Here is a 144,179-nt window from a genome sequence, read left to right as displayed (position 1 = left end):
TCTTTTCTGTATCTACAGTTAGGAATGCATCCGACAAAGTGGGTATTCACCCACAAAAGCTCATGCTCCAATACGTCTGTTAGTCTATAAGGTGCCACAGGACTCTTTGCTGCTTTTACAGATCCAGACTAACATGGCTACTCCTCTGATAGTTAGGAATATTGACTATGTAACGATGACATATCCTACTGAATGACCCATTTAAGAAGGACAATAGAACTCTGAAGATACTAATCTCTCTCCTTTCTGAGAGGTGTCCTGGAACATAGCTGTGACACTACAAGGTCAGGTGATAATGTCACCTGATGCAAAATACCCCTTGGACACTGCTGGTACTTTTCCACTGTAGGGGGATGGGGATCAATCAAAGGATTCCCACCTTAGGTAAATCCTTTTAAGTCTGGGGAGGGGGTTGATCTGGACTCTCCTCCATTGACTACCCAAGAAGGAGGACTGCTGAAAGAACTTGAAGGGACAAAGGACCTAACCTGAAGGGAAAGGCAGGGGTGAATCCAGACTGAGATGGGGTCCAGTCTGTGAGAAGAAATAACTAGAACTCTGAGCTACAGAAACTCTGCATCTTGCCTAATTCAACATTTAGGGTAAAAAATTACATTTTGTAACCTGTTTCTTTAGTGAATCAAGTTTAGTATGTGTGTTTTGTTTTATTTGCTTAGTAATCTGCTTTGTTCTTTTTGCTATCCCTTATAATCACTTAAATTCTGTCTTTTGTAGTTAATAAACTTATTTCTTGTTTATAATATAACTCTGTTCCTGCAATTTGTATCTGGGGCGGGGGGGAGTTGTGCATATCTCTCTTCCCATTGAGGGAGAGGGTGAATTTTTATGAGCTTGCACTGTGCAGATCTTTCTATACAATGCAAAACAATATACCTTTCAGTCCGCACCCAAAGGGAGATGGGCATCTGAGTGCTGGGGCAAGTCCCTTAAGATGAGTCTTCCCAGAGCTGATCTCAGTATCTGTGTCTTTCTGCAGCTGGATGTGGCCCTGCCTATGTGTGTGCTAGAGGAGGCTTAAGAGCCTGGCTCAGCAAGACATGTTAAGAAGGACCAGACTGGTGGAACCTCAGTACATCAGATGGCACCTTAAATGGGAGCAACCCTCACAGGAACCACAAAAAGTATGTGATTCCCAGCTCTCAGATATACTCACACTAACTCTGTCCAGGCTAGCACCTAAAAATAGAAGTATGTCCACAGTAGCACTGGTTGTGGCTCAGGCCAGCTGACTGAATATATACCAATGGAATTGGGCTTGATTGTACTCCAGCTGGCTAGCCCAAGCAGCCACCCATGCCACCACAGATACACTGCTTTTTTTTTTAGATGCTAGCTTGAACAAAGCTAGCACAGGTATGTCTACATGAATTGGGAACCACACCAAAGACACAGGTGGGTTCCAAATACCCATGTTTACTAAGTAAAAGTTGTGACATTACTCCCCATATTCTTCATAGAAATATTGTTATGATATGAATATGGCATAACTAAGATATGTTTTATGTAAGATGGGTCATTTAAGGTATCATTGGAAAGGTTATGATTTACTGAATGTGATTATCCAAGTTGTATGCATGTATCATTTCTGTATCTGAGGTTAGAAATATTAACTATGTAACAATTACTGCTGTGTGTACTTGGGGAGCACCCACCAGCCAGTATGCAATCAGCCTGCATGGGCCATTCAGAAGGACAATAGGACTTTGAAGATACTAATCTCCCTCCTTCCTGATACGTTTCCTGGGATGATGCTTTGACACTGCAGGGTCATGTGATTTTGTAACCTGGTACAGGATATCATCTTGAAATGCTGGTACTTTTCCATGGGAAGGAGGTGGGGGACAAACTGGGAAACAAAAGATTCCCACTATATGCAAATCCTATTTAATGCTGGAGAGAGAGTTGATCTTGGCTCTTCTCCACTGCCTCCCTGCCCAAGAAAGCACCTGAATAAACAAAGGAACTAAGCACGGGAGGTAGGGGCTGAGCCTAGGAGAGACGGATCGGACTCTAAAAAGGAATCCCTGCAGATTTAAGCTACGAGCAGTGTAGTTTACCTTCAAGAAACTCTGTAACCTACTTGAAACAACTTTTAGGGTGATAAATTATTATTTGTAGCCAGTATTCCATTAAGATTAGTTTGCATTTTTTGTTTTATTTGCTCAATAATCTGCTTTGTTATAAGAACATAAGAATGGCCGTACAGGGTCACACCAATGGTCCATCTAGCCCAGTATCCTGTCTACCGACAGTGGCCAATGCCAGGTGCCCCAGAGGGAGTGAACCTAACTGGTAATGATCAAGTGATCTCTCTCCTGCCATCCATCTCCAACCTCTGATAAACAGAGGTTAGGGACACCATTCCTTACCCATCCTGGCTAATAGCCATGAATGGACTTAACCTCCATGAATTTATCCAGTTCTCTTTTAAACACTCTTATAGTCCTAGCCTTCACAACCTCCTCAGGCAAGGAGTTCCACAAGTTGACTGTGCGCTGTGTGAAGAAGAACTTCCTTTTATTTATTTTAAACCTGCTGCCCATTAATTTCATTTGGCTCCCCCTAGTTCTTGTAATATGGGAATAAATAAATAACTTTTCCTTATCAACTTTCTCCACATCACTCATAATTTTATATACCTCTATCATATCCCCCCCCCTTAGTCTCCTCTTTTCCGAGTTGAAAAGTCCTAGCCTCTTTAATCTCTCCTCATATGGGACCCGTTCCAAACCCCTAATCATTTAAATTGCCCTTCTCTGAATCTTTTCTACTGCCAGTATATCTTTTTGAGATGAGGAGAACACTTCTGTATGCAGTATTCAAAATGTGGGCATACCATCGATTTATATAAGGGCAATAATATATTCTGCTTCTTATTCTCTATCCCCTTTTTAATGATTCCTAACATCCTGTTTGCTTTTTTGACCGCCTCTGCACACTGCATGGACATCTTCAGAGAACTATCTACGATGACTCCAAGAGCTTTTTCCTGATTTGTTGTAGCTAAATTATCCTCCATCATATTGTATGTATAGTTGGGGTTATTTTTTCCAATGTACATTACTTTACATTTATCCACATTAAATTTCATTTGCCATTTTGATTACAAATTATTAATTGACTTTGACAATTGTTTCTCTTATTTTTGATTTTATCAATTTTCATTGTGATCACTTCAGTCACTGCTTATCCACCAGGTCTTCAGTGTGAGATGCAAGCCACTTTGTAAACATTTCATTCTCACCTGCTTTCCATTCAGCTATAGATAAAGTGTAGTATAGCTCCATGTTCAACTTCTACTGTAATATAGTGCGTGCACAATCTACCATGAGTCCAGGTGATGGTAATGCAACTGGTATTCATCTTAGTGGTCAAGTGATTTACATAAAGACAATGATAAATATTAGCCTGCTATGTCCCACAATAGGAATCCTCAGGCTCGAACAAGAGAAACATAAATATTGAACCAGCACTAGGAGACCTCCTGGCAATCATGATTATGTAATTTAGGATTACAGCTTTCCACTTGCTGTGAAAGAAAGTGTCTCAATTGGGAGACCTTTTTGTCTGAATAAGGTCTAGATAATGACAGACAAATGTGACTCTATTTAAACATATCAGCTCTACTTGCTGCTCTTTAAAATAATTGATATAGTCACATTTCAGGGCACCTGCATCTGTATTTCCCATCCATGGTCCAGCAAAGACCCCTCCCTTTAGCCTTCCAGCTCCCAGCCGGCACCTTTCTTGGGCCACATGTGGACCTGTCCTCAATTGCAGCTGCAATGATGCATTCAGGTGGGATGGAACACAGTTGCTGACTCTGTTGGCTTCTTTCCAGCCTCCCTCTTGGGAATCTAATCTAAGATTTCCTCCACCTGCTGAAACCTCTACCAGTAGACTAGATGTTCCCTGGAGACCTTGACAATCATTCCTCTTCTGGTTGTTAGAATACAGCAAGTCGACTAGCTGTGTCTTTTGTCCAGACCTCAGTGTTGAGCTGTATTTCTTTGCATGGCTCAAAAACCTGACCTTTCTTCAGCTGTTCAGAATTCATTTTCCCCATCTCTCTTTTCATTATTTCTTTCCTGAAAAGGAATAAGACCTTTCTCTGTGCTTTTTACCTTCTATAGAACTTGCTTGCACTGCTTCTGGCACTTATGGCAAGTCATATTCTCATAAATTACACATGCTGTGACCATATAGGACACAATTCAGGCCAACTGCACAGGTATTGCTCCCATGGTCCGGCAAGGGCACCCACTTTTATGCTCCCATCTCCTCAGCTGTCACCTTTCTCTGGAGAGTTCCTTGCTTACGCTGGTATATTACCAGCAAGCCAGACTGCCTGGATAGGCCAGAATCTGTGCTTTGCTCTTTCTTCAGAGAATATAAAGTTATACGTTACACACAGCACTTTCTAAGCAAGCACATTTATTCTCAAGGTGAAAGCATTACACAGAAAACATTAAAAATAAAAGAGACTATGGATATGTTAATAAGCTTACCAGAGACCATCCATCAGTCTGATGAACCCTTCAGATGGGATCTAGTCTTGAATGAGAATAGCTTCAACACTCTGCCATCCCAGCAGGGAACTCTGAGGAGTCTCTGTCCATGAAGGCTGGAGGAAGATGACCCTGGGATCTTCTCCTATTTTGACACAGATGCCCTCAAAAGCAGAGGGGAAATGCCTGGAGGTCCTTTCTCCTCCTCCCCTTGCATATTTGAGGTTGCGGAAACTGCTTGAACTGATTGGATCTGGCAGGACAGGCAGAGGTAAGACCACTCATCAGCACTCCCTTGACTATGTGTGATCTAAGTCAATATTCAGTTTTATTTGACTCAGTCATCTCTAAAATTAACAGCTTTAATGGCTTCCATGTGGCATTGATCTAAAAAAGTGACAACTGTATACTTATAAAGATATGAATAAACTGAAGATTTGCCTGGGTCCTAAGTCTACAATTTTAAATCCTTTCAATAGATAATTTGAGGTATCAACATTTCTGAAATTATAAGTCCTCCAAATACACATAATTCATATCTGAATATCAGGTTTTCTTTTCTGCCTTGATAGCATCCATTCCTATCAATTTCTGAGTTACTAATCCTCAATCAGCCCATAAAGACACTCAGTTTAGGTGTTTGTTTAAGTCTCTTAATCATTTTGGTTATTATTGTAAGCAGTTTTTGAGTGTGTGCGTGATCAGGAGATTTTAATTTTTCTTATCAATAGAGCTCCAGTAGAATCCATATATTTTGTTTTGGCAGGTGCACAAGTCCCTATTGTTTTTATTTTGAGTGATGCCTTTATGCTTAAAATGTACTGTGTGCACTATGCATTTCTCCCATTTCCTTGTATTTTGCCAAACACTCAATTTGAACAATGAGCCAAAGTATACATTAAGTGATAAAATGGAAGTATGCTGCGCAATATATTTCTGGTAAAAACTTGGTCAGCACAAAGAATTTATTAGAGTGTAGAATGAACATGACATAATGCTGAGTGCAATCTCTTCCAAAATTCAGCACTGAGTGGTAAAAATTAATAAATGGGGCAGTGTCAATTCGAATTCATAAATTAGGATATGCTTTTTTAGAATTTGGGGAAAGGGAATTTTAAGACTGAACGACAGAATAGACTAGCATTTGAGATTCTTATTCTGTTCATTTAGCCTATTGCATCTCACTGGGAACAATGATAAAATATAGTGAATTCTTTTTGTGAACATGAACTGTGAATGAGATATAAAAATAACTCAGCATCTATTTAGACTATCAGTGAATCTAAGTCCTAAGCTCCTTTGAAAGTGAGGACATCAATTCTGTTATTTCTAATATAGATATATTTGCATATTTCTCCTATGATTCCAGAAATATAACAATACAGATTTTTTCAGCCATATCTCTTCCTATTTTCACCATGCAAATAACAAAAAATGCAACCATCTGCCTGTTTTAATAGAAATAAACAATGGCCACAACCTGTTCTGATAAATTTCTCTTTGTGAAAAACCATGTCACATTTTATTTTTCCTCCATGGATTCACTATTCCATTTATTTGGTATTTCTGTAAATATATTCCCACTCAGTGCATTAAGTCTTTATCTACTGTAACCTCAAGCTCTCATTATCTCTGGCATTTCAGTAGTCAGCACCAGAGGTGACTGTGATATTCGAAGTAAACATATTGTAAAGGTCATGCTTGATGGTGGAGAGGTTAAAAGGTATCTTAAAGAATCCCTTAAAAATCAATTATAAGAAACAATTCAACATTCACAAAAAATCCTGCATCTGTTATCTTAATTAATGGAGTGGCACAGTTAGAGTAAAGCTGGTTATAGTGGCATAATGAAGGTTCAGATTGAATTTCTGTTAAAAAAAACTGCATTCAGAGATTTATTTCTTGGCTGTTTTTTAAATTGCATCAGTCTGAAGTTTGGTTTTCAAGTTGTCAGCCATGCTGTAAATCTGTTTTGCTAAAATGATAAATATATGCATTACATTTTTTAAAGATATGAAGCAGAAGGGCTGAAGGAGGGGAATATACTTAACATGGTCTCAGACATTTATCAAGCTGTAGCTAAAAAAAAGGCTTGTTTTAAAGGGAAACATTTTCAGTCAGTTAACCTTTAATGACTATATAATATTCTGAAAAAAGAAATCAGCTGATATTTATTTGTGAAAAATAGCCACTCTGTTCTTTGTTTAGATATTTACAGAGTTTGTATTCCCATCCCCACTCCCTAGTAGTGCAACTACTTAATTTGTGATGACAATATCTTCTGATTCCTTTGTTTTGCCATTTTATATTTTTTGTCTTTTTGCTTTTCCATTTCTTAGGATGATGTACACTTGTTTAAATATCCCTAAATTATCAGAGATAAATCAGGTGATTAAAACTAGGGATTAGCAAAGGATGAAAATTATCCTACTGCAGAGGACTGCATAAATCTCTATGCACACCTTACGCCCCTCTAAAATAAGACATTTATTGTTCAGGACCATATTCCCACATACTGGCTACACTTACAGTACTACTAAGCAATAGTCTTAACTCACTCTGTTTGTAGGCAAACAAGCAAGTAATTTTCCTGCTCCCACCTTCTCCCTGAGTAGGGCTGGTTGGGAAATTTTTGACAAAGCATTCTTCTGCCAGAAAAGTTTCCGTTTTATTGCAGCATCCGACTCTTTTGCAGGAAAAGCTTTGTTCTGGCACTTTTTATCCACTAAAAGAAAAAAAGTTTTCAGACTGTCTAAATGTTCTGTTTTTAAATTTTTGAAACAAAAAGAATCCTGTTTTTCTGGTTTCAAATGACTTTGTTATGAAAGATAAGTTAATTATAGTAGAAAAATAAATTAAAAATGGTCAAAAGAGAAATTAAACATTTTGAAATCAAAATGAAATTTTCATATTCACCCAAACTGATTTTTTTTCCAGATTTTGTGATTCGCAGCAATTTGAGATTTTGACTTTTTTCCCTGAATTGAAATGGGAAAACTTTTAGATATCTCAGAAATTTACAGTAGAAGGAAAACAATTTCCCTGCCAGCTCTAGAGCTGAATACCTGTAACACCTATTAACTTTACTAGGAGTTGTGGATGCTCAGCACTGCTCGGGATCTGCCTAATATAGAGAGGAAGAATAAACACAAAGAAAGAAATACATCTTGATTTTAATTGAAACTTAGTGATGTTTTGTAATATTTTAATCACAATAACTGTTTTGTCAGTTCATTTTTCATGGTTTGACTTCAGTGAGAGGTTTGCCTGAATAAAGAATGCAGGCTTTGGACTATAATGGAGAAGAATGTAGGCCAGATAACTAATCCTGCACCCTGATCTGCCTGGAAGGGTGTTTCTGAATCCGCAGATTCAGCTACATCCCAACATCAGTTTTGAAGACCATGTTTTCAGCAGAGTCTATGAGCCTGATCCATAGCCTATTGATATCAATGGAAACACACTCATTTATTGTCATTGGCTTTAGATCAGGCCCCATGTGGATCCATCTAGGTTCTGGCAGGCTAGATAATTTTCTGTGGCCCAAAACTACTATTTTTGAATGGTTAACATGCACAGAGTTTTGAACAAATACAATGCTATATAAGTATTAATTATTATTATTACTAGTTTAAGCAATTGGGTGAAATTCACCCCATGCAGAGACTTAAGTGGGTCTAGTTCTGCACAGGCCTTGTGCTAGCCCACTCCCCAGGAATGAATCACCATTGAGGTGCTGTAAGAGTTCTTGTTGTTACACAGTCAATCAATGAAAAAAAAGCCTTTTAAAAACCTATATTGAACTAATGTTGTATCGCTGTAAACACAAAACAGATTTAAGAATTTCCTGGCAATACAGAACATTTTAAATGTGTTTTATGACTATTTGATTTTTGGTTATGTCATAAATTTAATGCTATATTAAAAGATTTTGGGGTTTAATTAAATTACATTAAGATTTAGATTTGCACGTGTGAACTGTCAGAAAACTGGCAAAAGTGGCAAACATATGAAACAAATATTTTTAAATAAAGTTATATTATACCGTACTAGGAGGCAGTAGTAACAGAGTAAAATGCAACTTGGTCTTTAATGAGCATTTGCTTCAAATCATAGCGCTCATTGAACATTTTGTTTTAAGATTTCCTTGAGCTGCAAAACATCACTATGGTACATCACACCCAATTATATTAGCACAGTATATTATATTATGTAGATTTGATGAACCAATACAACTTAGGTGGACTTCCATTTGTCAGTGTAACAAGGGTTAGAGGATTCCAAAAATTCAAAACAATTGAGTTTTTTTACTTTTTTACATTTGTTTTTAAAATATATCCTTGATAAAACCTTTACAGGATTCATTGTTAAATACTGTTGACAAAGAACAGTGCATGATAATCAAGCTTAGACACATAAGTATATGAAGCAAAGTGAAGGGGAGTATGTGTGACAACCGCTCCTTGAAGCTAAACAAAATGTTTCTCAGACTGAGGCTTTGCACAAAATCCTGAATATAACTGTGTAAAGTGCTCTCCAAAACATGGACATCTTTCTGCAGCCATATGTTTAGCACATGGACTTTAACATGGACCTTTAGAAAACATGGATCTTAATGAGAATACATAGATTTCACCACAGTGTCTGGCTATGTTGTATATTTAATACAATTTTTAAAAAGCTTGCTTTACAGTGAGACATATGCAATATGTACAGAGGACAGTTCTTGGTTAAAGATATCAGAAAAATTATATATATTTTCCAGAAAAGAATCCAAATGAAAAGAAAGTTTCAAATGAAAAGCTTTCATTTCTTTCTTTTCCAGGATAAATGAAAAAGGAAACAATTTTTGGTTTTAAAAAACCCCCCCAAATTCTAGATTTTAGCGATTTTGCTTTTTCTCCTTTTTACTTCTTTATCATGGGGGGCGGGGAGGAAAGCATAAAAAAAGAAGAAAAAGGGAGGAAAAAATCAAGCCCCTGAATTCATTTTGTTTTTTCAGCAAAAAAGAATATTTTTAACCAAAATGAATATTTTCCATGACATAATTTTTGTTACAGTCAAAAAGCCATTTCTGTAGAAAAAAAGTTGACAAAAAAATTTCAACCAATTCTGTTCTCAGTGCTCTGGAATAGATTGACCCAAGATAACAGGGGCAGGGAGAGACTCAGAAGACTCTGCAGCACGAAAGCATACAGTAAATAAGTTAATTTCTTTTTTAAAGGAAGGAAAAAAACCTACAACTGACAGGAAAACAGATTTAGTTTGTGCACTGAGATTGTGGCTCTTTTATCAAAACATCCCACTGTCTTGAGGTTCTTGTTCTCCCGTTACATAAATACTGTATATCACATGGGGCATTACCTTCAAAAATATCAAATGTGCTGTCAAACAAGAAAAAAAATGATGTAAATAGAAAAAAAAATCTCAGATACTGGAAATATAGTGGTGGCCCCATGCTTAATAATCTCATATCAGTATCTGATCATAATAAACAGGTCTCAGGGGATCTCTTATGCTTATTTAGTCTTTGTTTTATGTGGCTCAGAAATGTGGAAGTGCTGTGCAGAACATATAAAATATTCCCGGGGGAATTCTGTGCCACTGCACATGTGCAGAATGTATGCCCCCACTGATTTCTTTGCTTCCCCACAGAAAAATGATTTTCTGAATGGGAAGCAAAAGGAAGCCACAAGAGCAGTCATGCAGTTCTCCCCGGCAGTATGTTTTGGGTGCCCAGGGCAGCCAGCAGAGAGGTAAATCACTGTGGGGCAGGGAGAGGGACTGGGGAAGATCCAGATGGTGGCCCCTACCCTTTGCCAGGCTCAGCTGCTAGTCCCGGCTGCGCTGGGGAGGATGGGACTTCCTCTTCCCCTGCATGGCATCTGGGGCCAGGTCAGAACCACCCCCAGATTTCTCCCCCAGCTGCAGGAATCTCTGCAAACACCCCCACCCAGGCTTCCTGCACCCATTGCTCCTCAGCTGCAGGGGGAGGGATTCCTGCACTGAGAACTCCTCCCCTACCCCATGAGCCCCATTCCCCCTGCACCTGGACCACCCCAACGAGCCACCCGCACCTGGATCCCCACCCAACAGAACCCCAACCAACTGCACCTTGACCCCCTCCCCTCCACTGAGCCCCATTCCCCAACATCTGGAACCCCTGCTGAGCCCCCCACACCCAAACGCCCTGTCAAGCTCTATCCCCACACACCCAGACCCCCCCTCTCCTGAGCCCCAACCACCTTCACCTGGACCCCCCTGCAGAGTCCCATTACTGTTGCATCCAGAGCCCCACAACAAGCCCTTGTGCAACCAGATCACCCTGCACCCAGATCCTCCACTGATCTGCCTGCAACCAAATTGCCCCACACAGAACCCTCTCAACCCACACCTGGATGCACCCACACTAAGCCCCTCCACACTTGGATCCTGCCTTGCTGAGCCTGCCTGCCCACACCTAGTGCACCTGGAATGGAGGGGCAGAACCCTGGGGTGTTTCTGGGTCAGGCTTGGTCATTGCGCTGTGTCAGGGTTGGCTGCAGCCTCACTGCTGAGTCTGTCCTGCGGGGGAACTGCACAGTCATCTTCCACCTCTGTCTAGCCAGTGGCCTGTGCTCCCCAATGCCATGCTGTAGCCTCCACATTTATTTGACAAATAAAATTTGCAGAATTTTAAATTATTGTGTGCAGAATTTTTACTTTTTTGGTGTAGAATGCTCTCAAGAGTAATAAAAGATACAAACCCTACCCTGAAGAGCTAATAAGACAAGTGCCAGAATCTATCGTCTTTGTTCATGTTGTATATGCTTGTCAAGAAGCCCCACTGAAGTCAATGTAAGGTATTAATGAACATGAGTAAAGGTGGCAGAATCTAGCCCTCAGTACAATCATGGATACAAGCAAAACAAAGGCAACTTGGAGAGTGAAAGGAGGAAAATGGTTAAAAGCTCTGTGGCTGGTTAAGCAACGATCCTGTACCAAGAAAAGTTAATGAGAGCTTTGTCATTGTCTTCAGTGAACATAGGACCGAAAGTAACACATACATTTTGAAAGGTTTTTCGTTTCCTTAGTCTCTCTGACCAAAGTCAGTTTTATTATTGAATTACATAACATCATTCTTTAGAGTATAAGGCAAAAAGACCCTGGTTTCCATGGGGAAAAAATAAAGGTGTAAAAATGAGCAACACATTTTTTCTTCTTACAATTCAAAGAGCAAAAGTTCATATTACATACTGGTGAATATCTCTTTCTTATGAAATAGTGTATCTCAGCAACAGCACATGTACCATGGATTGTTACAGCTCCCTTCTCTGTTCCCTTTTCATTTTTATTCAGAGTAAATAAGCTCTCAGAACTCCACAGTGTGCGCCATTTGAAGCCCCTTTCAGTTCATTCTACACCCTTTTCACCCTAGAAGATCTTTTGGCTCCACAATAGAAAAGTTGTCATTTGCAACTTGGACGAAAGGGTTTTTTTTTAACTGAATATACAAGAGCAGTGCTTTAACAATTTCAGTATTTTAAAACATGGGAAGTATTTTTAACACAGAGACAAGTTAGTATTTACTTATATTTGGCATTAAACACAACTATAGTACCTGATTCTGCACCTATTGAAATAAATGACCGCACCACACCTAAAGTAGGTGGTGGTGGGGAATTGTCAGGGCTTGCCGGAGGAAGGCAGTAGTGGTTTATGGTGGGGGAGGGGCAAGAAGGAGGTTGGAAACTGCTGCAAAAAGGTGGGTGGTGGTCAGCTTTGCAGCACTGACTCATCCCCTAGGAATGTGAGGGCTGAAAGCTTTAAAAGGGCAACCCCAAGCACTGGAAGCCCTTTCTCCATGCAGCAGGCAAGGCAGCATCCACCTCCTCTCCCCTCAAGGTGCTAATATCCAGATGGATTTGGACCTGCTGTGGGCATTGCGCTAGTTGCTTCTTTGTACGGGGTGAGAAGGAATTTTTCCCCTCGCCACCATATTGGCTTTGGTGGAGTGGGTTTTTTTCCACCTTCCCCACAGTGAGTGTCAGGGAGGACCTATTATGCTGAGGAGAAAAGTGGTTAGGCTGCATGTTGCAACTTATTTTGTAAGTGTGGGGCACATGTCCAGTGCAGGTATTCCAGAGGGAAGGCATCCAGTGACCAGGTAAATGACCTGATAATGGACTTGAAAAGCAGATGCTGGTTAACAGAATAAGACAAGGGGTTTGGGGATTCTATGATTGATATGGCAGGGAGCCAAGCCTCCCTCCACCCTTTTCTTATGGCCCGTCTTAACCCTCCTATGGGGGGGAGGGTGGATGGTAAGGTCCAAGCCATGAGTTGGCTGGGGGACCTGAATGGAAAATGAAGGGGCCTGGTGGGAGCCCTAGGTAGTTATTGGCGTGAACATGGATTTGCCCGAACTGGACACTTTTATCCACTAGGTAGTCCCAGATATCCCATAATAAAGTTGCAGCCTGTTTAAAATCCATATCAAGTGTCTCCGGTCCTTCTTTCAGTATAGTTGAACAATGGCAGTATTGCCTCTGCCCTGAGTGAGCACAGGATCAAGTCTATAAAAAAGTTGGATACTGAAGAATAGAATAGTCAGGTTTTTACATGCACCCTGTTTATCTCATCAGTATTTTCTCCCCAGACATATGAGCATGGACAATATTTTCTCCTTCATTTGAGTTCTGACAGATTTTTTGTTTGGACAACTTCTGTTTTCCTACTCCATCTTCTTGGGTATATATATAGTTCCCTTATATATTTTATCTTGTGCTACTCCTTCTATCTTTTTTTCCTGCTTTCAGACTTCACATATAAATTTCTCAGAGTGAGGTGTAGTCTCATGCTCCCAGTGTTAGACTAAAAAACAGAATTTTCTGATCTGTTCCCAGCTCTGGCATTATCTCCTTATGGATCTTGGGCAAGTCACAAGGGCCACATTTTCAAAATATGCCCTCTAATGTTGAGTAAGGGACCATCTATTACAAAGGTATGCTCACCTGCATGGTGAGATCGAGCCGAGTACCAAAGGGACTTTCTGTGACTTTATGGTTAGGCTGTTATAGTGCCTGAGGAGTTGACACTTGATAATTGGTCAGTGAGAACTAAGTATAGAATTTGCAACCAATTTGGGGGTTGCCCTGATTCCCAGCAGTCTACCCTGAGGCTGGTATTCATGTGCTTGAGTCACTGTAAGCAGCATTACAAAGACCTCTAAAAATCAGAGTAAAGATGTCTAAAAATTGTGCACCCAAAGATCAGTGAACCCAGAGTCAGAGGATGCTTTTGAAAATTTAAACCTAATTAACCTCCTTACCCTAGTTTTCCTAAATAAATTAATTAAATAAAACTAAATGCTTACCTACCACAAAGGAGTTGTGGGGTTAGGTAATCTTTATACATTTATACCTAAGTGCTACTATTATAATTAATAATAAATGTAGTGGTCACAGTTACTCAGATTTCTTGGTCTTTTTGTGAAATATCCATCGTTAACACATTGTGATTGACCTGAGGACAGCATGTAAATGACCACTGCTAACTCAATTCAAGAGGAAATCTGTTAGGCAGAATTTAAAATAATTGAGTCTTCATTTTTTCCAAATAGATTTAGAAGAAAGGATGACCCTAAAAAGCAGAACTCTGCTGCCAGTAAGAGGAAAGTTAACAAATATGTCTCAGTCATCACCCTGTGCTATCAAAATCAATTTGAATTATTTAGCTTAAATATTAGATTAACATTCTAAAACTAAAATTCCACTTACTCTGAGGAGATTCTGATTTGCATGTAAATCAGCAGAACAGAAAAAACAAACAAACAAAAAACAGGCCGCTCACAAATAACATCAGTATTTTTAAGGAAAGAGCTCCCAAGTATGAGACAGTGGGAAGTGACACCCAGCATTTAAAAAGTAATATTGTTGCATTATAACATTTCATAAAAGGATAAGCGAGTAGTTTCAGGAGCTGCAGAATGAGCTGTGTAACTGTAACTGCATTGTGCCTAACACCTGCCTGTACCTAAAGATCTCTACCCTGAGAAGTTAGCAAAATGATGTTTTTTAGTTGACTCAAAGATTATTTTTTCTTAACCCTTAAGGTCATAGTATCGATTCTGGCAAAATACTGTAAATATTAAAGTCTCAGGTCAATAAGCTTAATATTGACCTTTAAAAAAGTCAATATATGTTTACTAGCTGCAAAGTAAAGGCAGGATTCTGATATGAGATCTGCATGTACACAGCTCCCATAAAAGTAGAATATGAGCTCATCTACACTGGCAATTAACAGCGCTGCAACTTCCTTGCTCAGGGGTGTGAAAAAAACACCCCCTTCAGTGCAGCAAGTTGCAGAGCTGTAAAGCGCCAGTGTAAATAGTGTTCCAGCACTGGAAGCCAGGCTCCAAGTGCTGGGAGCTATGCCCCTCATTGAGGTGTGTGACCACACAAGGCACACTTTAGCATTCCCAGTGTAGACTAACCATATGTGTGTGTTTTAAGGGGCTAGCAGCATCCTTTGGTGGAAAAGTTAAGGCATAAAATCCTGGCCCCATTGAAATCAACTAAGTTTTCTCATTAGCTTCAATGGGGCCAAGATGTCACACAGTGCTGCAGGATAGTGAGCATATTTCCACTAGAGCAGGGGTGGGCAAACTTTTTGGCCTGAGGGCCACATCGGGGTTCCAAAACTTTATGGAGCGTTTGGTAGAGAAGGCTGCACCTCCCCAAACAGCCTGGCCCCCGCCCCTTATCTGCCCCCTCCCATTTCCCGTCCCGACTTCCCCCGTCAGAACTTCTGAACCATCCAACCCCCCTCCCCGGCTCATTGTTCCCTGACCACCCCCTCCCGGAACTCCCTGCCCCAATCGTCCCCCCAGGACCCCACCCCATTCAACCCTCCTTGCTCCCTGACCCCTGACTGCCCTGACCCCTATCCACACCCCTGCTCCCTGACAGACTCCCTGGGACTCACATGGCTATCCAACCCCCCTGCTCCCTGTCCCCTGACTGCACCCCAGGACCTCCTGCGCCTTATCCAACCCCCCGGCTCCCTGCTCCCTTACCAGAGTAGCAGGACTGGCAGCCGCACTGCCTGGCCGGGGCCAGCTACACCTCCATGTTGCCTGGCAAGAGCTTGCAGCCCCACTGCCCAGAGCGCTGGCAGCACGGCAAGTTGAGGCTGTGAGGGAGGGGGGACAGCAGGGAAGAGGATGGGGGCTATTCTCCCTGGCCAGGAGCTCAAGGGCCAGGCAAAACAGTCCTGTGGGCCGGATGTGGCCCGTGGACCATAGTTTGCCCACCTCTGCACTAGAGGAATCCCAAGAAATATGAGGCAAACCAGAAAGGTAGTATTTTAAAATATTTCCTCTGGAAAAGTTACTTAAATATTTACAGAGAAATTTCAATTGTCCTATAAAAAGTTACTGTGCCAGATTTGCAGGCTAAATATAAGCACTGAAGTGTGAAACAGAGGGATTCTAATCCTACTTTAAGTGCAAAACTCAGTGCAATTATAACTATGGAGCCATTACTGATACATCTTTAGATGTTAGTAACTAGACTTATGGTGACTATCCAAGCTTTGTTTTGGAAAAGATAGATACCAAACTCAGGTGAATTTGTGAGTCATACAGATAACATATATTATGCCAGACATTGCTCTTTGCTTAGCAAATATCTAAGTTCAGAAATTGCCCCTGCAAATGATGCCTTGTTTTGAGACCTATCTGTTACTTTCCATTTTGTTCTGCCAAAAAGAACAAAAAGTTGCTGTGTGACTCTCTTATATTAAATTCAGACACTTCACGACATGGGTTGCACAACATTTTGTACTCCTGAGGGAATTCTGTGCCCCTGTGCAAGTGCAGAATTAATGTCCCCTGCAGATCTTTTTTCCCCACACACAGAATAATTGATTCTGATGGGAAGGCAAAAGGAAATCTGCAATTACAGATTTCACCCACCAGGGGCTGATGTGGTAGAGGATAAAGTGGCGGATGCTGGCTCACGGTTGGAGCAGCCAACCATGGAGAGGGAGGAGGCAGAGGCTGCCTTCCTCACAGTGCCCTGCCCATGGGGCCAGGTGAAGAAGCCCAGGATATTGAAGGGGGGAGGGGATGGACAGAGCAGGGGACACAGGGCTGTGCAGAGGTCACACAGAATGGGATTCAGAAGGGCTAGTTCAGAAGGACAGACTGGGGTGGAGACACAGGAACTAGTGGGATGATAACATTGAGCCAGGGACTGAATGGGAGTAGGGGTGGAAGGCCACATGGGAACAGTGGCAGATATGCTAGGATGAATGGGGATTGAGAGTGCAGGGACACATGGAGACAGGGATAGATGTGTCTGACTGAATGGGAGAGGTAAGGGGTCAGCCAGGTATGTTTGGATGGGGGAAGCTCCCCAACTCCCTAACAATTCCTCCCCCTAAAAAATACCAAAAAACTGTTCCAACTGCTCCCACCCACATCCAGAAATCATCCAGGTTCACTTCTAGACTCCTTCCCAGCAATTACTTTCCTCTCCCTTAGCTCCTCTGTTACCCCTGACTCCCACAAGCCTTTGCACTGCTTCTGAGGGATACAGGAAATAGATTTCTGTATTGAAGTTTAACTGAATTATTACTCAAAGTTCCGTATTAATATGTCTAGTATGGAATCTATTTGTCAAAAAACATTTCCTGAATCTTTTTTTTGTCATCTGTATTGTTACAGACATACTTGCTGACCTGTATTTTGAAATAAATTACCAAAATAATTGAAACCGGCATGGTTATATTGTGTTATTTTGACAAATAAAATATGCAGAATTTTAAAATATTGTGGGCAGAATTTTTAATTTTATGGCACAGAATTTCCCCAGGAGTAATGTTCATTGTTTACTGGTGGTGCAGCATATTGGCTGAATAACTGCTTCTAGTAAAGGATTAATTGCACATAAGTATTTATAACCTTATTATAACTGGGAGAACTATTTGTAGTGAACAATGTGGCCAAACCTGTAATTAGGCAATTAAAAGTGGGAAGAGCAATGTATATGGTAAACAAAAAATAAAATTCACACATTTTTAGATACTCTTTACACAGAGGCGTAATTATTTAAAAGTGACTAGTGATTTGAAGCACTTCATTTTTAGGGTGCCCAACTTACTTTTCTGATTTCCAGACAGTTCTGAGAATCCACTTTTATAAGGTATCTTAGTTTGGGCTTCCTACAACTGAAGCATCCATAATTACTAGTCATGTTTGAAAACTTGGACTAAAGATTTTGGTCAATAGAGTCATAAAGTCATAAAATTTAGGCCAGAAGGGACCACCAGATCATCTAGTCTGACCTCCTGTAAATGACAGGCCACCAGACTCCACCCAGCACCTGCACAGTAAACCCAATAACTGAAATTAGACCAAAGTACAACAGCTCTCAGGAGACTAAATTGTTATGTGCTGTGTGTGCTGTTATGGGAATGAATGAATGGCTACCCCCTATGTTCAAAAAAAAATCCTAGATAACTTTGCTAATGTTTGGAGAGTGTTGTGACTACAGCTTTTACATAGGTGTTAACTACCTCTAGATAACTGACATTAATTGGCATGTGAAAAACTCCTGTGTAGACATACCCAGAAACTATATCCACACTTGGAATAAAAATGTCTTTTAAATATATTCTACCTGTGGTGCTAGGAGACCAAATGCCAGCTCATGCCAAAGCTCTAGGCCAATTCACTTGTGTATTAGTATAAATCAGGGGTTGGCAACCTCTGGCACGTGGCTCGCCAGGGTAAGCACCCTGGCGGGCTGGGCCAGTTTGTTTACCTGCCGCGTCCGCAGGTTTGGCCTATTGCGGCTCCCACTGACTGCGGTTCACTGCTCCAGGCCAATGGGGGCGGCAAGAAGCCGCTGCCAGCACATCCCTCGGCCCGCGCTGCTTCCTGCAGCCCCCATTGGCCTGGGATCAGCGAACCACTGCCAGTGAGAGACGCCGAACCTGCAGACGCAGCAGGTAAACAAACCAGCCTGGCCCGCCAGGGTGCTTACCCTGGCGAGCACGTGCCAGAGGTTGCCGACCTCCGGTATAGATTAAAGTGATTATTACATGTATAAGAATGTATTTGGTGTTTAAATTTCACAAAAACTAATGGGATGCTGAAAGCATTGTTTTAATGCATCTGTATCATGTTAGAATGCAATAGCAGACATTCACATTGAACGTACCCCTGTAACTAAATAACCCATCAAATGAGGGGAAAAAAATCCTTGTGTAATGCAAATGAAAAACTTTAACAGGAAAGTATTAATTCCTGTGTATCTAAAGCAAGTGGTCATTGTGTGAGATGATCACAGGTCAAAGATTCTAGATGCTTTCCTCTCTCTCCATCATCAAAGAAAGAGCCCATGTGTGTGGTGACCCCGCCATCTTGTTTTCTGGGACAAGAACCTGTAAGTATGGACACAAGGAAAAATTTTGTTTCTGGACTGTTTGTATCCTAATGGGGCAGAATAACTGAATGAGAAGATGGAGATCCCTAGAGTTACTCTGGATAGACCTATAAGACTTTTGGGAAACTGGCAGATCTCTGCTACCATTTGGAATTATGAACTGTGACTCATCTGTACATATATTTTACCTGCTTTAACTTCTTTGTAACTCATTTGTTTTTCCTAGCTAATAAAAATTTGTTTCCTATAGAATTGGCTACTAGCATTGTCTTAGGTGTGAGATCTAGGATACAACTCAACCTGGGTGAATGGTCTCTAGGTACTGGGTAACCAGGAATATTTTATGATTTTTGACATAAGTGACCATTTAGCACATAGTCCATTTTGCCTGAATGGCAAGATAAACTGGAGTATGTAAGGCGTCTGTCTGTGACTCCATTATAAGATCATTGTAGTACTTTGGGAGTTCACATTTGGTACTGGATTGGTGAAATCTAATTATAGAACCAGCCACCAGTTTGGAGAGTCAACCCTTCTTTTGACAGTCTGTCCCAAGGTTGGCACTCAGTGTTGTGAGCCACTCCAGACAGTGTGGCACTACCTAACAGATGTTAAAATCATAGTGCAGACAAGACAAGTTATAGTTTTAACATGTAGGGTTTACTCAGGTAACAAATGTTAAAGCTATAACTTGCCTAGGCTACACTGCAATTTTGTCATGGACTGGGACATGGGTGGTCAGACTGTAGGAATATTAAAGAAGGTACTAACAGTGATTTCCCCTAAGTGACAAAAATCCCCCTAGATTCACCAAGTACAAAAATCTTTTAAGTTCTTATGGTAAAACTTGTAAGCTCCTGTCTGCAGAAAACACCGATTGTATCTGTCCTGTAAAAGATACTCTATTACTATGTAAAACTTACAAACAAGTTAATTGACTTTGTTCTTGAAGTAAACACTATGCTAGCCTTAAGCTGTAATTGATACAATGTAAACAAACAGACTCCCACCCTCTGTGATTACAGGGCTGGGAATCTCATAGGAATTAACACACACCCCAAAAGTGATGGAGACAGTAAATTAAAATATGGTTAAGATATGGAATGTATGTTGATGAATGTTTGATGTACGTGAATGGTTAGGGAGGTGCCAGCCTGGAAAGGATCCATCGGCCGAAGAATGTGTCAAGTGGACCACCAGACAACCCCCGGAGGGTAAACTGGGATCCATCCCAAACACCTGGAAGAAATGTGCCACTTTAAACAGTGTGGAGCCATCAGGAATGTGCCATCTGCTAATTGAGCCAACAACAGCAGGATGAAACGGTTCCCATAGACTAACATAGGAATTAATTCCTATAAAAATGGACTCTAAAAACTGAGGACTTTGAGTCCCTGGTTCTGCTGCCAACCTCCAGGAGCATCAGGTGCATCTGACACAGACTCGGCTCCATCCTCATGACCAAGATACCTGGCCAGTAACTTGGCATGAGCAACTTCTAGGCTGGTAACTGTAACACCTATACAGAACCTGAATGAATGATTGTGTGAATGAATATATATATATATATGTGTGTGTGTGTGTGTGTGTGTGTGTAAGGAATAAGTAGTGATAGGAATAAGTAGTAAAACAACGTTGTTTGCTTTTATCTTTTGCTTTATTATTATTTACAATAAATGTAGCATCTTTGCCTTATCCTTCCTAATAAGATCCTGCTGGGTTTTATTATATTGGTATAACAAGACACTGTGGTCAGAATCAGAGTCAGAAACCAGGATTAGAAGCAGGTTATCTGGAGTCAGGAAAGGCAGCAGTAGAAGCTAACACAGCATCAGGCAGACGCTTTGAGCCGCTAATATCCTGATGCTGATGGTCTTACAAGCAGGTCTGCTGATCTCCCTCAGCCAAGCAAGCAGTTTGACCAATCAGGTGGCAATTTGGGGCCCAGCTGTGCTCACTAGACTGCTGAGGAGTAAGCTAGCAGGTAAGCAAGCTAATTGTGGGCCCTTACTCCTACCAGATTTTAACACATTAGTTAACACATGTTAAAAGACACTTTTTTAGCATAGCTGCTTTTGATTGTTTTTGCGGGGGAGGGGTGGGAGAGGCAGAAGAGTAAAAAATTGCAGTAGAAGGTATCTGAAATGTTATATAATGCTGAATTTAGATGTCACATCAAATGCTAATATAAAATGGAAATATGGAAATAAATGGAAATATTTATTATGCTACTCAAAAGATTCATCAGTATTTATATGAAAAAAAGCATTGCAGGGAATGTTCATCCTAAATAATGTCATTTACTTAACCTTAGTGTTAGCAGAGAAAGAGTTTGAATGACTAATTCTGAAGAAGGTTAAACACAAAGTCTATCCTCTCACATACAAGATTAGTTTATTATTTTCAATTTTAGCTCTAATAATCAGTTCCCTCTCTCTCTACGCTTAAGACAGCAACGGAGAAAAGAGAGAGTGGAGTGTGGGGAGAATTTACTTTCAGTCACATTGGTACTCCCTGTATTCTTGGATTCAGGGTTATGTATGGCTCCTTGAACAAGTTACAGAAGCCCTGAATCTGTTCTAACTTATGCTTGACTTTTTGTAGGTTCTTATGAGCAGGGCCGGCTCCAGGCACCAGCACAGCAAGCTGGTGCTTGGGGCGGCCCATGGAAGGGGGCGGCACGTCCAGGTCTCTGGCGGCAATTCGGTGGCGGGTCCCTCAGTCCCTCTTGGAGGGAAGGACCGGCTGCCGAATTGCCACCGAAGAATGAAGTGGCGCAGTTGAGCTGCCGCCAAAGAGCTGCCGATAGCATTTTTTTTCCGCCCCTTGGGGCGGCAAAAAAGCTGGAGCTGGCCCTGCTTATGGGAAGCAGAGAATTGTCATAGGATGGTATGTTTGAGCTATACTTCTCTCCAAACCTGACCTGCACTCTCCCCTGCTGTTCCGCACCTGCCAACAGAACCCCTACACTGAGGTGAGTTAGAGCCATCATAGAGTTCTTAAACCATTTCCATGCCTGCTAGGAGTTAAGTAAAGAGATCTTAGAGCAATTGGGCCCACAGTGTCCCTGCCAGTGCTTGTGTAATGAAAACAAGGTCACATGGTTGGACAAAATGCAGGTTGGTAATTGAGGTGTCTGTGAACTCTCTATGGAGTAGTTACAGAGTTCCTGATCATCTACAATTAGAAGAGAGGACCAGGAAGTGTTGCAGTGGGAAGCTTAATAACGGTAGGATCTTTCTGATTATGGAGTTCTCTAGTTGTTGCTTAAAATATAGCTCTTTGTGTTTATGTCCACACTTTCTTGTGTTTATGTCAACACTTTCTGCCTCTCTGGTGTCTTTACAATCATAGGACTGGAAGGGACACAGGAGGTCTTCTAGTCCAGTCCCCTGCACTCATGGCAGGACTAAGCATTATCTAGACCAGGGGTCCCCAACCCCCGGGCCGCGGACCGGTACCGGTCCATGGCCTGTTAGGAACCGGGCCGCGAACCGAGCGCACAGCAGGACATGAGCGGTGAGTGCACAGCAGGACATGAGCGGCTAGGACATGAGCGGTGAGTGAGCTAGCAAAGCTTCATCTGTGTTTAGAGCCGCTCCCCATCGCTCGCATTACTGCCTGAGCTCCGCCTTCTGTCAGATGTTAGATTCTCATAGGAGCGCGAACCCTACTGTAAACTGCGCATGCGATGGAGGGAGTTTTGCACTCCTTATGAGAATCTAATGCCTGATGATCTGAGGTGGAGCTGAGGCCATGATGCTAGCGCTGGGGAGCGGCTGCAAAAACAGATTACATTAGCAGAGGTTTCACTGCACAGAGACCATAATAAATCAATCACTTGCAGACTAATATCAGAACCCTATCAGTGAGTGGCAAGTGACAATTAAGCTGCATCTGGTGGCAGGCTTTATAGTGGCAAGTGAGTTGATGTACTTCAATTGTACAGCTGCATCTGGTGGCAGGCTTTATAGTGGCAAGTGAGTTGATGTACTTCAATTGTACAGCTGCATCTGGTGGCAGGCTTTAAGTCAGAATCTGACACTTATATTAGTCTGCACGTGGCCCGCCCATTATTTTATTTACCACTTCCGTCCGTGCCTCTTTCCCGCACAGTTTTGGTAAGCCCACAAGCTAACCCTGGCCAAAATGAGTAAAAAACAAACGTCGCTGCAAAGCTTCTTTGAAAAGGGGGAAAGACCCAATGATGAGACAGCAGAAGACTCTAAGATGGCCAACAAAAAGAAAGCTGCATTTAAAAGAAAATACCAAGAGTCCTACTTAAATTACGGGTTCATTGCAACAGGTGACTCACATTCTCCACACCCGCTTTGTATAATATGTGGCGACCGGCTATCCAACGAAGCCATGAAACCTTCAAAACTGCTTCGCCACATGGAGACCAAGCACCGTGCATTAAAAGACAAGCCTTTGGAGTTTTTCAAAAGAAAAAAACCTGAACACGAAGAACAGAAGCAATTACTGAAGGCCACCACTTCATCAAATGTGTCTGCACTGAAAGCATCATTCTTAGTGGCTAACCGCATTGCTAAAGCTAAGAAGCCCTTTACTATTGGTGAAGAGTTGATCCTGCCTGCTGCTAAGGACATTTGTCGTGAACTTTTAGGAGAGGCTGTAGTTCAAAAGGTGGCACGTGTTCCTCTTTCGGCTAGCACCATAACTAGACGAATTGATGAAATAGCAGAGGATATTGAGGCACAATTGTTAGAGAGGGTGAATGAGTCACCGTGGTACGCAATCCAAGTTGACGAGTCTACTGATGTTGACAACAAGGCAACAATGCTTGTTTTTGTGCGATATATTTTTCAGGAGGATGTGCATGAGGATATGTTATGTGCACTTTTGTTGCCAACCAACACCACAGCTGCAGAACTATTCAAGTCTTTGAATGATTACATGTCAGGAAAACTGAATTGGTCATTTTGTGTCTCTATATGCACGGACGGAGCAGCTGCCATGACTGGACGGCTTTCTGGTTTCACTACTCGGGTTAAGGAGGTCGCTTTTGAATGTGAGTCTACGCACTGTGTCATCCATAGAGAAATGCTAGCTAGCCGAAAAATGTCATCTGAACTTAACAAAGTTTTGCAGGATGTGATTAAAATTATCAACCACATTAAAGTACATGCCATTAACTCACGTCTGTTCGCACAGCTCTGTGAGGAGATGGACGCAGAGCACACACGTCTTCTCTTATACACAGAAGTGAGATGGCTTTCTAAAGGTAGATCACTGGCCAGAGTTTTTGAGTTACGAGAGCTGCTCCAGAGATTTCTTTTAGAAAAACAGTCACCACGGGCAGCACATTTCAGTGACACAGAATGGGTCATAAAACTTGCTTACTTGTGTGACATATTCAACCTGCTCAACTAACTCAATCTGTCACTTCAGGGGAGAACGACAACTTTGTTCAAGTCGGCAGATAAAGTGGCTGCATTCAAAGCCAAACTAGAATTATGGGGGCGACGAGTGAACATTGGGATTTTTGACATGTTTCAAACATTAGCAGAGATTTTGAAAGAGACTGAGCCAAGGCCTTCTTTTTCCCAGCTGGTGCATGATCACCTATCTCAGCTTTCAAAAGAGTTTGAGCATTACTTCCCAACCACAAAAGACCCCTGAACTGGGAAGGAATGGATCCGCGACCCATTTGTGAATAAGCCAGGTGAATCGACTTTATCCGTGCTAGAATAGGATCAACTGCTTGAGATCACAAATGACGGTGGCCTTAAAAGTATGTTTGAGACGACTTCAAATCTCCATACGTTCTGGATTAAAGTCAAGGCGGAATATCCTGAGATTTCCACAAAAGCACTGAAAAGCTTACTTCCATTTTCAACATCCTATCTTTGTGAAGCAGGGTTTTCTGCAGTGACAGCAACCAAAACGAGATTACGGAGTAGACTGGACATAAGCAACACACTTTGGGTGTCACTGTCTCCCATCACCCCCAGATGGGACCGTCTAGTTGCAGGAAAACAAGCTCAGGGCTCCCACTAATTCTGCATTATGGTCAGTTGTATAATTATTTCATTATATATTACAATAATAATAGAAATAAAAGTACAAAAATAAATGTAATGCGCTTGAATCGTCCCAAAACCATCCCACAGGTCCGCGGAAATTTTTTTTTCTGCGAAATCGGTCCCTGGTGCCAAAAAGGTTGGGGACCGCTGATCTAGACCATCCCTGACAGGTGTTTGTCTATCCTGCTCATAAAAATCTCCAATGTTGGAGATTCCGCAACCTCCCTAGGCAATTTATTTCAGTCTTAACCACCCTGACAATTAATGTCCAACTGTAACAGAGTGTACTCGCCTCTCATGAGCACCTCCTTTCTCTTTGTGTTTGTGGTGGGTCTTCACTGACTCAACTATCCGACAAGTCAAACACAGTCTGTGAGGTAAAAGCAAAAAAACCCCTTCTAGGGTTCAAGTCTCTCTCAGTGTCCTCTGTAATGTCTCTTTCAAGTTGTCCCTGCTCTGGAATAGAGCAGTGCCCCAATGCCTTCACCCTCTCTGTGCCTTTCTGGCCCCAGCTCTTCAGCTGGGCCCCAAAAAGAGTTCATTTCTCCTTCTGGGGCATATCAAAGTCCAGGTCACTTTCCCAGTGGCTGAGGGGGGCACTCAGACCCACCCTCTACTCCAGGTCCAGCCGAGGGACCCTATACAAAGGGCTCATAACATCCTGTGAAATAAACAGGGTGAGGAGAGAGCATCATTGAGGGCCTCTTCTATTTGCAGAAGGCTTAACAGGCCTTTCACTTTCCCAGATAGGTGCTGCTCCCTGGTCATGCCTTAGGAATAACTAATAGCTGGTGCAAGTGTAACCCACACACCTTCTGGGTGTGGTGTTCTGTCCTAGCTAGTGGCACCAAGACCACTTAGGGAGAGAGATTAATGAGTTTGCTCTACAGGCTTAACTAACAGTCAGTTGGCTTTTAGCTCATGCAGTAGAGGTTTATAAAATAAGCTTCAGAGGTCCCAAGTTTGATCCCGCCCTCTGACAACCGGGGTCTGTTGGTGTTACATAAGTTTATGGACTCATATCACACAGATACTTATTAGCTCACACAAGTGCCACAGTGCCCACTAAATATGGATTAGAAGAATACCAAATGGATTGGACATAGATGTTGGAGATAGAAACTGAGGAGGAGATGATGATAGTGATACTACACTGCCAACAAGGAGCCCTGCAGGATCTTCCTCAAACTCACAGAGTTGTAGGCATAAAGACAACCTCTGAAGCCATGATGAATCTGTCTGATGAGCTAAGGCTGAACCTGGAATGGGCCACAGAACAGGAACAGGCTCTCTCAGTGTCTGTAAGGTTCACTATTGCCCTGGATTTTCTAGTTAATGGGGTCTTCCAAAAAATCATAGGGGACCTCAGTCTGCTGCCTCTAACATTTTCAATGACTTCCTGTGTGTCATGGTCAGGAAACCCAATACCTTTACTCATGGACACAGCCACTCAAATATTGCCATTTGTAATACATTCATTTAATAGTCAGAGTCTTAAATTATTAAATCATAAAAGCACTTGACATCCCTAAGGAACATGAACATAAGGCTGTGAGGAGCTGTCTTAAGAGTCAGATCAGTTGGAGGATCAATAAAACAGGCTATTTCACAGCTTTAAAAAAATCAAAGTAAAAAAAAAGCTGTTCTCTTGTCAGACACATGAAATATGTGTGCTAGATGAGTCTACAGCTTGAATTAAAAAATAAAGAGAAATTCTAAAAAAGAGCATCCTTCTCCAGAACATTGTTTTCTAAGGGCTGAAGATAATTGATGTAAGATGGCATATAAAACAACTTCTTTTTTTCAGCACTATGTTTTAAAATTAAGACTCAGGTTTTAGGAAGGCCCTGTATGGATTGCAAAGATGCCTAGTATCCATGTGTAAGTGGGGGAATGGTCCCGCTATTGTGGGGAACTTTCCTGGCTTCTGCACTACCCAGTGAAGTGGGCTAGCGAAGGATCTGAGTCCTCACTCCCACTTCCTTTACCCAGAGGCCTCCCTGCCCTCGAAGACTCCCCTTCCACTATCCTGTCTGGCAGAGTCCTCGTAACCCCAACAAGGCTGGGCCCAGGATTCCATGGGGGCTCAACCCCCAACCCTGCTGTGGTCACCTAGGACAGGGGCTAGGGTGTCCCCACTCCGGGGTACTCTCTCTGCACTGGGCATCTCCCTGACCCACTGATCATTTCATACAATTTAAAGAAAATACAAGTTGTTTATTTAACAATTAATTTTTAAAAAGAATAAGGAAAAATGGGAAAGGTTACAGGAAAACACATCACCCTGCTCTGTGGCAGGGAACATCACAAACTGTGTCTCTGGACATAGGGCACTTTGCAGTATGTTCCTTGTAGGTCCCAGGTCTCCTTCTCAGGCCCTGGCAGTGCTGCAGGGATGCTGCGGGTTGGACACTTGCAATGTTGGTGGCCACACTCCTCCGGGCTCTGGGTGGTGGGACCTTTCTTCCCAGCGTCAGCCCCCCCGTCAGGTTAAGATCCCCCTCCCAGTCTGGCCTGCAAGGACCCTTGGCTGGGGGTGTATTTTTGCACTGGGCCCTTTTCCCAAGGTCCCCCTTTGGCTGGGCCCACTTGCTCACAACACCTGGCTCTGTGGCTGCAGCTCTGCTTCCAGCACAGGATCTGCTCTCTCTGGGCTGTGTCTATGGCTCTGTGGCTTCTTTTCTGGCCCCTCTGGATCTGGCACAGCTCTGCTCCCCAGCTCAGCTTGGGCCCCTGCTTTCTCCTTAGCTTGGCCCCACTCTGTCTGACCCTGGCAACTCCAGCTCGCATGGAAGACGGGATCCCCTGGCCTCCTGACTCCCTGATTAGGCTGCCCGCCCTGTCAATCAGGCTCAGAATTTGAGGCTGATCTGGAGCACTGGCCTCTCCCCAATCTTTTAGTGCTGGGAGCTAGCCAACCAAAACACCCCCACTGAATGTTAGTAAGGGGCCACAGTCCCCTTACATAGGCATTAAACATTTTTTTAAAACATTAACCTATTGAATAAGGTTGCAAGTAGAGGAACTTGTGCAGGAAACAAGTTTTCTTGTCCCACAAGAATTTTCAAGAGCTCATTTTCATGAACAGAAAACCCCAAATAATGTTCAATGTGTGTTGAGCTAAATGTTGCATTTTGATCATTTTGAAACATTTATTTCAATTTCAACCTTTTTCAAAAAAATTCACCTAAAAATTAACTACAATTTAAAAAAAAATCTTTGAACTGAAAATTGAACTATTTTATTCCGAGAATGTCAAAACAGACAGAGTTTATTATATTAATCTTGAAACTCGAGGTGGTCAGGAATTATTTGACAAACATTTTTTCATTGGAAAATGCTGATTCATCAACACCAAAACTTCCTGCGGGATATGTCAGTTTCAACAAGTTGTTCATTTTTTAAAAACTGGAAAATGTTTTGAAAATGTCAAAATGTCTCATTATGACATTTTCAAAGCTTTTTTTTCTTTTTTTTTTCTTTTTTACATTTTTCCTCCAAAAATGAACACCATGTCAAAACTGACACTTCCTAGAAGAAGTTTTGGTTTTGGTGAATCAGCACATTCCCATGAAAAAAGGTTTTGTCAACAAATTCCTGACAACCTTGAGTTTCAAGATGAATATTATAAGTTCTGCTACTAGCAGTTAAAAATATATTAACTAATCAGTGAAGATGAGCAATAGACACATCATAATTCACAGTCCTTGTAGAAAATAGAAATGTGTGCAGTAAACAATTGTCCTGGGTTAATCAGAGGGTCTTAGAAATAAATTTATATTGGTGCTAGTCAATACTCATTTGTATTCTAATTACTTTAAAAATAAATGTGCAAACCAAGAAAAAGTTACTAAAACCATGCAGGTACTATATTAACTGATTTGTTAACTTGGCAGCCATAATAGAATAGAGAATTTGAATGAAATGAACACAGGAACACACAGTTGGAAATGGATTTTAGCACAATGGCTGTATGCCCCAGAGTTCACTAGGACCTGCACAGCATGTAAAATGCTAAGTTGGTAATGCCCTGGTGGAGCAGAAACCATAATGTCCCTGTACCTCCTTATTGATATTCAGGATACCGTATGGATTGGCAAATACTAGACCTGACAGTACCAGGAAGTTTGTACAAACTACTTCCATTTTCTTAGTTGTTTGAGGGGAAATAAACAGGTTGCAAAACAGAAAAAAGAAGAAAAAACCTTGAAAAACAGACTTCAGTTTTACATTTCACATCTCATACACAAAGACATGTTCTTGCTTTAATGGATGCTTTAGCTCAACCAGAAATTATCCCTGAATTACTGGGTAAAATTCTACAGCTTGTTTTACACAGGAGGTCAGACTAAATGATCATAATGGGTGAAATCCTGACCTCACTGAAGTCAGATTTAACATGTCTTAGCATAGTCACTCCTATACAAATATGTATTATTTCACCCTATCTCTTTGATATCTTCTGTCCTTACAAAGATATATCTGTCTGTATGTAATACATTCTATAAAGCACTTGGCTAGAAATTTGTAATCTGCCCAATGTGTGATAAATCACATTTCTTCTATACTTGGTTTATCTTTTATGAATGAAATTCATGCTGTCCCAAAGTACCACTAAAGAAGGTCACTGGGAGTTACCTCCCAAATATTTAAATCTACATATTCTCGAGAGTAAATCCCTTCTATTTATGAATATTCACAGTTGCCTCCTAGCATGGTCTTGCGCTGTGAGGTAGAGAATGACCCTTGCAGATCTAGTAAAGTCTAGATGACTCTACTGTTTCCTTTTCTCTGCATGTGTCTGCCCTGATGCCTTTCCTCTGAGGAAATTTAGTCTTGTATGCTTTCTTCTACTGTGCCCTCTTCTGGTTGGTATGGCTCCTCTCTTCCAGACAGATATTATCTAGTTGGGTCCAGCTCTTCTCCTTGGCAAGATATGGCCTGTCTGATCCTTCAGGTTTGGTCTTCTTCCTATAATGTAACCAGTAGAGCCATTTGATATCTGCCCATGATGACTTGATTGGGCCCCCTTGCTGAAGCTGTTGCCACTAGGCCCTGGATTCTGATCCTAGAGTGCAGGAAAGTCTGGGGTTGGTTTCTTTTACTTTCATACCTTGACCCAACAGGTAAGATCCCCATTGGTTTCTCCCCTTGTCACTTACTGAGATTTGGGGTCAAGGGGATTGGTGAAGAAGCAAGAGAAACTTTTTAGCAAGGGGATCCATATGTCCCTTCTGTGCATATCTGATCATCCATATATGCAGAAAGCATGTTAGTGCAGTATTTGGGTTAAGAGGCTGGGTGGCAGCTTTGTACCTACACCCACAGGAGCAACCAAGCAAGAATTGTTTGTTAAAATCTGTCTGAAAAGAGAGAGGTTGAGGTTTGGAGAGTGTTTTTGCAGGGTTTCTGTTGTTGTTTTGTTTGTTTTTTGGGTCGGTTTTTTTCCCCTCCCCCCTGGAGTGGGAGGCTGTGCAATTTGGGTGTCTGAAAACCTGCCAAGTTAGAGAAAGCCGGCTGATGCTGTAGACTCACTCTGCCTCAAGAAGGCTGTAACCTAGCAATGTAAGTTAGAAACTTTACTTTTATAGACTTTTTGTCATTCTCTTCCTTAAGATTTTTTAAATAAGTCAGTGGAAAAAAAATTTTTGAACAGAATTACATTACAGTAACTTTAAGGTACAAAAAAGAATAGTACCTTGAACATTGTTATCAGCTTTATTTATGGAGCAGTGATAGTGTAAATCTGAATCACTAGCTAATGCACCCCAGAATACTGCCTTAGACTACAGTTCTACAATGCAGGGACACTACCACCATCATTGCAGAATCCTAGATTCAATGTTGCTTTTTTTATTATTATTACACTAGTTCACCTCATGTTAATTTGTACCATATTCACCTTCTGATAGGGCCACCATGTTAATGTATAATTCCCATATATGACACCTCTCGAAGGCAGAATTTCTGAGACATGAGTATTTTCAGAGGATAGTATTATTTTATTATTTAAGGAGCACATAAGTGTGTTTGACAGTGTCATATTTGTCTGAGTGAGGCTGTAAGTTCTTTGAGGCCAGCACCTGGTCTGTCATATGTGATTTACATCACTAGTTCTCAACTAGTTACTAGAGTACTGTACCCCTTATTTGTCGTGCATACCCCCAAGTTTCACGTCATTTAAAAATTCACAAAATCAGACATAAAAATACAAAAGTGTCTGTTGGGATTTTGTGGTTCCCAATGAGTCAGATGCTGGGCAGAAATCAAGGGACTTTGATTCGATGCGATGCAATTCAATTCAATGCGACTTGATTCAATTCAACAAATATGTACAAATATGTTCATTTTTTAAAAACTGGAAAATGTTTTGAAAATGTCAAAATGTCTCATTATGACATTTTCAAAGCTTTTTTTTTAAAAATGTACAAAGAGAGACCCCTGGTACAAAAAATCAGGCAGAGTCCCTTCAGCAAGGAACCCTTCCCCTTGCTATTTTATAGCATGTGGCACTTACATAACAAGTTACATAACATGAATCTCTAACCAATAAGAGTTAAACTTTCCATATATGGATTTGTTTATCACATGCCCATAGTTCTCCATTCCACATGCTGAACTCCCCCTCCCGGCCTTCTCTAGAATGTACCTAGGGTGGTGAGCCACAGCATGCTTCCCTGTGCATAAGCACCCTGCAAACCACATTTTATCCAAAATGAACATAAGCATACCCTTCACGTTACAGCACATGATTACTTTCTCATTTTTACCATATAATTATAAAATAAATCAACTGAAATATAAATATTGTAATTATATTTCAGTGTATAGAGCAGTATTAACAAATCATTGTATGAAATTTTAGTTTGTACTGACTCCACTGGTGCCTTTTATGTAGCCTGTTGTAAAACTAGGCAAATATCTAGATGAGTTGAAAGAACATAAAAACGGCCGTACTGGGTCACACCAATGGTCCATCTAGCCCAGTATCCTGTCTACTGACAGTGGCCAATGCCAGGTGCCCCAGAGGGAGTGAACCTAACAGGTAATGATCAAGTGATCTCTCTCCTGCCATCCTTCCCCACCCTCTGACAAACAGAGGCTAGGGACACCATTCCTTACCGATCCTGGCTAATAGCCATTAATGGACTTAACCTTCATGAATTTATCCAATTCTCTTTTAAACGCTGTTATAGTCCTAACCTTCACAACCTCCTCAGGCAAGGAGTTCCACAGGTTGACTGTGCGCTGTGTGAAGAAGAACTTCCTTTTGTTTGTTTTAAACCTGCTGCCCATTAATTTCATTTGGTGACCCCTAGTTCTTGTATTATGGGAATAAGTAAATAACTTTTCCTTATCTACGTTCTCCACATCACTCATAATTTTATATACCTCTATCATATCCCCTCATAGTTTCCTCTTTTCCAAGCTGAAAAGTCCTAGCCTCTTTAATCTCTCCTCATATGGGACCCGTTCCAAACCCCTAATCACTTTAGTTGCCCTTCTCTGAACCTTTTCTAGTGCCAGTATATCTTTTTTGAGATGAGGAGACCACAACTGTACACAGTATTCAAAATGTGGGCGTACCATGGATTTATATAAGGCAATAATATATTCTTTATCCCCTTTTTAATGATTCCTAACATCCTGTTTGCTTTTTTGACCACCTCTGCACACTGCGTGGACCTTTTCAGAGAACTATCATGATGACTCCCAGAGCTTTTTCCTGATTTGTTGTAGCTAAATTAGCCCCCATCATATTGTATGTATAGTTGGGGTTATTTTTTCCAATGTGCATTACTTTACATTTATCCACATTAAATTTCATTTGCCATTTTGTTGCCCAATCACTTAGTTTTGTGAGAAGATCTTTTTGAAGTTCTTCACAGTCTGCTTTGGTCTTACCTATCTTGAGCAGTTTAGTATCATCTGTAAACTTTGCCACCTCACTTTTTACTCCAGATCATTTATGAATAAATTGAATAGGATTGGTCCTAGGACTGACCCTTGGGGAACACCACTAGTTACCCCTCTCCATTCTGAGAATTTACCATTTATTCCTACCCTTTGTTCCCTGTCTTTTAACCAGTTCTCAATCCATGAAAGAACCTTCCCTCTTATCCCATGACAACTTAATTTATGTAAGAGCGTTTGATGAGGGACCTTGTCAAAGGCTTTCTAGAAATTTAAGTACACTATATCCACTGGATCCCCCTTGTCCACATGTTTGTTGACCCCTTCAAAGAACTCTAATAGATTAGTAAGACACGATTTCCATTTACAGAAACCATGTTGACTTTTGCCCAACAATTTATGTTCTTCTATGTGTCTGACAATTTTATTCTTTACTATTGTTTCAACTAATTTGCCCGGTACTGACGTTAGACTTACTGGTCTGTAATTGCTGGGATCGCCTCTAGAGCCCTTTTTAAATATTGGTGTTACATTAGCTATCTTCCAATCACTGAGTACAGAAGCTGATTTAAAGGACAGGTTACAAACAGTTAATAATTCTGCAATTTCACATTTGAGTTATTTCAGAACTCTTGGGTGAATGCCATCTGGTCCCAGTGACTTGTTAATGTTGAGTTTATCAATTAATTCCAAAACCTCCTCTAATGACACTTCAATCTGTGACAGTTCCTCAGATTTGTCACCTACAAAAGCCAGCTCAGGTTTGGGAATCTCCCTAACATCCTCAGCCGTGAAGACTGAAGCAAAGAATCCATTTAGTTTCTCCACAATGACTTCATCATCTTTAAGTGCTCCTTTTGTATCTCGATCATCCAGGGGCCCCACTGGTTGTTTAGCAGGCTTCCTGCTTCTGATGTACTTAAAAAACATTTTGTTATTACCTTTTGAGTTTTGGGCTAGCCATTCTTCAAACTCCTCTTTGGCTTTTCTTATTACATTTTTACACTTAATTTGGCAGTGTTTATGCTCCTTTCTATTTACCTCACTAAGATTTGACTTCCACTTTTTAAAAGATGCCTTTTTATCTCTCACTGCTTCTTTTACATGATTGTTAAGCCACGGTGGCTCTTTTTTAGTTCTTTTACTGTGTTTTTTAATTTGGAGTATACATATACCCCTTGGAAGACCTCTGCATATCCCGAGGGGGACATGTACCTCTGGTTGAGAACCACTGATCTACCTAACTGTGCAGTTGGGAGATTATACAAAAATCAACCATCATAATGTGAAGTGCCACTTTTGGGATGCGCTAATTGGAGAGAAAATGGAAGAATAAAATAAGAGTAGAATCACTGAGGCTTAACTTTACAGAAGACTGAGAAAGAAACCTGGTTCATTTTGATATTGCAACAAGAACAATTAATCTACTAAACCACCAGTTAATCTACAAGGAAACAACAAGAACAATGCAACTAAGTGACATATTGTGCCAGTTTTGCAAATTATATTCAGACTAATAGCAGGGAGCAAATTCTTTTATTTTTCTTTCGAAAATGTACTGGTATGCCAAAGAACAGAGGATAAATGAATCAAAGATCAAAGACTATCTCAGGGATTATCAAGGGATGGAACTGTTTTAGTGTATTGTTTAATTTTTCAAGAGTGAAAAAGAATTATATCCAGTTCTTTTCCAAATCAATTCCACTGGCAAATCATTTTAGAAACTGCAAGATGAGAAATAAATAAAGCCCGTGTTCAACATTTTTGAAGCTGTTGTAACAGAGCACATGTGAAGTCTTTTGTTATTCTCTTCCAATGGGCTAGGGAATTGCTAGGCCTGGGCGGGCTGTGGGGGTGTGGGAATTCTGAGTACTTACTTAAAAGAGGAATTTGTATGAAATATTTTGCCCTCTCAGCTACCCAAGATTCAACTCTCCAAGTTCATTGCACAGCTTTGTGATGTATATGACACCTGTGAAAAGATTAATTTGGGAAAGACAGTTTTCATCGAAGCTGCTAGTAACAGTATGATGTCCTCAGGGTAAATCATCCAGTGAGAGTTTGTTTTGAAAATGTAATGGGCCGAACTTGCTCTTTCATTGGTTATTTCATGACATGCTAACCTTCCAGATAGTTTGGGGATTACTGGCTCTGTGGAAAGATTTTCTGTAGTTCAGCTCTTAACAGTCTCAGTTGTTCTATCTAATTTGCCTCTAGACTTTTATTTAGCATTATCCAGATGCTATATGTTTATAATATTGAACTGACCAGAGAACTGGAGTTTACTTAGGAAACTCTGTTTTATGGGCCTGCACTACAAAAGTTTCTGTTCCTGACCTTAAACAGAAGGTCACACAAGAGGTGTTTTTGCCTGAGCCATAGAAAATACACTAACTAGCATAGGTACTCATCATGTTCCAGCTATAGCAGTACAAAACAACTGCCTCTCATTTCCGCTCTTCTGATGCGACTGGGAAAAATCAGAGAAGCTGACAGGCTGGGCATGTTCTCCTCGAGGCATCTCCTGAATCTGATAAAAGTTATCAACTCTGTCCTTTTTGATTACCTCTAGCTAAAGCTCATTTGAGAGCATTTATTTGTTTACTGGAATAGTGAGAGACCAGGTAAAAATATCATGATAAACACATTTCCTGGTATATTGGTCTTTTAAATCACTCACATCCTTCTGAAATGCAGGCTATCTACAGTAGTGTGTTACATTTTGTTTGCCAACTCATGAGACATAATGAGGGCTTTACAGTGTCCTTAGTCTCTTCTCCTCCTAAATGTGTTGTGTGTAAAGTGACCATATATCTGCTAAAAGAACAGGAGTACTTGTGGCACCTTAAAGACTAACAAATTTATTGAAGCATGAGCTTTCGTGAGCTACAGCTCACTTCTTCGGATGCATAGAATGGAACACACAGACAGGAGATATTTATACATACAGAGAACATGAAATGGTGGAAGTATGCATACCAACAGGAAGAGTCTAATCAATTGAGATGAGCTATCGTCAGCAGGAGGAAAAAAACTGTTTGAAGTGATAATTAAGATGGCCCATAGAAGGTGTGAGGAGAACTTAACATAGGGAAATAGATTCAATTAATGTAATGACCCAACCATTCCCAGTCTTTGTTTAGACCACAGGTAATTGTGTCTAGTTTGCATATTAATTCGAGTTCAGCAGTTTCTCTTTGGAGTCTGTTTTTGAAGTTTTTTTGTTGCAAAATTGCCACCTTCAAGTCTGTCACTGAGTGGTTAGAGAGGTTGAAGTGTTCTCCCACTGGTTTTTGAATGTTATGATTCCTGATGTCAGATTTGTGTCCATTTACTCTACGCAAAAGAATAAATGGACACAAATCTGACATCAGGAATCATAACATTCAAAAACCAGTGGGAGAACACTTCAACCTCTCTAACCACTCAGTGACAGACTTGAAGGTGGCAATTTTGCAACAAAAAAACTTCAAAAACAGACTCCAAAGAGAAACTGCTGAACTCGAATTAATATGCAAACTAGACACAATTACCTGTGGTCTAAACAAAGACTGGGAATGGTTGGGTCATTACATTAATTGAATCTATTTCCCTATGTTAAGTTCTCCTCACACCTTCTATGGGCCATCTTAATTATCACTTCAAACAGTTTTTTTCCTCCTGCTGACGATAGCTCATCTCAATTGATTAGACTCTTCCTGTTGGTATGCATACTTCCACCATTTCATGTTCTCTGTATGTATAAATATCTCCTGTCTGTGTGTTCCATTCTATGCATCCGAAGAAGTGAGCTGTAGCTCACGAAAGCTCATGCTTCAATAAATTTGTTAGTCTTTAAGGTGCCACAAGTACTCCTGTTCTTTTTGCGGATACAGACTAACACGGCTGCTACTCTGAAACCTGTCATATATCTGCTGATTCACTTGCCCTTTACATATATTTGAAAAACTTTGTGCAGATAGAAATCCCATGGATCTGATCCTGTAGCTGTTAGTTATTTCTCTCAGGAAAGGACCAATGAACCCAAGGATGATGTATTTTTAAGATAAACATAATGATCTAGCTAGGCTAGTCATTTTGATAAATGTAGTGCTGTTTCTACTGATGGGGAAAGCAACTCCCTGTGCAAAAAGGATGGCAAGGATCGTTCAAGGGACTCATACCTCAGTGGGCAAACAAAACCAACTTTGTATCCATTTCCAAGGAAACATAGAGATCACCTGAAAGAGGTTCTAAGATGCTCCTGTTCCAGTGGCACTGAATGTGCTGCCTCCACAGAACTCCCAGCCCTAGTTAGTATCACCATACACCATACTTGTATGTACCTAGTTTGCAGGGGTGAAAGTAAAATACAGCTCTTACCGGTACGGGTCTCACTCTGCCCCGCCCCAGAAGGGGTGGGGCCTCAGACGGGAGGGGCGGGGCCAGAGGTGGAAGTAAGTTACATTCCTTACCTGTACAGTCCAAACACAAGCAACCCATCTCTCCTACATACTTCATGGATGCCTCCCATTGCATGACTTAGATATATAAAATAAAGCTACTATTACTACTACCAGTACTGTCTGTAATAAAACTTTACTATTGGAATAAGCCTGAAAAACTGAAAACTCACTGTCACATTTTTCTCCTTGTCCTTCCTCCTCCTCCTTCTCCAGCCAAGCTGCTTGACGCGGCTAGGCTCCGTGTTCCCCCGACCCCTGCACTCAGCAGGGGCTGCAGGGATTCCCCTCTAGCTTATAGCAGGGAGCTGGGGGACTGGCTGAGGAAGAAGCCTCCCCAGGTAGCCTGCTGCCTGCATAGGAACAGTTTAAACTTAGCTGGTCACCCTGTGGTCTGAACGGCGGGATTCGGGGCTATTTCTGACATCCTTGTTAATTTCACTCATGGTTGTTGTTGTTGGGGCAGAACGGTGAGACCAAGGCAGGGACAGAATACAATAGCCATTTGGCTGCAGAGCTTAAATCCAAAGCTAATAAAAGCCAGTGGAAGGGGAAAACTCACTGTCACATCAGTTTCTGTCCTCCCTCCCCCTCCAGCCAGGCAGCTGACTGGGCTCAGTGCTTCCCCCAAACCCTGCACTCAGCAGGGGCTGCAGCGGCTCCCCTCTAGCTTGTAGCAGGGAGCAGGGGGACTGGCTGAGGGAGAAGCCTGCCCAGGACACCAGCTGCCTGCATAAGAACAGTTTAAACTTTGCTATTCACCCCATGGCCTGAACTGCGGGATTCGGGGCTATTTCTGACATCCTTGTTAATTTCACTCACGGTTGTTGTGGAAAATATACAAGATACTTAGAGAAAGTTTTGTCAATTTCAGCCTCCGCACTCTGCAGGACACTGACACCGACAAAACAAAAAGAGACTTGAGCCCGTATGTCCTAAGGACATTTCAGGTGTTTAATTCAATATATAAAGAGGATGAAATTAAAACTACTATTTCTTTCAAAGGAGGCACAATAATCTCCCTGAATATTCAGTTTTCCCCTCCAGTCCCTCTGTGGTTTTGTTTATCGGGCTATTTGCTTCCGCTGTGAATCTTTAGTTGTTTTACCAAAATTGCTTTGCCCAAAATAAACCCTGATGAGCAGAACACATCTTCTACCCCATGTTCTCCATGTGTGTGTTGTTGTTTTTTTTAACAGTAACATTTCAAAGAGGATCTGCAAGCAGTTTGGACATCACAACCATGATACTCTGCTGGGGAGAGAATGGGATAGATTTGAACTTGGAAATGGTTCCTGATTTTGATTATATTTTTTGTGTATTATATTATTGAAGATCGCCTCATCCAGGGGGCAGAAAAGAACTGCCCCAGCTTTGGTCACCCTCCCCGCCCCCCCAACTGTGAGTGAAATTAACAAAGATGCCAGAAATAGCCCCTAATCCTGTGGTTCAGACAGCGGAGTGAATAGCTAAGTTTAAACGGTTCCTTCTCCCTCAGCCAGTCCCCCTGCTCCCTGCTACAAGCTAGAGGGGAGCCCCTGCAGCCCCTGCTGAGTGGGTGGGGGTCAGGGGAATGCGGAGCCTAGCCACTTCGGGCAGCCTGGCTGGAGGAGGAAAGGGAGAGAAACAACAAACAAATGTGACAGTGAGTTTTCCCTTTCCAAGCTTTTATTAGCTTTGAGTTTGAACTTTTTGTTATGCAGCCAAAGGGGTGAAAGTAAGCCAGTACTGAATGCGCCACTTATTTGCTGGTACACTGTTGCACCTTTTTTCACCAGTAGTCCGTACCGGCCCATATCAGCTTACTTTCACCTCTGCTAGTTTGTACCTAGTATGGTACACACACACCCCTCAAAGGTAACGAGAACACACTGACCTCTCTTAAAGATGAGATCAGGATGACAGCATGATGGATAGAGATGATTTGACAGAACCAACAAGTACAAGGTAATGGGTGGTAACAACTCATGTCAGAGGGCAGTAACTAGCCACGACAGAGGAACCAGTTCAGTGAACAGTGAAACTTTCCGTTCCTCCCTAGGCCAGACAAAGACACTTGTTTGTACTGATGTATAAAATGAAGCCTGAAAGGGAGTGCCTTTGTCTGGCCATGGGAGGAACGGAAAGTCTCACCGTTCACTGAGCTGGTCCATTGTTATGGGCATACATGTATTAGTGGTCCGGTAGAGTCTGCGGGATATTAGTACCGTGATTCGTTGATACTAAACCTGGACGAGTGCCTTTTTACCTTAACAGATCTTGTGGTCATTGGGCAGTTCGCTCAAGGTCTGCTGTGCCAGCTACCTATGCAGAGCTGGGACAGCATACAGAGAGAAAACATGCAGCCGAACATCTATCAACACATGGTAGCTGCCAAACAAACTGCCATTGATTCCAGTGGGAATTAGGCCTTAACCTACTCAGTGAAGTGGGTTGAAAATATTTTGATGGAACTCCCTTGTGTTAAAGTTTAATAAAAGTTGCGGCCTGCGGCTTAATTACATGCATGTGTCTGTCCTAATTTTGACACTGTGTCCACATCAATGGATAACTGTATTGTTGGGCACTGAGCAAAAGAGGATCAGTGACACTGAGGATGGGTAATCAACAGATACAGTGACTCTGATACAGAGACTGGAAACTTGTTAAGATTGGTTGGTTCGTCCTGACATCATAATGTTAACACAGATGAAAGCTCAAGTTGTCATCCCATTTGATGTACCATGCACAGAAGGTCAATCTTTGCTAAGGGCTCAATAACGTCTTTTAGAGATTGTGGGTGAGGAAAAACTTCACTGACCAAACATTGTGCCTCAAAGATGCTATATGCTGAGTGCATATTGGTGTTATTTTTATATGAATGTCTTAATTATTGGAGTAGCACAACTGAAACTGTCTAGTATTTCTTAAAAGATGCCCAGACAGCAAACCCACTCATTCTTTTCTGTCAAATGGCAGCAGATGGCTGACTCTCCTTCAAGTGTCTTCTGGGGCCATCTTATCCTTTATCATAATTGATCAAATATTGCTGCCCTGCTTCAGTGAAAGGCGCTTAGGATAGCAGTGTATTTGGTTTGGTGTAATTCTTATGATTCCATTTACAGTATACTGTACCTTTGGTTCTCTATAAAAAAGACTTATTCCTTTTTTAAATTTAAAAATATTAGTACAAAATGAACAATAAAACCTTATTGAATCCTTTTCCCCTAGCACTGTCAAATCTTCCTCATCTTGATATTTTAAGCATTTGTTTAGACCCCTATTTGAAGTAGCCTGCATATTACTATTTATCATAAAAGGGCAAATATTATTGTCCTGCTGCAGTGAAAGGCAGGTTTGGTTTGGTGTATATAGCTATGTAATTCTTATGATTCCCATGATAGATATTGCAATCACGTACAGTATGTTTGAGGACTATTGTATTAACTTTATGAAAGTTATATATATTGTGCTAGGCTAGAGGTTGTATTTGGCTTCATGGAGAATGGTTTCCGCAGCTCTTCCAGAAACTAAAATCATTGAAGTGGGAGATGTGGGTAATGACTGTAGTCCCTCAGAATGTAAACAGTTCCAGAGAAGTTCCAGCTCCAGGGGTGGTTTGCATATAGTGGTTAAGGCTGGGTTCAAGAAATGCAGGAGACATTGGGGTATAAAGGGCCAGTTTGAACTGACAGAAGCCTTCTTTCTGATTGAACAAATGGACATGACTGTGTTGCAGCATACTATGGTGGAGAGATATCTTGTGCTGCCTCACGTTTTGTCTTTCTTGTTTTGTTATTTCTTTAATATGGGTCTGAAAATTATTGGGACTGAGACTATAGATTTGAGCTTTGATTATGGAAAAACACTTTTAAAAAAGAATTGTAGCAGTAAGTATTGGATGAGGGGGAAAACAACCTAAAAACCCACTATAGAGCAAAACTGAAGAAGCAATGAAAATGTCCTGTGGTTGAAAAGGAGGGGGAAGAGAGGAGAGAAAATGGCTATATATCCAAATATAGAGGTATTCCAGTTTCATATATTAAATAACCATATATTAATGGACCATATACTCACAGAACTGAAATTTGTTGTTATGAACATGTTATTTAAGATCAGTGGCAAGAAAAGACCAGTTTTCCTAACAGTGATCAGAAAAGTTATATTTGCCGTGATAAACATCATGGACAAAATCTTGGTCTCATTGAAGTCACTGGGAGTTTTGGCATTTACTTCAAAGTTATCAGGATTTCACCCCTTATATTTTCCACCAGCATTAGGTGAGATAAGTGTATAAGGGGGGAAATTATGAACCAGAAAAGGAGATAATATTTCTGAATTTCTAGACAGTTTTTTCAAAGCACTGTACTAATCATTGTTTTCATAACCTATTGTGAGATGGTTTTGTGGTGGGAATTAGAAACAGGAAGGTGGAAGATGGTGAAGACTGTTCAGGCAAAGGAAGAATCTGGCAATATAGTTTTCGGCGTCAATCCTGCAACTAAAGTCAATGATCCTTCTTCCTGGGGCAGGGTTCCATCTGCATAGAGTTAGTGGAAGGATCATAGAATCATAGACTATCAGGGCTGGAAGAGACCTCAGGAGTCATCTAGTCCAACACCCTGCTCAAAGCAGAACCAATCCCCAACTAAATCATCCCAGCCAGGGCTTTGTCAAGACGGACCTTAAAAACCTCTAAGGAAGGAGATTCCACCACCTTCCTAGTTAACCCATTCCAGTGCTTCACCACCCTCCTAGTGAAAAAGTTTTTCCTAATATCCAATCTAAACCTCCCACACTGTAGCTTGAGACCAATACTCCTTGTTCTGTCATCTGATACCACTGAGAACAGTCTAGATCCATCCTCTTTGGAACCCCCTTTCAGGTAGTTGAAAGCAGCTATCAAATCCTCCCTCATTCTTCTCTTCTGCAGACTAAACACACCCAGTTTCCTCAGCCTCTCCTCATAAGTCATGTGCTTCAGCTCCCTAATCATTTTTGTTGCCCTCCGCTGGACTCTTTCCAATTTTTCCACATCCTTCTTGTAGTGTGGGGCCCAAAACTGGACACAGTACTCCAGATGAGGCCTCACCAATGTTGAATAGAGGGGAATGATCATGTCCCTCTATCTGCTGGCAATGCCCTTACTTATACAGCCCAAAATGCTGTTAGCCTTCTTGGCAACAAGGGCACACTGTTGACTCATATCCAGCTTCTCATCCACTGTAACCCCTAGGTCCTTTTCTGCAGAACTGTGCCTAGCCATTCAGTCCCTAGTCTGTAGCAGTACATGGGATTCTTCCATCCTAAGTGCAGGATTCTGCATTTGTCCTTGTTGAATCTCATCAGATTTCTTTCGGCCCAGTCCTCTAATTTGTCTAGGTCCCTCCCTAGAACCCTCTAGGTCCCTATCCCTAACCTCCAGCATATCTACCACTCCTCCCAGTTTAGTGACATTTGCAAACTTGCTGAGGTGCAGTCCATGCCATCTTCCAGATCATTGATGAAGATATTGAACAAAACCGGCCCCAGGACTGACCCTTGGGGAACTCTGCTTGACACCAGCTGCCAACTAGACATGGAGCCATTGATCACTACCCACTGAGCCCAACGATTTGGCCAGCTTTCTGTCCACCTTATAATCTATTGATTCATCCCATACTTCTTTAACTTGCCGGCAGGAATACTGTGGGATACCATATCAAAAGCTTTATTAAAGTCAAGGAATAACACATCCACTTCTTTCCTCTCATCCACAGAGCCAGTTATCGCCTCATAGAATGCAATTAGGTTAGTCAGACATGACTTGCCCTTGGTAAATCAATGCTGACTGTTCCTGATCACTTTCCTCTCCTCTGAGTGCTTCAGAATTGATTCCTTGGGGACCTGATCCATGATTTTTCAAGGGAATGAGGTACGGCTGACTCTCCTGTAGTTCCCTGGAGGATCATGACCTTTGTCCTATATGTTCAAAATGATTCAGGATGCTTCAATCTTCAGGAGCCCAATGTGAGATATCCTTAAAGAGGATTTTCAGAAAGTGCTGAGCAGCCACCTTCTGAAAAGCAGGCACCTTCAACATATGTTAGGTTGGGCACCCAAACACTGAGGCATTCAAAAGCATTAACCAGTTCTGAAAATATAGGTCTTCTAAGGTAAGTCCACAAACAGCATCTTTGCCAACCTGCCAGATGTGAGAATTGAGACCTAGTTCCCAGGTGATGGTGAGTAGAGGATACACAAAAGCAGGTTTCAGGAAGGCATATTATTGTTAGAAAATTAAAGAGATAGAATTTCCCTGCACCTCTCCCACCCACCCCCCAAAAGAGGGGAAAAGTTGTAATTGATAAATAAAAGGAATTATTTAGTGAAAATTCCCTCATATTATCAGTCTAGTTGGTTGTAAAGACTTAGAAGAAGATTAATTGTTATATTCACATTTTAATTTTTAACATAATTAAATTTTATGTTATTTTCATTGTAATTGAAAAGGTGTAACAGGAGTGATTGATGCAGTTAGAAATGTGAAAGTAATGAGGTACCTAAAATAGTGAACCCAGGGGTAATTAAAGGAAAAGTAATCTCCTACAGACTAGTATGAAGTACTTGCTAATCAGATGACAATGCTGAGTGTGTCATTTGAAGAAGTAATTTTTTCTATTGCAGACATTCTGCAGTTTTGTGCCATATTGGGTCATGTTTGTTGCAATAAATTAAATTGGGAAGTGTCATTTTAGGGTCTATTCACTTATAACAAGACACAGTCTGACATGTTATAACATTGCATAAATTCAAAGGATTGTATTTAATTTTATTGTATATATAGATACTTATATTTAATAGGAAGTACCAAAGTACCCACAGTTGCCATAGAGTATAGCCATTGCATGGGGCATAATATTTGAAAAATATATTTTATCTAGTTGCTAGTCAAATCACTTTCACCTACTTTGGAGATTACTATTCACCTGAGTAGTGTAGTCAGCAGTATGACATGTGACCAGGGATTTCTTTGTTTGTTTAGCTTTCTTTCCTACTTGGACTGCTCAGTCAGTGGAAGAGTGGTTGAATCTGGTCCTGGGATAGGGAAGAGTCACTGGGGACTTATCTGCTCTAGAAAATTACATGGGTCTGGTAAGAATTACTCATAGTCAGCTGACAAGATGTTGAACTGCAAAGTCATGACTGGCATCCTGGCTCCTCAAGATTGTGTTCTGATGCCATGTAATTTCCTGGTGAACACAAGCCCTGGATATCTGTGCAGTGAAGAGATAACTCTGGAAGAGTTGTAGAAAGAGGGAGTCTACAAGCCCTTAACCCAAAGAACAAGACCCTCAACCTAATGCCCTTGTCCTAACTGTCAAGGTCCAGGATTTTGTTTGTATTTTCACTGTCTGCATGCAACACCAAAAATCAATGAATTTGGTCCACAGTGTTCTTTGGAATACACATTGCTACAGCCAAATACATCGTACCAGCCAAATTTTGTCCCCAAATACATGCACGCTGCTCTGGACACTACAAACAAGGTTGCTCTCAGGTCATAATACAACACTCAGTTCACAACATATTCTTTACTTCACAAGGAACTGAACTGAGACAATGAAACACATTCCACTCGGGACCCTTTATACCATTCTAATATGAATTTTTTTTATATCTGAATTCTTCAAGGCTTAAATGAGTTGATTCATCTAAAGCTTGAAGAGTATGTTTGCCAAGTGCTCCTCTACAGTACTTCACATTAAGGTTCTCTTTAATTTGCTCATGACAGGCTGCTGAAGGATATGTTAAATTATTATTTTTTCCTTTCAGTTGTGTTAGTAGTGATTTCATATACTTCCAGTCATATCAGTTTTTATTGAGCATGCAAGAGAATTGCAGGAAACCAAGCAAGCTGTATAATTGGTGGGCATTGCTAGATATGAGAAAAATCTTATCAATTGAGTAGTTCACCAGTTAGATTAATGTTAAGAAGTTTAATAAAATTTCACCATTTGTATACTATGTGTGGATTCTTAATTTTGTTTTAAGCAAAACCATTTTCACACAGTAATTCAATTTGTTTGACATTAATCAGAACCTGCAAAAGCAAATAACTAAAATGGTGCTCATTAATAGTAAGTAATGTGGATTTTCTCCATAAATGTTTCAGCAGAGAAATCAATCCATAATACTATTACTTGAGCATGAAATAGAAAGGGTCTATTCTCCACTTTCTGAGTGCATGTAAATTGATATTATATTAATGGTATCTACATGTATGCAATAAGGGGAGAACAGATTGCAAACTCCAGCTGTGATCTCCTCAGATCTCACAAACTAAGTAGGGTCAGGTCAGATCTGTATCTACCTAGGATACAAAAGTGGAAGTGACAAGATGCTGCAAGAACAAGTGCTACTGGTTCAGAAGCTGAAATTCTTGCCTGTGAGCAAATTCTGAACCGGTTTCCCAGAAGAGTGATATGGGTCACTGTGCTGCTGGGAATGCCATATTCTGGCTAAGAGGTAAAAACAAAGTCTTGCCTATACTCATTAAAGATCTCTGTGACCCTAGGCAACCCTGTATAGATACCCTACTCACTACTGCCATAATATTTGTACAAAATATGCCTTGTGAGGTATCATATGAATGCTAATAACACAGTGATTATTAATATCTTTGTAAAATGCATGTGCTAACATTATATGTGAAGTTATGAATTCCCTCAGTATACTTTTACTAGAACATGTTCAAGACCAGACATATAGCCTAGGTAATGGTAGAAACGTGTCTGTCCTAGGCAAAGCAATGTAGGTTTACCTCAGTTTACATAGCTTTGTTTGTGGCTAATATCAAGCTAAACTAGGGTGACCAGACATCCTGTTTTTAAAGGCACATTCCCATATTTAAGCCCTCTTGCAAGTGTCCTTTTTCTTAAAAATGAGCAAATTGTCCCATATTTTCTGTCTCTCCCCCACCAGTATTGGCAGGTCCTGCTGCTGGCTTGATTCCTGCTCACCAGCTGCCTGCCCACCAGCAGTGAGTGGCGGGGTCCAGTGACTGACAGTGAAGGTGGGTGTGCAGGGCTGGTGGCGGGGCAAAGATGCAGCAGGTGGGGCTGGCCACTCCCCCTGCTGGTCTCTCAGGGCAGCCCCTGCTGCATGCCAGCTCTCGGCCAGCAAGGCCCCAGCCCCCGTCTCGTTTCCGGACGGCACTGGATGCGACCTGCAGGGGCTGGTGAGTGCGGGTCGGTGCGAGGCAGTGGCTGGTTACATGTTGCCTCTGCTGCCCACCCATCAGCTCTTTATATGATCTCCCTCTCACAGTCCTCTCTCTGCTTTGCCCCTTTATTTCCCCACCACCATCCCGCTGCTCCTTCATATCTCCTCCCCGCACCCCCAGCGTGGTGCGTCCTGCTCCCAGTGCGGTGCAGAGAACCAGCCCCTGATTGAAGTGCTCAGCTCATCAACAGCCTGGCCAGCAGGCTCCTTCCTTCCTTCCTTCCCCCACTGCCTCTGGCTGGGCTAGTGCCCTGGGAAGGCCCAAGACCCTATGGCCCGGGGCCAAGGAGGAGCCAAGCCCTGCATGTGCCAACCCCCGCTGCCCCCGCGCACAGCGCTGGAATGGGGAAACCTCTTCGCCACTCAGCTAAGCTCTGGAGTGGCGGGGGGTGGGGGGAAGTGATTTCCAGCCTGTTCATGCCCCGACCCTACAGGCTCCACGGCAGTGGTTAGCACCCTCTTCACCCGCTCCATCCCCTAGGCATACTCCCCTGCTGAGCCACCTCTCTGGCTGGGTTTGCTGAAGCCCCTGCAGTCAGGTTCCATGGGCCCTGGTGCACAATGCATCCTTAGGGCTTAACCCCTTCCTGCCCACACTATAGCCAGGTGACAGGAGATGACTGGGTTATGTCGGTGACCAGCAGCAGCCTGGAGCTGCCTTTCAACACTGCGCGGGCAGGAAGAGACAAGGTGCTTCCAGCCACAGGGGAGCAGTGGGGTGGGGTGAGAAGAGATGAGTTCTGCAAAGACATGGGCCAAGTCATCCCTTCCCCTCTCCTGCCCCGCAGCTGGAAGCAGCTCTCATCCCGTCCCTCCCACACAATGCTGAAAGGCTGCTGCTGGCCATGTTCTGGTGTGAACCCTGGCAAAAATCTAGGGGGGGGGCATGGGACTCTGCATGCCAACCCGCTCCATGTGTTGCCTCAGGAAGATGAGGTGCAGGTACTAGGAGAGGCAGGTCTGTCCCGAGGGCCCAGCCAAGCAAGGAGGGCGAAGAGCACCAGGCAGGGAGGGGAGGGTTGGACGGTCACCTCCCCTGTGTGAGAGAGTTGTACGGGAGTGTGTGTGTCTCACCCCTCCCCGTGTGAACCCTAAAGCCTTAAAGATAAGAAGATAAATAAAAATTACACTGGTCTACAATTTTTGAGAAGTCGTCTGCTTCAGAGATAAAATGTGCTATTTATTATGTATTTTGATGTGCTGAATTCAAATATGACAATTAAAACAACTGATTGGCTACTGTTTCTAAGTTATTTAAGTTTTTACATTTGATGTCTATGTATATTGTGTAGATAGTAGAGTTTTAATCATAAATTGTAAACCTAGGTCTTTTCATGTGTTTATGGTTGCTTTACATGATAATATTTCACCTGTCCTGTTTATGTAACACTTTAAAAATCAGCAAAAGGGTTATCTAAATAAAATTTATTATGAAACAAAAGGCAAAAAACTATTATGTACATAGTTTAGTCCTATTCAGTGTCTACTCGGCGCTTCTTGGCTTGTCTCTTGTATTCATTAAATGGAGCATCTCTTGTCACTGTCCAGCAATAGTCTCCAAACATTGATGGGCTCCATTTGTCCTGATAGCGTTTCTCCATTGTTGCAATGTCCTGGTGAAATCGCTCGCCGTGCTCGTCGCTCACTGCTCCGCAGTTCGGTGGAAAAAATTTTAGATGAAAGTGCAAAAAATGTATCTTTAGTGACATGTTGCAACCAAGGCTTTTGTATGCCTTGAGGAGGTTTTCCACCAACAACCTGTAGTTGTCTGCCTTTTTGTTTCCGAGAAAATTTATTGCCACTAACTGGAAGGCTTTCCATGCCGTCTTTTCCTTGCCACGCAGTGCATGGTCAAATGCATCATCTCGAAGAAGTTCACGAATCTGAGGAGCAACAAAGACACCTTCCTTTATTTTAGCTTCACTTAACCTTGGAAATTTTCCACGGAGGTACTTGAAAACTGCTTGTGTTTTGTCAATGGCCTTGACAAAGTTCTTCATCAGACCCAGCTTAATGTGTAAGCGTGGTAACAAAATCTTCCTTGATTCAACAAGTGGTGGATGCTGAACACTTTTCCTCACAGGCTCCAATGACTGTCGGAGTGGCCAATCTTTCTTGACGTAGTGGGAATCTCTTGCACGACTATCCCATTCGCAGAGAAAACAGCAGTACTTTGTGTCAAGTCTGCAGACCAAGCAAGAGAGCAACAACCTTCAAATCGTCACAAAGCTGCCACTGATGTTGGTCATAGTTTATGCACCTCAAAAGTTGTTTCATGTTGTCATAGGTTTCCTTCATATGGACTGCATGACCAACTGGAATTGATGGCAAAACATTGCCATTATGCAGTAAAACAGCTTTAAGACTCGTCTTCGATGAATCAATGAACAGTCTCCACTCATCTGGATCGTGAACGATGTTGAGGGCTGCCATCACACCATCGATGTTGTTGCAGGCTACAAGAAGAAGAATGGGACAAGATCCTTTTGACGGTCACGGAACATGGAAACCCTAACATCACCTGCCAGGAGATTCCACTGCTATAGTCTGGAGCCCAACAGCTCTGCCTTACTCTTGGGTAGTTCCAAATCCCTGACAAGGTCATTCAGTTCACCTTGTGTTATGAGGTGTGGTTCAGAGGAGGAGGATGGGAGAAAATGTGGGTCCTGTGACATTGATGGTTCAGGACCAGAAGTTTCATCCTCTTCCTCTTCCTTGTCTGACTCAAGTGAGAATGATTCTGGTGCATCAGGAACCGGCAGTCCTTCTCCGTGCTGTACTGGGCGTATAGCATTATCCATGGAATGTTTGGATAATGCACAGTCCACTTTTTCTTCTTTGACACACCTTTCCCAACTGGAGGCACCATGCAGAAGTAACAATTGCTGGTATGATCTGTTGGCTCTCTCCAAATCATTGGCACTGCAAAAGGCATAGATTTCCTTTTCCTGTTCAACCACTGGTGAAGATTTGTTGCACAAGTGTTGCAGCATATGTGTGGGGCCCACCTCTTGTCCTGATCTCCAATTTTGCAGCCAAAATAAAGGTGATAGGCTTTCTTAACCATAGTGGTTATACTGCGCTTTTGTGATGCAAAAGTCACTTCACCACAAACATAGCAGAAGTTATCTGCACTGTTCACACAAGTACGAGGCATCTCTGCTCACTTTGGCTAAACAGAAATGTGTCCCTTTGCAAAATCAAACACTGACAAATAAGAGAGCACGACACTGATATAGGGCAATTTGTTCAGCAGAGTGATGTAAGCTTCGTTATGATTGCATCATCCATGACTTCTAGGAATAACATGATGCAATTCATATCATGTATGACGCAATACCAGCTTCAGATTGCATCATTCATTGTTTTGCCTAAAAAGCAAGTACTGTCCAAACCCAGTCATAGATTTATTCATAGATCCAGTCAAAGATGTATTTTAGTCATTTCTGGTTTAAATTGAGATCCCTTCCCTTTATAACTCACTTATCCTCCGCTATTCCCAAGTCAAGGGTCGTATATACTGACCCAATAGCATATCTTGAAAACTAGAGCCAATCAACAATGTTAAGCATCATTTTCGTTCTCAGTGACCCAGAATTAGTAAAGGTTGACTACATTTATTTCAGAAGTATTTTGGCTGTAGAGCAGTGTAATCCAACTATGCAGGATTTTTTTTAACGGGCTCAGTCAACTTGATGTTAATTTGAATGTTTGTACTGCATAGTTTTGACTGATTGCCATTGAACTTGCTTGAATATGAGTAATTTTACCAGGTGTCCCATATTCAGCATAGGGAAATATGGTCACCCTAAGCTAAAACAGCAGGGGTTATCCTAAGCCTGAACCCAAGATACAGAGAATTAACAAGGTTCCTGCACTCTAAAGAGACACAAGAGACTATATCCCTAGATCTTCCTTGCTTGTAGGACAAAGACATCCTTCTGGAAATATAATGAACAGAGAGAGAGAGAGTCCATCTTTTTCCTTCTCCTTGAGACAAATAAATCAAGTGATTTGATCTCTGTGATAATGGCCTGGCCTGGCCAGCCAGTAAAAAAGCTTGAAAGGAGGCTGAGGGTAAAAGAAACCATTTTGACTAAGGCTGTATCTTGCTAGAAAGTTTTAGATTTTTAGATGCATGTTTTCACTTTTATTTGCTTGTAAGAATCTCTGCTTTTCTCTTTTTCACGTGGTATCACTTAAGCTATGCTATTTTGTTAATAAATTTGCTTAACTCTTATTATAAGTCGCACTGTGTTAGAAGGGAAGGGTGTATTTACCCCAGTTAAATTAATAAGCTGTGATGTACTGACTCTTTAACGGAGCAGTGAACTTAATATCTTCTGTGAATGCAAAGTGGTAGGGGCTTGTGCATTGCAGAGAAAAATTTCTGAGGAACTCAGGGCCTGCAGGTCATTGATTGTTATTTGCTAGGGCAGGTTTGGCCAGGAATCTTGAGGGGTTTGCTGGTGAGGACAACAGACTGGTGTAGCAGGGAGCTGATACACAGTCTAATCACCAGCAAAACTAACTTTTGCTGAGGCAGAGAGGTAACACAGTGGCTCACAGCTCTGGGTATCCCCAGCAGTGTGTTATAATCCCACAGCACTTTCCACAAAAGTAGTTTTTAACTCTGGCATCCATGTCAATTTCTCACTTGGGTAATCCCGATAGCTGGGCCAACAGTTCATTTGCTTTTTGAGAACAGTCATACAAGCAAACCTTTGCCAATACATCAGTTCAGAAAAAGCAAATAAAATGCTCAAAAATATCTGCTTAAAAGTCACCCATATATGGGTGAATAGCTAGTTGCTATTTCCCAGCTTTTCATTTACATCTCCTCATAGTTACACCGGGATATTATTTTCTTTGCTACCTTCCCTAAAGTGCTGTGTAATGTTGCTCCACACTATTTCACACCAGATGGTGCTGTATTTCACTGGTAGATAGTTTGATTATCCTTTTGTTAAGGGCCCTATTGCATGCACAATGGGAAATAACAAGGAGAATAAACAAGAATATTTCCCCACCTTTATGCATCTGCATAGTACTGGACACAATGGGCACTTGCTTCCTCAAAGTAATAGTTCAATCCCCCCTACGCATGAAGGTAATTTAACTCAAGCCTCCTTTCAAAAGGTGTAGAATTTATTAGGCATCTCCTGGACTCCCAGTTTCATTGAGCTTGCTTCAGCCACAGTGACTCCAGAAGCTCCTTCCAGGGCAATGCACCTCCACACTGCCCCCTGCTGAGGTCTATGGTTTAAAGTCATAATTTCTCCCTGAGCTTGTAAATTAATTGGATTCTTTTTGGACAAAGGGCACTACATAGAAGTTATGATTATTAACTCTCTCTCCATGAGTGAAGGCAACTCCTATTCAAATGTCATGGATGGCTCGTGAGGAACATATACTCCCCTTAGAATCTGAAAATCCAGTTAAAAAATTGAGTTGCCGTAACGAAGGTCAGGCTATTCCAATGGATGGATTACCCACTGTAAAGCAAAGAATGTATTCTGTCATTTATTTAATTTTACTCTCTCTGATCATCTTTATCCAGTAGAAGGCTAGTGGAATCCTCTGTATCTTTATAAAGTTAGTCAGGTGTACCCATAACTCTAGATGACTAGGACTAGATTCACAAAGGGGACTTAGTCATTGAAATCATGGTAGTTAGGCACCTATCTACATCTTTAGGCACCTAAATACCTTTGTAAAAATGGCCCTTCACTTAGCAGCTTCCCCCTTGTGTCTACATTTCCACAATTATTAAGGATTGTGTGGGTTAATTTGTAAATGCTGTAAAGTGTTTTGAAACTGTATACATTGTATTCTTTGGTGAACTACAGCAGCAATGGTTTCAATGGGACTGCATGCAAATTTGGCGAAATTCATTTACAATTCTTATTCTTCTGCCCGGGGCCTTCCATTTTTCTCTCTACTCCAACCTCCAACCTCCAAATGTTCTATTTTGTGCTGACTATATATCCAGCCAAGGAAGGCAGATTACAACACCTCCAGAGTTCATGAATCTAACTCTTCTACCATCCGGAGGAATAACTATACAGAAACAATGTACTAGCTTGCTTACTCCATGGGTTGAAAATCCTGGCTTTGTAGTTCCCGTAGTTTCTAACTGCCTGGCAGCAAGGGATTGATCCTGACTCTCTTACCGGTAATTGCACAGTAAAATGCTAACATTGGGTTGCTAAGAACGGCCTGTTAATTTAATTTTGGATAATGCTTTTGCTACTCCTGCTGTGTCAGCTCTGTCAGCTGAAAGTCATGCTTCTTATCAGTCCCAGGAGTAGTGGCAAGGAAAAGCCAAATAATTAACTCAACTTTGAGAGAAAATATTATATAGGAGCAAAGGGAAGAGGAAAAAAAAAGCAAGAATGGAAAAAAATGAGGAAGGGAAATATGCAAACAGAAGGGAAAGAAGTAAAGAAAGGAACAGCCCAGCATTGAACAGTTATGTTGCTACATCCACATGCTAGACACAAGTAAGAATAAAAGTGTGTGCAACAAAATGGAAAATAGTACATTTACATGTCTGAAATATTAGTTTAACCCCCAAAAATAGAGGATTGCCTTTGCAGTGAAAAGTGCACTAATGAAGCCTTGAATTTCACTGAATTACCATTGTTTGGAAAAAATAATCTTGGCTCCCTTCCTCTCTCATCCCATCTCAAGATAAATTAGTCATTCTAGATTGAATTGTCTGATAAAACAGAATTCTTACACAAAGCAGATGTTTTCTTAAGTTCTTTTTAGTCACTGAACAGAAAAAAAAATAAATCAGATTTCTTGGGTCACTGTGTGAAACAATGTAATCAAGATAATGAACAGGAACTGCTATAAGTCTAAGAATCAAGATATTCTGTAATAAACCCACTATCCAGTCTCTGTGACTTTCAAAGAGAACAAACAGCACTGCTGCACTTTAGATTCAGATTTGAAGAGGAGACTGAATATGGAGTTTTTCCAAGGGATCAGAACTTTTTGTTAATTAAATAGACATATAAAATTAAGTTCCATCATTTTACATTATAATACTTAAGATATTAAGCCTCTTGATCCTCTAAATTATAGCTTACCCCGATCCTTTATTTATTCCCCCTCCAAATCCATGCCCTGCTCTATCTTCTTCCACATGGTTTATTTGCATTGTTTGTTGTACAAAGGGAAGAAAATGATATACATCTGAATAGGTTGTGCAGACAATGTCAGGTAATGGAAAAAGGGTGGAAAAGGGACCAGATTTTTAAAAGAGGTCACATCCAATTTAGGTGCCTAATACATGACATTTTTTTGTAAGTGCTCAGCAGCCAGCATGCTGAGTTCTTTTGGAAATCTGACTGTTTATTTTTGTCCCAGCTTCAGTTAGCAAACACCTGTCAGTCTGAATTACTAGCAAACTAGTGATACTGAGACAAGTTGTATTGAATTTACCACATCTCATTCTCTAAGGTCACAGTGTTACTTAGTTAGACTTGTTTGTACCACTTCATGCCCATGACATAACATGACATATTAAAGATTGGGATGTCATGACATAAAGCACTGAAAATGTGGGGAAAAAAAGCTTTATATTTATTTCATTGTCTTTTTGCCTATGTACAGGAAAGTTAAGGTGGCAAAGCAGTTAATTATTTGAAAAAAAATAGTCTAAGATAACCAGTAATAAGCATTTAAAAATGCAAGATAGATCAGGTGAAGTAGAAAAAATGTTTATCTTTTAGTTGTGCATTTAAAGATAGATCAGGCGCAATCCACACAAAGTGAACTGGTTAAAGCAATCCCAAACAATCTGCTGCAAGGAGCTTATTCTAACTGCTGTAAAGGTTGAAGTGGATGTTCTGTAGCCTTACAGGGCATGAGCAGGTTAATTGCTTTAACCTGTCACTCATTTAAAGCATTCTAAAGGATTAGGATGGTTTAAAAAGAATTTTATTCTACTTGTGGTGTTTCAGTGGAGGAAGGATGGCATGGAAGCCATATCAAGTCAAATGCAAGATGGAGGGTTGACAAAGAAAATGAACTACATATAACAGATGTTAGTCAGATCATATAATGCAGTACTGGCAGACACTCTGATACTATAGTGATGAGCAAAGTACAAGAGCCTGTATAGAACAGAACAGAATAGAATAGAATAGAATGTTTTCATTGAGATCAGTGAAATCCTTCAGCCAAAGAGCTTAAAACAAAGGCTTTGCAAACAGAGTAAGTCTTGAGAAAAGACCATACAAGTAGACTGATGTAAAATACTACCACAAATAGTAAATTTGAAAAAACAACAACAACAATAAAAATTCAGGGCACTGAAGCTATTTGTTAATTCAGGGTGAATATAACTAATAGCTTCCGCTGAAAAAAATGGGAAAAGATAAGTCTAAATGTTCCATTTTGATCATTTTAAAACTAAAAACTTTTTATTTTGAAATGGTGTTTTATCTCAGAATTTAGCGGGGTTTTTTTGTTTTGTTTTGGGGGGTTTTTTTGTTTTGTTTTTTTTAGTGAAAACCATCAGAAAGGGAAACAAAACCTGAAGAAAAAATTGTTTCAGGACACATGAAATGTTTTGGATGACTTGAAACAAACAGTTTTTGTTTTGGTGAGAAAACCTGAAAAAAAATGATTTCTGTTCAATTTGAATTCTCCTATCCTTCTAAGGACATTTTTTCTTTGGCTCCTAAACCTAAAAAATCAATTATTCACTCAGCTTTTCTTACAAGCTCCACTGATGAGCTCTGTCTTGCAAACTCTGCTAGCCAGATGGAACCAGATTTTTCTTTTCCTTTTTAAAATCTTTTTCCTTTCCTTTTTTTCTCAAAGGACCAAGAAATTAACTTATAAAAATGCTTTAATCAACTAGATATTAATATTTCACCATTTAATTCACAATATTTCAGTAAATGCAAAAGTTAAAATTCAAACAGCAATTGTTAAGTGGGTCAATTCATACATATCAGCTCAAATGATTAGCTGGTGTAAATCAGCATTGCCCTACTGAAGTCATTTGCTGTGCTGCTGCCAACATTGTAAAACACTGTAGTGTTAAGCTGGGTGTTCACTTTTTTGCTTTAATAAAAATAAATAAAATCTGGAAAAGTTCACAGTATGTTGGCTTCACCAACTACTTCAAACAATGCAGTATTATGCTCTTAAATTGTCAGGTGGAATTCATCAGTTCTAATGCAGGTCTAAACCTGAAATTGTCTCTTGATTCATTGACAGAATAATTTTGGGTAAAAAAATTCAAACCAAATGTTACAAGAATTAGACATTGCAATAGTGACCAATCTATTTTGAGGTTGTCCACAGATTCCAAAATTAGAGATATTTTTGAGAAAGAATGTGGGTATGCAAAAACTATTTGATCTACAATGCATTGGCAGAATTGAAGCTATATTTCTACTTCGGGCAAAAAAAAGGGTTTGATCTGCTGAAGTGCCGATGCCCACAACTTTCAGACATTCACAGAATCAGGTCCACAGATTATATGAAGAATGTTTTCATAAAGTTGTATAGGATATGTCATAATCATGCTTGAACTTCTTCTGAAGTCCTATTTGTAGACCAAGCATAGCTCATGCAACAGACTGTAAAAGGAAAGTAGTGGGTAAAGAGGGTAAAAGGAAGTAGTGGAGCAGTAAAAGTCACAGTGACACACTTTGTATTAGAATAATGAAAAGAGCTGTATGTTATTCTCACATGGATAGCTTGGTACTTTTGCAAACAGACCAGGCGTTAGCTTGCTTTGAGAACGGTGCCAATCTACATTTATATCTGTGAGGATAATAAATGTGTGATAAAAAGTCTATAAAAAATTGACATTCGCTGTACACTGCTCTGGCAAAAGATTTGTTCTCTGCCTCAAATGACAACTCACCAGGTTGCATAGAGAAGACAACCTCAGTGATGCTGCAAACAATCAAGGTCCTTGCTTAATTTAGATGGGTTTTCACTACCTTATTTTCTAAAAAATAAACCTGGACAAGTTCCAAGCATATTGATTGGCCATTCTAACTAATCCTGAAGGAGAACACTGCACAGGAAGGTAATAAGGAGAATTAGTGCTACTCTCTCACGCACATTTTGAGTGTGTTGTCTCTGGGGAAAACCTTCTAATCCTCTGCTGCTGAAGAAGAATGAACAAATATCTATTTTTTTCTGATATCTTTTAGCAGGTGAAAACAAAATCTAATACCAAGTGGCTGATACCTACAGCTGTGCACTTGCCAATCAGTCTACGATATAATGCTATCTTCTTTACTTAGGATGGACTTGGGTATATAGCTATTAATGAAAATGTCTCTCTTTATAGATGTCATTTTATCTTTCCCCTTGAGGCTCCCTTTTTTAAATAATTTAATTTTAGTTGTGCTGAAAGATGAAGTTTGTAAGACAATGTTTGGTTTAGCCTAGTCAGATAAAAATGGACTTGGTTATTTTATTTTAATGTTTAGGCCAAGTTACTTGCCAAAAACAGGAAATGGTTAGGTACCCAGAGCTATCAAGAGGTATCAAGAATCTGTTTCATCTCCTCAGCATGGCACTTAATTTATAATTTAATAAAGGACTGAGCACAAGAGAACATGACCTCTAATAAGAACATACACATTTTAAAGAAAGGAGAAACAAATTAAAAAAATAAAAATCACACATATTAAACAGAGGAGCTGAGTAAATGCTGCAAAATGGTTTTCTGCAAATATTAGCTCAAATTTTTAAATGCATTTGCTTCAAGCATGCTCAGAACCCTTTTATGCTAGTTTTCCATTAATAGTCTGGCAATTCTATGCTGGCAGGAATGTTCACTTATACAGCAAATTTTAAACCAACATTGGAAGATATTTGTGGAGAGCAAATCGGGAATTCATAAATGTGAGTATTTGCACTAAAAAACTATGTCTAAGAGTTCAGTTCACCATCTCTGAAGACTCACAAGGGGCCATGCTCCAGTCAGGAAGCCCCATTTAGTGATGGCAAGTTTTCAATGCTGACCAGCATGGGGAACCTGGGACAAGTCTCCCATCAGGGCTGTGTGCATGTAGGTGCACTAATCAGCTTCAGGCGCCCTTCCTTCAGCTACATGGCCTTATGGAGTCAGCCGAAATGATCAAATAGCAATAGAAAAGAACCATAGAAAGAGTCACTTTCTTTTAACATTGAACAAAGAAATTCATAGAATGAAGAAAATAATATATATTTTTTAAAATCCTCTGTCTCTCTGTCTCTCTCTCCCCCAGCTTCCCTCCTGCTTGGCTTCCTGATACACATTTAAAGAAACAATATACATGCCCTCACAAAAATGCAAATGCTTAAGCCAGCTAGAACCCAGAATACAGTGAAAATACACTACATCCATGAAGATCATTATTAAACTGCAATTAATGTGTTAAACAACTTCTTTCTTTATAATAAAACAAAATCCCAAATGTCTGCACCATATCACAGGAATTTCAATTAACTGGGAATTCCACTCTACATGAAAACCCACTCAGCATAGTAGTACCCACTTAAAGTTAGAATTAGATTTGCTTATGGAGAAGTGAAATTTCTGAATTGTTTAAGTATATTTCAATGGAATATTTCTCTGCTTATAGTGGAGCTTGTTATCCCATTTATAGAGACATGTCATTCCTATATAAGTGGCTTCTATTATGCTCCTCCCCTTATGATTCAGAAATGATCACCTAAAAAATTAGTAACAAATATTACATTTCAAGAAGATTATCATTTTCCCTTCCTTTTCTGCTTTTATTGGAGTAGAGGCAAAAAGAGAGATTGCCACTACCTTATGGCAGGGAAGAGTAAGAAAAAATGTCTGGCTCTCAGTGTTGGTGCAGATGCCTTCACATAAGGGAGTGAAGACATGGGGCCAGAATCAGATCTCCGTGCTCAGTGAAGTTACTCTTACTTCACAGTGATGTAACTGAGATTTAAATCTAGCCTGTATCCTTCAAGAAGGCTATCGCTCTCTCACATATATAAACACCTGCTGATGCATCCTGTAACTGCAAGTGGTTAGAAGGCCTTCCCGCCACATACAGAGAAAGAGGAAGGAATATTTTGCCAGTTTGGTTCCTTCTTGTTACTGTGGAGAAAACAAATTACAAAAAGAAAGTTTCACCATTTTGTTTTTTGTGTCTGCTAACAAATGTGAAGAGTAAGTACAGATCTGAGGGTAATTGAGAGGAATACTATACAGCAAGTTAAATTATTAGCATGTTTGTGACTTCTTCATCCTTGCACATTACCTTTGATTGTCTTTCATTCTCACATACTGTAGCTGTTTTATTGGCAGTTCTGGAACATTTTACAAATTTATTCAATGCTGCTGCATAATACATCTTTTAGTTTTTCTTCAGGCAAAAGCCTGCATGCAGTCAATGGGAGTTTTTTGGACCCAGAATGGCCAGATCAGGCAATAAATAAAGCAACAAATAAACTGTAAAGTCTTTTGCAATGTGCTCAGCTTATCCAAGCTTTTTTGTTCTCCCTTTTAATGAAAAACTAGATGATTTGCATATTGCAGGACCTTCAACTCCAGAAAGTAAACATAACCATTTTAGACAAAGGAAAGGATTATTTTCTATGAAAATATGCACTTCTTATGACAGCCTCCTGTTGAGGGTCTCCACCTTTTGATTATAATGAGACCAAGCCAAAACTCTGGATCCAAACATCCTGAATGTTAGAGGAATTGGGATCTTGATGCAGATCCAGATCTGAATTTTTCTGCATGAGACAATTTATTCTTTAAATTGAATTTTAATGTGAGAGACAGAAGACCATGTCCTAGGAAAGGCAGTTGGCCTAGCAGATTGGGCACTGGACAGGGATTCAGGAAACCTGGGCTCAGCCAGTGCTTTACTGGGTGACCTTGGGCAAGGCTCTTCCTCTCCCCCTCTCCCGCCCCCGTGTAATGTTTTGATCTCTTTTGTAAAGCATTTTGTGATCTATGGATGAAAAATGCTACGTGTTAGATGATATGATATGGATGATCACAGCTAGGTGATATTATTATTATTATTATTATTATTAAGTTTTGTTACAGGACATTCTGTTACCTTTGGTGAGAATGGAACTCTCTATGGAACTTTTGACTAGTACAAGTATATCTAATTATAAGATTAATTAGCACAGAACTGTTCATATAAAATATTATGAACTGTGTACATAAAAAAGCACACTCCTGAAAAAATGAATTTCCTTAAACCAGAAACAAACGAAAGAAAGTTAAAACAACCTAAAACTATCATACCCTGCAAATGCTAAAAGAGATTATACTTGTGCAATAAAATCACCGGTAGTCTTAAAGTCCTGGTCTCATCCATGGGAGGGAAGGGTACCCTGGGATATCTCAATTAATGTATAGTGACGTCTAAAAGTAGAGCAGCATACACATTACCAGTGAGCATGAAAAGATATGAGGCACTGACTGGACTGAGTAAGATACAGTGACATAAATTACAGAAAGATTATTTATTTGTTTGTAAGGAAAAATGGAGAACTCTCACAGCCTCCTGTCACTAAGCTGTTGCTTCTAGCTGTTCTGTAGTTTCTGATTTTTGTTTTGTTTTATTTTTCCCCCTTCAAGCTACTCTTCATTAGTTTGCACAGTGTATGAGAAATAATAAAAACAAGAAGGGACTAGTCTAATCTTCAGTTTACTTTTCCTCCATACTTTCTTCCTCCATCCAAGAAACATTCAGGTTGTGCTTGGTTCTGAAGCGCATGGTTTGAAGACCAGAACTGTGTCCTGGATTCAACTGAAAAGTATGTGAAAAGGATTTCATTTTATACTCACAAAAGCAAGGACATTCACTGCTATCAGAGCAAACATTCCATAACTAGGCACAAAAGGGAACAGTTGGATAATGTTCATTACTACCACAAACTGGAGTTTTAATCATTCAGTGTTAATAGCATGATATGAGAGATTCTAACCCTAAGACTACCTGATATAAATTAGTAGCGTTACACTGACTTCAATGGAGCCAGGGCTGGCTCCAGGCACCAGCGCAGCAAGCATAACCTAGGGTAGCATTTGGCACCTCTAGTTCAGGGGATACACAGCTGAATTTGCTATCTATTTAGCTTTACAAACACGCTCAACCTTTGGTTGCAATACAATAGCTAGACTTGCCCAAATGCAGTGATTAATCTAACCTCAGTAAAGGACCCGTGGCTTCAAAACTTCATTGGGTTTCCATTTGTGAATCTACAGGAAGAATCCCTTATGCTTAAGATTTGTCCTATATTTTTCTCTTTACTCTTTTATGTCTTTTGGTTTGCCATTTCTTCTTCTTTTGTCTTTCTATTTTGGTTAGCTCTTAGTATTGAGCTCTAATGAATTCTCCGGCAGAAGAAAACCACTTTTCAGACTTTCCAAAATAGGATGAACAGAAACTAAAGAAACATGGCCAAGGTTTCCAATTTCCTGTGCCTATTTGATGTTGCTATTAGTCTTGGCCAATTGTGTTTCTTTTATCTGCTTATATAGTATTCACCAGCAGAGATGGGGACAGGGACATTTGGTACGTATTGGGGGGTGGGGACAGCAATTAGATAAATGTTTTCTATCTAGCAAAGGGGAGAGACTCTTGCAATCTTAAAGTTTATTCCCATTAATAAAAAAAAAACAGTACCTTTTAATAATTTGGTTCCTTTCAGAGAAAGGCCAATTTTTACATCTCTTCTTACAAGAGCAATATATACAAGGGGGATATCTAGTGGAGAATCAAAGGGAATGACATGATCTTCTAAATTAATTAACTAATTTAATGGTGTTGTCATATATTGTAATTGCTGGACAACTGTTATGAAGACAATACAATCTAATTTTGCAGTCTATGTAGCACAGCATTAGTACCACTGTTTATTGGCAGCATGTTGGCTGAATACCAATATTAGCAAGGAACAAACTTCAGTTCTACTAAACCTCTTCTGGACTTCCAGTATAAGAATTTTCTGCTATCAGGATATATTTTAAATTGGAATAAACATATTTCGTAATTAAAAGGGATAATAGCTGTTTCTCTACGAGATGTGATTACAGTGATAGTATCCTAATGATTATTTGGATTTTAAGCTTCATAGGACAAGGACTTTTTGCCTATAAAAATATAGAACTTGATGAATGACAGTGATCAGTTGTTCTCCACGTCCCCTGTAAGTAGGACAAGAAGTAACTGTCTTCCTTTGAAACAAGGGAGATTTAGGATAGATATTAAGAAAAAGAATTTTAAGGATAGTTAAATACTGGAATAGGTTACCAAGGGAGGTTGTGAAATCTCTGTCACTGAAGGTTCATAAGAACGGGTTAGACCAACACCTCTCAGGGATGCTCTAGGTATACTTGGTCCTACCTCAGCACCAGTGGATGGGCTAAAGAGGACTGTACATAGTATTGAATCACAAATATAATTGTATTTTTCCCTTTTCTCAAAGAAATATAAATCTAATGTCAAAATATTGAGGTGACTAATTTAGGCTCCAATTCTGCAAAGTATTTAAGCATATCCTTGACTTTGAACATGTGCTTAAGTCCAAATCAACGGGATTTAAGCACATGCTTAAGTTCTTTACTTCATCAGGTCACGATATAGGCATCATCGTTCATGGAAGTATCCTCATATCCAGCAAAAGGTTTAATATATGTATACCACATTATAATTCAATATATATATTATATACATTTCAGGTATGTGTGACAGTACACCTCATATTTTAATAATAATATTATGATATGAGTATGGCATAATTATAATGTATTTTATGCAAGATGGGTTATATAAGATATCATCGAAAAGATTATGATTTACTGAATACAATTTTCCTACTTGTGTGCGTGTATCATTTTTGTATCTGAAGTTAGGAATATTGACTGTGAATTTGTATTTCATGTAGTTATTCCTGTGCAACGTGCACTAGGCTAAAGGTTCTCAGGCTAAATGACTGACTGGGAAGGGCCCATTCAAGTCAATGGCCCATTGAGGAGAACAATAGGTATTAGAACAGTGGTTCTCAAACTGTTGTCCTGGTGACCCCTTTCAAATAGCAAGCCTCTGAGTGCAACCCACACCTTATAAATTAAAAACACTTTTAATATATTTTACACCATTATAAATGCTGGATGCAAATCAGGGTTTGGGGTGGAGGCTGACAGTTTGTGACTCCACCATGTAATAACTTTGTGACCCCCTGTGGGGTCCTGACCCCCAGTTTGAGAACACCTGTCTTAAAAGAAGCTAATCTCCCACTGGGGAGCCTTCCTGCAGTGCCTTTCTGAGGATACAGCCTCTGAGTCACGGCTGCTATGACACTACAGAGGCATGTGACCAGATCACCTGGTACTGGACTCCATCTTGGAATTCCAGTGTTTTTCCATTGAAAGGCGTGGGAACAAAGCTTGGAGACAAAGGGTTCCCGCCATATGGAAAAGCTATTTAAGGCAGGGGACCGACATCATCGTGGTTCTTCACTGACTCCCCGCCCAGAGGAGATGCTTGGAAACAGCTGAGGAACAAGGACTGACCTGGGGGGAAGTTCTGGACCCAGGCTAGAGGGATTTCTAACATATGAAAGGAATACCTGGGGTTTTTAAGCTGCAAGCAAGTGCAGTTGGCCCTTTACGAATCTCTGCAGCTGGCTTAAATCATCATTTAGGGTGAGAATTTGCTACTCATATCCAATCTCTTTAGTATATTAAGCTTAGATTGTGGTTTTGTTTATTTGCTAGATAACCTGCTTTGATCTGTTTGCTATCCCTTATAATTGCGTAATATCTATTCACAAACCAGTGTGTGGGAGTTATAACTTGGGGCAAACAGCTGTTGTATATTTCCTCTCCACATTGAGGGAGGGGATGAATTTCATGAGCTTACGCTGTACAGATCTCTGTGCAGTGAAAGACGGTATAATTTTGGATTTACCCTCCAGAGTGAGGGTGTGCTCTTGAGCTTCTGAGCAGTTCTTTATCTGTAGCCTCCCCATGCAGATATGATCACAGCAGCCTGTAAGTATTGCAGCTGGTTGTGCCCCTGCCTGTGTGTATGATGATGAAAGAGCAAGCTTGGAGAGCTTTGCAACTTGTCACAGCAGCATAGTGTGAGAGGGAGTCCAGGCTGGTGGGTCGGGGGGGTCAGTGGTACCCCAGTTCCAGGTGCCACCCCAGGGGGAACCCATCACAGTATGATCCTGGGTTTAGTGTTCTCTGACAAGGAGTGGAGCACAATGGGTTGTTGGTGGAAAACCAAAGATGCCATTCTAAGGGGGCCTTAGCAGAATGAAGGTTATGGCAGGGAAGGATCAAACACTCAGAGCAAAGGGTGTGTGAATTTTGTTGTACACTAGACAGACATATTAAAACTCTAGTCACTATGAATGTAGAGAGTCCATACTCAGACTGCCACCTTAAGAACTGAAACAAAATCATTAACCTGTTTTGGTTAGTTTTCTGTAAAAATATGATAGCCAAAGGTCTAGTTCTGCTTTCCCTGTGCACCCAAAACTTGCAGTGACTTGGAAAAGAGAGACCACAAAGTTGTTTTGTTTTTTTTTAAATCAGACTTTCAGAAAAAGAAATAATTAGGTTTCCAAGCCCTAGCAGCATCTTTTAAAACAAAAAGTTTCAATTTTAATATATCTGCTTCCTATACTATTCTACTTTTTAAAGAACAGCACAATCATTCTATGTTTTTATCAGAACAATTTCTTCCTCTTTGCAACTACTAAATTATAGTGACTTACTTCTTTCTTGTAGGCTTATTGCTCTTTTCAAGGTTTTTTCTTGTAATTTTTTGTTAAATATGAGCTATATTTCTCTTTCAAGTGTCATTTCTTTCACTGGAACAACAGTTTACCAAAACAAAGCAAAAGAGAAAAATTACATATGCCAGTTTCTTTTTGTGATGCACATTTCCTAAGAATGTAGCAAATTGTGATTATTACTCATATTAATTAAGGATCTACTTTAATTACACCTCCTGCCCATGTAATAAAGCCTTCCAAAGAAATAATTACTGTATATATAAGAAAATATTTTTTTAATGGAAGCAATACAATATACAGCTATATACAGGCATATCATGATGTATTTACATAACTTCTCATTGTTGTTAAAGATACATACAGTAAATATCCATGGTAGAGATTCATTCAGAGTTTGTATACATCACATATAGACCTTTTATGTGAATAAGACATTAGTAATTAGTAATTAGTAATGCAAAATTATGGTGCTTCTAAATGTACCTTTCATACTAAGAACTTATGAGTCTGTGTTTCAGCCCTGGGAAGAAAAAAAATAAAATAAAAAACTGTTCTTTCCATTTGCTTTTTGACTGAACATTAATGAGGCTATGGAAGTGTATACCACAGCATTCAACTCTAAGATCTGTCTCCAATGGTAACTCTACAAATCATTCCTGCCGATGTAAAATTATATTGGCTTCCAGATCCCAGGGTTGAAACCATATCATAGGTACTAATCACTGCCATCCTTATATTAGTGGGATATGTATTCTGACCTGATATAAAGATTTACATAACAAAGTATAAGAAATGAATTTGTATAAATATATCCAAATAACATAGCATCAAATTGTGTCTTTCATTTGATAGGCTAGCCCTCTCCCCTTCCAATGTGGAGCAATCGCTACCAAACAGGGCAAAGTAGACTGGAGTTATGGCTCCAGTCAGTTTCTTACTCACTAGCCTGAACTCTAGTGCTGGATTCATTTTTCATGGCAATCTCTGATCAGGGTCTTTGCGTCTTCTCCCCATCAACCTTATATGGAGATGAGTTTAACCAAACATATTTTCTTGATGATTTCCTATAAATCAGATAATCTTGCACATATACAAATCCAGCTTCTTAATTACTATTATTCTTCTTACCTTAGTCCCTAAATACTGTAATTTGAGTATTAGTGGAATGCCTGTTAGTGGATAACTGGAATTTTAGTGCTTCTTCCATAGGAAAAAACATCTCTCTCTTTCTCGCTCTCTCTCATATGTACATGGAAAGACAAAAGCAGGAAAGAAAGAAAGATGGAATGATTATAAAACCTCTTTTTAAAAAAATCACACATTTTTATATAATAAGACTGAAAAAAATTCATTGTTCAAAAGAAGTAATGATTGTCACTAAATATCTTGGAACAATGAAAACCAAAATGCTTAGAATACTACCGAATATACAAATTGCTCCCATGGCAACCAACAGGTTCAAAAATGCTTGAATTTCCTATAGATAGTTTTACTACATTTTGAGCATATAGGTTTAATACATTTTATTTTATATATTGGTATTTTATGCAAAAATTATTGACTCTTACTGAAGGTGACTTATGGCACAGTCTAACATGCAGTTTTACTTGGATGAATATTATGCAGATTTTTAATGCTATAAATCCTGCAATATTATCTACTGTAAAAAATATTTTTACACCAGTACTCTTATTGCTGAGCTAAGGGGCCATCAACCTAATTTATCACCAAAAGTATCTCTGAGCACATGGTATTGCCATTCATTTATTGAAACCATTGCAAAACAGTAATTATCTAGTGATTTTTAAACTCCTCCAAGCTGCCTATCACATTCTATTCACATTAGTGCCAAATGGATTACAAGTCCATAGTGATGGAGTTGCAATTAATAGGGCACAGCATGTTTTGGCAAGCAGGCTATTTAACACTCATACAAAACTTAGTTAATATTAATTAAAATTACTCAAATACATTTCCTGTGTATGCATATCTCTAACAGATAGAAATCACCAGTGAAAGCAATATAAACATAAATCCAACTTCATATACTTTACTACATAAACTCGATAATTCCCAAACATATTCAGGTTCCCAACGGTCACAGCAAACTCCCTTTTGCTTCCAAGATATAAACAGCCACATTGTGCCCATCCAGCTCAAAAAGATCTCATTCAAATGCACTGCCTTAGCTTGAACCACAGAATTTTATGGTAATAATAAAACATTACAGGTTTTGATGGGAAAAAGTATGAGGCAGGCTTTCCAAGACTGAAACATATAGGTATTAATATATGTGCTGGCTTGTGTGTGAGGACCCAGGGAACTGCTGTGCTGTTTAAGAGCAGCATACCTTGGAAAACAGCAGTCCCCTTCTCACAATGAACCACAGGTGGTCCATCAGGAGGAAAGTTCAGAGAAGCACTAGGGTTCCATTGCTTTCTCTTTCTACGCTAAAATATGAAAAGTAGCCTGTATGTGAAATGTTATAAGAGAGTATATGTGTATAGAGTTTGTGGTGATTGTGATTGTTTAGCTAGAGGGATAACAAAAAAGAGATTGCAAAGAAAAATTGCAAAAAAGTATTTTTTAATCTTTCCTCTGCCAAAGGTAGCATATATTTCACCCACAATTATAATTAAAATACAAATGTCCTATAAAGAGTTAGTATTAAATATGGAGCTGTAATTCCCTTATTATAGTGTGAAATAAGGACTAGTACAAAATTTTTCTGTTAAAATTGTTTTTCAGCAGAAAATAATATTTTTGACTAAACAAAATTTAATGTGAAACGTGTCTTTCTTCTGTGGCCAAAGCTGCTTGTTTGTTTTTATTTTTTGCGCCAAAGTCAAAATTTTCTGTGGAAAGTTTCAGCCAGCTCTAAGTAAGGATAAAGCCCTGGGGCTAGAGATGTGTCTTTTGCTTCTCCCATGAAATTTTATGCAGATTTAGCTGCATTATAAACTGTTAGAAATCGCCATCATCCTTCTCTTACTTGCATTCATCAGGAATTGGCGGAGGTAAGTCTGCCTGTAAAGCCTGAATGCTGTCTCACTATGAATATGTATAGTCTTTAATTATATCATTACCCACTTCTCTTTTTCCCATGGGACCTCCAGTATTCTAGTATTCCCTGTCATTCAAGTGCTTGACTTTGCAACCCAAATAACATTGTGCAGGACTCTGCACTTGTCCTTGTTGAACCTCATCATACCATAGAATTCATACCACAAAGAATAAAGAATAGTCAATGTTCTTTGTTGTTCTGTTGTTCTGAGACAAGTCAATGTTCCAGTATCATATTTAGCCATCTAAGCCCCAACTCCAAAAAACATTTAAGCATGTGCTTAAAAGCATGTCCATTGAATTTGGACTTAAACACAAGCCTATACTTAAGTACATGGTTATGAATAGGGATGGCCTGCTGAATTAGAGCCATGCTTATTTCCCCCTGAAAATGAGTAAATATGGACATCACAGTTTACTCATCTAGATACATACACTGTTCATCTCTACATAAGGAAATGAAAATAAAAGACTGCTCTCCCTATTTCTCTTGGTTTGTTATATAAACAGTTGTATGATTTATAAAAACTAACTACCAGTCCAGCTGTGTCTCCTATATGTTAAGAATTCTCTTTCTCTGACTGCTTTTCTTAGTCCCACTTTGGCAGTTTCTTGTTCACTATTAATAGGACAGTGGATTTAGTATTTTATTAAATTGAAGTACTAGGTTTTGAATGTAAGTAAAATCTGGGCTCAACATCACAGTAATTTAATTGTTCATTCAGCACCTTGTGGCAAACTTTAAAGGTCGCCAGCATTCTCTATCGTACATTTCAAGTGCTGTTGTCTCCTGGAATATTCTCCATTTTCATTTATAATCCTGTAATGTTATGATGATACATCTGTTTCACTATAATTGTGTCTGTTTTCCAGACTACTTCATCTGTTATTGCAATTTATTATTTGTATCATGGCATAATCCCGATTTTCCTATGTATTATCCATACAAATAGCAAGATACAGAACCTGTCCCATAGATCACACAGTTTCAGAAAATGTTTCCTTTCTATCTTTCTGGGAAATGTTCTGCTCCAAAAAAATACCACTAATTCCTCTTAATCCAGGATAGGAAGACAGTGGCCAGCAGAGATAAGAGATGCAGGAGAAAGTTCAAATTGACACCAACATGGAAACTAAGGCAGATACCTCTCAAGATCCAGCACCCCCAAGGAAATGGAGACATGTACAGGACAGACATGTGGATGGCAGCTCGGCCAACCTGTATGAAAGTTATTATTACTTGCAAAGAGTTTTCCAGTTGTTTAGGGTACAGAGATGATCCTTGCAGGAGATTCAATGCTCTGAAGAGTCAAAAGAACATTCTGCAAGGGACGGACAGACAACAGAATGGTGTGCTGCTTTCCCAGAGCCAAAACACAAGATGTCACTCTAAGATTGGATAAGCTTATGAACTCAACAGACAAGGATCAACTTGTGATGGTTCATATCAGCACAAATGACACTGCATCATGGGACATGTTACAGATAGTAGATTACTTCAGTGCACATGGAATTGTACTGAAGAAGAAGAACATCCAAGCCATCTTCTCTGAAATTCTTCCTGGCCCCATGAGAAAAGGAAGGCACAAGATTCTGGAAGTGAATTGCTGGCCAGGTTAGTGGGGTAGAGTGGAAGGTTTTTGTTTTGTGGAACACTGGTCCACCTTCAATGGGGAGAGAGGACTTTATCATTTGAATGATCTCCATCTCAGTAGAAGGGGAACCAATCCCCTCAGGAACAAGCTGGCTAGAGTAGTTAGGAGTGTGTTAAACTAATAGAAAAAGGGGAAGGTAAAAAGAGGGAAGATATGAGCACTCAGCACAAAAATCAAGATTTTGAGAACAAAATTAATCATGGAATCAAAGGACATAAAGAGAAAAAGTTCTTTAATTGCCTATATGACAATGGTAGGAGATTTCAAAATAAACAAGAAGAATTAGAATTACTCATTCATGAGAATAAACTTGATCTAGTTGGTATTACTCAAATCTGGTGGGATGATTCACACAATTAGAATGTTAAAATCTATGGTTTTAACCTATTTAGGAAGGATCAAGCGGGCAAAAGGGGAGTGGCAGTGGCACTCTGTGTCAAAAATGGCATTATATATTTCCAAGTCACTGATAACTTGGAAGAAAATTATTATGAATGCCTAATTGTCATGTTAGGACATACCAATGTCCTAACAGATAAAGCACAAAATGATACAAGATAGGTCTTCTACAGACCACCAAATCACACTAGGCAACAGGATGACCAGATCCTTATGCACCTATCTATAATGAGTAGCAAAGAAAAAAAAAAAAGCATGATCATGGGAAACTTTAATTTGAATCACATATATTGGAGATCTCATGTTGCCAGTACTAAAACATCCTTGGGATTTCTAAACATAACAGATGACAATTTCCTAAGTCAAAAAGTTAAGCAAACAGCATAGGAGAAATATATATTAAACCTGGTCGTAACAGAAAAAGAAGAACTGATCAAAGAAATAAAAAATAATGTAGCTTAGGTACAAGTGATAATGACTATATATATATATATATATATATATATATATTGCTGGTCAGAATTTTAGTCTTCATATATATATGGTGCTTTAATTGGGCCAATTTCATAATGCTGAAAACAATTATGAGACAAATCCGCTGAGAAGAAGAATTTAATCAGAAAAATGTGAATAGTAATAATTGTGGATCTTTAAGAACTCCTTACTAGATTCCACAAAAGCCACAATCCCACAATGGAGAAAGTTGATAGTAATGAATATAAATCAGAAGTTAGAAAATTGATACGGGAAATCAAGGGACACAAGGAGAAATCTATGGCCAGTACAGTTAAGGACAATAAGAAGGAGGGTTTTTTAAAATATATTAGGAACAAAAATATCCTGACTATGATATTGATCCAGTACTTGAAGGAAATAGTAGAATTATCAATAACTCAGAATACATATTTCTGTTCTGTAGATGGGGGAAAACGGAGGATATAGATTCATCATATAATGATAACACTCTTTCCATTCCACTACTATCTCTAGAGCATATTAAGAAGAAGCTACCAAAGTCAGACATTTTTAAATCATAGGTCAAATTAACTTGCATGCAAGAGTTTTAAAAGAGCTGGCTGAGGACCTTGCTGGACCATTAATGTTGATTTTCAATAAATATTAGAGCACTGGAGAAGTTCCAGAAGACTGTAAGAAAGCTACTGTCTTGCCAATATTTAAATAGGGTAAATGGGATGACCTGGGAAACTATAGGCCTGTCAGCCTGACTTTGATCCTGGAAAAGATAATGGGGTAGCTGATACAGGACTCAATTAACAAAGAACTAAATGATGTTTATGTAATTTATGCAAAGCACCACAGGTTTAATGGAAAATAGTTCTTTTGAAACTAACGTGATACCTTTTTTGATGAGATTATAAGTGCGTGATAAAGGTAATTGTGTTGGATAATATACTCAGACTTCTATAAGGCATTTGACCTGGTACCATATGACATTTTGATTAAAAAAACTAGAATGATATAACATTAACATACCACACTTTAAATGGATTAAAAGATGCCTATTTGATAGGTCACAAAATGTAACTGTAAATGAGGAACTGTCATCAAGTGGGTTGGTTTCCAGTGGGGTCTCACAGGAATGCTATTTAACATTTTTTTTCTCAATGACCTGGAAGATACCTCCACTGATAAATATTTCAGATGGCATTAAAACTGGGTGAGCGGTAAATATGAAGAGGATAGGTAACTCATTCAGAGCAATCTTGATTGCTGGTAAATAGGTGCAAAGCAAACTATGTGTGTTTTTAATACAGCTAAGTATAAATGTATACATCTAGGAACAAAAAATGTAGGCTATGCTTACAGGATGGGGGATTCTATATTGGGAAGCAGTGACTCTGAAAAAGATTTGGGGGTTGTAGTGGATAAGCAGCTGAATATGAACTCCCACTGTGATACTGTGGCCAAAAGAGCTAATGCAAACTGAGATGCATAAACGGGAATTTTGAGTACGAAGTGCAGAGGTTATTTTCCTTCTATATTTGGCACTGGTTCCACTACTGTTGGAATACTGTGTCAAGGTCTGGTACCCTCAATTCAAGAAGGGTGCTGATAAATTGGAGAGGGTTCAAAAGAGAGCCACAAGAATGATTAAAGGGTTAGAAACATGCCTTATAGTGGTAGACTCAAGAAGCTCAATCTATTTAGCTTACCAAAGAGAAAATTAAGGGATGACTTGATTACTGTCCATAAGCACCTATTTGGGAAAAATATTTAAGAATGGGCTCCTCAATCTAGCAAAGTAAGGTATAAAACTATCCAATGGCTGGAAGTTGAAGCTAGACAAATTCAGACTGGAAATAAGGCATACATTTTTATTGGTTAGACTAATTAACCATTGGAACAAGTTTCCAATGGTGGTTGTGGATTCTCCATCACTGACAATTTTAAAATCAATCTTGGGTGTTTTTCTAAAATATATGATCTAGGAATTACTTTGGGGAAGCCCTATGGCTTGTGTTGTACAGGAGTGCAGACTATATGATCATAATGGTCCCTTCTGGCCATACATAAGAATCTATGGATTAATAGTAAAAGCATGTATTGCAAAAATTTCATTGTCTCACCTTCAGGTACTGTTTTTCCAGGTTTCCTTTTCCCAATAATGGGTCAAATTAATACAAATGGAATGTCCTTTTTAAAGGACTTAAGAAAGGAAATATTATACCTAAAAAGTAATATTTCAAAATAATCCATTCACTGTGGTTGCTGAGAAGATTCATATTACTTGTAGGCTAGGAATTATTTCCTCAAAGTTCAGTAACAAAAGTATAACAAATGCAATGAAAGGTGTATAATCAAATGATTAAGAAAACAACCTGATTTTCTGTTATTTAATTTAAAAAAAATGATTAAAAAAAACCTGTTTGCCTTACTTGCTCTACTTAACAATACATAGGGCTAGTTATAGGAAAATGCAAATGTTCTAACATTAATTCAGCACACTGCCCCCCAAAAAAATGTGAGAAATTGTTAAATGGAGTGAAAAATGAAAGATATTTAAAAATTACGTTTTTATTCTGGGCTTATGCGAATAAGAATATCACTAACTAAAATCGTAATAGAAATGTGGTCTTTTCTTACTTCATATTCAGATGCATAATCTTCAAAACTATTTTTTGAATATTTATTGTTTTATTTTCAGAGCACTGAACTACTCAAAATAAAGAGGGACACATCTTGAATAATAACAAAGGGATGCTATAAAACAATAAGTTTCTGGAGTTTCATTTTGAGTCAGTAGATCATAAACTGAAGTCTAGGTTTTTGTTGAGAAAACAAAGCTTATCTTTGGTGTATCTTTATTATTAATGGTAATAAAATAACAACCCATAAGTGTATTCCTTGATTAGAATTAGAGCATGCACAAGGACAAAAGCTTTTAGGTACCTGAGGAAGGCACCAGTTTCTGCCCTTTCTCCCAGCTTGAAGCCTGGACTCACTGAGCACCTTCGAGAGAGGGGCACAGAAAATGGTGAAGCAAGCCAACAGAGGCAACTGGCCTCCACATGTGAGGGTGAGATCTAAATGCAGAGTCCCCTTCACAAACAGATCAAGGGGAAGGAGTGAGGGAGAAGAATCCCACCCCTAAAATCGAAAAGAATTACATCAATGATAAGTAACATTTCTAAAAAATTCAAAACACTTGTTTATCTTCACCTACAACATCAACTATTGTAATGCATCAAGGAAAAATACCTGTGTTTTTTTGTAACAGAATTAGAAAGTAACTCCTATGCAAACAGACTAGTATAAGCTCACATATCGCAGCACTGATATAAATGAACAGCTGGGCTTATGGGATTTCATATTTTATCTAAACCAGACAATATAAACTTTATCAAAATCATTCCTTGTCTTCTAGTTCATGTCATATTGTTAAATGGGTTTGCTGCTTTCAGCAAGGCAGTACTATACATAGTAAGGGATTCATTTTCAAAAGAAAATAACAAGGCTTCAGACCACATCTGTTCTCAGTTACACTGGTGTAAATCCAGCAAAGGATCTGTACTGACTTCTATAATATGTAATCCTTTTCTTCAATTTTTGAAGTTGATTTTCTACAGCTCTGAATGTGTAACTCACAAGTTTATTTAGAGAATTAACACATCTTGCACTGTCGATGTAAAAATGACTCATGGAGTGTCCTAGTATTTTTAAAGAAAAAGCCAGGATCTGTTTAGCTTGTGTCCCCTCCATTATGAAGATAAAATATATATTTTTTAAATCAACTTTACCTTCTCCCTAAAGTTACCTGTAAATTCTTATTAAATGTTAATATATCTGATACCTTTACATCACTAAAGATTCTCTTTGTTTTTTTATGACAGTAAAATTGTCTGCATGTGTATACTAAGCCCCCACTTCCTCAAAAGCTGCGAAGCCAAAACTAGATTTTAAATTGCTCACTGTCATTAATAATCCTCTCATTTCTTTGTTTAGATATTTTGTGTCATCGTTTTAAGGAGTAAGTGAGAGATGCTGCCCGACAGGTAAAGAGTGGACCTGGGACTGCAGGGCATAAATATTTTATTTCTATGAGAGAACAACCAGAAAGAATATTAAGAAGTAGGATTTTTCTTTAAATTTAATAGTGTGAATTCTTTTCAGAGCCACTTAATTGAGGCAAATGAGACAAGTAGAAAACTCTTAGAAAGTAATCATCTCTGTGAGTTTGTTAATATCTTACAGGAAACATTGAGTGACAGCTAAACTGCTATTTTTTTTATCCTTGGGCTGTTCTGTCACTTCTGTCTCTTATTACCCACCTACATCCCATCTCATTTTCCAATCTCTCTGGCATCTGTCTTGCTGTGACTTGACTCTAAAAATGTGCATGAAGTATTTAAATCACACAGGAGGTCTGTATCATTAACAGTCATCGAATCTTTAGTCATAATGCTAGTTTAGTTTTGTGATTGTTCCTGTGACCCCTAGGCTTATATTGCCAGTGAGATAACAACTCACTTTAATATTTATCATATTACCTTTTTGTATTTTTAATTTTTTTTAATGGTTTTTTTCCCTTTGTAATTTTGAAGGTTTCTCAAACATTCTTTGTTGATGGTAAAATGTGGCAGCATTGAGATTTCCTGTGAATATAATATTCTCTCCTTCAATCCACCAAGTGCTTTGTAATTCCTTAGACAACTAGAGATATGAACTATACCGGTAGCACCTTTTAGTGGAGTAATGCTTAGCACAGCATTCCTTGTCTTGCTACAGTGAAGTACACAACACAGTTATATAAAGTGAGTCCAGCCACAGAATGTCAGGACCTCAAACTTACTTATCGGGCCAAGTTCTCTCCAATGTAAACATGGGACTCTAATTGAAGTCATATGAAATCTCTCCAACATCAGGTTCCAGACAACATGAAATTCTGATTAATAAGAGTGCAGAGAAACTATGACACACTCGGATTCTAAATGGGATGCAATATAATTTTTTCTCAGATAATATTGAGGCTGAATAATCAACAACTGCAATATATGTGAGTTAATTGTTGGTATATATTCATATGCTACTCTCCACTGAGTTAGATACATTGATTTGTTTTACAAACCTCTTCCTAGATGCTACTTCTGATCTTTAGTTGGGCCTGTTAAAATCCCATATATGTTTGATTCTCTGTCTATTTGGCAACATCTTCAGAGGCTGCTGAGTGTTCTGGAGTTCAGGTACCAGCATTCATTTACTTACAGGGATTTTCCTAGGAAAATATTTGGCTATATTTGCTCACTGATGCTCCATACAATAGAGGAGCAAATTGTTAGCAGCAAAAAATAACTAAACAAAGGATCTGCAAGAAAATGAGTTAGTTGGCTGTTGTGTTTTTAATGCGTGCAAGTATATTTACTAGGTTATCTTATTTTAGTGAAGAGCACTGAAAAATATAAAAATGTCCAATATCTTCCCGGAAATCCCATAGAGATCAATATTTCCATGGCAGAAATTTTTGTAAAATTTAGATATCTCACAAGGGAATTTTCTGAGTTTCTTTATTTTTTACTAATATATTACATGGAAATAAGTACTGTCTTATGCACTTAGAATACTACTTCTGAAATAAGTGAAAAACAATCCAGGACTATCAGACTAATATACTTTTCTGCTTATGTGTATTTAGGGAAAAATCAATTTAGCTTTTGAATTGTTTTACAAAATGTGTATGCAATATTTAAATATTGCATACTTTGTTAAACCAGTCTATTTCAACATGTTGTTAAAAATAGGACTGATAAAATTATCAAACCAAATCATATAAAATTCCCTGCTTTTGTTTACTTAATTACTTTTTCTTTTATTCATATTTCCCTCCATATTTTTCTGTCTCGTTCCAAACAGGCTTTTGATTTACTTGATGTTTTCTGCTGTTCAGACTTGCTAAAGTGCTCTTGTCAACAGTTCAGTGGTTGAGTGAAGCAGAGTGCTAGTTAATAGTGTGAAAGCCTGGTGTGCTGTCAGAAAAGGGCAGGCCATTAACTTGTGAAATTCTGCTTTCAGTGTTCTACAGCTCTAGTGCTGGCAGAACAAATCTCACTGATGACTTACTATTAAAGTTACAAATGGCATATGAATTTATGACACTTTGTAATTAAGCACCATACTACACTTCCGTGTGCAGCAGTACTGCTGTGGGGTATGGTGGAAGATGCTTCATCACTACAAGAGAAAATAAAACTCTGGAGACCAGATCCTTTTCACCAGAAGTCTGAGGACTGCAATTCTGCCAAATATGACCCACAAAAGATCAGATCAACCAATGCTGACTGCAACAACTCTGCTAATTGCTGCAATTCCATTAACAATGAGGATAGATTACCTTGTGGATAAAAGGTAATAGCAGACAACCTCAGTGCTGACAAGACAAGGAGCTGTTGATACCTCATAACCCCGAATCCCAGTGGAGAACTCTGCAATGACATAAGGATTATGTTGAATGGTAAATATTATGCAATGACAGGGTAATTACATACTAGTTTTCTGTCTTGTAAATGACAGTGATATCATTACAACTAAAGAACTGTAAGTTACACGGAATTTTCTGAGTGTTATTTAATGACTACAAAAGAAACATTTATGGCATATGTAATTTGTGTCATTGCCTGGCATGAACTATGTAACCCTGTAACTACTGAGTAGTTGTTATTTGATGTGAGCAAACAATAGGCCCTTTAAACTGATCTGCTCTTCAGGTGCATAGCAAATAAAGTACTACCATTGCATGCTACAACTACAGCCACATATAATGCAAAACGAATCCCCTCCCCCCATCTTTCCCCTTTACAGAAGTGGTGCTTCTCCATAGTCACATCAGCTCTTATGCCTAAATGAAATCAGCTAACTGATGATGGGTCGGTTGAGCAGCAGCCAGGATAAGGAAAATCTAATTGTGCAATAGCTTTCCTCTACTATGTGATCTTACTGTCATTACCCTTCTCCTCCTTCCCACACAAATTGCCTTCCATTTTTTTTACACCCATTTATACCTTGTTTCAAATTACATGGTACATTTTTCAGGACAAGGACTGGGTCTTCCTATGCACTGATACCGTATGTAGTACAATGGGACACTGATCTTTCCTGGGTCTTTGGGTGCTATTGGAATACAAATAATAAGGCATAGTAAGAATAATAATGATGCTTCTGAACTATTGGATAATTATACTCCACAGCCAACCCATACAGAGACAAATTCTGCAGTGCATGATACTGAGGCAATTCCACTTATCTCACTGGACCAGCACAAGAGTAACAGAGCAGAACTTGACACCAGTACAGAGTAACTGTGAGGGAATATTGCCAAGAACAATATTTTGATCATGTGACAAATATTTCATCTTTAATCAAAACAAAATCTCTAAACTTAAATTGAAAGAAAAATACATGTAACTGCAGGCCTGTCAATAAAGCACAATGGGTACAGCAGTCATGAAAATACATATATTCTCATACAGTGTATTGATAAATATAATGATGTACATAAAGAAAAATACCAAGGTGAAATAATTATATTTTGTTTATGTTTTAAACAAGTTTTCATCACTATAAAATGCTGTTACTTGATTTCAGTATCAGGTTACTGACCATAACTTCAGGCAGTGGCTGATGTTAATCCAGTATTTATACTTTATAGAAAAGGGAAAATAAATGGGTTTTATGCTTCTTTTAAAGTTATATGGTATAGCTAAGTTATATCTACTATTCATTTAGACTGTGGTAGTGCCTCGCAGTCCCAGTCAGAGATTGAGGCTCCATTGTGATAGCTGCTGTACAAATGAACAACAGACACTGCCCCTAAAAGCAAAAATCTAGGATTATAGCCACATGCAAGAGGCAGTGGATAAACAGACAAATTGGGGCAGGGTGGAGGACAAAGGATAAAGATTGGTGTATTTGCATAAGTTTCATGTCTCTGTGGTCATGATAGTCATGGGTGGCCACCAGCTTAGATTGTTCTATTTGATAGAAAATGAAAGACTTATTCGCTTGTTATTATTAGTGCTGCTTTCAGGAGGGACTATGCCACATTATGAGAATGTCCCCTGACTCCTCCCCTTTTCCTCTGGGGATGTTGAGCTTCCAAGTAATGCTTGCAGAGAATCTGACAGATGCTATGCAATAGGGGTGAAGCCTCTGCATACCTGTGTTTTCCTTCCACCCAGCCCTGTGCTAGCTCTTCCTGGGTTTCTTGCACACTGCCTGGCAGAGAGGAATATATGCACTAAAAATTCTTCAGATAGTATGTACATACCAACATTTGAAAATGTTGGCCACACATTAACTCAAATAATTATTAGGAAATAGATGTGTTTTGCTTCATTAACTAAATCTTAAGCAATAAGATTTCATAGACTTAGTGACTCCAATTTTTTTATAGTTATTAGAATGTTACCACAGCATGAACCAGGAGGAAGTAGTCATCAGCTAAATTCCATTTGAATTCACCACAATATACCATCAAGTATCGGAAAGCTGAGTGATTCCTTGTTTCTTATGCAACAAAAAAGGTGGAAAGCTGTAGAATTAGGGCTTGTCTTCACTACCAGGGTAAGTTGACCTAAGTTATGACACTCCAGCTACGTGAATAACTTAGGTGAACTTTCCCCAGTGTCTTCACTGTGCAGCGATCGACTTACTTTACTCTTCTCAGAGAGGTGGAGTACCAGTGTTGACCGGAGAGCGCTCTGCCGCTGATTTAGCAGGTCTTTACTACACCTGTTAAATCAACACCCCTGCATCATTGCAGCAGTGTCAGTCTCCCTGGCAGTGAAGACAAGCACTTAGGGCTTGGCTACACTTGAAAGTTGCAGCGCTGGGAGTTACAGCGCTGGTCGTGCAGCTGTGCAGGGCCAGCGCTGGTGTGTGGCCACACTCACAGCTACCAGCGCTGGTGTATAGCCACATTTACAGCGCTGTTGGGAGTGCTGCATTATGGGCAGCTATCCCAGCATTCAAGTGGCAACAACGTGCTTTTCAAAAGAGGGGGGTGGAGGGTGGTGTACTGTGACAGGGAGCGGGGAAGATAGAGTGAGTGGATTTTTGGAGCCAACACTGTGTGTTAGCTTCCCTGGATTGAAAAATCACAAAATGTTCGCGAACCCTTAGTCTTAATTGCAAACAGCCTGCATCCAACGCTGTTTCTCTGTGAAGCAAACTGCTTGCCTCTCATTTGATCGTTCACAGCCAGGTACAGATAGCTCCTGTTTGCTGTGATCAGTGTTTGTTTTTTAGATAAGCAGTTCAATGGAGCTCCGATCGGAGTTCACAACAAAACAAAGAGAGGCTGCATAAGAAAACAAAGAGAGTAATTTAGTTAAAAGCATTCTGGGATATCTCCTTATTCCCTGGAGGCCAATAAAAGCGCTGGTGTGTGTCCACACTTGATGAGCAGCGCTGGATCACCAGCGCTGCAATCACTACACCTCAACCTGGCCAGGTGTACAGCCAGCGCTGCAGCCAGGGAGTTGCAGCGCTGGATGTGCCTTGCAGGTGTGGACGGTTACTAATTGCAGCGCTGGAAAGCCTCTACCAGCGCTGCAACTTGCAAGTGTAGCCAAGCCCTCAGTCTGACAAAAAGCAAATAGGCCAAATCAAAAACTGTTAGTCAGCATAGCTCCATTGACTTGACTGATTTACACCAGCTGGGAATCTAGACCCTAGAGTTTATTCAGTCTTTACTCCAACTGAAGCCAATATGTGTTTGACTGAGGATCTAAGGATTTGTCTATGGATTAAATAAGAATTTAGGAAGAACTGAGTATTTACGGCCTGTTCCAAGGCCCATTTAATTCATTGAGTTCTGGATCAAACACTTAGCTAATAATGAAGAAAATATATTTAGGTAGATATAAAAGGGTGTGAATGTGAATGCAACATGTTTACAAAGCAAATAATTTAGGGCATAGTCCTGTTCCCATGTCAAATCTCCCATTGAATTCAGTGGTGGAGGATCAAGGCTTTATCCAGGTTCAAAGTGTGGCTACTAATTTTCTGCCTTGTGAAAACATCAGAGATTTTGCATATGACACTGCTGACAGTGAACTTTTAAAAATATGAGCCAAATAGTTACATCACTTACTCCTATTAACATGTCCTTCAATTTATATTAAATAGCCACAAAAAAGTATTTTGTATTTTGGTTTGCTGAAAAGGTGAATATTAAAAAGGAGTTTAGGCCTAAAACATTAGCCATTTTAGCATTTTTGTAATATGATGAGAGATAAATATTTTTAAGTCTACTGCTCTGTTGCCAAGAAGTCAGAAAATAATTCACAAAAAATAGTGTTTATAAAGCACCTATTGTGAATAGTAAAGTGGAGACCAGCAAAGGGTGTTTAAATACTATACAAATGATATATACCTATGTTAGTTTGTGCCAGTTTATTTATAAATATATGATAGGGTGGTTACTTATTATTTGTCAAATAGAACAAAACAAAATTGGTAGGAAGGGAGTTTTATTTTATAGAGTCTAGGAAGGTATTGCTAACAATAAAACAAACACCATACAGAAATTACAGTATCTTTAAAAGTACATGACAGAGACCTGTTAAGATATTAGGAGGTAATGGATATACACTACCCTTGAGGATTGATGAGAAAAGAGATTGTTACTGTAGTTGTGAACAAGCATCCAAATCACAAAGTGATAGCCAGAAGGTCATTCCTTAGACTCATTTCTCCATTCCATGGAGAATACAGATTACAGTAGAAGATTCTTTCATACTTAAGCACTGATCTGATACATCAAATGATGCATGATGGTAAGCAAGTTATATGTACCACAGCCATCCATTTTTCCTAAAGGGAGCCTCAATTTGGCCTTTCATCGTAGGCTTTTTCAATCAAAGGGTCATTTTAAAATAAGGGTGAGAGGAGAGTAGGGCAACAACTAGTAATAAAAATGACTATTTGGAAGAGAGTATGTTTAGAGAGGGTATGGTGGAATGGAGTGAATAATACCTTGTTTTTTTGGCTTCTTGTAGACTTATCATCCCATGACATAAATTCCTCTTATTTTTTCCCTTGTTGCCTTTATCCTGCTACCATATTTTCTCCTATTTTTAAAAACTCAATAGGAGATTTCTTGGCACCATGATTAGGAAAGATTTTTATAGTAAAATCCAAATTCCAGCAAAACTCAGCTGGTGCTGTTACAAATTGAATGACGTTTGCCAAACTGTAGATGAAGTTGAGTGAGTTTCCAGTGGACCTGGGTTGAATTTTAGTTTTTGGCTGAAATCACATGGTTTCAAACCAGATCAAATCCTAAACCAGGAAAAATATACAGATTCTGACTTTTGGCTCATTTAAACCAAACAACTGAAGCAAAACACAGGAACTGAAATATTTCCTACTGTACATCAAAACTATCAAGTTTCACACAGAACTAGTAAAGTTATATTCAGTGACCCGGTTGAATGTTTGCTAGTTATTTCAGCCCACCTCTCCTCTGAGGTAGGAATTTTGCAATAGCATGATTAATTCCCTCATTTCATTCCATTTTTGCATTTCTTTTTATTTACAAGTTTCAGCTGGGATCAGAAGCAGAATTACTAGCACTGCCAACCCCAACCATTAAAAAATCATTAATTATTCCCCCTCAAAATGATGAGATTTTTAACAATGATATATGTCAGGTTCTTTTTATTTGCCTTCTTGTTTGTGAGTTTTTAGCATTTAAGTTTCCAAGATTTTATTCTCACCCATGAGGGCTAGAAACTCACCAAAAAAAAAAAATGAAAGCTGAGATTCTCATATTTAACATGACATCAGACGCTGGAGCTTTAATAAAAAGGACAGATATTGTGAGACTCCTGATAAAATTGCAAAGGTTTGAAACAATGAATGATCTGAGAGCCTACTATTCTCTAGAGCAAATGAATAAATCATGTGCAGAAAGATATAATCTGCAAAATCTGAATTTGTCTTAACTACCTCTGACTCACTTGGTGCCCCTCAGGATGTAAGCCAGCACTCAGAATGAGGTCTCTCCTGCCATCTGTTGATAAATTGGAGTAAAAGACCTCATGAGCAGGCTTTATTTCCATAGACACACCTACTTTGCCACAGTGATCAATTTTGACTATATTGGGTTAAAATTCACATAAGTCTGGAATACCAGAATGACGAAATTTTCTTATCCTTTCTGTAAGAATCTAGGTATAGTCAAAATGCTTTATTTACACATATTATACAGAAGAAAAAATAAATCTATGCTAAAAGGACATTGTCAAGGTTCTAAACTCAAGCACTCAAAAGTTAGGAAATGACACAATTAAGGTCGACTGTGCAACCTTAATTCAGCCCCTTCCTTGTGTATGCATTATGACAGTGCTTTTCAAAATCGGTCCGCCGCTTGTTCAGGGAAACCCCCTGGCAGTCCGGGCCTGTTTGTTTACCTGCCACGTCCATAGGTTTGGCCGATCGCGGTTCCCACTGGCCGTGGTTCACTGCTCCAGGCCAATGGGGGCTGCGGGAAGTGGCGTGGTCCGAGGGATGTGCTGGCCGCCCTTCCTGCTGCCCCCATTGGCCTGGAGTGGCGAACCGCGGCCAGTGGGAGCTGCGATCGGCCGAACCTGCGGACGCAGCAGGTAAACAAACAGGCCCGGACTGCCCGGGGGTTTCCCTGAACAAGCGGCGGACCGGCTTTGGGAAGCACTGCATTATGATACAGACTTTAAATATGTTATCATGTACTGATTTTTCCACAGGACTCCAGCCTCATTCAGTGCTCACTAAAGAAGCAGCAATTCAATGTTTTGTTTTCTCTTCATTGTTCAATATGTGGTCTCAGGCCTTATTTACTGCACACTATTTAAATCCTGCTTTGAACAGAGAATTATTAATTTCCTCCCAGGCTTTTCTATGGCCCTCATCATTAGAGCATCAAATATTAATTAATTTACTTTCATAACACCCTGTGAAGTGAGGTGGTAGGTTTATCCCTATTTTACAGATGGGTTGCTGAGGCACAGAGAGATTAAGGAAAAAATGTTTCTCTTAATTTTGGGTGTTGAGATGAGCGGGACCTGATACTAGTCAGAGTACTTATCACTGTATATCGTTTTCTATGTTCAAAGTACAACTTCCATTAAGTTCAGTTGCAGCTGTGTGTGTCAGCACTTCTTGAAATCAGATTCCAGGATATCAAGTAGGACCCAGAAAATGAGAAACATACAATTAGTGACCACCAGTGAAATGTGTAAGTGGCTTGACTAGCATCACAAGTGGCAGACACAGGGATAGAATCTAATTTTTCATCATGAGATCCTCCTTCCTTTTCTTCCAGTCCCCTGCCTCATTTACTACTGGGGGAGGGATAGCTCAGTGATTTGAGCATTGGCCTGCTAAACCCAGGGTTGTGAGTCCAAGCCTTGAGGGGGCCACTTAGGGATCTGGGGCAAAAATCAGTACATGGTCCTGCTAGTGAAGGCGGGGGCTGGACTTGATGACCTTTCAAGGTCCCTTCCAGGTCTAGGAGATTGGTGTATCTCCACTTATTATTATTTACTGACCTTCCAACTTCTGCAGCAAATAAGGCAGGGATCCTACAGACAAGAGTCTCTTTTACTACTAGCTATAGATTTTTGTAAAAGTGAGCTGGAGCAATTTAAAATAACTTTTTAAATTAAAATTTGTGGACATGTTACATTTCAAACACAATGTGAGAAATAGATTTTCATTCAACTTACAAATAATAGTCAAAAGGTGCCAAATGCCCCTTTTGAACACTGACAGAATTTAAAATATTCCAAACCCTGGCAACACACAAAGTTTCATGTAAAAACTTGAAATGTAAAGTCAAAATCACATTTAAAGTGTAGTTTATTTTCTAATTCCTATCAACTGTGTGTGCTGTAGTAGTATGTCAAACGGAAGTGGGACTGGTATATTGAAAATTATCTAAAATATTATGCAAGTATTTTTCTTGATGTAAAGCTATTATTTTGGGCAAGTGTGTGCATGTCAGCTTCATTATGTCAAAGATAGGCAGGGAAGTTCATGGTGTCTGAAATCTAGTGGTTGAAGAAAAGAATATTAATGCAATTGGCCTGATGAAATATTCACTTCTTTTTTTTGTATTAGCCACTACCTAGATGTAAACCACAGTGATTAAAGAGTCACTATAGTCAGAAAAATGACTATAAAATTAGCCCTTTCTTACTCAATGAATCTACTCTGAGTGTATTCTGAATTACAGCCCGCTTATAAGAGGTGGTCAAATACAACTGATCAACCTACAGCTTGGGGAAAATACCTGATTCCCTATATACACATGTATAATGAAAACAATATATATTAAAGATTCAAACTGCTTAAGCTATTTTAATATAACTTGTGTAAATGCAATTTCTTTTTTACAGTACTTTAGGGATCTCCTCAGTGGTTATCTTACATGGAGCCCTAGACAACTGGCAGACAGAGGGGGAGGCTAATGTGTATTCAAGTCATTTAAATCATCATCAGACCCACCATATTATCTTAGCACTGGAGGTGATTGGGATGTGAATCCGCCTCTTATGATTACCTATAGTGCTATTGCCCTAGCAACCTGCTCTTGTATTTTCGTTTCAAGTACTCTTTAAATGCATTGCATCATCAATCAGTTATGGTAAGAGATGGAGCTTCAATTGGAAAATAACAGGAGAATGGACCCAGTTAGATGAAACTGAAGTTAAATGACTTGTGTGGTTGATATGTATGATGAACTTTCATGTTATTATCATTTCAGAGAGACATGTTTGTCCCTCAGAAATGGCTGAAGGTGGTAGAAGCAGCTCTGCATTTGAGTGGCACTGGGCATTATTAATATTTGTTATTTGTATTATCATAGCACCTAGGGGCCCCAATCATGAACCAGGGTCTCATTGTGCTTGGTGATGTACAAATACAGAACAAAAAGACAATCTCTGCCCCAAAGAGCTTACAATGTAAGTCATCCTGAGGAGGGCTGTGCAATCTTTTGTTTTGTTTACAAGGAGTTGTAGCTGCTAGCTGACTGATTGATAAAACCTGGGAAAGATAAGTTATTTTGCCCCCAGATATTGCCAACTCTTCTTGTAATGCTAAAGAGTATTCGATATTTTTTTTCCTAATTATCCCATATTGCAAAAATCTATTGCCATTCCAATATGAGCTAACCATAATACATGAAGGCCAGAATTTTCAGAAGGCTCAAGCTACACACCTCATGCCAGATTTTCAAAATTGCTCAGTTCCCATTTAGCCACCAAAATAAATGGGCTGTTTTTGAGACGAGCTGAACACACTGGATATAGACCTCTTCTGAGTATTTATCGCTGGTGTTGCAAGGGCTAGGGCAGTGTGCTGAGCAGTTTTGAAAATGTGGCCCTTATTTAGGTATTTAAATGGAAATGAGCCAGTTGTAAAATCTGGTCCCACTTCTACAATCTGGCTTTTCTGTAGGAGTTTTGTCTCAGCAGACATAGGTGGCGAGTTATTACCGTGAGCATATGCTGAAGGGCAGATTATCATACTTCTGCTCACATCGAATAGTATCTTACACCACAAGTAGTCTTGGTGAGCATCACTTATGGAATAAGGTATTAGTCATTTTGAATAACAGCTCACAGTACTTTGAAGATGTAAAACACAGTTCAAACTTTAATGTTCAGCTTTCCTTGGTGAAAAAAGTACATTTTCACCCAATTTTTTAAATGGGACACCTTCAAGCTACATAATTGTAAAGGGAAAAATACAATATGGGAATCTTTCTGGAAATGTGCCTAACAGCGCTGCATGGAAAATGTATTACTGGAAATCATAGAAATGTAGGGCTAGAAGAGACCTTGAGAGGTTATCAAGTCCAATTCCCTGCACTGAGACAGGACTAAGTATACCTATTCCATCCCCAACTGCTGTTTGTCTAACTTATTCTTAAAAACTTTCAATGATAGGGATTGCACACCCTCCCATGGAAGCCTATTCCAGTGCTTAACTTTCCTTATAGTTAGAAAGGTTTTCTAATATCTGACCTAAATCTCCTTTGTTGAAGATTTAAGCTGATTACTTCTTGTCTTACCTTCAGTGGACATGGAGAAAAATCGATCACCATCCTTTTTATAACAGTCCTTAACATATTTGAAGATTATTAAAAAATGATTATAATCCAAATGCACCAAGAGCCTGATCCAAATCCCATTTATATCTATTGGAGTCTCTTCATTTATTTCAATGGACATTAAACCAGCTCTCTATTTTTTTTATATAGATTGTCACTAATTCAGTGTTCCAAAGTCCTGATCGGGAGTGTGAAGAAGTTCTTTCCAGGGTAATGTAATGACACTGTCCATCTCTGTGGCATTCTGTCTTCTCAGGATAATTATGTAGTCTCTTCCTTCACAAAGGACTCTGGTGTAGATTCAAGCTGTAGCCTACTACCACCACCTGTTTTGTGTAATGTTTATCGTATTTTTAACACTGATATATTTGTGAGAATGTAAATAATTCATAAGGATTCCAAAAAATGGAAATGCTGCAGGCTATTTTGTTTCATTGTGCAGATTCTGTTGGTGGATATGTGTTGGTAACCTAGGAAACCACTGAAGATGGAATTTGTAAGCTGAAAGTTCATAACTATATCAAACATTAAGAAGATTTCACTTCTAAAAGTTTGTTAGGAAATTGTATGTTGATAGTTTGTTTTATTGATGTAGGAAAAATAATTCTACTTGCTGTGCATAGGATTATTTAAGTGATAGAATGTTGGGGAGCTATGCTGTATTTATATTTATACTGACAACTTTGAAAAAAAAACGTTTCTGGAAAAGATTTTGTTAAAGAAAATTCTACATAAATCTAGGGTCTGATAGTCTCTTTAATTACACCAACTTTATATTGGTGAAACTCCACCAAAACTAATGGACCTGAACTCGTGCATTTGCTAATAGAGTATCTATCTCATGTCACTATTCTCTAAATGGTAGCACAGAAGACAACAAGATAAGAGGTTCTAAAAGCAGAAATCATGTTTAAAGCAAGGCTAAACTAATATACAAATGGCAGTAAACATATGAAATAAGTTATTGAGGTGATGAGGAAAATAAGAATGTAGATAGACTCAAGTTAGTCCTAGATTTTGTTCACCAGAAAAGGAGGAGATGAAAATGTATGTTGTAAAGGCTAAGCCTATAACAGGAGAGGAAAGTGATCAGGAAGAGTCAGCATGGATTCACCCAGGGCAAGTCATGCCTGACCAACCTAATTGCCTTCTATGATGAGATAACGGGCTCTGTGGCTGAGGGGAAAGCAGTGGACATGTTATTCCTTGACTTTAGCAAAGCTTTTGATATGGTCTCCCACAGTATTCTTGCCGGCAAGTTAAAGAAGTATGGGCTGGATGAATGGACTATAAGGTGGATAGAAAGCTGGCTAGATCATCAGGCTCAACAGGTAGTGATCAATGACTCCATGTGTAGTTGGCAACTCGTATCAAGCAGAGTGCCCCGAGGGTCGGTCCTTGGGCCGGTTTTGTTTAATATCTTCATTAATGATCTGGAGGATGGCATGGACTGCACCCTCAGCAAGTTTGCAGATAACACTAAACTGGGAGGAGTGGTAGATACGCTGGAGGGTAGGGATAGGATACAGAGGGACCTAGACAAATTAGAGGATTGGGCCAAAAGAAATCTGATAAGGTTCAACAAGGACAAGTGCAGATTCCTGCACTTAGGATGGAAGAATCCCATGCACAGCTACAAACTAGGGACTGAATGGCTAGGCAGCAGTTCTGCAGAAAAGGACCTAGGGGTTACAGTGGACAAGAAGCTGGATATGAGTCAACAGTGTGCTTTTGTTACCAAGAAGGCTAACAGCATTTTGGGCTGTATAAGTAGGGGAATTGCCAGCAGATTGAGGGACGTGATCATTCCCCTCTATTCGACATTGGTGAGGCCTCATTTGGAGTACTGTGTCCAGTTTTGGACCCCACACTACAAGAAGGATGTGGAAAAATTGGAAAGAGTCCAGAAGAGGGCAACAAAAATTATTAGGGCTCTGGAGCACATGACTTATGAGGAGAGGCTGAGGGAACTGGGATTGTTTAGTCCGCAGAAGAGAAGAATGAGGGGGGATTTGATAGCTGCTTTCAACTACCTGAAAGGGAGTTCCAAAAAGGATAGAGCTAGGCAGATGACAGAACAAGGAGTAATGGTCTCAAGTTGCAAAGGGCGAGGTGTAGGTTGGATATTAGGAAAAACTTTTTCACTAGGAAGGTGGTGAAGCACTGGAATGGGTTACCTAGGGAGGTGGTGGAATCTCTTTCCTTAGAGGTTTTTAAGGTCCATCTTGACAAAGCCCTGGCTGGGATGATTTAGTTGGGGATTGGTCCTGCTTTGAGCAGGGGGTTAGACTGAGATCCCTTCCAACCCTGATATTCTATATTCTATGATTCTACTTACTGTGTTTCTGACCTTATGTTTAACTGTCTGCTATCATATGATGATTAATTCTGTGAAGTTATACAATAAAAGTCACTTGATCTCTCAGGCTATGTCTATACATTAATGTAAGCCTAGGGTTAGTGAGACTTGAATCAGCCCACCCATGTCAGCGAACCCTGGGCTTGAACATCTACATTTCATTTTAACCCTAGGTTAAAGATTTTCTAACCCATGCTTGTACCTAGGGTTCTCACATCCAGACTGTAGGGCACTGACCTGAGTCAAAGTAACCATATCCCAGAGGGCCAGAAGGCCTCCACAATGTTGACACTCTAGCCTGAGGAACATGGTGCACAGTGGAAAAACTCTACTGTCTACATTCATGGACAGGCTGGTACACTATTCTCACCAAATGGCATGGACATGAATGGTATTATGTACTTGGTGGGGGGTGGGGGAGCGAGATGGGAGACTGACTCATTTTTGGCAGGGAGCAGTGCTTGGGTAGGAGGGGTGGTCTTGATTACCATACAATGTAAGTCAGAATGACATGATGGAAAATAAATTTGTGGTTGGGAGGAAAGGGGTTGCACAATGACTTTGTGAAATGACTTGATCATATCGGTCTCTATTGAAAACCCTGGAGGCCTTCTGATAGTGGGTTTGGGTAAACATTACATCACTTGCCCTGCAGGAGGAACACCCTGAGTGGGACACACACACATGGCATCATAGTCACCATCCCTGTCTAACGTCTTCTAATCCCAGCCAGGGCCGGCTCTACAGTTTTTGCCGCCCCAAGCAGCGCGCTGAATTGCCTCCACGGACAATGGGGGCAGTCTATGTGCCCTTAGGGCGGCAGGTGCGTTTCCACGGTGGCAGCAATTCGGCGGCAGCTTCTATGTTTAGCTGAAGCCGCTGCGGACAGCTAAACATAGAAGCGGCTGCAGAATTGCCGCCACCGCGGAAACGTGCCTGCCGCCCTAAGGGCACACGGACTGCCCCCACTGTCTGCGGTGGCAATTCAGCGCGCTGCTTGGGGGCAAAACAACAGGGACTTCCGCCCCTTGCAGATTGCCGCCCCAAGCACCAGCTTGGAATGCTGGTGCCTGGAGCTGGCCCTGATCCCGGCCCAGCTGAACTGATGCAGAAACAGCTCCCAGTGTTCAATCGCAGGCGCTTTCTTATGCCCACTTTACTAACAAGTCTCGAGAAGCGCAACGTCTAGCTAATAATCTTCAATTCTTAGGCATCCCCCAGGGACCCCAGAAGTAGCTGTTTCTTTCCCCACTCCATTCCTCCCAGGGTGCGTGGCCCCATGCCACATGACCCACCAGGGGGATCACTGCTGTCCTCCCAAACATCCCATCCTTTAAATCACACATACATCCTAGCCTGGCTGCTGCCAGCTGCAGAGCACTGAAATGCATCCTCAGGGCTTGGGGTGCAGTGTGCTCCAGCATCCTCTAGGGATCCCTTATCTCTGCCCCTGCTGTACACTGGGAGGCTGAGGGGAAGTTTTGGTGCTGGCTCCCATTTACCAGGGCCGGCTCTAGGCACCAGCGTTCCAAGCATGTGCTTGGGGCGTCCCTTTTCAAGAGGCGGCACTCCAACCTTTTTCTTGTTTTCCTTCGGCAGCGGCACTCCGGCTTTTTTTCCTTTGGCGGTGGCACTCCAGGTTTTTTTGTTTTTTGTTTTTGCTTTGGGTGGCAAAAACCTGGATCCGGCCTTGCACATGCAGCCCCAGGGAGGGCAAGGGAAGCCCGGAGCAAGGGCCAGAGAGCCAAGAGGAATTAAGAGCTGTTTTGCAGGGAGGTGGAGCGGGAGAGCCCCCAGCTCAGCCCAGCCTGGGGAGGAATGACACCATTGGCTGGGAGCTGCGCCCTGCCTGGCAACTTTGCTCCTGGGGCCTCATCAGTGCAGAGAAAAGTGAAACAGTCACTTCCTATGTCTTACATACCACACTCCAGAAATATATCAGTCTTTTTTTCAACTGCATCACATTGCTGGCTTATTGTTAATTTGTGATATTATCCCCTATATCCCACAGATCCTGTTCTACAAGAACTGCCTAACAAGTTAGTCCCCATTTTGTATTTCTATATTTGATTTTTCCCTTCCTTAATGTAATACTTTGCATTTGTCTTCATTGAATTTCATCCTGTTGATTGCAGATCAGTTCTCCAATTTATGAAGATCATTTAGAATTCTAATCTTGTCCTTCAAAATGCTTGCAACCCCTCCCAGCTAGGTGTCAGCTACAGACTTTATAAACGTACTCTCTGTTCCATTATCAAAGTCATTAATAAAAACATTGACTAATACCAGACCCAAGGCATACCCCACAGGACTCTAATAGATAAGACCTCCCAGCTGGACAGGGAACCATTGATAACTATTCTTTGAAAATATTCTTTCAACCAGTTGTGTGCTCACCTTACAGTTATTTCATCTAGACCACCTTTCCCTAGTTTGCTTATGAGAATGTAATATGGGACTATGTCAAACACCTGACTAAAAATCAAGATATAGCATATCTACTGCTTCCCCCACCTGTTAGGCCAGTAACTCTGTCAAAGAAAGAAATTAGGTTATTTTGGCAGATATATTCTAAACAAATCTATGTTGGCAATTATTTATAACCCTGTTATCTTCTATATGCTTACCATTGGTTTGTTTAATAATTTGTTCCAGTATCTTTCCAGGTATCAAAGTTAGGCTGACTGGTCTCTAATTCCACAGCTCCTCTTTGTTCCCTTTCTAAAGATAGGTACTGTGTTTTCCCTTCTCTAGTCCTCAGGCACCTTACCCATCCTCCTTGACTTCTCAAAAATAATTGCTAATGGTGTCAAGACTGCTTCAGCAACTTCTTTAAGTAACCTAGGATGAATTTCATCAGGCCCTGCTGACTTGTATTACTGTAGCACCCATGTACCTCAATGAAGGATCAGGGCCCCATTGCGATAGGCACTGTACACATGCAAGTGAAATATTAAGACAAACCTCCTAATATACTTTCCTGTCTACTAGCATAGTCTCCCTCACTGCCTATATCATAAATTCACTCATCTCTATTCACTTCTTTCCACCGCATACACAATGAAAGAGCCTGGGGACGTTGGCACCTCCTGAAGGCTGTTAGATCCTGGGTCTAGGCAACTGAGATAAGCAAGTTCCAGAGATCAAGACTCCTTGTGTAGAATATTTTGCAGCCTGCATCCTCCTGGCTCAACCGCCAGCCTTGGTGCATGAAACTTTCCTCAAATCACAGGAAAAAAGAGAGATAGAAGTGGTCACTCCAGTAGAAGAATGCAATCTGTTTATGACTAGTGTTACTATAGACTAGATTGTTACTCATAAATGTAATTACTGCTGAGAGTTATTTATTATGTCTCATGTTTAAAAAAGCTGAAGGGTTTTCCTGAGGAAAGAAACATTCATCAACATCATCTCTTCCTCTGTCTTGGGTCCATGTTTATATCAACAGTATTTTGACTTCTAAAGACCCTCTGGCAAAGTTAATGTTGTAAGACTAAACATTTCATTTTGCAAGGAAACATTTAACTAACCAAGAAAATGCATTCTGTTGTAATAATTTATAGTAACAGTGGAGAATCAGGACAAGTCAGCTGTTAGAAATAAGATGCATTAGCTAAGTGGATTTGTTTCCCATAGGTACAAAAGATAAATAAGGCTTGTTTAGTTGGGTTTTCTAACTAGTTACAGCTGTAGGGTATCCTTATATTTTATGACCAATGCTTTTACAGAGTAAAACAGAAACAAATAGAAAACATTCTTCTAGTGGAGGAAGGTGGGGCTGAGTATATAGGTGATATACAAACTTATAATAAATGGCAGTCCCTGACCTATATATTGTGCAGTCTCTTGCTTCATTGTGTTGCTAGATGTTCACACACTGCCATCATGCAACTTGAAGTACTGTGCCTGTTTTTAACATGAGAGGTGTCAGAAATTTGATGATAAATTCAAAATCGTCTTACGCACACACACACACACAGATATAGAGAGAGAAACAAGGAACTGGCAGATAGGATTCGTAGGGAACAAAGAGTAATCTCCATGCTCACCTATGTAAGCAGCTGACATGAGCCTTGCCATTCAGGGACTATACTGATTGTTAATTCAGTATCTTCCTGTGTAGTGGCCTTCACAGTAGTAGCATTCTTTAGTCAGAAGGGCCACCATTACTGCCTGATCTTTAGAAGTGGGCTAACTTATATCCTTGGCCCTGCTCATGGAACCCAAATATGTTCCTTCCATAATATAGTTGTGTAGCAGGGTGGATTCCCTGCTCCGGGGTTTTTAAGGGGTTTAAAAGTGGCCTAGCAGGGCTTGAGAGCTGCTGCTCCAAAAAGCTGGGCTGATTGAGGAAGTGGCTGCAGCTGGGGGCCATGCCCCAAACTGAGAAGCAGGGCCTTATAAGAAGGCAGGGAAGCCAGAAGCCAGACAGTCTCTCTCTGGCTATAGAGAGAGATGGGCCTGGCTGCTTAGGAGCTTGAGACTAGATACCTGAGTGCAGCAGGGCTGGGGAAGGCTGAGGAGCTGAGAAGCTCCAGCCTAGCAGTAGGCCAACAGGTACTGGGGGTTGCAGGGGGCAACCCGGGGTAGGCCAAGGCAGCAGGTCCAAACCCAACTTTGCCTGTGATGAGTAGGCTGATACTGCAGTCTGTCCCAGAGTGTGGGGCTAGACAATGACTGGCAGTAGCCAAATACTGAGGCAAGGTAGGGATAGAGGGTGGGGGTTCCCTGAGAGAGAAAGGGAGACCCAGAGAGAGAAAGGGGTTGCTGCTAGGGGGCAGCACCCCATGTAAAAGGGCACCAGGTCCAGGGAGGGACCCGGGGGCCTACGAACAGGTGGATCACCAGCCTGCAGAGGGTGCTCCAGGGCTGGACTGAGCTAAATTCGCAGAGCAACTAGCAGGAGGTGCTGCAGGGGTGAGTTGACCCGTTTACAAGTTGTCTTCAGTCAACCAAAGTTAAAATCATATGCTAATAACATGTACACTTAAAAATAATACTCTTATATTAAACACCATTTTTAAAATTGGCGATACTTGAAAGAGAAAGGGAGAACTGGAAGCAGGAGGCAGTGGCTGGTCTGGTGGAAGAATGGTCTTCTGATTGAACCACTGGATGGAGATTCAGGAGAGCTATATTGTACTCTCCACTATACCACGGCTTTCCTATGGGTATAATACTTCCATACCTGGCTCTGTAACAGTGAATATCTTTCATGGTTCATCTCTCTTGCAAGGTCACCTTTCAAGTTCAGTTCCCTTCCAGGGTAACAAAAAGTCCAGCTAAATAATCCAACAAAACATCCAAACAAACAGTTCTTCTGCTTGTCTTCAGGACTGGTTTTTAGTCACTTCTGGTCTACTTTTAAGGCCTTCCCAGCTCCTTTATAGAGAGAGCTACTCTCAGGCTTTTTCCCCTGAGGTCTGTCTCATGGATACTATTCAGCTGAGTTCCCTGTTGTCTGCCACTATTCTCACAAGCCTGCAGAGTTCTTTGCTGCTTTAGCCAAGCACTGTCATACTATCACCGGACTCCGTTAGTCCCATTTCCTCAGTTGGAGAGGAAGATAATTATGGCATACAAAGGCTAATTGAACAGGACTGGCTGGCACAAGACTGTCATGCCTTTAAAGGAAGAGTCTGTATTGTTACACAGAATCTTATGAGAAAATCCTATTTATATAAAGAGATACAGACTCTTTGCTCTTGTAAACCAGCACAGCTCCACTGAAGTCAATAGGAATTAAGCATGTGCTTAAGGCTAAGTATGTTCTATAGGGCTGTCATGAACAGGGATAGATTGTGAGCCCTGACATGGTATAGTTGAAGTGGGGAGAAATCGGATTTGTATAAATGGGATTTGGATATGAGTTCTTCCCCAGGGCAGTCCATCGTCACACCATCCCTAAATAGCAGCAGCGTGTAATTGAAGAAGCTAGCACATTGTCTCTATTACATATATTAGGGCTAAAATCCTCATTTTCACAAATAGTATTTAAATTAAATACGTCTCTTTTTTCAGGGAGGGGAGGCTTGGAGCATGGAGTTTAAGCTATCCTCTTATGCTGGATACCCCCCTCTTCCAGGGCATGTCTGAAGCACATTTGTGTGGCAGCAATAAGAGGCCTACACTGCTACTGATGCACTGAACCTGTCAAATAAAGGGCTTCATACTCCAGATCTGTCAATGCAGCTACTTTCAAGAACACTACAATTTAGGAAACAAGTAATTATTATAAGCACCTTTTGTGCCCCAAGTAAAAGCCAAAGAATCTATGCCAAGAGGGTCTTATATTGTGGGGACTTGCGATATAGTATGTCTTTGTGTTTGGGACCCCTTCAGTCAGGGCAGCCATTTCACCATATTATTAAAATACTATTGTTCCAGCCTTGCAAATGAAAAGAGAAGACTGTTTATGTAAGTGGTATAATATTTCTCTTTTTCCAGCCATTATCTTCGTAATAATCCCCATCTCTGTTGGGAACCTGGATCACAAGTTGCTTCCTAACACACAGACATTTCAACTAATCCATCAGGCCAGCTAAACTTACAACAGTTAGGTTATATTTTAAAAATAACCATTTTTGACAGCTTTAATTTATATAGCTTGTTTTAAAAAGAGAGGGCAATTTTAATTCTGCCCTTTATTAAAGGGAAACTTTATATACAGCAAATTCATTCCTAAGCCACGTTTATACATAAATCTCTTTACTGACAAATGTCTGTTAAACATCAATATCAAATGTCACGTTTCTTTCAATGACCTCCAGCCACACACCATTCTACTGTCAAAGACTCCTGCTCAGTGCCAGATCCGGAGACAGAGTGGTCACCTCCAAGCGACCCTGATCGGGTGGACCGGAGGTCCTTCTCTGAGCAGTGCTGGCCGATATGCCTCAACATAGACCTTACCAATCTAGATGAGTCCCTTATTCAGGAACTCGGTAACTGTCAGTGTTCAGCGGAGCGGCATCAGTAATCTAGTGATCTACACCTAATGGTGCTCGATCAGTACCAGGATGTGGAGCGGGACCGGGAGCTGGAGCAGGCTGGTCATTGGGAGGAACTCCCCGACTGTGGGGATCTGAATCTTGGTAATTGGCATCGGTGGGTCGGTGACCAGTGGCCACGTGCAGATGATGGTTCGAGCAACTGGTGCCGAGGCCTTGGAGACACCAAATGCGGTCTCAGTGCTCTTGCCAGGGGGCACGTGACTCAGCAGGTCTGCACCAGGTTACTTGCGAACCATGCCTCAAATACCGCTGTCAGTGCCCAGTGTCTGGAGACCAGAAAGGGCTTTGTTGAGCCTGCCTCCTGGCTTCCACGGTGTAGCGGCTCCAAGCGGGTGAGTGCTGGCGGGACATCCCCCATGATAGGGAGTGTTGCAGATGAGGTGGGGACGCACAGTAAGGTCCTAAGGCGGGTTTATCCCTGGACTGGGATATAGCTGGAGCCGGCATGGGCAGCACCAGTAGCATGAGGATCTCCAATGCTGCCTGCAGGGCCTCGGGTATGAACAGGACATCTAGATCACAGAGGCCCTTATCACTGTCCAGGGTGGCAGGCATAGTATGGGATGGGCTGCACCACTCAACTTGAGCTGTGGCCTGACACCCTAACGGAAGTGTTGAGCCACCCAGCACGGATCTCGGCTCCCCTCCGGCCCTGTCCTTTCCCTTACGGGAAGTGGGAGATCTTTCCCTTGTGGTCCTCTTCAGCTTCTTGGATGGGGAGGGGGATCAGTGCTGGCTTGAAGACGGCGCTGGCAGGGTGCTCAGCACTGACACTACAGTGCTCGGGGCCGAATCGAACCTCTGGTCAGGTGCCAGGGCTAGCGCCGACTCCATTAGGAGTGCCCTGAGACAGATGTGTCTCTCCTTTTTAGTTCTGGGTTTAAAGGATTTACAAATGCAACACTTGTCGCTTATGTGTCCTTCACCTAGACACCTCAAACAACTAGCATGAGGGTCGCTGGTGGTTATAGGCTGCTTACAATGATCACATGACTTAAAGCCTGGGGACTGGGGTATGCCCAGTCCCTAGGCTGAGTCCCATCAGGGACCGACTAAACTGTCACTAAGGGGACTATTAACTACTAATTTTTTTACAACTATTTTACAGGAAAATGTTCGGAAGGAACACTGAACGAAACACAATACTAGCCGAAGCAGCAGATGTTCCAGCACCATTACTGGCAGCCAGATTGGCCAAGGGTGAGCCGGCAGTGCCCTTATACAGTGGCATGTGCACGCCACTCCAGGGGGTACCAGAGCTGGTCCCCTACAGATACCATTGAGGGAAAAAACTTCCAGCACTGGTAAATATGGTGAGCATGCACACCGAATATGGAATGGTCATGAGCAAGCACTTGAAGAAGAATGTGTGATTTGTAAGACACAGGAACTGAAGTGGGTTTGGATATTAGTGTTGCCTTAGCTGGTGCTTTCCTGGACTTTCAGTGGTATTTACAGTCTTCTATTCATCTGCAATGGAAGGCTGCAATACTATATTTATGCCTCTGTGCCATGCTGTGTGAGGCTATAACTCATCTACCAAGCAATGGGGTAATTTTGCTTATGTCGAGGAGGAGAGAACAAAAATCCTCCTTTACAGTACCTCAGGACACCATCCCTAGCAGGTTTCTAGATCAGATGTTCCCTCCTATATGTGCACAAATGCACACCCACGCACACAGACACCCCTTCCACCTTATGAGTCTTCCAGAAATTACATTGGTACTATGACCCAACTTTGGCCTGCTTCAGACTCCTCAGCTGTCTTTCACCAGGTTGCTTCATCTGCTTCTCTATGCTTCCATTGCAGCAAACTCTGACTGGCATTTCTGACTCTCCCAAGGACCTCTCTTCTCCATCATCAGAAATTCCTTTTTTTATTTTGCCCTTAATCTGTCCTCTATCTGCAAATCCCTCTTCAAAGTTTCCTTCACTATTTCTATCATCTCAAAACATTCTTTCACTCACCCTTCTCCATTAATCTCTTCTACATTTAAACAACCCCCTTTTCTCTAGCCCCACTAACTCCTCCCATCCTTCATATATTCCCTTCAAGCAGGGCCGGCTCCAGGCACCAGCGAAGGAGGCAGGTGCCTGGGGCAGCCAATAGAAAGAGGCGGCAGTGCGTCCATTGTCGGGGTGGCACGTCCGGATCAGTGGCGGCGGCACTTCGGAAATAGCTCAATCACCCCACTCCGGGTCAGCAGCAATTCGGCGGTGGGTCCTTTACTCGCTGTCTTCCTCTTCAGCAGCCTTCAAGCCGCCTCATGCTCTCCTCCCTCCACACCAAGGCTCCAGACTCTGCTACTCTCCCTTAAAACTTTGTCTTTGAAATCAAGTTACAAATGAGCCAGTAAATTCAATAAATCATTCCTCAACCCAGCAAAAATAAACCAGCTTCCCTCACCCATTCAAACCCAACTCAACTATTACCCAGAAAATATCAGAGGAACTAGATAGCTCTGGTTGTGTGTCCCAGACTTCAAGCATCTCACCGTCTGGTGGACCAAATGTAGGGAGGTAATTATTTTTTATCAAAGTTCACAAGTAATATTTTAATTTAAAGAATTAGTCAATAGAATCTTTTTTAAAATAATCTACATATGAAAAAAAAAAACCTAATGCATTTGCTATTAACAGCAGACCTTGGAGAGAGTTCATTTAATGCCAAAAGTTAATGACAATCTTGTTCTAAGAAATTGCTGTGGGAGTGATGCCTTAAAACTAGCTTTGTAATCAGTCGGAACACATTTAAAGAGGATTTTATTTGCAAGCTTTAGTCATCAATCTTGCCTTAAATCTATAATCTCTGGTGAGTTGGTCACTTCGTCAGCAAAGAAGAGTAATTTCTACACCAGCTATTCACCCTTTGCCAAAGCGATGTAAACTGATTGATCTGTCCCAGTTTACACCCTCAGGACAAAGTTGGTCTATTGGCCTCTATAATCCTGAATGACAGCATGGATTACATCATGCACAGCATCTAAATTCACTGGTATTTGCATTCTGGTGACTATGTTTTCAAACTTTTTACTAAATAATTGTTATCCCTACCTACTGTAGGCATAACACTTTACAGTCAAACACGGCACCTGTCCTGAGGAGTTTACAGTCTAAAGGTCCACTCCTGTCTATGATACTGCTAATGGCTCTAAATTCAATATAACTTCAATAAGAACTGATGAGAATACTGTGTGGAGCAGGGAGGAAGGGAGAGAGAGATAGGGCCTGTATACAGGAAGGGTAAGAGTTATGTTTAGCCATTACCATCATGTGATTAGAAAATGCCTTCCTTGATACTCCTAGGTTTTTAATAATTGATTTTATTTATTCAAATATTTTATAAATATTGAAAGCATTTCTTAATTATGCAATGGAATAAATCTACACAAACTTATTACTTTTTATCATACCACAGCAATAGCTTGAACATTTTTTGTTAGATTTGGAGTTTTTAGTCCTGTTCTAATGCAAGAGCTGCTGGCTGGCCTCATTAAAAACCTAAATTTAGCAGGAATCAATAAGTTATTGGTGGTATAAGGATCAGTTCTTTTCCTGTTCTTTATTGATAAAAATGTGGAAAGATCAAGGTAATGTGCAGTAGAATGGCTTTTCATTGATAGTTCAGCAACAGCTTTTAGCAAGTAAGCATATTCCTATACAGCCTGATCCCAATGCAACTCAAGTCAATAAGACTCTTTCTGCTGATTTTAATGGACTGTGGATCAGGCCCATCAGCATTAAGGGCCAGAGTTTTACAAGATACTTAGGCACGTAAAGATGAACATAGCCACTGAGTGGGATTTTCAAAAACATATAGGTATCTAACTCCCATTTCCACTAGGCATATATATGCATCTTTATGTGCTGAAATACCTTTAAAAAATCTGTTTGTAAGGCCCACAGTTTTAAAAGGGTATACACAAAAAACCCTGAGCCTGTGGAAGTTGGGGATATGCACACATTTTGCATCTAAACTGGGTTATTGTGAACATAATAAAAACTATGGGTCCAAGCTTTTAAGGTCAAACCCTACAGTTCTTACTCAGACAAAAACTCCCTTTGAGTTGAATGGGAGATTTTTGCCTGAACACTGTAATTTAGGTTAATTTAAATTACTATACCTGAACTATACCTGAACATGTAATATTTTTTTAACCTGGCTTCTAAAGAAACATTCACAATAGATTATTGCCAGTGAATTTTTTTCTGGTCAGGAAACAGTTACATTTTTGGTAAAACATGGAATTTTTCAAATTTTAAATTTTGCTCATTGTCATTTCTCTACTTGAACAGAAACACATTTTGCTCTGAATTTATTACAAATGCATAGCCTATTTGTTTTCAAGTTCATTTCCCCTGGGATAAAGTGGTAGTAAATGGATAATCCATGGCTTGATTTCACACAGTTGGGTATCCCAGCATGCAATGGGAATAGAGCAAATGAAAGAATCGGGACATTTGTAACAGAGCTCCCTGCAGACTCGTTATTGGCAGTGCCACAAACCATTACAAAACTACAGACCTGAAAGCTCAAAAGGCACGCTGTGGGGTACCGACTTTTCTGAAATATTCAACAACAATACACGGGTTAAATAGCTAGAAATTGCATTGTGCCTTACTATGAGTTGTGTTAATTTAGCTTCTTATGTAAACGACTAATACTTGTAACTTTCTATCACAAATATCTTAGCTTATATGGATGTAGTTGCATTGTGTCTTTGAAAATGCATCTAGAAATTGTGGGTGACATGACTTTCACCCGTTTAGGATCTACACCTCTGTTTTGGAAGAAAGGAACTGAGAAATGAACAGATATACAGCTTTATTACAGATCAGGATGTTGTAATTCAGAAATGAGATCTAAATGGACAAAACAGCTCTATGTAGCTGTCAATCTAGGTTGGAAACTCTGCTTCAGTTTTTGGAAATATTTAATCTAGCTGTGCTGCATATAGAAATACCTAGAATACTTTTCCTGTTCATCTTTCTTTCACAGTCATCCCAGTGTCTGAAATCTCATAAAAAAAACAAAACGTCATAATATCAAGGTTCTAAAATAGTTTTTATAATTTAAAATTATGTATTCTGAAAGTATATTTTCTCATTTTTAAAATAAAGACATAATTGTAATAATTAAGACCCCAGAAAAGTAGTTTTCCAATATAGCGATACAATCTAAAGTCCAAAGCATCCCTTCAGTTTGTGTATTTCCAAAGGGACAAAAGTTTTATAATTTTGCAAAATCAGAAGTGACCTATTGAAGAAAGTGATATTACTTACAAAAGATTTTATGTAAACTGACATAAGTACTGAGAGTGGAAAAGTTGCTCATTATGCTGTACATGACTTCATGACTTTTTTATTATCAATTATGGCATTCTAAAGACTGAAACAAACCTTCATTTCTTACTTGTGTACCTTATCATAAGAATATAAGAATGGCCAAACTGGGTCAGACCAAAGGTCCATCTAGCCCAGTATCCTGTCTTTCAACAGTGGCCAATGCCAGGCACTTCAAAGGGAATGAACAGAAAAGGTAATCCTCAAGTGATCCATCCCCTGTCACCTATTCCCAGCTTCTGGCAAACAGAGGCTAGGGACACCATCCCTGTCCATCCTAGCTAATAGCCATTGATCAACCTATCCTCCATGAATTTATCTAGTTCTTTTTTGAACCCTGTTATAATCTTGGACTTCACAACACTCTCTGGCAAAGAGTTCCACAGGTTGACTGTGCATTGTGTGCAGAAATACTTCTTTTTGTTTGTTTTAAACCTGCTGCCTATTAATTTCATTTGGTGACCCCTAGTTGTGTTAGGAGAAGGAGTAAATATTTACTTTCTCCCTATTTACTTTCTTCCCACCAGTCATGATTTTATAGACTTCTATCATCTCTCCACATAGTTGTTTCTTTTCCAAGATAAAAAGTCCCAATCTTTTTAATCTCTCCTCATATGGAAGCTGTTTCATAACCCTAAAAATTTTGTGTTGCCCTTTCCTGAAACTTTTCCAGTTCTAATATATCTTTTTTGAGATGGAGTAACCAGATCTCTATGCAGTATTCAAGATGTGGGTGTACAATAGATTTATATAGAGGCAATATGATATTTTTTGTCTTATTATCTTTCCCTTTCTTAATGATTCCCAACATTCTGTTCACTTTTTTGACTGCCACTGCACATTGAGTAGCTGTTTTCAGAGAACTATACACAATGACACCAAGATCTCTTTCTTGAGTGGTAACAGCTAATTTAGACACTATCATTGTATATGTACGTTTGGGATTATGTTTTCCAATGTGCTTTACTTTGCATTTATCAACATTGAATTTCATCTGCCATTTTGTTGCCCAGTCACCCAGTTTTGTGATATCCCTTTGTAGCACTTTGCAAAGAATTCATTAAGTTTTTCCGCAATGGCCTGCTCGTCCTTGAGTGCTCCTTTAGCATCTTGATCATCCAGTGGCCCCACTGGTTGTTTAGCAGGCTTCCTGCTTCTGAAGTACTTAATTTTTTTTTTAACTATTATTTTTTGAATCTTTGGCTAGCTGTTCTTCAAATTCTTTGTTGGTGTTCCTAATGATGTTTTTTACGCTTCACTTGCCAGAGTTTATGCTCCTTTGTAGTTTCCTCACTAGGATTTAACTTCCACTTTTTAAAGGATGCCTTTTTGTCTCTCACTACTTCTTTTACTTTTGTTGCTTAGCTATGGTGTCACTTTTTTGGTTCTCTTATGTTTTTTAATTTGGAGTATACATTAAAGTTGAGCCTTTATTATGGTGTCTTTAAAAAGTTTCCATGCAGCTTGAGGGGATTTCACTTTTGGTGCTGTACCTTTTAAGTTCTGTTTAACTAACTTCCTCATTTTTGTGTAGTTCTCCTTTCTGAAATTAAATGCTACAGTGTTGGCCTACTGTGGTATTTTCTCTGACACAGGGATGTTAAATTTAATTATATTATGTTGTCATTATACATATTGTCATGTGACATTTAGCAGTTAATGCATATAGCTGTTTCTAGTTCTTAGGATCTAATCCTGATGGGTAGCAGTCTGGAGTAGTCAGTTTCCATAGTGAAATTGCCACGCATTTCTCCAGTGACAGGGCAGCTCTCATTCTCATGTCCTTGCACCACAGAGCTGGGGTGAGCTAATCTCACAGTCCCATGAATATGCCTTTCGTCATGTGAAAGTTCTGCAGCCATTGCTCATCATCCCAGATGTGCATCACGATGCCATCCCACCACTCAGTGTGTGTTTCCCAAGCCCAAAAGCAGTGTTCCACTGTGGTCAGCACCTCTGTGAATGCCACAAGCAATCTCACGTCGTAGCTACTATGTGTGGCAAGATCAATGTCGCACTCCTCTTGCCTTTGTAGTTTAAGGAATAACTCCACTGCTACTCATGACGTGTTGTTCAGAGCGAGCAGCATACTGGTCAGCAGTTCGGGATCCATTCCTGCAGCCCGAAGAGGCAGGGCGCGCAGTACACAAACCGTTCAAAGATAGTGCCAAATGCGGACAGAAGCACAGGGATTGATGGGATGCAAAGCAATGCATCAAGGGGCATTGGGACTGGATGCCCCAGGGCCCCCTATACCTTCCCACAAGTCTTAGCAGCAAAAGAGAAAGAGGTGCTCTGTGGGACAGCTGCCCAGAGTGCAACACTCTGAATAGCTCTGCAAGTGCCGCAAGTGTGAACATGCTATTGCACAGCCAGCTGTCAGTGTGAACACCCAACAGCAGTTTTCCTTCTGCACTCTCTGAGCGATGCTGTAACTGCCAGTGCTGTAACTTTGCAAGTGTAGACGTGCCCTAAGTGTTCACTTTTAGGTACTGCTTTTAAATTCACAAGGATTAATTGTTCACCACCTGATTTGTTTGACTAGCACATCCATTTTTTAAAAGTGAAATCCAGTTGAGTATATACCAAATAGTAATTGTAAAATAAAGATTCTATAAGATACTTTAATATATATTAAAAAGACAGAGATGCCTTTCATCTAGAGTGGTTTATACACACACACACACACTTTACCACTTTATATGAAAGGCATCTCTCAGTCTTTTTTATTTCATTATTTTATTTATTATTTATTCATCTTTTATTATTTATTTTCAAAGTATTCCCAAGTCTCAGTCAGTGACAGTGTAGCCAAAGTTTCCATGGAAAGTAGTAGTAGGAGGGAACATTTTGTGTTGGGGGTGTTGTAACAATTATTATAAAAATATCTAGCCTAAAATTTTCTCCACCTACACTCCTAATAACTTTGGCATCTTCTAAAAAACACAAATTTAGATGAAGAAAAATGACTTTCTTATCATTCTGCCCCTGATCAGATGGTCTATGATGGACATGCCCTAAAGGTCAGTTGACTGAGGCTTTATTAAAAGGGTTATGTGAGTTCCTGTGTCAAGGGACCTTCTTGGAGAACATTTTGCCAGCAAACGCTTCTGTGTTATTTGAGTCAGCTCAAATTCAAGCATTTTTCCTAACTGTAACTACAGTAGTATGGTAAAGGAAGAGAGAGAGAGAGCCATTTAGGCAATGTTCCACTCAGTGCTACAAGACATAAGTGACTTAGGAACCTAAGGGTATGTCTACACTACCTGCCAGATTGGCGGGCAGCCATTGATCCAGCAGGGGTTGATTTATTGCATCTAGTCTTGACACAATAAATCGACCCCCGAGCACTCTCCTGTCGACTCCTGTACTCCAGCTTGGCAAGAGGCACAGGCAGAGTCGATGGGGAAGCGTCAGCAGTCGACTCACCTCTGTGAAGAAATCATGGTAAGTCAATCTAAGTCAATTTTTCTATACAATTTTTTTTAAGTATAGATTTCTCTATACAAATCTATTCACCCCTAATGGGAGTCTTGAAGAGACTGAACAGCTATTAAAAACAGAAACTAGATCAATATAGCACCTTTAAAATGTTCCTATTATTCACAAATCGCTTTTGAAGCTAGTGTTTTATCACCCACAGTTTTTATTACTATGACCAATTCTTAAGTGCCTCTACATGTGCGTGAAAATAAGATTTGTTCTTACAGTTAGGTGGAAAAACTATTCTAATTAGAACTAAGGTGTTGGGTGGAAATGTCCACTGATTGTACTGCAAATTGGCACAGAAGGCATTACCTAAATTAATGTCTGCTCATTTGGGAGCATAAATAGATTTTGTTTAACAAACACTTCATCCTGAAAATAGTGTAGGCCTAACTTGACATGAGTAACTTGACATAAGTAAGAATTCATTTATCAGCGGGCAAGACTGGGAAAGTAAATGGAAGAGTAAGTTGTAAAGAAGGGCATAACAAGAATTAGGTTGGAGTCAGCCTAGCTAAGATAAGAATGAACACCTTGGTGCTAGGACAGAATAATTCTAGACTGTAGAACAGGTTATACATGAACAGAGCATGCTGTACAGGCATTGGTTCCTGAAAAGTAATTAAGCCAGTCATGAACAGTGTGATGCAATGTATAGTAAGGAATGAAAGTGTTAGTAAAGGTAAATGTAAAAGAAAGTTTTCTTGTATAGCCTGGGAATTGTGATGTACACCTCATCCACTCCCCATGTTTGAGCCTGGCCAGCATGGGTATAGTGTTGCTATATGCTGTAATGGACCAGGATGAAGGCCGTCTTGTCTAGTAGTCAGAGCATGAGTCAGATCTAGTGGGCAGAGAATGTATCTAGGTTGGGAACAAAGCCAAGGGTCAGCACCAGAGTCATCTTCAATTACCAGAGCCAGGGGACAAGCCAGAGTCAAAACCAGGAATCAAAGCTGAGTGTGAGAGCCAAGGTCAGATACCAAATGCCAGAGGCAAGGGTCAAGCCAGAGTCAGGAGGCCAGGGTTGGAGCCAGGACTGGTAACTGATGATTGGAGGTGAAGCGTAAGGGCAGAAACTGGAGAAGAAACACAAATCAAGCATGCAGCAGGAGCATGGTGGAAACAGGAATGAAGGCATGGGCCATTAACAAGGTTAGATGTAGAAGGCAGGCACAAACAGGGTCCAACACAGCCATCACTCAAAATCACCTTGTTGCTTGGACAAACTTACTGTGCCTCTTTGTGGCTTAAATAGTTGGACCAACTGGTGGAGCTGAACAATCCTCCAATCAGGGCTCCTGTGGGTGGTGCCTTGGCTGAGGCTATAGTCCTACTATCTTCTCAGCCCACCCCATTTCAGCAGATGTTGGGTGAAGGCCAGAATGCAGCAGCTTTCTGGGGAGGCCCAGCCCTGGGTTGAAGACCTGGGACATCACAGTTGCCAAATAAAGGTACCTAAGTGATTAATTCTGCAGTGGGGAAGAGGGTCTTAGGGGATCCCAACAAATAGTAAATACAGGCCCATCATTCTGGGTATCTAGGTCAAGGGGTTTTGTTCTTTAAATGAGTACATAAAACACCCCAGAACCCAACACCATCACATGTGAAAGTAAGTCAACCTTTAAAACTTTGCATACAAGATTTTTATTGCAAGAATATTATCCTATCTTCAGGTTAAGGTGACCGATGTCCCAACACTACAAAGTGTTTCAAATAATAACTCTAATATGTTAATGCCCGAACATCCATTAAAGCTTTTGTTTTCTTCAAATGCAGCCAAATCTCCTTCCTACTGTATCTCCCAGTACTGATTCCTCTTAAAATTTAATAATACCTTTAAATGAGGGATAATGTCACAGCATTTAAGGCCATAAGGAACCACCCAATTATCTACTCTGACCTCCTGTATGTCACAAGCAACACCACCCAGCACCTGCACACTAAACCCGACAACCAAAAATAGACCAAAGTATTACAGGCGCCTACCCCTTCTCCCCCCAACTTTTTCCCAGTTAGTGTTTACAAAAAAAATAAAAAATATAGCATCACCCTAACTCGTGCATCTTTTGAAAGCCAACTTCTAGATTAGGGTTTCACAAACAGGAAACAACAAGGATTTAACTTCTCAGAGTGCCAGAGCATTCCCACTGTGATCCCCTGGTTCAGTGTACAACTGAGCAACCTATAAACACTGCCACTAGCTTTCTGTGCTGAGGGGAGTAGGCTGCTTCCAGCACTGCCCTTCCTACCCTTCCCTAGACTGGGAAGAGGAGGTGTGATGTGAGAGGCAGTACTGATCCACGTTCCACCTTCCTTTCTCTTTACAGGAGCAGAAGGAGGCACAGCTAGTCTTTCTCCCCTCAGCACAGAGAGCCAATAACAGCCATGTTTGCAGACTCTTCAGCTGCACTGAACTAAAAGGTCCTATCCATGCTAAGTGTGAGACTGCAGAACTGGGGCTGTATGAGGAGGAGAGAGAGGAGTTTACAAGGGCAGTGTTAGGGGCTAAGTGTTGAACAGGGAACACAACCAGGACTAGTGGACAGGAATAGTAAACCTGGGTAAATAAGAAGGGGGCAGACTTGGAGTGGTACGGAAAGCAGGAAAGGATTTATCTGGGGCAGGAGGAGTGAACTGGGGAGGGGGCATGAGGAGTGGAGCAAAAGATTAAGTGGGGTGGGAAAGGACATTGTTGGAGATGAGAAAACAGGAGGAAGAAGCAGACACCGACAGGGGTAAGGAGCAAGTTAAGACATGGGGAAGGAGGAATAACATCATAGAAAGAAAGGAGGAGGAAGGGAACAGTGGAGGTAGAGGGAAGGAAAGAATTCTGGGATATATGGAAAGAGACAGAGACACAGCACAACAGAAGGAAAGAAAAAGTGGTGTGGAAGAATGGAAAGTAAAAGGGGTAGACTGAAAGTACCAACAGATGTAGCAAATGAAACTTTTAAGAACTATATCACTGAGCTGAGTGTCAAAATATTGCAATGAAATAATGTAAATGTTAGTGTAAGTGCCCACACACACACACACGTACAGAGTACAGATTGTGGGGGATTTGCCTGCCTCCAGTAAAATTCATCCCTGCTTCCAGATACTGCCGTGCTAAATATTCCTTCCAGAGCTGATGTTTATCCCTAGATCTTAGATTCTTCAGAAAAAAAGTGATTGATTTATTCATTTTGCCTTTGGAACAGACCAAACTGCACAAAAGAGACTAAAAACTAAACATGCAGGGAATACCTCTGAACCCGTTTACAAAAGATTTATTCCCTTTCTGTGTGGCCATTTCCACACAATACCTTAAGTTCACCACCACCTTGCAGTATATTCTAGGTTGGTCAAAAGGTGTCATCTGGGTCATTGTACAGCTGTCAAAGAAATCCTATCAGAGCTTGAATCTGCACACCAGGACCAGCAAAGACAGAAGGGGACAGGGATAAAAATGTATCAGTATTTGGCAAAGAAGCATCTTCCAAAATTTAGTAAGGGGTCCCCAGAATCAAGCAGTGTGGGTGCCACTGTTATAGAGGTCTTTGAATGATGATTCAGGGGCAGCATTAGCTACATTTGAAAGCCACTGACTTTGAATAATACAGTACTGTAAATTCCCATCTCTGATACTGAGTGAAAAAGAAATATCCTTTTGATATTTTGTCGGTAACAGCCTGGCAATTTTCTTTACATACTGTGATTGCTTTATGGGAAGCAAATGTCATTTGCATTACATTTTAGTGGGGATTTCATGTTATTATGTTAGTGTGCTTCATTTCACTAGCATCTGCGCTTCTGCAGTGCACAACTTGGTTGACTTGATTCACATGTTAAAATGTGCATGCAGCCTTTTCTTCTTCATTGTGCATTCTGCCCATGTAATGCACAAAATGATGAAATGCACAAAAGTCATACAGCAGCAATTCCAAATTAAAACACGGTCTTGTCTTTGAAGCCTTCATCAAACTCCCTATCAGTCAATATGATCTGCTTTATTTTTATTTTATCAGTCAGTCCATTATCAATATGATCTCCTATTCAACTAGCACAAATTATTTTAGGAATTATATTTGCCCAAATAACGGTCCTATATTACACATCTTAATTCTGTCCCATTCCCATTTCTGGTATCCTCTTGCCTGTATTATACTGAGCAGTTGACTTTTCAGCCTTCAGCTCCATTATACTGGTCAGAGTAGAATTCTCACTTTGTGCTCCTTTAAATTCTTCTCATCTAACAGGAGGTGGTTGTGCTGGAAATGTTACCTGTACTTCCTTTCTCATTACTCTTTGAGCACCTGGGAAAGCAAAGTTCCAACCCTCTTTGGGCTTGCATGCAAGAGCTGTGACAGGGCTGGAATGCTCCTGTGAAACCCATCCCTCAATATTCCCTGCTGTTCATGAAAGACAAGCAGCACTGATGTTGGCTTTTCCAGGCAAATACCACCCTTGAATTTAAATATGCTGATTCTGATATCCTGTAATGATTAGCTTTCCCATAGTTATAAAATACTCATTTTAGATGGTAAAGTGGAGGGTATAACACAGACAGTCCCTAAATGCCCTGTTTTAGTGCTAGGACTTCTACTCCTGCATCAAGTGCAGAGGACAGCTCACTTCTGCCTGTCTTAGTGTATCTGACCCCATAGGCTATTAGTCACAAGTTTTGCCCTTGTCACTGATGCAGTACTGTTTCTTTGGGCTGAAGCATCAAACTGGAACCCCAGGAGATTATTGTAAATGCCTGATACTTGTTGCAATCTGGTCAATTTCCAAGGCAAGGGAATCATCCCTCTCTTCAGTTTTGTGCACTCATTTTAGCATGGTTCCAGGAAGCCCTGAAGAGCTCCCTCCACCATTCCACTATTATTAGACCAGGTCCCATCATCTCAGTTTACCCGCACACATGACCTCTTCTCTCATTTTGTGTTTGATACCCACTGGCCAGCAGAACATCTAAAGTTTTACATTGACTTCTAAACCAAAGATTTAAAGTTCAGTTAAACTACACTGAAATGTTCAATATAACAATATGTCCTTAGTATTCAATACTAATGTCGAGAAATATGATTTCATTCTGTCAGAACCAAAGATACACCTGTTTGGGGCACTGTACACTTTGGTTCAAGTTGTTGTTATTATACACAGTGACTAATGCATACATAAAATCTCTCCTTATATGATCTTGCCCTGTGGAACTTGACTATAACCTAGAGACACAATGATGTAATTAAACACAGAACACTGGAGAAGTTATGTTTTTAGATAGTGTCTTATTATGAGTAAAAGCTTCAGACAACTGTACTTGAGATACTCTCTTATCTTGAACTACAAGATTGATTTGGGAAACCTGAAAGTAATACCCATCTCAAGTGGCATTTACAACACTGAATTCTCCCAATGGGATTTTTGAGGTCAAAAGACATTCAAATCTAAGTGGACTATTTTCTCCTTGCTAAGAAGAATTCACCTTAATAAGAGTGAGACACAAATATCCAGGGAAGACTTGATCCCATAAATCATGTTTAACTTGAGCTAACTAGCTAATCATTATCCAATGGGTGTCTGTTTTAATAGATATCACATCTGAATATGGCTGAACTGTTTTCCCCCCCTGTAAATTGGTTTTATTATAGATGAAAAACTTTGGATCAGATTGAAAAATACAGTACCTTAAGCATGGCTGGTAAATCTCAAATATTTCAAGAATTTCCCTTGAATCCTAAACTCCAAAGGAATCAGACATCTGAAGTTTTGGGGCTTATTTTTTATACAATGAAAGGTAAAGATGAAAACATTTGAAGGCATTGTTTTGTATTGAGACCATGTTAAAGCTGTATAGATGCTTCTTGGCTTCAAGGATCATCTAGAAAACAGGAGTGTCAATAAATCCCTAGCACCATCTCCAAACACCACAATGCCTTTATTCGTGGAAATTTAAAAAAAAAACAGCTCTGATTTGTTTGTAGTTGAAAGGAAATTCTTCAAATATATCAATTATATATATATATGTTGTAGTTGAATGGTATATTATTTTGTATTTGAAATGTTTTCATGTGTATCCTGAGTCCAAACAAGCAAGAAGATTTAAAATAGCTTACAGTACATAGAAAAGTCCCAGAAGTCAACCTTGGTATGGTATAAGCTTCTCAAAGTCCAATGGATAACTGGCTCTGAGCATCTTAAGATCAATACTATATTCTTTAAAATAGTCTTACAGTTCTGGTTTTCACTACATGTGAATTACATGTACATCTCACAACTTTTATGGAGTTAGATTTTTAATTGATTCTAATCTCCTGTGTGCAGTTAGTTATATTAGTACCCACTCCTGCAACAACTTATGCAAGTGCTTAACTTCAACCATGTGACTTATTTCATTAACTTCAATGGAACTACTGAGGAGCTTCAAATTAAGTACTTGCATCTTTGCAACCTTCGGGCCTTAGGCCAATCTTTTAAAAGGTGTGCTCAGCATTTAAGTGCCTAACTGATGAAGGAGGCTAATTAACATTTTTAAAAGTGATTTAGGCACTTGGGAGCCTAAATCCTATTGAAAGTTGATGGGATTTTGGCTCTTACATGCCTAAATCAGTTTTGAAAATTATATTTAAGCTCCTAAATGTTACAATGCTGAACGTAGCAATCCCTAATACCTTTAAAAATCCAGGTCTTGATTCTAAAAACACTTCTAACTTTTTTTGCTACATATAGCATCCATTTTTAAACTGCTTAAACTTAAAAGTGAATCTGAGTCCAAAAGGGATCTGAATTTTAAAAAGGAATATGGATCTTGATATTTTTTACATTTCTGTCAGTCTCAGTTCCAGACCTCAGCTTCTCAGTCAAAATTGTCCTCGATTCCCCTCATGCATTCTAACATAAAAGTGCAGGTATCATTTATCATTTCAATCAACCCCACAGACCCAAGGTATAACAATTAATTCTATGTAACAGTGTACTTGTGTTTTGGATGTTGAGTGTTATAATTAGTGTGGAAAATGTTTACCTATTAGATCTGTGTGGATGTCTTGGATAATGATCAACTCAAATACAAAAGTTATATTAATATATAGCCCATGAACACTCAGAGCAACCTTTGGTTAAACAGTGCTTTTTGTAAGACAGAGTTTGGCACCCCCACTGATGTTCCAGTACATCTGGTTTGTTAACTCAGCTATCAGAGTTCCAACAGATTAACTGAATGATCAGCAGCAAAGGCAGTAATACTAATCTAAGACAGTGATTTACAGGCACACTATTGTCCACAGATAACAAAATCATACTACAACCAAATGCTCATAGCAGAAGAATGGTAGCCTGTTTACTTTGGTATCCTGGATGATTGCCCAGGACAAACTATCTTAGCATGCTGAAACTATGAAAATAATACATAAATGTAATAATAATAATGCCAGAGCTGTCACTTGCTCATTAGATTGGTTATGTGGTATTCCAGCTGCTTTCATAACTAGCTGAAATATTGCAAGATATTATTATTGTTACACTATTTGCAGTGTCTAAATGAAAAAAAGTAGACCTTATATTTGGGTTAGATTAGCGCACCTAACTGACACTCATTAAAATAAGCATCCAAACACATTCAACAACATTTTAAAAGAAAAAAAGGCCATATAACAATTACTTGAACTTGTCCTCGCACTTTGCTGTATTTTAAACAATGGGCCAAATCCATATCTTTCTTATGCAATTTCATACAGTAGTTGCTAGAGGTCCAAACTTTGATTAGGGTCCTACTGTGCCAGATGCTGTACATGCATATATTAACAATGAGGAGTCCGGTGGCACCTTAAAGACTAACAGATTTATTTGGGCATAAGCTTTCATAGATAACCTCCCCACACTTCTTCAGATGCATCTGAAGAATTAGGGATTTTTACATATGAAAGCTTATGCCCAAATAAATCTGTTAGTCTTTAAGGTGCCACTGGACTCCTCATTGTTATTGTGGATACAGACTAACACAGCTACCCCTCTGATACCATGCATATTGTAAGAGAGCATCCCACTGCCCTGAAGAGTTTACAGTCTAAACAGTTGAATTATTTCCACCTCTTACAGATGGGAAACAGAGAGGGATTAAATATCTTGCTCAAGGTCACACAGGAAGGCTGTAGTACAGTGGTGGGCAACCTGTGGACCATGGGCCACACGTGGCCCATCAGGGTAATCCGCTGGCAGGCCGTGAGACAGTTTGTTTACATTTGCATGGCTGCCCGCAGCTCCCAGTGTCCGCAGTTCAATGTTCCCAGCCAATGGGAGCTGCGGGAAGTGGCATGGGCCGCAGGGAAATACTGACTGCCACTTCCTGCAGCTCCCATTGGCAGTGAGCGGTGAACCGCGGCCACTCAGAGCTGCAGGCGGCCATGCATATGTAAATAAACTGTCTCGCAGCCCGCCAGTGGATTACCCTGATGGTCCGCATGCAGCCCACGGACCACAGGTTACCCACCACTGCGTAGTACAACTCAGAACCAGGCCAGATCATTGAGTCCCAGCCTTAACTACAAGACCACCCATGAACAACCCAATTTCATTCCTGTAGCACTCACAGAATTAGAACTTTAGTGGCTTGGTGTATTTTTTGAAGATTTAAAATTGGTAAAATATCTAATCAAAGGTTTCTTGCTAGATGTTTCCTCCAACAATGAGGATAGTCTTCTGTTTGTGATGCTACTTTTCATGCCTGACAATGCAAGGTGCTCAGTTCCTTCTTCAAGGTTCTGAAAAGCCTCATTTCCCACTAAAGTCCACGACAGATGAAAGCACTCAGCATGTTGTAGGATTAGCTATATAAAATCATCATTTGCAAATAGACTGGAATATTCTACCTTTTTTTTAAATGGTATTTGGCAATGGATTAGGATAATGAAAGAAGTACTGTGTTGCAATATTTGTGTATTTTTTATGGTTCTCTAATGTAAAAATGACCTTGCAACACATCTACTTATAATGCATCATTTCAGGGTTATGTAGGTTCCATATAATATAAATGTTTGTATGTCACACTACATGACATAGGATATTAAACTTGGCAGTGTGTTCATAATGTGCTCAATGTGATTTGAGATTATATGCAACATAGACTTTTTGCACAACATTAACAGCCTTAAACCCATGCTAACAGTAGAGTTCCTTTTGATTTCCTCCTGCATGGTACACTTGGTAATAAATTGCCTAAGCTATTAATACATTTTCATTGTACAACTGATCTGTAAAATTTAAGGAATGCAGGTGAGAAATTAAAACCTGCATTAATCTGTGAACAAACCGGTTTCCGATGCCATCACAATTAAAAATAGATGAATGAACAGTTTTGGAAAATGTCCAGCTGTGCTGCTGATGTGGCCACTCTTAATACAATTCTTTCAAATGGTTTTAGTGAGCTCAAAGAAATAAGGATACAATTAGACTTTCAGAAAGCCTTTGACAAGGTCCCTCACCAAAGGATCTTAAGCAAAGTAAGCTGTCATGGAATAAGAGGGAAGGTCCTCTCATGGTTCGGTAACTGGTTACAAGATAGGAAACAAAGGGTAAGAATAAATCATTAGTTTTCAGAATGGAGCGAGGTAAATAGTGCTGTCCCCCTGGGGTCTGTACTGGAACCATTCCTATTCAACATATTTATAAATGATCTGGAAAAAGAGGTGTCATAGGTTTCACCCCCACTCTGAACTTTAGGGTACAGATGTGGGGACCTGCATGAGAACCCCTAAGGTTAATTACCAGCTTAGATCTGGTTGCTGCCACCACCCAAATCATTTAAAACAGCTGTTTATGAGTCATTTGGGAAACTCTGTTCCCCCCTCCCCCGAAAATCTCTCCCTCCCAAGTACTGTAACCCTTCCCTGGGTAACCTTGAGAGACTTCTCCACCAATTTCCTGGTGAACACCGATCCAAACTCCTTGGCTTTTAAAACAAGGGAAAAACAATCAGATTCTTAAAAAGAAAACTTTTAATTAAGGAAAGGGGGTAAAAAAAATACCTCTGAGAAATTAGCATACAAGCTACTCTCACAGACAACAGATTCAAACCACATAGGATGTTCCCCTGGGCAAAACCTTAGTTACACAAAAGAAAACCCAATTTGATTATCCCTCTAATGCAAAAAGACAAAGTCACAAAAGGAAATAAATATAAGCTAATTCATTCCTTCTCTAATACTCACTACCCTGGGTGATTCCTTGATCTTTTCACACTGGCACAGAACTTAATGAACAGAACAAAGGAAAAACTTACCTCCTTCCTCTTGAAACATCTTGTCCATCTATTGGTTCCTCTGGTCAGGTGTCAGCTAGGCTAGGTGAACTTCTTAACCCTTTACCGTCTGTTTATGACAAGGGGTAAACAGTGAGGTGGCAAAATTTTCAGATGATACAGAACTACTCAAGATAGTTAAGTCCAAAGCAGACTGTGAGGAGTTACAAACGGATCTCACAAAAATGGGTGACTAGGCAACAAAATGGCAGATGAAATTCAATGTTGATAAATGCAAAGTAATGCACATTGGAAAACATAATCCCAATTATACATATAAAATGATGGGGGTCTAAATAAGCTATTACCACTCAAGAGAGAGAGATCTTGGTGTTATTGTGGATAGTTCTCTGAATATCCACTCAAGGTGCAGTGGCAATCAAAAAAGTTGGGAATCATTAAGAAAGGGATAGCTAATAAGACAGAAAATATCATATTGCCTCTATATAAATCCATGATATGCCTCATCTTGGATAGGTATGCAGATCTGGTCACCCCATCTCAAAATAGATAAATTGGAAAAGGTTCAGAAAAGGGCAACAAAAATGATTAGGGGTATGGAACAGCTTCCTTATGAGGAGAGATTAGTAAGATTTGGATTTTTCAGCTTGGAAAAGAGACGACTACAGGGCGATATGAAAGAAGTCTATAAAATCATGAATGGTGTGGAGAAAGTAAATAGGGAGAAAGTAAATATTTACTATCAGAGGGATAGCCGTGTTAGTCTGGATCTGTAAAAGCAGCAAAGAATCCTGTGGCACCTTATAGAATAACAGACGTTTTGCAGCATGAGCTTTCGTGGGTGAATACCCACTTCTTCAGATGCAAGTGGTGGAAATTTCCAGGGGCAGGTTTATATATGCAAGCAAGAAGCAAGCTAGAGATAACGAGGTTAGTTCAATCAGGGAGGATGAGGCCCTGTTCTAGCAGTTGAGTGAAAACCAAGGGAGGAGAAACTGGTTCTGTAGTTGGCAAGCCATTCACAGTCTTTGTTTAATCCTGAGCTGATGGTGTCAAATTTGCAGATGAACTGGAGCTCAGCAGTTTCTCTTTGAAGTCTGGTCCTGAAGTTTTTTTGCTGCAGGACGGCCACCTTAAGATCTGCTATTGTGTGGCCAGGGAGGTTGAAGTGTTCTCCTACAGGTTTTTGTATATTGCCATTCCTAATATCTGATTTGTGTCCATTTATCCTTTTCCTTAGAGACTGTCCAGTTTGGCTGATGTACATAGCAGAGGGGCATTGCTGGCATATGATGGCATATATTACATTGGTGGACGTGCAGGTGAATGAACCGGTGATGGTGTGGCTGATCTGGTTAGGTCCTGTGATGGTGTCGCTGGTGTAGATATGTGGGCAGAGTTGGCATCGAGGTTTGTTGCATGGATTGGTTCCTGAGCTAGAGTTACTATGGTGCAGGGTGCAGTTACTGGTGAGAATATGCTCCAGGTTGGCAGGTTGTCTGTGGGCGAGGACTGGCCTGCCACCCAAGGCCTGTGAAAGTGTGGGATCATTCTCCAAGATGGGTTGTAGATCCCTGATGATGCGCTGGAGGGGTTTTAGCTGGGGACTGTATGTGATGGCCAGTGGAGTCCTGTTGGTTTCTTTCTTGGGGTTGTCTTGCAGTAGGAGGCTTCTGGGTACACGTCTGGCTCTGTTGATCTGTCCCCTTATTTCCTCGTGCGGGTACTGTAGTTTTGAGAATGCTTGGTGGAGATTTTGTAGGTGTTGGTCTCTGTCTGTGGCGTTAGAGCAGATGCGGTTGTACCTCAGTGCTTGGCTGTAGACAATGGATCTTGTGGTGTGCCCGGGATGGAAGCTGGAGGCATGAAGGTAGGCATAGCGGTCAGTAGGTTTTCGGTATAGGGTGGTGTTAATGTGACCATCAATTATTTGCACCGTAGTGTCTAGGAAGTGGACCTCCCGTGTAGATTGGTCCAGGCTGAGGTTGATGGTGGGGTGGAAGCTGTTGAAATCGTGGTGGAATTTTTCCAGAGTCTCCTTCCCATGGGTCCAGATGATGAAGATATCATCAATGTAGCATAGGTAGAGAAGGGGCGTGAGTGGACGGGAGCTGAGGAAGCGTTGTTCTAGGTCAGCCATAAAAATATTGGCATATTGTGGGGCCATGCGGGTGCCCATAGCGGTGCCACTGATCTGGAGATATATATTGTCATCAAATTTGAAATAGTTGTGTCTGAGGATAAAGGCACAGAGCTCAGCAACCAGTTGTGCTGTGGCATCATCAGGGATACTGTTCCTGACAGCTTGTATTCCATCAGCATGAGGGATGTTGGTGTAGAGAGCCTCTACATCCATGGTGGCCAGCATGGTGTTTTCTGGAAGGTCACCAATGCATTGTAGTTTCCTCAGGAAATCAGTGGTGTCACGGAGATAGCTGGGAGTGCTGGTGGCATAGGGTCTGAGTAGAGAGTCCACATATCCAGACAGTCCTTCAGTGAGAGTTCCAATGCCCGAGATGATGGGGCGTCCAGGATTTCCAGGTTTGTGGATTTTGGGCAGTAGATAGAATAGCCCTGGTCGGGGCTCTAAGGGTATGTTGATTTGTTCCGGTGTTAGTGTAGGGAGTGTCCTGAGTAGATGGTTCAGTTTCTTAGTGTATTCCTCAGTGGGATCTGAGGGAAGTGGCCTGTAGAATTTGGTGTTGGAGAGTTGTCTGGCGGCCTCCTTTTGGTAGTCAGACCTGTTCATGATGACAACAGCACCTCCTTTATCAGCCTCTTTGATTATAATGTCAGGATGGTTTCTGAGGCTGTGGATGGCATTGCGGTCTGCACGACTTAGGTTATGAGGCAAGCGATGTTGTTTTTCCACAATTTCTGCCTGTGCACGTCGGCGGAAACATTCAATGTATAGGTCCAGACTGTCATTTCGACCCTCAGGAGGAGTCCATGTGGAGTTCTTCTTTTTGTGCTGTTGGTGGGAGGGTAACTGTGTATCAGTGCACTGTTCAGTGTTGTCCTGAAAGTATTCTTTGAGTCGGAGACGGCGAAAGTAGGCTTCCAGATCGCCGCAGAACTGTATCATGTTGGTGGGGGTGGCAGGGCAGAAAGAGAGTCCCCGAGATAGGACAGACATTTCTTCTGGGCTGAGTGTGTGGTTGGATAGATTGACGATATTGCTGGGTGGGTTAGGGGTACCACGGTTGTGGCCCCATGTGGCAGGTAGGAGTTTAGACAGCTCACAGTCCTTTTTCCTTTGTAGAGAGGTGAAGTGAGTGATGTAGATCTCCTGTCTTATTTTAGTGAAGTCCGTTTGTATGGAAGTTTGGTTATTAATGAGAGTCTCCAGGTTGGAGAGCTCTTTTTTGATGTTTTCCTGTTTGCTGTATAGGAGGCTGATCAGGTGGTTCCTCAGTTTCTTTGACAGAGTATGGCATAATCTCTCACTGTGGTCTGTGTAGTATGTAGATAGCAGTGGATTTTTTACCTTTAGTCCATTTGGTATGATGTCCATCCGTTTGCATTTGGAAAGGAAGATGATGTCTGTCTGTATTTGTGCAAGTTTCTTCATGAGATTGATGGATTTCCACTCCATACGGCTAAATGCAGTGCCTTGCATGGTGTCAAGTATCAGAGGGATAGCCGTGTTAGTCTGGATATGTAAAAGCAGCAAAGAATCCTGTGGCACCTTATAGACTAACAGACGTTTTGCAGCATGAGCTTTCGTGGGTGAATACCCACTTCTTCAGATGCAAGTGGTGGACAGTCTCTAAGGAAAAGGATAAATGGACACAAATCAGATATTAGGAATGGCAATATACAAAAACCTGTAGGAGAACACTTCAACCTCCCTGGCCACACAATAGCAGATCTTAAGGTGGCCGTCCTGCAGCAAAAAAACTTCAGGACCAGACTTCAAAGAGAAACTGCTGAGCTCCAGTTCATCTGCAAATTTGACACCATCAGCTCAGGATTAAACAAAGACTGTGAATGGCTTGCCAACTACAGAACCAGTTTCTCCTCCCTTGGTTTTCACTCAACTGCTAGAACAGGGCCTCATCCTCCCTGATTGAACTAACCTCGTTATCTCTAGCTTGCTTCTTGCTTGCATATATAAACCTGCCCCTGGAAATTTCCACCACTTGCATCTGAAGAAGTGGGTATTCACCCACGAAAGCTCATGCTGCAAAACGTCTGTTAGTCTATAAGGTGCCACAGGATTCTTTGCTGCTTTTAAATATTTACTCCTTCTCTTAACCCAAGAACTAGGGGTCACCAAATGAAATTAATAGGCAGCAGGTTTAAAACAAACAAAAGGAAGTATTTCTTCACACAAGACACAGTCAACCTGTGGAGCTCTTTGCCAGAAGATATTGTGAAGGCAAAGACTATAACAGAGTTAAAAAAAGAACTAGATAAATTCATGGAGGATAGGTCCATCAGTGGTTATTAGCCAGGATGGGCAGGGAATGGTGTCCCTAGCCTCTGTTTGCCAGAAACTGGGAATGGGCAACAGGGGATGGATCACTTGATAATGACCTGTTCTGTTCATTCCCCCTGGGGCACCTGGCACTGGCCACTATCAGAAGAGTGGATACTGGGCTAGATGGGCCTTTGATGTGAACCAGTTTGGCCATTCCTATGTTCATATAAAAATCTGCTCCCCTAATGCACACATAATAATCAAAAAGCCAGTTGATCTAATTTCTTTATGCTCTTGTAATGCACTTAGAAGAACAATACAGTGGACTATTTACACAAAACCTGCCCCACCTTTAGCAAAGAAGAAATTTCCAGTATAGCGTGCATCTGCCATGTTCTAATTAAAGCTAATGGCCACTGTATGCACCACCTTATTTCTTATGTCCTTGCTAGTTCACACAGGGTGGGATTCACAAGTGGGACTTAGCCTCCTAACTGCCACCTTAAGTGTCTAATTCCAATAGTCAGGCACCATGGACATTCACAAAACTCCTGCTCAGCTCCCACCTAACGCTTGAGGCACCTAGTCATCTATGTTTCCATCCTTAAAGTCTCCAAGGTGCCTACATTTCTGCCTGTGCACATGTGTATAGTTTTCTCAACCCTGACACTGCTCAGCAGATCAGCACCTAACTCAAGCTTAAGCCCAGGCAGAAATCACAAATTTGGCTTTCCTCTGACTATCTTTCCAGCAGAGACTGACCTAGTAGGTGTGCTCAGAGCATGCCTGACACCTAATACCTGCCAGCCCCTGCAGCAAGAGAACTGGATGCAGGCCACCAATAGGTGGAGTGGCAGCACAACACTTACATAAAGGACGTCTTGGTGACACTCTGAAAAGTAGGGTGAGTGTCAGAGAAATATTGAGTATGAGCCAGAGTGAAAGACAGATGTTCTTGGGGAGACCAGAAAGACTTGGTAGAAGTAGAGAAAGTTGGTAGAGTAGCTGGTCAGGGACTGGGTTAGCGCAGCAGTGAGTTAGTCAGCAGGTGCCCATCACAGTGATGACAGAGAAGTTGTGGCCTGCTACCCTCAGATGTTTGGGAACTAAACCACCTATGCCTTCCCCCGTATGGCCCCACCCTTCTTCCTGGAAATCACCTGTATCCAGAGCAGCCACCACTTTTTTATAGCCTCCACTCTCCATCTGTGGTTCCCCACAGCATTCACCTACTCCCTGAGCTTTCCCCACTGCCTGTTCCTTTCAGCGGGGTAATTTCTGACAGACAGATGCCTATTAAATAGCTGGCATAGTCACTTATGTACAAATAGATAGTCTCAATTTCTGCATCTGGAAATTTTGCCCTCCTGTGAGTATGCTTTGCCTCCCCTGTGAGCACCCCTCAGGTGATCCCTTGCTCTCAAATGTAGTACCTGCCATGGTGCTGGGGCACAGACCAAATGGCAGCCAGGGTGATAATTATGTACATTTTCCAAAAATGGTGCTTCTTTGTGACCGTAAGAGAAGTAGGTCCTGGAGCAGCCAGCATTCAATCCCTATTGGGGCTGTACTTCCGTGTAGGCACCTAAGTCCATCAACTTCAATTTAGTTGTGAATCATGAGTTCAGGGAGGCACCTACTTGGGTCTGCCCAGAGTGCCAAGTTAGGTACCTAACTCTGATTTCATGCTGCTCACCAGCACAGCCATGTGGTTATCAGTGTGTTGCATAGGCCAATCAACCCACCATTGGCACTTTTCCCTGAGTTCATGATAAGGGACGAGGCCCAGCCATGGGGTGTATGGGACAGCTTGTGACAAAACAAAGCAGAGCTGCTTCCTTAGCTCCTGGATTTCTGGGAGTGATGTTTCTGAAATTGATCACTGGCTACCTATTTACTTATCCCTGTCTGTGTGTGCCCATCTCAGAGCCATGTGGCCCAATCCGTGAAGGGCTTTTGCCATTCTGGCACTGACGGGATCTTTGTTGGGCTGACACAGTATCTGTCTCTAAGACTCCTTTGGTTATCTTATCTGTGGAACTGATGAGTGTGGCTGGTGGTGCCTGTACTTTTGCCCTGCTCCTGGTGAGCTGTGCGAGTGGAGATCTGTTGGTGTGGGAGCATGGAGTTGGAGTGAGGGAGAGTCCAGTGTTGGAGGGGTACAAGGGCAGAATGGTGGTTGGGATGTGCTCTCTTATCTTCCTCAGCAGGGCTGCTATATTGGGTGGAGCTGTCTGTAGGTCAATACAAGTTGTTTATTGCTGCCTTTTTTTTCCCTACTGGGCTGCAGGTACCGTGGCAAACTTCTCCAGACTAGACTAAGCTCCTCTGTTTCTTCCCCTGTGAATGAGACTGTTCCTTTCCATAACTGGATGGCCTCTGGGGACACTAGACATTTGAATAAGTCTAGGGCATAAATCCAAGGGACCCTGTCTGCCATTAGATGCAGATTATTCCTGATACGGTTTGGAATGTGACTTCTGGAACTATGCCCCATGCCTAAGGCCTGTCAATGTGTTGAGTCTGTAGAAGAGAGATGAGGCATTTGTGTGTGTGTAGAACTGCAGTTCTTCTCCCCCATCCCATTTCATTTGCAGGAGCCCATCCTCCCCCTCTCTGTCCCCTCCACTGTCTTCTGGTGCTTTCTTCAACTTACCACCTGTTGTGGCTGATACCTGTGTGTGAAGAATCTGGAGCATGCTGTGCTGGCTGTGTCCAGGTCAAAGTGGCATTGTGGGGATAGTTTGGGGAGATGGATTGATATATTAGGTAGGCCTTGTATCCTTCTTCTGTATTTCACTATGTAGTGCATGTGTCCTTGTGCTTTCAACATTAGCAGCTCATTAGAGCTGATCTTGACTGAGGCAATTGTTTGCCTGGCTGCTTCAAGGCTATCATGTGTGGGGGATTCCTCTAAGGAAATGTGATCTAGATGAAAGTACTACAAGGTGGGTGCACAACTGGTTGAAAGACCATACTCAAAGAGTAGTTATCAATAGTTGGTTGTCAAAATGAAAGGGTGTACCTAGTGAGGTCCCACAGGGATCAGTCCTGGGTCCAGTACTATTCAATATTTTCATTAATGACTTGGATAATGGATTGGACAGTATGCTTATAAAATTTGCAGATGACACCAAGCTGGGAGGGTTTGTGAATATTTTGGAGGACAGGATTAGAATTCAAAACAACCTTGAGAAATTGGAGAATTAGTCTGAATTAAACAAGATGAAAGATAAGGGCAAAGTACTTCACTTGGGGAGGAAAAAGAAAATGCACTACAAAAGGGGGAATAACTGGCTAAGTAGTACTGCTGAAAAGGATCTGGGGATTCTAGTGGATCACAAATTGAATAAGTCAAAAAAGTGATGCTGTTGCAAAAAAGGTTAATATCATTCTGGAGTCTATTAACTGGTTTTGAATGTAAGACATGGGAGGTAATTGTCCCTCACTATTTGACATTGCAGAGACCTCAGCTGGAGTAGTGATTCCGATTCTGTGTGCCATACTTTAGGAAAGATGTGGACAAATAGGAGAGAGTCCAGAAGAGAGAAACAAAAATGATAAAATGTTTAGAAAACCTGACCTAGAGGAAAGGTTAACAAAACTGTCATGTTTAGTCTTGAGAAAGGAAGACTGAGGGACAGTCTTCAGCTGGGTTAAGGGCTGTTATAAAGAGGACTGTAGTCAGTTGTTCTCCATGTCCACTGAAGGTAGGGCATGAAGAAATGTGCTTAATCTGCAGCATGGGAGATTTAGATTAGATATTGTGAAAATCTTTCTAAATATAAGGGTAGCAAAGATCTGGAATAGGCTTCCAAGGGAGGTTGTGGAAACCTCATCTTTGGAGGTTTTTAAGAACATGTTGGTCAAATGCTGTCAAGGATAGTTTAGGTTTACTTGGTCATTTCTCAGTGCAGGGGACTGGACTAGCTGACTTCTCAAGGCTCCTTCCATCCCTATATTTCTTCCATCTTCTGGCTAGCTTAGGCACCTCTTTGTTCATCTTGCTGGCTTTTTAAAAAATCCTACTTCTAGGGGTTTAATGCATGTCATGAGTTGTATGGGGAGCCTCCTGCATTGTAGCTCAGGGTTGTGAATTCTACTGGTCAGAACAGCATCTAGCATTGCCACTTCCAGCTCCTAAGTATTGTAGTGCCTAAATCCCTCTTGTGAATCCCACCCACAGAGAAAGGCCCCAAGCACAATAGTTGCCCTGTAAGGGCATTTAGTAAATACAAACTGTACTGCAATTTACAACTAAATTTCAGATAACATGATTTTTGTAATGCAGAGACACTGCTTTGAGAATTTTCCCCATTTGTATGCGTTTATACAATTTAACACCAAATCTGTAGACAAGAATATTAACAAAACATGAATAAAAGTGTGTATTTATAAGACAAATGCACATGCTGATGGTTAAGATATAATTATTTCTGTGTATAGCTTGTCAATTTATTCTTTATTGTAAATTTAACTACAGACATTTATTAATGTACATTTATAACAGTGAGATGGAAAATACTTTTGCAACTGTTTTACAGATAAATAAATAATCCCTTTAAAGACTAGACAGATTATCTCTGTGGTTTATGCAACAGTTACATCTACACCAAGCAACTGTTTATCTACATTCGGCAGTAGTAATGATGATCTGCTTGCAAACTCCTAGGAAGAAATTGTAATGATGGTAGTTTATTTTGATAGCGCTAACAAGTTATGTGCCATTCCCTTAAAAAAAAGATGAACAACAACAGCATCTTCAGCTGTTTGTTGATAACATAAAGTACAAGATGTATCTTAAATGACCGGCAATAAATAAAAATTGCACATGCACACTAAATATATTATATATATGAAATCTTCAACCTAACAATCAAATTATTCTGAGACATGTGGCAATCGTACCAGAAAATTTAATAATCCAATAAGAGATGAGGGGCTGGGCTTCAGACAATTATGCACTCACAAATCTTATCAAAACACAGATATACTGTATTGATTATTATTTATTTGTACTATGTAGCCCCACAATTCAGCAGGCACTGTCCAGACATATAGTAAGAAACAGCCCTTGCCCTTGAAACTAGCCAGATCACTCTCCCCAACACAATTTAAGCCATTAAACTTTTGTTCACTTTGAAACTCTGTCATTAATCTTATCCATTCAGGTCCCAGTGCCAGTTTACATCAAAATTGAATCAAAACCTTTGTTTCTAACTCCTTACTTGATGACATTAAATCCATAAACCCTGGTCCCATTGAAGTCAGTGGAAAAACTCTCACTAGTTTCAGTGGGAGCAAGGCAGCCTATATTTCAGATATTTTTTCTTCTCCTATATAACATACTTTCGTTCATTTTCTTCTCCAGAGCACCTCAACACACCTAGTATAAACAGCAGTGTCGTGTGGCTACGGGTAATATATTTGCAATAAACTGTTACGGATAATATATTTGCAAACCTTACTTTGGAAATCTAAAAATTTACACAAGGTTTACTTTAACTAGAAAGCTACAAGAGTGACATGGGACATGAACAGAATTCCAAGGGACATGAACAGAATTCCTTTCAGAATGCTATGAGAAGCCATGGAATAGACCAGTGGAATAAACCACAGGATTCAGCCCCTGCCATTTTGCCCAGGTTATGTGTTGGACTTGTATAAAAGAAGGACAATTTTGCACTTTATCTGAGCATGATACATCAAGTCGTGTCAGAAAATCTGCTCCTTCACCATCCCTTGTCCCTAGAAAATAGCTCAGCAGGAGAAGGCGGCACCATAGAGGTTTTCACCCAAATCAGGGCTCTGTTATGCTAGGCACTGTGCAGTCACATAGAAGTCATAGTCTTTGCCTCAGAATTTAACAGGGATTAATTATTAACACTTTTTCTATATTCTGATGAGAAAAAATTACCTAATTTGCTAAACTACAGATGATTTCTTGGTCATAGCAAATGAGTTCATGAGAACTTGCAAATTTATCTTAAACAACTTAAACAAGATAAACTAAAGAAACAGTATATTTCATTTCTCCTCATACAAGTCCACTCAGTCCTACTTCTTGTTCAGCCAATCGCTAAGACAATTTTGAAGAAAATTAACAGAAGGCAATGCTTCCTGCTTATTACTTACAATGTCATCTGAAAGTGAGAATAGGTGTTCACATGGCACTGTTGCAACGTTGTAAGGTATTTACATGCCAGATATGCTAAACATTTGTATGCCCCTTCATGCTTCAACTTGTAGGCTCTAAAGTTTTACATTGTTTTATTGTTGAGTGCAGTTAAATACAAAAATAAAAATAATAATTCTATATTTGTAAATTGCACTTTCACAATAAAGAGATTGCACTTCACTACTTGTATGAGGAGAATTAACAAATACAATTTCTTTTGTTTACCTTGTATACAGTGCAAATATTTGTAATCAAAATATTAATATAACATGAGCACTGTACACTTTGTATTCTCTGTTGTAATTGAAATCAGTATATTTAAAAATGTAGAAAAAATATCCAAAATATTTATAATACATTTAAATTGGTATTCTATTATTGTTTAACAGTGCAATTAAAACTGTGATTAATCACAAATATTTATTTTTTATCTCACAATTATTTGTGATTATTTGTTTTAATCATTTGACAGCCCTAGTTCTCACAAAAAGTTTGGGTTTTCACAAGTCAGCATCTTCAGACAAAAAAAAGGTATATCTGAAAAAATTCCAACTAATTGTACATTTCAGCATCAGCTGCACCATTATTCCAGCAGCTCATGCTATTAGGGTTGTTTTCACAAAGAAAACATTTATCAGTTTGAGCCACCATCCTTCAAGCAGATGACAATGGATGGAAATCATGTGCCCACTTTGTTTACAGATTCATCTAGTCTGACCTCCTGTATAACATGGGCCATAGAACTTCCTTCCAAAATAATTCCTAGATCATATATTTAAGAAAAAAAAATCAATATTTATTTTAAAATTGTCAGTGATGAAGAATCCACTGACACTTGATATTTTTTTCCCAATGGTTAATTATCATCACTGTTAAAATTTACACCTTATTTCCAGTCTGAACTTGTCTGGCTTCAACTTATAGCCACTGGATCATGTTATACCTCTCTCTGCTAGATTGAAAAGCCCATTATTAAATATTTGTTCTCTGTGTAGATACTTATAAGAATAATGAAATTATTTTTTAACATGCTCTTTGTTAACCTAAATAGATTGAGTCTATCACTATAAGGCATCTTTTCTTATCCTTTACTCATTCTTGAGGCTCTTCTTTGAACCCTCTCCAATTTACTATTCCACCAATGATCGCACTAGTGCCAAATACAGAGGAAAAATAACCTCTGAGCTCCTGCTCGAAATTCCTCTGTTTATTCATTCCAGGACTGCATTAGTTCTTTTGGCCACAGCATCACATTGGGAGCTCATATTCAGCTGAGGCCTGCACATTTTTTCGAGTCACTGCTCCCTCCTGTAATTATGGTCTCCATTCTTCGTTCCTAGATGTATACATTTACATTTAGACCATACTAAAAGGCATATTGTTTGCTTGTGCCTAGTTTACAAATGATCCAGGTCACTCTGAATCAGTGACCTGTTCTCTTCATTATTTACCACTGCCCCAATTTTTGTGTCATCTGCAAACTTCATCAGTGCTGATTTTATGGTTTCTTCCAGGTCATTGAGAAAAATGTTAAATAGTGTAAGGCCAAGAACCGATCTCCGTCTGCCCGTTGACAATTTCCCAATTACATTTTGAGACTCCCTCAGGAGCCAGTTTTTAATCCATTTAATGTGTGCCATGTTAATTTTATACTGTTCTAGTTTTTGTTGCGGGCATATGGCTCTGATTGCAGGACTGGAGTCACAGTATATACCTCAAGTTTTCCACACCAGTTCATCCAACCTATTGCTGAATATTTAGGACACACTGGTGCAAAATCCCAATCTCCCTCAACTCCCATTGATGTCCTGATACCTTATAACATAATCCAGAATCCCCTCACTCCAACAGAGTTCTTGTGAACAAAATTAATGAATAGAACAAAGCATGCCAGGAAGTGGGAGTGTGTGATGAACTTTAATAAAGCTAGGAACTAAAGTGATTCACCCTTATAAAAAAGATAATTACTTATAACATTATATGCACTTAGACAATTTATTTAAATAGTTACTCTTAGTGCACCAATTTATGAACTAGACCATTAAGACTCTTTTTTTATCTTAATTTTAGTAAATTATTTCATAATATGTATTGTAGCAAAAATGTTCCTAGCAAGATAATTATTGTAAAAATATCTATTTAGGATAATTTTGTTAGAGTAACAGTGTGTGTGAATATAATAATGGTTGGGGGTGGAGAATCTGTTCTTTTCTAAAAAGTATTCCAAAGATGCTGAATAAATAAAAAAATTGAAACATTTCTATCAGGATTCTTACTAGCAACAGCTTAAACGAGCCACTATGTTTGTTACTATGAAAACAATTGTGTGAAGGAAAAATATCAGTTATTCTCCTATGTGTAATTTATGTGAAGGGTACAATTAAGTAGAATCAGAGAGTCATAAGGGTAGAAGAGACCACAAGGGTCATCTAGTCTAACCCCCTGACAAGATGCAGGATTTGTTGTGTCTAAACCATCCAAGACAGATGGCTATCCAGTCTCCTTTTGAAAACTTCCAGTGAAGAAGCTTCTGCAATCTCCCAAGGCAATCTATTCTATTGTCCTACTGTTCTTACAGTTAGGAAGCTTTTTCCTGAGATTTAATATAAATCTGCTATGCTGTAGTTTCATCCCCTTACCTCTTGTCCTGCCCTCAGTGGCAAAAGAGAAGAAATTTTCTCCATCTTTTATGGCAATTTTTCAAGTATCTGAAGACCACTATCATATCCCCACTTAATCTCCTCTTTTCCAAACAAAATAGACCCAATTCCTTCAGCATTTGCTCATGTGGCTTGTATTTCATCCTTTTGATCATCTGTGTTACTCGCCTCTTGATCCTTCCCACTTTCTCTATATCCTTTCTATACATTGGTGACCAAAATTGGACACAGTACTCCAGCTGAGGCCTAACCAGAGCTGAGTAGAGTGCTACTATCACCTCCTGTGACTTGCACATTATGCCTCTGTTAATGCAACCTAATCTTTAATTTGCTGTTTATGCAACAGCATCATGTTGCTGACTCATGCTGAAGTTAAAAGAACAAGGAGTACTTTTGGCACTTTAGAGACTAACAAATGTATTTGAGCATAAGTTTTCATAAAATAAAACCCAATTCATCGGAAAGTGGAAAATACAATAGGAAGATATATATATACACACACAGAGAACATGAAAAAATGGGTGTTGCCGTACTGACTATAACAAGAGTAAGCAATTAAGGTTGACTATTATCATCAGGAGGAAAAAAAACTTTTGGACTGATAATCAAGATGGCCCATTTCCAACAGTTGACAAGAAGGTGTGAGTAACAGTAGGGGGAAAATTAGCATGGGGAAATAGTTCTTACTTTGTGTAATGACCCATCCACTCCCAGTCTTTATTCAAGCCTAATTTATTGGTGTCCAATTTGCAAATTAATTCCAATTCTGCAGTTTCTCGTTGGAGTCTATTTTTGAAGTTGTTTTGTTGGAGTATTGCAACTTTGAGGTCCGTAACTGAGTGACCAGGTGGGTTGAAGCGTTCTCTGGTTGGTTTTTGAATGTTATAATTCTTGACGTCTGATTCGTGTCTATTTATTCTTTTATGTAGAGACTGTCCACTCTGGCCAATGTACATGGCAGAGGGGCATTGCTGGCACATGATGGCATATATCACATTGGTAGATGTGCAGGTGAATGAACCTCTGATAGTGTGGCTGATGTGATTAGGTCCTATGATGGTGTCCCCCAAATAGATATCTGGACAGAGTGGGCAATGGGCTTTGTTGCAAAGATAGGTTCCTGGGTTAGTGTTTTTGTTGTGTGGTGTGTGGTTGCTAGTGAGTATTTGCTTCAGGTTGGGGTGCTGTCTGTAAGCGTGGACTGTCCTGTGTCCCAAGATCTGTGAGAGTGAGGGGTCATCCTTCAGGATGGGTTGGAGATCCTTGATGATGTGCTAGAGCGGTTTTAGTTGGGGGCTGAAGGTGACGGCTAGTGGCATTCTGTTACTTTCTTTGTTGGGCCTGTCCTATAGTAGGTGACTTCTGGGTACCCATCTCACTCTGTCAATATGTTTCTTCACTTCAGCAAGTGGGTATTGTAGTTGTAAGAATGCTTGCTAGAGATCTTGTAGGTGTTTGTCTCTGTCTGAGGGGTTGGAGCAAATGTGGTTGTATCTTAGAGTTTGGCTATAGACAGTGGATCATGTGGTGTGGTCTGGATGAAAGCTGGAGGCATGTAGGTAAGTATAGTGGTCAGTAGGTTTCCGGTATACGGTGGTGTTTATGTGACCATCGCTTATTAGCACTGTAGTGTACAGGAAGTGGATCTCTTGTGTGCACTGGTCCAGGCTGAGGTTGATGGTGGGATTGAAATTGTTGAAATCATGGTGGAATTCCTCAAGGGCTTCTTTTCCATGGGTCCAGATGATGAAGATGTCATCAATGTAGCACAAGTAGAGTAGGGGCATTAGGGGATGAGAGCTGAGGAAATGTTGTTCTAAGTCAGCCATAAAAATGTTGGCATTCTTTGGGGCCATGTGGGTACCCATAGCAGTGCTGCTGACTTGAAGGTATACATTGTCCCCAAATGTGAAATAGTTGTGGGTGAGGACAAAGTCACAAAGTTCAGCCACCAGGTTTGCCGTGATGTTATTAGGGATACTGTCCCTGAGGGCTTGTAGTCCATCTTTGTATGGAATGTTGGTGTAGAGGGCTTCTACATCCATAGTGGCCAGGATGGTGTTTTCTGGAAGATCACCAATGGATTGTAGTTTCCTCATGTTGAGGTTATGTCCACCACCACTCCCAGATCCTTCTCAGCAGTGTTGCTGCCAGGCCAGTTTTCTACCATTATGAATTTGTGCATTTGGTTTTACTTCCTGAGTGTAGAAAGTAGAAAGTATTGATGAAATTTTGAAGTTACAAATAGCAATCTAGCTAATCTTCCATGATAATGAGCCTCCATTTCATTCTTCTCTAGTTTACAAATGTATTAACTGACCCAAGCCTAAGGAAAAATATGTCATTTTGGATATTTGAGTTAATGGAAAAAATAATAATCCTTTTCTCACTTTTCCTATTGACCTTATATCACTGCTCTAGACTAAGAAATTCAAAAAAGTAATCTAGAGACTAATTTTTGAATTGTGTGAAAACCCAAAGTAATTATGATCACAAAGCTGATGTCAATCCCACTATTTGTAAGGAAAGCCATAATATAATGCAGTCAAACTAATAGCGGTGGCAATAGCACAGTTGCAAACAATACTGCGCAGACACAGCACTACACCAGGAAAATTGTGAGCCTGTGCAGTGTTATTTGCAGCTGGGACAGATATCCATTAGTCATTGATACAATACCTAAAAGGAAAAATGCATTGATATAGCAATGTGTTTTCTATCCAGTTCACATAGTCTTGTTAGCACCTTGTCCCTAGACAGCCAATGAATTTCTCTATGTAAAAACTGTGTGACATTTGTCCCCATCTCTTTGCATAAAATGGCAAAAATACTTGAATTAACCAGGTGCGACTTTATAACGTTTACAATTTTTGCTGCAACTGTAAGACTATTGCTGAGCTTCTCTGCCATCTTCTTAGCAGTCAGTGCTTGTCTGTAGATTATTCAAAGATTCCAGGTTGCTGTTGGGGCCACTTCTTGTACCCTTGTCATAAGCCTTCTATGCTGTCCTGGCATAGACCATGCTCCATCACTGCAAATTCCAATGAAGGTCTGTGATTTGGACAAAATTATTTGTTTAAAAGATTCTTAACTGATTGCTCATGTTGGAAATGGATGACAAAACAGAAATTCTTCTTTTAATTCTGTTGCCATAGCAAAACAAATATACATCAGTAGCTGTGCAACATTTGATATATCGGCAAACTCTTCTATCTGAATTGAATAATGTGGGCTCTAACAAACATTGTCTAGGAGCTGCTCTTTTTATATCCGTGGCCTTCTCCGCAATATGGCGTGAAACAGTGTCATTAGAAAGTGGGATCAGGTCTAGCTGTGGTGCTGCTTTTTCTCCTATCACCACACAGAAATCTTTTGCAGCTGGAAGAAGTTGTTTCTTACCTATGTTGTACAGTTTACCCACTTTGGCAATGTGCAAAATCACATGGTAAGAATCCTCAGTAGCTTTCATGTTAACAGCTCTGTACACGTCAACCTTTCTCTTTTTTTTTGTCCTTTTATAATAAACTTCTCCCATGAAAATTGAAGGAAATGTGTAAGTATCAATAAAGTTAGCTATTGTAAAATGGAAGCATCAGCTGTACAGTTAAAGAGAGATGACAGATATACCAGTTACAAAGTAAGAAGAGGCAAGGGAAATGGGAAAGAATCAAAATGAAGGAGGAAACGTAATAGAGACATGATCAAGAACATTTTATTTAGTGAGGTGAGCAATCAGACTAAATGGGAATTGTAATACTGAATCAGACCAGAGGTCCAGTGTCCTGTCTCTGACAGTGGCCAGTACCAAACAAAATATTTTGGTTTTGTTGAGACAAAATATTTTGATCCAAAATACATCTTTTTTTCAAAAAGCAGCAAAGAATCCTGTGGCACCTTATAGACTAACAGATGTTTTGGAGCATGAGCTTTCGTGGGTGAATACCCACTTCATCGGATGCAAGTAGTGGAAATTTCCAGGGGCAGGTATATATATGCAAGCAAGAAGCAAGCTAGAGATAACGAGGTTAGTTCAATCAGGGAGGATGAGGCCCTGTTCTAGCAGTTGAGGTGTGAAAACCAAGGGAGGAGAAACTGGTTTTGTAGTTGGCAAGCCATTCACAGGTATTCACCCACAAAAGCTCATGCTCTAAAATGTCTGTTAGTCTATAAGGTGCCACAGGATTCTTTGCTGCTTTTACAGATCCAGACTAACATGGCTACCCCTCTGATACTTGATCTTTTTTTCATAATTTTGTTGCTAAGGAATTTCATGTTTTTTGTTTTGTTTCATTTCAGAACAGAAAAAAATGGAATTTTCCAAATTCCCTGAAAAACAAAAAATCTGGATCCAGGAGGGGGTGCAGGCTCTGGGAGGATTTTGGGTGTGGGAGGGGGCTCAGGGCTGAGGCTGGGGTTGGGGTGTGGGAGGGGGTTTAGAGTGCTGGCTCCGAGAGGGGGTTCAGGACTGGGGCAGTGGCTTGGGCTATGGGAGGGGGTGAGGAGTGTAGGCTCTGGCCAGGCGGCACTTACCTCAGGTGGCTCCCAGATGGCAGTGCAGCAGGGCTAATGCAGGCTCCCAGCCTGCCCTGGCCTCGCACCACTCCCAGAAGCAGTCGGCACATCCCTGCAACTCCCCAGGGCGAGGGGGCAGGGGTCTCTGTGCACTGCCTGCACCCCAAGCACCAACTCCACAGCTCCCATTGGCCAGGACCTGCGGCCCATGGGAGCTGTGGTGTGGAGCCTGTCTTAGCCCTGCCAGCCAGGAGCTGCCCGAGGTAAGTGGGGCTATGGACTAGGGGATCCATTGGTGGTTCACTGCTCAGTGCCAGCAAGTCTTTTTAGGCTGTACATCTCCCTACACCTAACAAATTGTTGCCATGATATATAACCAAAAGGTGGCATATAATAAATCACTAGAAAACTAATAACACATTGCTCATTAGTATTCTTGTGTGATGTATTTTGGGGTGTGTACAAAGAGTTATTAATATATGTTAGAACAGGAGTCGACAACCTCTGGCATGGCGGGCCGGGCCAGTTTGTTTACCTGCCGCATTGGCAGATTCAGCGGAACGTAGTTTTCACTGGCTGCGGTTCGCCATCCCAGGCCAATGTGGGCGGCGGGAAGTGGCACGGGTGAGAGATGTGCTAGCCACGGCTTCCCACCACCCCCAATGGCCTGGGATGGCAAACCGCAGCCAGTGGGAGCCACGGTCCACTGAACCTGCTGATGCAGCAGGTAAACAAACTGGCCCGGGCCACACCCTGGCGACCCACATGCCAGAGGTTGCCAATCCCTGTGCTAGAATAATGTTCTTACATGTGTTTGGCAAGCAATGCATAAGCATAGTTTGCCTTAGATAAAGGAAAATATATTTGTTTGTCTGACCAGACTGGTTGTCAGGTAGAGAAATATGAAGGTATATTTACATAAAAGGTAAACAAAACCATCAGACTAATGGATCAGGGAGATAGCCTCTGAACTATAAGGACCAGGGGTCTGAGCTTCAAATGATAAGCAAGTGAATCAACTGATTGTATACAATATTACAATATTATAAAAGTGTATAAATTAAGGTCTTTAAGGAAAGTCTGTGACACACTGGTGATTAATATCACATTGTGAAATGTCTTCATTAACACTATATGAGGAATTATGGATAATTGCTGATATTATGATTTAAAGTCTGTGACCAAAAACAAGTTTTATCTACCTGTCCTCAATGTAAATTAAACAGTGTGAGATCAAAACAAGGGAAGCCCCATTTGCCTGCAAATCAGAAGCGGGAATGGAGACTGCACCCTAGGAAGCCTTCTTGCCTCTTGAAGCATGGTCAATGAACTTTGGAAAGACAGCATGGTGTCTCACAAACTCTCAGGAGAGAGAAGCTTTGGCTGGACTTATTTTCAAAGAATATATTTGAAAGGTTTACTGGACTATAAAAAGAAAATGGAGATGGCCTCTTGGGGGAATTGAAAGGACTGGAGCTCTTGAAGTCACAGAACTTCACAGTCTCTGGGAACTGAGTTTAGGTGAGAAACCTGTTTAGGCAGAGGTTTTGATGTGCTGAAATTAAAGTTTAGTCTTAGAAATGTATTTTTACTTTTGTTTGCTTGTGAACTTTTCTAACTTTATTCCTTCTACTTGGGGTCCCTGAAACCTATGACTTTTTGCTTTTTATTATACTTGTTTTACTTTCACTATAAAGAAATTCAGTGCTGTGGTCGAAATGTTTGTCAAACTCCATTTAAATTAATTATCTGTAGTGTATCATCTCTTTAAAGATGTATCTTCTCTTTAAGAAATAAACTTAATTACTTCTGAGAGTGTTCCAGGACATGCTTGGATACTGCAAGAGATATCTCTGGGAAACTCAGGAGTTGGGATTCACTGATTGTTACACAAAGTAAAACTATTTCCCCATGTTTATTTCCCCCCCACACACACACACCCCCACACACTGTTCCTCACAACTTCTTGTCAACTGCTGCAAATGGACCATTTTGATTACCACAAAAAGTTTTTTTTCCTCTCCTGCTGATGATAGCTCACTTTAACTGATAATTCACATTAGAGTGTGTATGGTAACACCCATTGTTTCATGTTGTCTGTGTATATATATCTTCCTACTGTATTTTCCACTGCATGCATCTGATGAAGTGGGCTGTAGCCCACGAAAGCTTATGCTCAGATAAATGTGTTAGTCTCTAAGGTGCCACAAGTACTCCTGTTCTGATTGTTACCTGCAAGGCAAAGTTTGGACTGGCAGAGGCCTGAAGAGTTTGCTGGCAAAGCAGACACACTGGTGTGTCAGGAAGTTGTCACACAAACTCTCACTTGCTGAGGCTGAGATGGGTAATGCAGTGACTCACAATTCTGGGAACCTCAGCAGATTGTCACATTGTCCAATGTTTTTGGGGAAATTCAGGATGGGAGGTTGTTGGAGTCACTCTGCAAAAAGTAACTGAGTAGCGAAAGCCAGGGTCTGCCTACTTGTAGGGTGGCTGTTGGTGTCAGGGCTCTGAGCAATAACAGAATAGCATTGAACACACCCAGAGTTGCAGGTCAGGTGGTGACACAGCTCCTTATTTGTCTGGGTTGAACTCCCAAACATCTCAGAGGGGTAGAGTTTATGTATTGTTAATTTTGTCTTTTATTATCCAACTCCCTTTTCCAATTGTCCCCTATCCTGAGTTCCCCATACCTAATAAAGCCCCAGTTACGGTTTTACTACTCTGAAAATTGTGATAGCTATTTTATTTTATTGAGCTCCAACAGTCCTGTGTATGGGAGTAGGTGTTGGATATTTTCCCAAGGGACAGGCCCTCTGTTTTCTCTGCATTAGGAGTCCTTCCTTGGGTGCAGACCCTTCAGGAGAAAAGGGAGAAGGCTGCAGCTGTGCCTCAGGTCTGGGTTACATTTTATATATATGTACAGGGCTTAGCACACTCGGACTCTGATCCCCAATTTGGACCATTAGGTGCTACCATAAAACAAACAGTAAATACTAATAAATAACACCTGCATTCACTTCTGGCTCAGCTGTGGTCCAGGTAGTTCATTTCCTCTCCTAATTTAATTTTCCATTCTGAAGATTCAGTGTCTGCTACAGCAGAACTTAGCTATTCTTTTTTAAAATGCCCCTAACATTTTTACTAGTTGCTTCTGGCTCATTAGTCAAAGCTTTCTGGTCCTCCTTCTCCATTCATTCCTGATTGCTGTAATCATAGTTTTATGGTTTTGCTTTTGTGATCCTCTGAGTTAATCATTTCCCTGCTTTACCCCGCTGTAGTAACAGTGTTCTGTAGACCAGTGAAAGAAATGTACAATCTAATTGATTTTTCCTAAAAGTTGTTCTCCACAGTTTGCTTTTCTCAGATTCTGTTTGCGGGTGCATTTCTAAGTCTAAAGATCTCTTCCAGCTCTTTTCTCATTAGCTAACATTCATGATACCAAATAGTAGTTATAACAATATTCCTAGCTTCACGCACACAGTTTTCTGCAACAAAGGCTGATATTCAAATGGAATCACCCTGCTCCTTATTATTCTCCAAACCATTTAAGGATTCAAGGTTTGAGTTAGGTTCTATCTTTTGTGTTTTATGCTTTTCTCTTCTTGATTCAAGAGCTCTTGAGTTTACCTCCCATCCTCACCAGCATTTTAAATATATTTGAATATTTTTACTTTATTTTCCATCTTGCTCAAACTCCTTTGGTGTAAATCAGAGATGCTGATGTGATTGAACCAAGGAGCTGAAACATGCAGCTTGGCTCAGGAAACAAAAGTGTAGGAGTCTGATCCTTTGAGATGATGGATAATTCTGGGCAGTGCTGAGCACCCTCATTCCCAGTTAGTCAGTGGGAGTTGAGAATGCTCCATATCACTCAGAAGATGCTCAGTATCTTGCATCATCAGGCACAATATGTAGCAAACAGAAACAATATATGGCTCTTTGCTGGCATGAACATTCCTACTTGTTTGATTCCTGAAGGTAGTGCTCATAATTCCAGGTCTTTTTTGACTGGCTCATTTAGTCCCCCCAATTTAAAATCTTGTTTTTGCTCAGTAGCATGCATAAGAACATAAGAACATAAGAAAGGCCGTACCGGGTCAGACCAAAGGTCCATCTAGCCCAGTATCTGTCTACCGACAGTGGCCAATGCCAGGTGCCCCTTGGGGAGTGAACCTAACAGGCAATGATCAAGTGATCTCTCTCCTGCCATCCATCTCCATCCTCTGACGAACAGAAGCTAGGGACACCATTCTTACCCATCCTGGCTAATAGCCATTTATGGACTTAGCCACCATGAATTTATCCAGTCCCCTTTTAAACATTGTTATAGTCCTAACCTTCACAACCTCCTCAGGTAAGGAGTTCCACAAGTTGACTGTGCGCTGCGTGAAGAAAAACTTCCTTTTATTTGTTTTAAACTTGCTGCCTATTAATTTCATTTGGTGACCCCTAGTTCTTGTATTATGGGAATAAGTAAATAACTTTTCCTTATCCACTTTCTCAACATCACTCATGATTTTATATACCTCTATCATGTCCCCCCCCAGTCTTCTCCCTTCCAAACTGAAGAGTCCCAGCCTCTTTAATCTTTCCTCATATGGGACCCTCTCTAAACCCCTAATCATTTTAGTTGCTCTTTTCTGAACCTTTTCTAATGCTAGAATATCTTTTTTGAGGTGAGGAGACCACATCTGTACACAGTATTCGAGATGTGGGCGTACCATGGATTTATATAAGGGCAATAATATACTCTCAGTCTTATTCTCTATCCCCTTTTTAATGATTCCTAACATCCTGTTTGCTTTTTTGACCGCCTCTGCACACTGCATGCATAGTAAGGAATGGCCTCTTGAGTCGGTAGGCACTATAGGAAATCATGAGCACAGATAAAATAGCAAGATAGATTATTAAAGAATTGGAAAATATGGTCTTTCCCTCATTTCAAAGACCACAAACACTTCCTTTAACAATATATTTGGAACAAACTAAGTAAATCCAAATGTTCCTTCCTAGAATCCTTTGGATATAGCCCACCCTAACTCAGTCATGGTCTGATTGCAGACATCTCTGCATTAGCTGATCTTCTTTCTTTCCTTGCCCACTTTAAAATCATGCCAAGCCCAAAAGACTCTCCCTTAGAACGTGTTTGAGATAGGGACTTTATGGGTACTTATTTTTAATTATTTTATTGGCCACTTCTGATGTTGGGTAGAGCTGATTTTTCAAAAGCTCAGTAAGGTGAGACTCCCATTTAACTGAGCTACACTCATCACCATGATATTTCATGTCATGCTCCTCTTCTGCACACTCTCTGCTGACTATTTGAGGCCTAGAACATCAACCTGGATGTTATGAGTCTCAGGTCTCATGGGGCACAGCCACCAAATGCTCTTTCCATATTATTAGGTGAGAATGGTATCCCAGTTAGATCCCAGCCATTTGGGAGGCAGTTCCAGTATGAAAAAAAAAATGCAAAATACTACCCAAGAAGGTTTAATGTCTTTACGATTTGGTCTAGTCTGCTTGCTCAGTCACTTTGCAGAGGTCAGCTACTACATGGGAAACTGCTGTAAGTTGAGACTGTAACCATCTTTCTAAATGTCACCTGAGTATACTGTCTCTGAAGCTTCATCTACATGAGAGTTAGGTGCTTTTATTATTTAATTTAATTTATTTATTTATAGATCTAGTAAAAAAAAATCAGACAAATTAAAAAAATCTCATTTTTCAGTTTTTAAATAAAAAATTGAAAGTGGAAACAGAAAAATTTCCATTTTCCACAAATTTGGTTTTTGAAAACTACATTTTTTCCTGAGATCAGTTTTGGTTTCCATTCTTTTGTGCAATGAAAAAAATAAATTCATTTTGGTCATTTAACAAAAATATGTATAAATTTGTTACCCCAGCTCTAATTATTAGAGCTATAATTATTCTACATTTCTATGATAATTTTTGTAATCCTCCTTTAACACATCACAAACAGCTTTCTACGTACTGTCCTTCTTCCCAAACCAGCTGGACTTCTACATATTTTTGTATAGATACAAATTCAAACATCCTTCCCTAAGCAGGGCATGAAAAGTAAGCTTAAGTGAGGTAAACATTCTGATTTCATGGGCCCCTTAATGGCCACGTGGGAGTATAACAGAAAGTTATCCTAATCCATCTGTGCCTTCACTCTCTGGGTATAACTTTAAAAAAAAATTTCTTCTAATTTCTCCCTCTTGTCAAAGCTTCCTACTGCTTCTCCTGCTGCTTCTCCAGGTGGGAAGCTGGGCGGGGGGAACTAAATTGGTTGGTGTTGTTTCCTGCTGCCTCTCTTGCTCCTGCTCCACTGCACAACTACCTCAGGAAGGAGCAGGGCGGCTCTAGGTATTTTGTCGCCCCAAGCACGGCAGGCAGGCTGCCTTCGGCAGCTTGCCTGCGGGAGGTCCCCGGTCCCGTGGATTTGGTGGCAATCAGCAGAGCACCCCCCCGTGGCTTGCCGCCCCAGGCACGCGCTTGGTGTGCTGGTGCCTGGAGCTGCCCCTGGGAAGGAGTCCTAGACATGCTTATTATTGACTAGTTCTCCCTTAAGAGAATCAAAGCCCCACTGACCTATTCAGGCTTTCCTCTTAATTGTAAATACTAATCATCAATCAGTGAATAGAACAATACTGTGACATAGGAGATAAACCATTTAATATAAAATTTTGACTGTTCTACAGTCACAGTAATCCTTAAAGCAAAATTTTGAGCATTCCATGGGCTCAAATACATCTACTTGTATCATTCATTGAATAAACATGAATGCAAACACACTCACACACATATATACAAATTTAAATTATACATTTACATTTTATATTTGTACACATATACAAATACATGTGCACACACACATCGATTATAGTTACATACACATGTTACATATCTATATCTATCTATCTACATACCTACACACTCATATACTGTACAACTTGGTAGTTTCAAGGAAAAAAAGTTTCTACTTCTTTTAATTGGTCTCACTCTCCCTGTTCTAATCTGTACGCCTCCCACTTTCAAATAGTTTCTTTTTCCTGATACTGACCTACTCTAAACAGTGTTAAAAAAAAACCTATCAGTATGGAGCTCCTTGTGATTCACTGCATCCTGATTAGAAGCTATTGAGCCATTTCTTCAATAAGGCTGCTGTGCTTTTCCTCCAAAATCCATTGACATTAGTTCTGTATACCCATCACTTTTAAAACTTTAGATCTCAGGTGCCATGTGTGCTGTGCTATGTCTGGCCACACTGCATTTAATACCGTCTGTCTCTTCATGATCTGGTGAGAAGTAAATTTAAAGATGCATTGTGCTGGCATGAATAGAAGTGAGCCAGGAACTGTGAGAAACAGGTATTTTAAAAAAAATGTCTAGAAGATGTTTTCTAGTGGCTGGTGCTGAATCTTCATGCATGTCTAGTCATATAATCACTTGAGACCCGGCAGTGAACTGGGGGGAAAAAATGCCCAGAATTGATACATCTCCTGCAAACTCTGCTTTTGGGCAGAACAAATTCACTAGAGATGAGAAACCTTAGACTTGATCATTGAGGCCAATTAAATGAATTACTGTAGAAGAACAGAAGATAATTCATGAGTGACATCTAATCTATTCTAATGTAATTGCACAAAAATTTAATGTGGGTAGTTTCAGTGTCTGTAGTGTATTGTGTGATTCTATCTGGAGCAACACCCTTTTTAGAAAGCTTTTCTGGGGACCTACAGTAAATTCTGAATTTGGTTGTGGGTGTGTAATCTATTGTTTTACATTAGAAACCAAGTTATTAAAGAATTGTAACAAAAACCCCAATAGAGATAATTGTCATTTTGCCACTTGTACACTTTTTAAAGGGGTACAAAGATTCCTTCTGACCTGCAGGCATGAATTATAACTTATTGTCAAGAGTAATTTTTACCAGTAATACATCTGTTAGTTTATGTCAATTTAAGATGATCTGTCACAAACGAGAGAGGAAAATTTTTTAATTTAGTTTCACTGAAGTAACATATCTACCAAACCAGAATTTAAAGAAAAAACAATGTGAACATTCTAAGTATTTAAAATGCAAGTACAGTCTGGTGATGAGGCTTATTATGTGGCAGACTGTGGCCTGGCTTGTGCACGTCAGCAATAGGTCAAGGGGGTGTGATGCACCACCTACCTTTCTTGCACCAATTACCTGGATAGTAGGTATCAATACAAGGAGGAGAGCAACTTCTGTGGTATTCCTATATTTCCCCCTGTATTCTTGAAAGTGGGTGGGATGAGATGGGAAGTGGGCAAGGCCTCAAGTCTCTCACCTTCAATGAGCCAGCTAGTATCTCTATGCCAATGCACTGGGACAGGTATGCTGTACCAGATAGAGGCCTCACACAGGATACTTCCCCCGTGAAACAGAGAGGCACAGGATCTGCTGTCGAGGTTGCTCCTGGGGCAGTGCATTTCCCTGCTCTTTGCTCAAAGAAAGCGCCAATATTTTCCATCTTTCTTCAATCTCAGGCAAAAAGTCTTTCTAATACAGACCTCCTCTTTATGTTCTGCTTAGACATACATTAATCCTGCCTGACAATAAATCTATAATTAATATCTTTCAGGTGAGTGTTGTCACTCAAATCTCAGCCATTTTCTCTTGTATGACTCTTAGCAAACCACTTAAAATGTCTAGAGTAATATCCTTTAAAATATTATTCAGAATTGTCTTACATCTTCTTCAAAGGGGTATATTCAAAATTGTTACATCCAGATGGTATAATGATCTTTATGGATTATCACCATGTTTGTCTATAAACCTAGCTGGAGACAGAAAGAAATTGCTGCCCTTGATTGTCCCCTACATTTGAAAACTCACACAGATGACTTGAAATCATTTACCCAGTCTCTAATATTGTACCTTTCACCATGCCACATGAGCTTCTCTGTGAGGTTCCCACTGCAAAGTTTCCTTTAAGAGAGTGGTCAAGGGTTACTCACCACCACAACCTCTCCTTCTCTTGGAACTGGCAGGGGACAGGACGTGAATCCATAGATCTCAGGAGAAAGTCCGATAGGAATCAACAGAAAATGATACAGTTTTTATAAAAAGAACAAGGAGTCCTTTTGGCAACTTGGAGACTAACAAATGTACTACTACAGGACAGGCCCAACAAAGTAAATAACAGAACGCCACTGCTGTCACCTACAGCCCCAACTAAAACCTGTCCAGCGCATAATCAAGGATCTACAACCTCTCCTGAAGGACGATCCCTCATTCTCACAGACCTTGGGAGACAGGCCAGTCCTCACATACAGACAGACCCCCAATCTGAAGCAAATAGTCACCAACAACTACACACCACACAACAAAAACACTAACCCAGGAACCAAACCCTGCAACAAACCCCAGTGCCAACTCTGTCCACATATCTATTCAAGGGACACCATCATAGGACCTAACCACATCAGCCATACCATAAGGGGCTCGTTCACCTGCACACAGGGGTGAAAGTAATTTAAAGGACTTACCGGTATGCCAGAGTCCTGAGCAGAGGGTGCGGCCTCAACCGGAAGAGGCGTGGCCTCAACCGGAAGAGGTGGGCCTTTAAATGCGTAGGCCCTTTAAATCACCCAGGGCTCCAGCAGCTGGGCTCAAACGGTGATTTAAAGGGCCTTGGGCTCACCACAGCAGCCAGAGCCCCAGGCCCTTTAAATCACCACTGGAGCCCTGCCACCGCTACCCCATGACTCCGGCAACGGGGTTTGGGAGGCAATTTAAAGGGACCAGGACTCCGGCCATTGCAGGGAGCCCCGGGCCCTTTAAACCACCAGCCTGGGGTAGCCGGGCCGGTCTGGCACGGCGTTCTGGATCTTGTTGTTACGCCATACCAGGCTGTACTGGCTTACTTTCACCTCTGCCTGCACATCTACCAATGTGATATATGCCATCATGTGCCAGCAATGCCCCTCTGCCATGTACATTGGCCAAACTGGACAGTCTCTACACAAAAGAATAAATGGACACAAATCTGACAAAGAATTATAGCAATTATAACATTCAAAAACCAGTAGGAGAACACTTCAATCTCCCTGGACACTCAATAACAGACTTAAAAGTGGCAATTCTTCAACAAAAATCTTCAAAAACAATGAGAAACTGCAGAACTGGAATTAATTTGCAAACTGGACACCATCAAATTAGGCCTTAATAAAGACTGGAAGTGGATGGGTCACTACAAAAACTAATTTCCCTCTGCTGATACTCACACCTTCTTGTCAACTGTTTGAAATGGGCCACATTGAACTCAGTAGCACTACAAAAGTGATTTTTCCATCCCTTCTTGTCAACTGTTGAGAATAGCCCACTTCCACCTTAATTGAATTGGCTCATTAGCTCTGACCCCCCCACTTGGTAAGGCAACTCCCATCTTTTCATATGCTGTGTATTTATACCTCCCTACTGTATTTTCCACTCCATGATTCTGATGAAGTGGGTTTTAACCCACAAAAGCTTACGCCCAAATAAATGTGTTAGTCTCTAAGGTGCCACAAGGACTCTTCATTGTTTTTGCTGATACAGACTAACATGGCTACAACTCTGAAACTTGACATTTTTTATAGATTTTTGGAACCATGCTACAGAAAATGACAGAGAATGATATTTCTGATATGGGTTTTTATTGGATGGTTCAAACAACCTACAGAAAGTATATATACTGTCTTAGAAGATATACATTTTTAGAATAATCTTTATAGTATCCTGATGATGTCATATTCATTACATTCTTTAGGGCATTTCCATATGTGCAAAGATATCCCCCCAAGCCCCTTCACCCCCTTAAATGAGGAGGCTTGAGAATAATATACAAACCAAATAGGTAAATAAAGTGAGCACAGACCAGACCCTTCTAAAAACCAATCAGGGTCTTAAAAGCAGAACTTTATTATAAAGAAAAAAGTAAAAGAAGCACCTCTGTAAAATCAGGATGGAAAATAATTTTACAGGGTAATAAGATTTAAAACACCGAGGATTCCCCTCTAGGCAAAACTTTAAAGTTACAAAAAAAACAGAAATAAACCTCCCTCTTAGCATAGGGAAAATTCACAAGCTAAAACAAAAGATAATCTAACACATTTCCCTGCTTTACTTACTATTTTTTGTAATATTAGATGCTTATTTCAGGTAGGGTTTTAGGAGAGGGTTTTTTTTCCTGCCTGTTCCCTCTCTCTGTCCAGAGAGAGCACAACAAAGACAGCACAAACAAAACCTCCCCCCTCCCCGCACAGATTTGAAAGGATCTTCTTCCCTTATTGGTCCTTTTGGTCAGGTGCCAACCAGGTTATTTGAGCTTTTTAACCCCTTACAGGTAAAGGAGGGATTTTATGCTACCCTTAGCTATATGTTTATGACAGCTGAGTAATAAATTGCTGAAAATACAGGGCTATAGTAGAAACACTGACATCATCTTGACTTCAGCAGCACAGACTTACCATTATAGGTGATATTCTGATCCCCTGACCATATAGTTGAAATAACACTCATAGATATGAACCAGTTTCCACTGAAGTCAATTGAGTTACTCCAGGAGAAAATTTGGCCCTATATTGTAGAGTGCAGTTTTGCTAAAGAGTAGTTGGATATAATGGCTGAAATTTCCTATTGACTTCTGTGGGGTCAAGATTTCACCCAATAGGTTCTTTCCATTTCTAATGTCTATGGTTCTCACTCTGCTGTGTCTCATTTCTATTGTCATTGATAGTATATGTATTTCTGCCGGCCTTGCGTCTAGTATACATTCAAGAATGCTTATAACAATACAGTCAGATTTATGAGACTATTATTCCC

This window comes from Mauremys mutica, chromosome 5 (assembly GCF_020497125.1).
Source record: "Mauremys mutica isolate MM-2020 ecotype Southern chromosome 5, ASM2049712v1, whole genome shotgun sequence".
Classification (NCBI taxonomy): domain Eukaryota; kingdom Metazoa; phylum Chordata; order Testudines; family Geoemydidae; genus Mauremys; species Mauremys mutica.
The sequence above is the reverse complement of the archived record's forward strand: the minus strand, read 5'-3'. Positions refer to the sequence as shown.